The sequence below is a fragment of the Miscanthus floridulus genome, chromosome 2 (assembly GCF_019320115.1).
Source record: "Miscanthus floridulus cultivar M001 chromosome 2, ASM1932011v1, whole genome shotgun sequence".
Taxonomy (NCBI): domain Eukaryota; kingdom Viridiplantae; phylum Streptophyta; class Magnoliopsida; order Poales; family Poaceae; genus Miscanthus; species Miscanthus floridulus.
In genome coordinates, this window is record NC_089581.1 from 100,468,116 (window position 1) to 100,612,294 (window position 144,179).

Here is a 144,179-nt window from a genome sequence, read left to right on the forward strand (position 1 = left end):
GGACCCAGATTCCACATAGACATACTCGTTAGAGACCTCACTGAGTGCATCACTTGAGTCATCAAGCAAGTGACATTAGCTCAGCCCCTCTAGTTGCAAAAACTGTGGATGGGGTAATGCACAAAACTAGCCCAACCCTTCGGCCATGCCCGGCACTTGGGTTCGCACTCCATTATGCCTGACCCCTGGTTGCGCCCGATGTTTGGGTTGGCACTCGATGCCTGGGTCCGCGCTCCTAGGAACGATGGCTCAAAATGTTGGCTAGTCAAAAAATCCCCTAGGTGATTCTACCTGAATCGCCCGAGGGCTACACCCATCAGGTGCACTCGCACGCACCCACTGGCAAGTCAAAAAAATTCCCCAAGCGATCTCTAGGACCACCAAGGCCACACCCCTTGCTGGGCTCCACCTCATCTGACCCTTGAGGGCTGGCCCCACCTTGGCTGACTCCCAAAGTTTGGCTCTGCCTCATCCGACTCCCGAAGGTTGGCTCCGCCTCACCCGATGTCTAAGGGCTGGCCTCACTTCGCCCAATCCCTCGGACATGGTTCCTAATAGAAGCTCATGCCGCCACCAACCACTACGACCCCAGGTCAAACTTCTAGCATCGTGCAGGGAGTGGTCGCATCTCGGCATGACCTGTCTCCATGATGTGACATTCCAGAGGACTCACATCGACCCACAGTGATGGGTGCATGGTCACTATGCTACCTATGCCCTGTACGACCACCAATAAGCATGCTGGTTTATTGGTCTGACGCCTGGATCTGTGCTCTGTCGCACCCGATGGTGACTCATGATCTTGCACCCATCCATTGCTCTCGTACAATGAGTATAAATAGCCCCTTCATGATTTCCCAGAAGTCCCAAAAGGGCTCAAGGACTCCTGTCGGGTTCATAAACCCAGGGTCCCTGATGGGCCCGCTTCCTAGAAAAAGCTTGGCCTAGCAGACGACATTACAACAAATGCGCAACTCCTGGGCCAGCCTAGATACCTAACGATAGACCAAAAGAGCGATCCAGTCTCCAACCGAAAGACTCAACCAAGGAGGGGACAACACTCGCTTTTGACTTCGACCTGCTTTTCCAACTAGGAATACATCAAATCTCTAACTATAGCTCTTCTCCGACCAGCGCGGTCGGAGCCGACTAGGAAAGACCGACTAGGGATGCCCGCTTGGTGAGGACCCAAGAGTTAGGTGGAGCAGATAAGGCAAGGCGCTTAAGTCAACCGTAATACTGAGGACCGTACCTAGAACACCTACAGGACAGTACCACCAAGTGTTAGAACACGAACACGAATTGTGTTGTGGGCACCGATATTTGTCCTATAGTATGATAGGCTCCGACATTTGCCATACCAGCAGAACACGATGGACCCTACCACATGCATCTAGGCATCAACAGTATTGTGGGCGCCAGCAAACTATCTTGTACCTGACGGCATGGGTAACAAGACTAGGAAACATGCACACTGTCTTTTCTCTCTCTCCATCACCTAACTTGTAAGGCCGTCCCCTTCGCCTATAAAAGGGGATGTGCTCTCTCCTAAAGGAAGGATGGTAATTCTGACTCTCTCTCGGCTAAGCTTTAGACATTCTGAGCACTCGAACAGCTCCATAGCTCTAGAACTCTAAGGCTACACAGAGCATATGTTCTAATACTTAGCGCACGTTGGAGCTCCCGTCACTCTTGGCTCAGGAATAAAGTCTCCGACCGACTAGAACTGGACGTAGGGCATGTTGCCTGAACCTAGTATAAACCCTATGTCATTGAGTGCTAGGCCACATCCGATCACAACATACTGACAAAACTACAAATATTTACTTGTTGGTCACTTTTCGCATCGACAGATTCTTTTCTTAGTATATTCAGGGATGTGAAGGTATGGCATGTCTAAACCACTACATTAGACCATTGTGCCTTGGTGGTGGAGTGTTTGGAGCAATCTTTGAATTGAAGCAGAAGGAAGAGGAATTTTCGTTATGAGAATATGTGGTAGAGGGATCCTAGTTACATGGCTCTCATCCGAGATGCCTAGACATCACATTCTAGGGGCTGTTGGACTTGAGGCCATGCATTCAAGATTGCAGGATGTACAGCATGTAAAGTAATCTGCTGCTCTCCCCTATACGCGCAGCAAGGGTAAGCACCGAAAGGGCTCCCCTGCTGCTGCACTATAGCCACGGTAGGGGCAGGCTACCGAAAGGCTCCCCTGCCGACACTATAGCCACAGTAGGGCAAGTGCCAAAGTCAGCCCTGCTATCACATCTAGTCACTATAACAGCATGGTAGCTTGGCATGTCTATGTACAAGGATTAGATGGGTAGAGTTGTATATATAGCTTTGCACTACAACTCAGTGAAGGGAGCGAGTTTCAGTTTTGGCATCCCATCTGTAGAGCTTTGGCCAATGCTGGTGCTTGTGTTGTGTGTGTGCGCTCTATTCTACCCTCCCTCTTCTACCTCCAGCCATAGTATGTGTGCGAGAACGCTAGGTGACCAGTCGGCTCACCCGTGCGTGAGATCCTGGGCCCAACAAGTGGTATCAAAGCCGTACAAGCACTGTCACCAGAACTAACCACTAGGCGATGATGGATGGTTTGGAGATGGGCGACAAGCAGTGGTGCTTTTGTGGCTACCTAGCCATGATAGGAGGTCATTGCACGGATAGTGTGGGAGGTCAATGGCACTAGTTGGCCTGATGCCAACTCGCAAAAACAATTGCCAGTGGTCGGTGACAATGAAGGTCAAGCTCAGAGCCCAATGACTCTAGGAATGCCATTGACAAGGGCACCAACAATGAAGAAGATGACATGTCAGCATTGGAGGCTATCCTCGCTGCCATGCTAGTGGAGTATAGGGAGCCATTGGGGACAAAGAACTTTGCTAAGGAGGCATGGGAGGCCATTGTAGTGATGTGCGTCGGCTTCAACTAATGCAAAGATGGTGATGGCCCAGCTGCTAAAGCAAGAGTATGCCACCCTCCAGTTTAAGGATGGTGAGTCAGTGGAGGACTTCTCCCTCCACCAGCAGTCGCTCATCAACAAGCTGAGGAGCCATGGCGTCACCATCGATGAAGAAGAGGCGGTCTCCAAGTACTTCCACTCCGTGCCGGTGAAGTACATCTAGATCACTCTCTCCATAGAGATGATGCTAGACTTGTCCATCCTCACCATTGAGGATGTGACAGGCAATCTATAGGCAGTGGACGAGTGCATAGAGCAGGGCCACAAGCAACTGACGGACTAGCGACAAGCTACTGCTGACAGAGGAGGAGTGGGCTGCCCTAGGTGAAGGAGAAGAAATTCGGGTGTTTACACCAAAATTTAGGAAGAAAAATGTGGGAACTCGAAGCTTCCATGATTATGTCATCAAGGAATCAATTGCATAAGGGTCGATATCAGCTGATTCAGATGCGGCACTATAATCGGCTCTCTTTGAATGATGTCAGCAAATGACGACAATGAGCCTATGGTTGGCATCGGGAAATACACTGTCAGGACTCTACAAAAAGGGAAGGATTAGGGTCCTAAGTTACCTTAAGTTAGGAATGTTTTCTTTTATACCAAAGATTGTAATGAGTCATACTTGGGTAGGATTCATGCTTAGGCTCTGGGTATAAATATTGGACCCCAACTATTGTAAAAGGACATCCAATCAATCAATACAAGTTACTTTTTTTGGCTTTATGCCAACCCTTAGGAGTAGGAGTAGTGTAGATCTCGACGAGTTCTTCAACAAGCAGGGCTGCATCGGTCCGATCGACCTCTGGCTTGTCTATAAGTATCGTCATGGCTTATACTTCTATTTGTACTGGCTGCATCGGTTAAGTTCGACCTCCACTGTGAACTCTAGTATAAGCTAGTTATCGACTCTTATCTAGTTCAACTATGGCTGCATCAGTTAAGTTCGACCTCCACTGCACTGGTCTATCCATGCTCAAGATGAGTATCATCATAATAATATGGATCGACACTTAAAAAATAAGAGTGTTCATGATCAGGCTTGGGAAGCGAGTTGTTGATCAAAGTTGGGCTGATTATGAAGAAGAAAGTAATGAAGAAGAATATGTTTTGTAGGATGGCCAATGGTAGTGCAGGAGGTTTGACAAGAAGCCTAGAAAAGAAGGGTGCAATGCCTAAGGAATAGAGAGCTAGAACATGCTCAAGCATCTAGTAGACCATAAGTGTGGCATGCTAAACAAACAACCTGATAGGGGTCAACCATCAGCTAATATTCAAATGGCTTTTCTATTGCCATCGGAATTTAGAGCTCCAGTAGACCAAGAAGTCTATTTGGATTTTGATGAATCAGAGTATGAGGAAATAGTTGCCAAGTTGATAGTGATACAATAGGCTATATTTGATAAACCAATCAAGCATCGGCACTTAAAGGCTTTATATGTAAAAGGTTTTGTTGATGGGAAGCCGATGAGCAAGATGTTGGTGGATGGAGGTGCTTCTGTCAATCTTATGCCTTACACCACTTTTCCTAACCTTGGCAAGGGACCAGGAGATTTGATTGAGACTAACATGATGCTTAAGGATTTTGGGGGTAATACATCCAAGACCTGGGGGCAATAAATGTCGAACTGACAATTGAAGTAAAACTTTGCTCACCACATTCTTCATCATTGATGGGAAAGGTTCATATAGTCCACTTCTTAGGTCATGATTGGATTCATGCAAATTGTTGTGTACCATCAACCATGCATCAATGTTTGATTCAATGGCATGGAGATGATGTTGAGCTAGTTTGCCGCTGATGAATCTATGAGTATCGCAATAGCTGATCCAGTATATTAGGAACTAGAAGACTTCGAGTGTTTTTCTAGCAAGCTATGGGAAGGAGGCTTCATTAGAGTCAACGATGAAAGCCAACAGCCGATCCTAGCAGTTGGCTTTGAGAATTTGTTTTATGGATAATCTAATAGATGGTACAGATGGTAAACTAGGACATGGCTTTATGTCGGGCGATGAATTAGAAGAGATAGATATTGGTTCTAGAGATAGGCCTAGTCCGACATATATAAGTGTCAAGTTGGATCCTGAGTATAAGAAAGAGTTAGTGGAATTATTAAAATAATTTAAAGATTGTTTTGCTTGGGAATACTATGAGATGCCTAGTCTAGGACTGATTGATTGTTGAACATCAGTTGCCAATCAAATCTGGATATTAGCCATTTAAACAAGCTCCGAGGAGATTCAACCCAAATGTTCTTGATGATATCAAGAAGGAGACTGAAAGGTTACTAGAAGCAAAATTTATCTGACCATGCTGATATGCAGAATGGATATTGAATGTTGTTCCAGTGTATAAGAAAAATGGGAAGTTGAGAGTTTGCATCGACTTTAGAGATCTGAACAAGGCTACACCCATGGATGGTTATCCAATGCTAATAGCCGATATGTTGATAGGTGCAGTAGCCGGGCATAAGGTTATTAGTTTTATGGACAGCAATGTAGGATATAATCAAATTTTATGGCTGGGGAAGACATAGCAAAAATAGCTTTTAGATGGCCTGGCGCAATTGGTTTATTTGAATGGGTTGTGATGACCTTTGGTTTGTAGAATGCCAGTGCAACTTATCAGAGGATAATGAATTATATTTTTCATAAGTTGATCGGTAGGATTGTTGAAATCTACATTGACGATGTGATGGTGAAATCTAAGGGATACAAGGAACATCTAGCTAATTTGTGGGAGACTCTAGAGTGCACAAGAAAACATGGTCTAAAGATGAATCCCAAAAAGTGTGCCTTTGGAGTATCAGCTAGACAATTTTTGGGTTTCATGATCCATGAGAGAGAAATCAAGATTGGTCAAACAAGTATGAAAGCAATTGATGAGGCAGTGCCCCCAACTACTAAAACAAAGTTATAATCTTTGCTTGGTAAGATTAATTTTATCAGGAGGTTTATTTCAAATTTGTCAGAAAGAGTTCTGCCATTTTCTCCCTTGTTGAAGTTAAAAAAGATCAAGGATTTAAGTGGGGTGACATGCAACAAAAGGCATTTGAGGAGATAAAACAATACATGAAATATCCACTTGTGTTGGTCCCTCCTCAGCAAGGTAAGCCCTTTAAGTTGTATGTATCGGTCGATGACCAAACGATTGGATAGGCCTTGATGCAAGAGTTTTGAGAGAAAGAACGAGTTCTTTTCTATCTAAGTAGAAGGCTTTTGGATCCAGAAAACAAGATATTCTCCCATCAAAAAGTTATGCTTGTGCTTATATTTCTCTTGCACTAAGTTGCGACATTACTTGTTATCAGCTGAGTGTACAGTTGTTTATAAGGCTGATGTGATCAAGCACATGCTATTAATGCCAATATTGAATGGAAGAGTGGGGAAGTGGATTCTTGTGTTGTCAGAATTTGACTTGAGGTACAAATCGGCTAAAGCAGTCAAAGGGCAAGTAATAGCCAATTTTGTCACCCAGCATCATAAGCCAAGTATTGGCTATGTAGAGCCAGTACCTTGGGCATTGTTCTTTGATGGGTTATAATGCAAGCAAGGTGGTGGCATTGGTATTGTTATTATTTCACCTCGTGGGGCAAGTTTTGAGTTTGCTTTTCCAATGGAACTAATAATTATCAACAACCAAGCAGAATATGAAGCTATTTTTAAGGGGCTTCAACTTCTTCATGAATTAAAGGCCGAGACAATTGAAGTATTTGGAGATTCACAGTTAATTATTAATTAGTTGATCGGCCTATATGAATGTAAAGAAGATACTCTGAGGGGGTACTATGATGAGTGCCAAAGGTTACTCAAAGAGTTTCCTCATGTTTCTCTTCAATATATTCCGAGAGCACGAAATCAAGAGGCTAATCGCTTAGCTCAAAGTGCATCAGGTTATCGAGTGTTTCAAGAGGTCTTAAGTAGTGAAACCTCAAATAATGATTGGAGAATTGAAATAACCAATTACCTTAAGAATCCATCACATAAGGTTACCAGGAAGCTAAGGTATAGATCGACTAAGTATGTTTTGCTAGATGATTAGCTATATTACAAAACAGTCGATGGGGTGTTGCTTAAATGCTTAAGTCAAGATGAAGCTAAGGTCTTGATGGGTGAAGTACATGAAGGTATATGTGGAGCTCATCAGTCGGCTTATAAGATAAAATGGATTATTCATAGGACTGGATATTTCTGGCCAACAATACTAGAAGATTGTTTTGAATATTATTAGGGGTGTCAGAATTGTCAACATTTTGGTAATATTTAGAAATTGCCCACATTGGCTATGAATCCAATAATCAAACCATGGCCGTTTCAAGGTTGGAGAATTGATTTAATTGGCCAAATTTTTCTGCCTTCAAGTAAAGGACATAAGTTCATATTGGTAGCGACGGATTACTTCACTAAGTGGGTTGAGGCAATTCCTTTGAAGACAGTAACCTCAAAGAACATGGTTGATTTTGTCATGGAGCATATCGAGTATCATTTTGGGATTCCTCAAACTATCATTTCTAATCAAGGGACAATGTTCACATTAGAAGAGTTCGGAGATTTTGCTGCCAGTATGGGATTCAAGTTGTTAAATTCTTCTCCTTACTATGCTAAGGCGAATGGACAGGCAGAGACATCCAATCAGATTATGATTAAGCTGATCAAGAAAAAGATTGAAGAGCAGCCAAGGAAGTGACATTCAACACTTAATGAGGCACTATGGGCATATAGGATGGCCTATAATGGACCAATTAAAATGTCACCTTATGAACTTGTGTATGGTCATAATGCAGTCCTTCCTTGGGAGATTCAAACTGGATCAAGGGGTGTCACATTGCAAAATGATTTGTTAGCCGAAGTGTACAAGAATCTTATGCTAGACGACTTAGAGGACTTGAGTTGCCATTGACTGCATGCTCTTGAGAATATCAAAGCCAATAAAGTAAGGATTGCAAAGTATTACAATAAAAAGGTCAAGAGCAACCAATTTTCTGAAGGAGACTTTGTCTGGAAAGTGAAATTGTCGAACGGGTCAAAGGACAACAAGTTTGGTAAATGGTCACCTAATTGGGAATGACCTTATCGGATTAAACGTTGTGCACCTGGCAATGCTTATATTTTGGAAACACTAGGAGGAGAAGAAGAGTTTGACAGAGCAATCAATGGAAAATATCTAAAGAAATATTATGATAGCATTTGGATTAATACTTGATAGCTGATTTGTTCGGTCATTGACTCTAATAGCCGATACCAGAAGGGTATCGCCTCTAGTTCAAAAATAAACCCAAAGGGGTAAAAGCTGGTATGATATGTATCACCTATAGAGAAAGAACAAACACAGATTGGTACATGGAATTTGAGTACAAGAAACCACTTAAAACAAAGAAATTGCTTGCTAGCTTCTCCTAATACAAGCTAAAGGCCAGGGAACACTTTATTCACTATGTATTTGGCCTAGGAAGCAAGGACTACAAAATTGGCGGCATTGAAGAAATTCTTGACTAGGCGCTCCTGATCCTTAGGGTGTTCGATGGCTAGGAAACCGTGGGAAAGAAGTCTATGGTTTCCCTAATGAGCATTTGACAAGGCGAACAAGGAAAAGGTGTCCACACATTTTAGCCCTTGCAAACACTAGAACAGCTCTGCGATCATGGTGAGAAAACTCAAGTGATGTCACAAGAGTTCTTTTAACCGCAGTGGTTGATCCTCTTACTCGACAAGGCATTGAAATGAGTGACACAGTCACCCTATGCACAAGAATTCTTCTAACCACTCAAGACCCTCGTAGCAAGGAATTAGACCATGGAGGATTTAGCGGAGCCAAAGGCACTCAAGGAAGCAAGCAGAAGAGAAACATAACTGAGCTATTGAGTTGCTCTCGCTAGAGTCAGATAGACATTTATAGTCGATCTAGAAAGATGGATCCAAGCGCCCGTGAAACAATGGTGTTCTCGTAAAGCTTTGAAGCATGGGCTCATAAGTAGGCAAAGACTATGACAGATAGTAGGCCCCAGATCAAGATTCTCTACCCATGACCATGGACCTATTAGGGGTATAGACGTGGTCATTTTCGAATAAAATTACTTTTATCCCAAAATTGGGGGGCATGTGTTTACACCAAAATTTGGGAAGAAGAATGCGGGAACTCGAAGCTTCCAAGATTATGTCATCAAGGAATCGATTGGATAAGGGTCGATATCAACTGATTTAGATGCGGCACTAGAATCAGCTCTCTTCGAATGACGTCAGCAGATGACAACAATGAGCCACGGTTGGTGTCGGGAAATACACGTCGGACTCTACAAAAAGGGAAGGATTAGAGTCCAAGTTATCTTAAGTTAGGAATGTTTTCTTTTATACCAAAGATTGTAATGAGTCATACTTGGGTAGGATTCATGCTTAGGCTCCGGGTATAAATATTGGACCTCGGCTATTATAAAAGGACATCCAATCAATCAATACAAGTTACTTTTTTTGGCTTTACGCCAACCCTTAGGAGTAGGAGTAGTGTAGATCTCAGCGAGTTCTTCAACAAGCAGGGCTGCATCGGTCCGACTGACTTTTGGCTTGTCTGTAAGTACCATCATGGCTTATACTTCTGTTTGTATGACTACATCGGTTAATTTCGACCTCCACTACGAACTCTAGTATAAGCTAGTTATCGACTCTTATCTAGTTCAAGTACGGCTGCATCGGTTAAGTCCGACCTCCACTGTGCAAATTAGATTAAGGTCAAGTTATCGACTCTACCTAAGAGTAGCATCCTTTGGGTAGATTCATTAAGTTACCGATCTTGTTGATGTTCTTATTGTCATTAATTTTCAACAACATCAACCTGCTTGGTCGAGATCGATCTTGATCGGCCTTACATCCTTTTAGTCCATCATTTGCTTTGTTGCAATATGATGTTTCTTACTTTGAGCGACATGTTATGTTTCATTTGCTATTCTATTTTGATCTTGATCGTGCATAGTATGCAGTTAAGGCATGTCTGGTCTTGAGGAGGTTTGCTGGCTAGTTAAATCTGGTCTATAGTTCGCTATTATGGCTGCAATGATCCGGTCGATCCCCACTGATGGCACTTTAGATCGGAGGATGCTAGTTGGTAGATTTGTTCTCGATCAGGCATGACCTTAACTGTTTGCTATGCCTACATTGACTAAATAGCCGATCACCTATGCTTTAACGCCTACAGTGTGTCTTCGTGATTTTATTAAATGTGAATAGATCTGTTTACTTTGAAGGTTTGATTTGTTGTCTTTATCACGGCTGCCATCGATCTGGTCGAACCCCACTATTAGAGATAGCAAGGTAAGTTTGACGAGTTCGTAGATTTGTCCATGTTAAATAGTCGATTATTCACATGATGTAGTCCTTTTTCCACCTGAATCGGCTATTTTAGTCGATTCGCCTGAGCTTTCACACATATAGCATGTCTTTCAGAAAACCTATCAATGTATAGATGGTTTTATGGATTCTTTGGTTTTGGTTTGTTATTATCATCATACCTGCCATCGATCTGGTTGAACCTCACTGTTGATGGTAACAGATTAGATTCATAGCGTTTGTAGATCCATTTATACTAAACAGTCGATTTGTTCGCATGTTATATCCTTTCTCGTTAGATTCATTGGCTTAATGCTTTACACTAGTAATACTCACCTTGCTGATGATTTTACTCAAATCTACATGTATTGTACTTGTCAACATAAAATCAATCACAATCCATGAGCTTTATAGTCCATAACAGCCGATTTCTTCATGTATCGGTCGTTTAGTCGATTTTTCCCATCTGGCTACTCCCGAAGCGGCACAGTTGGAACTGTTTGGGCAAAACCAGCATGTTCCACCTTAAATTACTGATAAACTTTCTCTTCTTATCAATTGCAGGTCAAATTGACTGGCATGCCTTGGGAGGAGTTTGTAGGGTCGGCTAGCCTTGCGATTGAAGCCAAGCAGATCTCTAGGCTCATCCTAAGCAGATCCTTCCGGCTTGCTGTGTGCTCGGTGCATCGACATGTTTTTGCACCAACACATGTTCTGGCATGCTTGGTGGGACCCCACAATCGTCATGGCGGCTTACAACAACAATGACATCCTTATGGTACCTTATGAAGACCTACCTGATGAAGATAAAGATATCATCAACAAAGCTATAGAAGCATTTTAGAACAAGTGTTTGTTATCCTATACCAAGACATGTGACAATAAAGTTGTTCAGAAATATCCACTACCAAGAGTTCTGTTGCATGTGAGTCGGATACGAACGAAGCTGAAGATAGGCATTTCTTCGTAGAAGTTGTAAACAAATCTATTCATGATGCCATATTAAACCATAATACAGTCTTCTTGAACTCATTCCACAACACCATGAAAGAGGTGTTTCATGGATATCCAATTGATTAGGTTGGATTAGTTACTACAACATTCCACATCTGTCGACTCAAGGGACTAATCTAGCTGGTACTAGCCATCAAGAAGCAACACTAACTAGTAATGATGATGTCCAAGCAATTCATAGCTCATTTGAGCAAATTCAAGGTACCACCATGAATCAAGTACAAAATAATCCTGGATCAGCAGTGCAGTATGTGCAACAGCTGGTGGGGCAAGGTCAGAACCAGATGGTTAATTTTGGCACATCAGTCCAAATACCATCATCGACTCAAAAAATAGCGCCATTAGTTCAAAGGATTCATAGAGATACAGATCCTAGCATCTACATCCAGAGACTTCAAGCAACAAACCAGCAAAGGACCCAGCAGATAGAGATTCCATAAGGGTATCATTATGGCACAGATTACAATACCCTTCACATGATGCCAAATCTGGGGTATCAAGGTACCCAAAATTTTAATCCACAGATGGGTCAGCAATTGCAGAGAAATCCAAATTCAAATACTGATGAGTTGTTTCTTAGAGTGACCGAGATGATGAAGAATCAGTTTGGTTTGAAGCCAAAAGGGTAGACCTTCTTGTACAAATACCCATATCCAGAGTGGTATGATTTGGTCACTCTTCCTACAAATTACAGGCTCCCGGAGTTTTCTAAGTTCATTGGCCAAGATAGCATAAGCACAATAGAACATGTTAGTCAGTATCTTACATAGTTGGGTGAGGCATCTATTAAAGAGGCCCATCGAGTTCGTTTCTTCTCCTTGTCCCTATCAGGACCAGCCTTCACTTGGTTTTCATCGCTGCTAGTTAACTCCATTGCCAATTGGGCTAACCTAGAGAAGAAGTTTCATACATATTTTTACACTAGGATAGGAGAAAAGAAAATTACCGATTTGACGACCATAAGGCAGAGAACTAATGAATCGGGCACCGAGTTTCTTCTGAGGTTCTAAGAGACCAAAAATTTTGTGGCAGAACCTCCTAAGGAATTGGGCCCACATGCACCTATCGTTGTCTTAACAGACCTCGGATAGCGTACACGAGTTCCCAACAACTCAATAGGTCTGTCGGGTGTCCTCGGGAAACCCGAATCATCCACGATTCTCTTTTCAAACAGGATCCCAATCACAGTCATTGCAGATTACAACAGTTTATTCAAATATATACCAGAGTAAAGATAGCGGAAGTCTTAAGATAGTATTATTACCAACCAGTTGTTTTCAAACTTACAATACCATAAGTGTCATACGACCATAGTAGCGGGATAATATTACATTAACTTTATTTATCAAACAAACTAGTGCCTTGTCCAAAGGCCATTCATCACTCCTCATCGTCATTGACTTCAAACACAGACATGCAGCAGGGACCAAAACAAGCCTGCGCATGTGACTCACCTGCAACAAGGGTTAACAAACCCTGAGTACAAAAGTACTCAACAAGACTAACCCGACGTAACGGGGTGTAAGACTTTAGAAAATGCAGGGGTTTGGGACAAGGTAAGGGTGTAGCAAGATTCGAAAGTTCTTTGCCAAAAGCTTACTATCCTTCATTCTATTTTCAAGTTTACCACTAAGTTCTCTTAGTTCATTATCTCAACTAAATATACATTTCTCATATTCCATTCCTTCTCATTCCATTCTTTTTCTCATATTTTAGTAATTCACCAGTACTACATTGCTTCTGTAATGAATCGAGTCTCCATATCCAGCGGAGTACCGGCAATTCGAATTGATTCAAGTCCCAGCTGGGGATTCCTTATCACACGACATATGTAGAACTTAATCTTGCATATATCAACCTTGCTACCGGATCCTCCTATACTAAGCCGTCTCCACGCCACCCGAGAGCACAGCACACCTCAAATCCGGCCACATTCCAGCCACGAGGGTACACGCTACTCCCGCCATCTCTCCACTCCCAGTGCGTGGGCATTCGTCTTAGTATCGGATTAGCCGAAGTAGGCTTACCGGGGTATGTGACCAGTACTACAAAGTGTCTCGTTCAGAAGATCCACAATGAGTGGCCTTTAAGCGACATAGTCGGCAACATTACCCAACATTCAAGATAAGTTACCCGACTAGTCTCTAGTTCATTCTACCTTCTCTCTTTCTTTGGCCAGTATGCCATCTTTGATTGTATCAAAACTTTTGCTTTGAAAGCCTATCATAAAGCATACTAAGCATTCTACGCCTTTGTAAATAAAAGCAGCTTCAAGGATGGTAAACAAGTAACAAGGTAGGTAATGCATCAAGTAGGTAATATTTGAATTGATCAACTTAATGCAATAAGTAACATAGGTGATAAACTTTTCAAAGTAACAAGGTAATGGCTTAATGCATAAACCGGGGCTTGCCTTCGTTGACGATTTCTGGTTCCGGATTAGTACCACAATTATCAAATCCCGTGACAACCGGGGATTCTTCCAGAACTTGCTCAACTAGAATCGTTTCGTTCTCGGGTTCTACACGAAATAATAACATATGCTTTAACATGATGATAATGTAAACATGATGCTTTCTCGGCACATGAAATGTAAAAACACCCGCAACCGAGTTGATTTCGCGGTACAGTTGCAAGCCAACAAAACCAACCTGTAACCCTATCATTAAGAACCACACATGTGACTGGACCTAATGGATCTTGGAACCCTACTAGTCACAAAACATGACCAAAACAAGATCCAACACTAATCAAACACTTAGGGTTGGTTTTTATCTATTTTTGAATTAATTTGGAATTAAGCCCAAAAATAAACTTGTTCCAAATGACCTGAAAATTTTATGTAAGCTTCCTTATGACAAATTAGTGTACCAAAACAAATTTCATAATTTTTGGAATTATACAGTGACCTACAAAAATCATGGAAATTGCATTTTTTAATTAATGGACTGAATATTTGAACATTCAAAATTTATCCAAATTTCAAATTTCAAATTTTTAAATCATACTAGAACATATACAGAAGCTACACAAAAATTTTCAGAATTTTTGGATGTGTAAATAAATTCCTACAAAATTACAAAACTGCTGCACTATTCAAAATCAGAAATTAATAAAAGTCACTATTCTCACTCACGCTCTCACTGACAGCCGGCCCCCACCTGTCATCCCTAACCTTGGGATTTGACCGTGGCTGCGACGGCGCTGACCGGCGCTAGCTCACTGATGGCGAGCTCAACTGTGACGACCATGGTACCAAAACAATCACAAGGACTAGCCGCGTCGACCAGTGGGATTTCGGAGGTAAATTACAACCCGGAGCTAGGCTTACGCCGTCCATGGCGGACGCGGTGGCACGGCGATGCTACGCCGGCGAAACAAGGGCGGTTGAGATCAATCAAAAAGCTTAGAAAGGATCAGCAGCTCACAGTGATCACGATGATGTGCTTGGCGCAGTCGGAGATGGCCTGGAGTAGCCTGGCCACGGTGAAGGCAGTCGCGGCGGAGCTCCGACCGGTCACGGGGAAGACGGGTTGCGCCGGGCGATTCTGGCCAACATCAGCGACGAGAGCAAGTCGGGGAGGAGCACAAGACTAAAGCGCTCGCGTTGACGTAGCTAGGAACGACAGATTTGACTCAACGAGACCTACGGCGAGCGGCGGAGCTACGCGGTGGCGGAGCAGAGCAGAGGGAAGAACTGGGAGCGACGGCGACGACGGTGGCTATTTATAGCCCGGCAGGAGGCATACGGTGTCGCCAACGCACGGGCGGACTCGCCACGGTGACAACGGCGTGTCACCGCGCGTGAAAGCGGCGAAGAAGGGCGGCGGCAAGCTGACTGCGTGGCGCCGGCGGTGAGCAGTGAGGTGGAGGTGAAATTTTGAAAAATTTACCAAACTGCCATTGCGTCCATTTCTCAAATTACTCTCAAATTTTCTAAAGAAGTTGAAAATCTCCAAAAATGAAAGTTGCTCAACTTTTCAAGTACTACAACTTTGATTTAAGAAACATTTTCAAATTCTACCTCCATTTTGAATTTCACATTTGGGGTACATTTAAAGATTTGAATCATTTCAAAATTACTCCAAATTTTGTATGTAAACTTGAAAAACTTTGAATACCAAAGTTGATCCTTATAAAATAATCTCCAACTTTGCTTTTTGCCTCAACCCCAAATTCCTCATGGATTTTGAATTAGTTAAAAGGGGCAAAAAGGACTTTTATAATTTGAATGTGAATTCAAATTTGATTTGTCTTCCTTTTACTTAGATTTTGATTTTTGACCAGTAACATGGCCCAATAGGGTTATTTGAGTTAAAGGACATATGACCTCACATGATCACATGAAATTTAACCCCTGTGGTCATGATCTGTATTTAGGGTTTTTGAAACACATCACATGAAATAACAACATTATGAAATAAACCTTATTTAGTGAATGCATTCAAAACTTTCTACTATATGAATGCTTTGCAATGCACATGATGACATGTCAAATTTTAGTATTAGGTCAAAACACCAGAGGTGTTACAACCCTTCCCCCTTAAAGAAATCTCGTCCCGAGATTTAAAACTTAAGGCTAAGTAATGGAAAAGGAAATGTGTCAAGCTAACACATTACAACTTTATTCAAAAGGCTAGCGAGGAGGTTTTCCATTCTGTTAATAACAAGACAAGTTACAAAATAGATAGGGTATTGCAATTAGATAGAAGCGAAGAAGTCAGGAAAGTTCTCTTCTAAGTAATCTTCGGACTCCCAAGTAGCTTCATCTTCAGTGTGTTGATTCCATTGTACTTTGTAGAACTTGATCGTACGTCTCCGAGTGACTCGATCTTTCTGATCTAAGACTCTAATGGGGTACTCGGCATAAGTCAAATCAGGTTCTAGTTCTACACCACCAAAGTCGATTTCCTGGTCAGGTACTTGAAGACACTTCTTTAACTGAGATACATGAAAGATATCATGCACCGCTGACATGTGATCTGGTAGTTTGACGCGATAGGCGACTGGTCCACATCGTTGTTGGATCTGAAAAGGACCTACATAACGGGGTGCCAGCTTTCCCCGAATCCCAAAACGATGAACTCCTTTCATTGGTGATACCCTGAGGTAGACATAATCTCCCACTTTGAATTCTAGCGGTCGTCTCCTCTTATCAGCATAGCTTTTCTGTCTGGATTGAGCTACCTTCATATTGGCTTGTATGAGTTTAACTTTCTCTTCAGCTTCCTTGACCACATCCGGTCCAAAGAACCAACGTTCTCCAGCTTCTGACCAATTTAAAGGTGTTTGGCACCTACGGCCATACAGTGCTTCGAACGGTGCCATTTTAATGCTTTCTTGATGGCTATTGTTATATGAGAATTCAGCTAAGGGAAGGCATTCGTCCCATTTAGCACCAAAAGAAAGAACGCATGCTCTTAACATATCTTCAAGAATTTGATTTATCCTTTCAGTCTGTCCGTCTGTTTGCGGATGATAAGCAGAACTACGGATAAGTTTAGTTCCTAACGACTCATGTAGACTTTTCCAAAACTTGGATATGAACAATGACCCTCTATCAGAGACAATGGCCTTGGGTGCCCCATGCAGACTGAAAATTCTATCAAGGTAAAGCTTTGCATACTGCTCCGCTCGATATTTATCTCTGACTGGCAAGAAATGAGCTATTTTGGTTAGTCGATCAACAATAACCCATATTGAATTGTATCCTGCAGATGTCCTAGGCAAACCTACTATGAAGTCCATGCAGATATCTTCCCACTTCCAAGATGGGACTGGCAAGGAATGTAATGGACCTGCAGTCTTCATATGAACCGCCTTGACTCTCTGACAAATATCGCACTTGGCTACATATTGAGCTATTTCTATTTTCATTTTGGTCCACCAATATCTCTTTCTCAGATCATGATACATTTTGTTGCTACCCGGATGAATGGAGTACCTTGTAGAATGAGCTTCATCAAGAATCTGCTTTCGCAGCTCCGGATTTTTGGGTACTACCAACCTATCCTTGAACCATACAACATCTGATTCATCAATCTTGAAACACGTTGGTCTTCCAGATCTGACTTTATTCTTAATATGGGCTATGCCCTTACTTTTCTGTTGAGCAGCAATGATCTAATCTTTGATAGTGGACTCAACTACAATATTGGACAGGGAACCTTGTTCTATGATTTGTAAATTCAGATGCTCCATCTCTTGACACAATGTTCGCTGCATCGGTTCTACAATCAGGCAATGACAATGACTCTTACGACTCAGGGCATCGGCAACTACATTAGCCTTACCCGGATGATAATGCACTTCTAAGTCATAATCTTTAATAAGTTCTAACCATCTCCTTTGCCTCATATTCAGTTCTGACTGAGTGAAGATGTATTTCAGACTCTTGTGATCCGTATAGATATGACATATATTGCCCAATAAATAATGTCGCCAAATCTTGAGTGAATGGACAACAACAGCTAATTCAAGATCATGAGTGGGATAATGTTCTTCGTGCTTCTTGAGTTGTCTGGAAGCATATGCTATGACTCTGCCTTCTTGCATAAGAACACAGCCAATACCAATTCCGGATGCATCACAATAGATATCAAATGGTCTCTCGATATCAGGTTGTGCTAATACTGGTGCAGTTGTCAACAACTTCTTCAATGTCTGAAAGGCCTCTTCACATTCTTTCGACCATACAAACTTTGTTTGATTTTTCAACAGTCCAGTAATTGATTTCGCAATTCTAGAGAAGTCAGGGATAAACCGACGGTAATACCCTGCCAACCCCAGGAAACTACGAACTTGATGAACAGTTGTAGGTGCTTTCCAATTAAGGACTTCTTCTACCTTGCTCGGATCAACAGCTATACCTTCAGCAGATAGCACATGACCCAGAAATTGTACTTCCTCCAACCAAAATGCACATTTGCTGAATTTGGCATACAGTTGGTGATCTCTTAATCTTTGTAAAACAATACGGAGATGTTCCGCATGTTCCTCTTTGCTCTTAGAGTAGATAAGAATGTCATCAATAAACACCACGACAAACTTATCCAACTCAGGCATGAAAACTGAGTTCATCAGGTACATGAAATGAGCCGGGGCATTGGTCAGCCCAAAAGACATGACTAGATACTCATATAGTCCATATCGGGTAGTAAACGCTGTCTTTGGCACATCTTCACGTCTGATCTTAATCTGGTGGTAACCTAATCTTAAGTCTATCTTAGAGAATACCTTAGCTCCCGCAAGTTGATCAAAAAGCAAATCAATTCGGGGTAAGGGATATTTGTTCTTGATGGTGACTTCATTTAATGGCCTATAGTCAACACATAACCTTAAGGTTTGGTCCTTCTTCTTCACGAATATAGCAGGGCATCCCCAAGGTGATGAACTGGGTTGAATGAAACCCTTGTCTAACAGCTCTTGTAGTTGCATTTTTAATTCTGCTAATTCTTTCGGTGGCATCCTATATGCTCTTCTGGACACTGGTGCTGTCCCTGCTTTCAGATCAATTCTGAACTCTACATCTCGGTCTGGTGGCAGACCAGGCAAGTCATCGGGAAAGACATCCGTAAACTCACATACCACTGAAATTTCCTCGGCTCCTTCAACAATAGTTGCACAAACTGTCTCCACTGTACTCTTAGGAAAAGGAAGTTGGATAAGAAGTTGGGTTTTGCTGTCAGGTGCATTTACCCTTATTGTTCTATGTAGGACATCTATGATAGCCCCGTGTTGAGTTAGCCAATTCATACCAAGGATCACATCTATATCTTGATCCTTTAATATCAACATATTGGTAGGGAACTCATAACCTCCCAAATCAATAGGTACATGCTGAACTACCTCCCTTGTACAGATTCGTCCCCCAGGCGACTGTATATGATAGGGTTCTTTTGTTTCCCCAATAGCTATCCCATGCTTCACAACAAATGTACGGTTGATGAATGTATGGGATGCACCAGAATCAAATAAGGTAATTGTAGGATGCTTAGCAATGGGAAACATACCCATCATAACTGGTTCTCCTTCTGGAATAGATTCCACTTGCGTATAGAATACCCTTCCAGTTTTCTTCTCAGCCGGACCCTTTTGATGGTTCTGAGCATTGCCCTTGTACTGATTTTGAGCTTGATTAACAGGGACTTTGGGTGCACCAGGATTGTTCTTCCTAGGATACGGACACTCTCGGGAAAAATGCCCGGGTTTACCACAATTATAACATGGAAAATTGTGATTCTGAGGAGTAGCATTGCGGTTTGCATTGGCATTGTTCTGCTGCTGCGGTGCTTGATGTGTATAAGGTGTATTAGTTGCAGGGCGAATGAAGATTTGCTGCCTGCTTTGGCCTTGTTGTGGGTGGAATGGCGTACGGCCATGATTCTGAGGATGGTATACTATCTTCTGACGCTTGCCACTCGATGATCCGGAAGCAAATATTTTCCTCTTCTTCGCCTCCTTGTGTCGGCGGTAATTTTCTTCCGAAGCGATAGCAATGTTGATTGTTTCATGGTAAGTTGCATTACCACAGGCTGCCATCATTGTCTGAAGTTTAGTGTTCAAGCCTCGAAGAAAATGATTCTTTTTCTTCCTGTCCGTATTGACATACTCAATGGCATACTGAGACAGGTGATTGAAACGCCCAACATACTGCATCACTGGGTGCTCCCCTTGCTTAAGAGCCAAGAACTCTTCTAACTTCATGGTCATCACACCGTCCGGAATATAATGTGCCCTGAAGGCATCCTTGAACTCCCTCCAGTTGATTTGGTGACCAGCGGGCTGTACTGCTTCCAAATTTGCCCACCAGGCACCAGCAGCTCCTCGGAGTTGCTGTGCCGCAAACCTTGGTTTTTGAACCTCAGTACAGTGGATCAGCTCGAACTTTTGCTCTATTGTCCTAAGCCAATCATCAGCTTCTAAAGGTTCGTCTGCCTTAGAGAATACAGGCGGACGTGTGTCAGTAAAATCCACATAAGTTGACTCGTCGTTTCCGTTATTACGATGGCCACGATTAGGGTATGGTGCCTGCTGGTTCTGCGCCAACTCCCTTAACAGCCTAGCATTCTCTGCCGTTGCGTTGACGAGTGCAGCTATGGCATCTGCCATAGTCGAGGGCATTGGTGGAGGATTTGGGCACTCATCATCATCATGCGAGCCACTAGCACCAGTTCGGGTGATAGGACGAGGCATCTGTTAGAGAAACACATTTACTTACATTATTCTTTATTGAAAGCTTTTAAAAGGTTGCATGCTACAAAGGGTTCTTATTTATATTACATGTCTTGTATCCCACAAGACAACCCTGGTTTTCTAGGAAAGCAGTAAAGGAACTACTTCTACTCCAAGCTCTCAGTCTTCGGCATCCGTGCCCGCATCAGACGAAACCTCATCTTCATCTGAGAAGTACACTAACTCCTCAGGGTCCTCCTCCTCTTCTTCATTCTCGACTTCTCCTGGAGCTACAATCATTTCTTCATCGGTAACTTCACCATCCCCATGAGGAGGATGAAGTTGAGCATACAGCATATGGACATTCTCATGCAGAATGGCATTGTCCATCTCCAGGTCCTCTACGTAGAACTCCAACTCATTGACGCGTTCATTGGCCGCATCTTCTCATGTCCAGGCTTCATTCCGCAGCTCCATGGTCATGGTGATACCCCTTTGCATTTCTGCCAGCTCTTCTTGGTCTTTGGCATGAGCTCGACGAAGAGTGTTGAGCTCCTTGTTAAGGTTCTCGACGTTGGCGGGGTTGCTTGAAGATCCTTCCTCTCCTGGGTTCTTGGAACTTCCTTCACCAAGCTCGTGATTTCTTGGTGCCAATTGGTGACGAGGGACTCCATGAGGTCCTGTGGACTTGCGTGCGGTTTTCTTGGTCTTTGCCATAGCCTGAAGAATTTAGGGTAGGACTATAAGAATAGCTTGAGGATAACGGAGGTTAGCAAGAATGGGATTGACATTACTTAACCAACCATTATTAAGGGGAATTATTATGTAATGTGCTCAAGCATGATGCATGAATCGATCTTACGAATCTAAGTACAAAAGATTAATATAATCATAAGTACTAGATTTTCATAATTCATAGGACAAACCTAATCATATTATCCGCCACAAACTTTTCAAATAAGTCAGGATTGAGTCTAGATCAAAGGTAAGAAGAAAGAAATTGAACTTTCAAAATATCGTGTTTACTTTCCTTGATCCAAATCATTTTGAAGATTTTCCAAAGTAACCTACAATGATCTTAGATGGGAACGCTCTGATACCAGCTGTGGCAGAACCTCCTAAGGAATTGGGCCCACATGCACCTATCGTTGTCTTAACAGACCTCGGATAGCGTACACGAGTTCCCAACAACTCAATAGGTCTGTCGGGTGTCCTCGGGAAACCCGAATCATCCACGATTCTCTTTTCAAACAGGATCCCAATCACAGTCATTGCAGATTACAACAGTTTATTCAAATATATACCAGAGTAAAGATAGCGGAAGTCTTAAGATAGTATTATTACCAACCAGTTGTTTTCAAACTTACAATACCATAAGTGTCATACGACCATAGTAGCGGGATAATATTACATTAACTTTATTTATCAAACAAACTAGTGCCTTGTCCAAAGGCCATTCATCACTCCTCATCGTCATTGACTTCAAACACAGACATGCAGCAGGGACCAAAACAAGCCTGCGCATGTGACTCACCTGCAACAAGGGTTAACAAACCCTGAGTACAAAAGTACTCAACAAGACTAACCCGACGTAACGGGGTGTAAGACTTTAGAAAATGCAGGGGTTTGGGACAAGGTAAGGGTGTAGCAAGATTCGAAAGTTCTTTGCCAAAAGCTTACTATCCTTCATTCTATTTTCAAGTTTACCACTAAGTTCTCTTAGTTCATAACAAAACCAACCTGTAACCCTATCATTTTTGGATGTGTAAATAAATTCCTACAAAATTACAAAACTGCTGCACTATTCAAAATCAGAAATTAATAAAAGTCACTATTCTCACTCACGCTCTCACTGACAGCCGGCCCCCACCTGTCATCCCTAACCTTGGGATTTGACCGTGGCTGCGACGGCGCTGACCGGCGCTAGCTCACTGATGGCGAGCTCAACTGTGACGACCATGGTACCAAAACAATCACAAGGACTAGCCGCGTCGACCAGTGGGATTTCGGAGGTAAATTACAACCCGGAGCTAGGCTTACGCCGTCCATGGCGGACGCGGTGGCACGGCGATGCTACGCCGGCGAAACAAGGGCGGTTGAGATCAATCAAAAAGCTTAGAAAGGATCAGCAGCTCACAGTGATCACGATGATGTGCTTGGCGCAGTCGGAGATGGCCTGGAGTAGCCTGGCCACGGTGAAGGCAGTCGCGGCGGAGCTCCGACCGGTCACGGGGAAGACGGGTTGCGCCGGGCGATTCTGGCCAACATCAGCGACGAGAGCAAGTCGGGGAGGAGCACAAGACTAAAGCGCTCGCGTTGACGTAGCTAGGAACGACAGATTTGACTCAACGAGACCTACGGCGAGCGGCGGAGCTACGCGGTGGCGGAGCAGAGCAGAGGGAAGAACTGGGAGCGACGGCGACGACGGTGGCTATTTATAGCCCGGCAGGAGGCGTACGGTGTCGCCAACGCACGGGCGGACTCGCCACGGTGACAACGGCGTGTCACCGCGCGTGAAAGCGGCGAAGAAGGGCGGCGGCAAGCTGACTGCGTGGCGCCGGCGGTGAGCAGTGAGGTGGAGGTGAAATTTTGAAAAATTTACCAAACTGCCATTGCGTCCATTTCTCAAATTACTCTCAAATTTTCTAAAGAAGTTGAAAATCTCCAAAAATGAAAGTTGCTCAACTTTTCAAGTACTACAACTTTGATTTAAGAAACATTTTCAAATTCTACCTCCATTTTGAATTTCACATTTGGGGTACATTTAAAGATTTGAATCATTTCAAAATTACTCCAAATTTTGTATGTAAACTTGAAAAACTTTGAATACCAAAGTTGATCCTTATAAAATAATCTCCAACTTTGCTTTTTGCCTCAACCCCAAATTCCTCATGGATTTTGAATTAGTTAAAAGGGGCAAAAAGGACTTTTATAATTTGAATGTGAATTCAAATTTGATTTGTCTTCCTTTTACTTAGATTTTGATTTTTGACCAGTAACATGGCCCAATAGGGTTATTTGAGTTAAAGGACATATGACCTCACATGATCACATGAAATTTAACCCCTGTGGTCATGATCTGTATTTAGGGTTTTTGAAACACATCACATGAAATAACAACATTATGAAATAAACCTTATTTAGTGAATGCATTCAAAACTTTCTACTATATGAATGCTTTGCAATGCACATGATGACATGTCAAATTTTAGTATTAGGTCAAAACACCAGAGGTGTTACAAATTTGTGCTTCTCATTGAATTTGACTGATGATCAGCTAGCTGCATTGGCCGTTCAAGGAATGTCACCAATGTGGAGAGAGAAGCTGCTAGGACAAGAGTTTGATAATTTAGGTCAGTTGGCTCAATGAGTGGCAGCACTCAATAGCCAATTTTAGAATATGCGCAGAGATACCCGATTCCAGAAAAGTGCCGCAATTGTCGAAACCTATAATCCATATTCAGTTGATGATGGCTATGAAGACGATGAAGAAGAAGAGGTTGTCGTGGCTAAATGGAATTGGGGTAAGAAGATAGTAATAGTGTCAAATCCTTGGGGAAGAGGAATCAAAGAGAGCTATGATTTCGACGTCATAAAATCAGACAAGCTCTTCGATTTCTTGCTTGAGAAGGGACAGATCAAGTTGTCTAACAAGCATGTTATGTTGGCCCATGATCAGTTGAAGAATAAGAAGTTTTGCAAATTTCACAATGCCACTTCTCATTCTACTAATGAGTGCAGAGTTTTGTGGTAACATATACAGAGGGTTATTCAGCAAGGAAGGCTCAAATTTGATACACCTCGAAAGATAAAAGTTGATGATAATCCTTTCCCAAGAGATCAGAACATGGTTGATTCTAGGTTGCTCAAAGGGAAGACTAAAGTCCTAACATCAACTAGATCAAGAGAAACTGGAACAGTCGATCCTGAGATGCAAATATCGGTTGATGAATATAGAGAGATTAGAAGGCATCGTGACCAACAAAAGAGCCGATATGAGTAGGGAGAGACATCAAGGGATGGGGCGACAAGGCCACATGTTACATCTCGAATTTTGTTCAATAAATAGTGGCGGCAGAAGGAAAAGGATTATCAGCGTTGGTTAGAAGAGCAAGAATACCAGCGTCAATAAGAAAAAGAGATGTATGAAAGAAAGCAAGCTGGATCACATTGGAATTGTCCATTCTTTAGGCATTGTTGGAATGAAGGTTTGAAATTGCCTACTAGAAATAACCGCCCGGAGTGCAGCGAGCAATATTGGGAGTTTAGGCAATCTCAAGCCAACCGCCGGTGTATCCATGCTCGAGATGAGTATCATCATGATAATATGGATCGGCGCTTATAAAATAGGAGTGTTCATGATCGGCTTTGAAAGCGCGTTATTGATCAAAGTTGGGCTAATTATGAAAAGAAAGTAATAAAGAAGAATATGTTTGGCAGGTTGGCCAATAGTGTCTAGGAGGTTTGTTAAGATGCCAGAAAAGAAGGGTGCAACACCTAAGGAACAGTGAGCTAGAACAGGCTTAGGCATCTGGTAGACCTCAAGTGTGGCGTGCTAAACAAACAACAGATAGGGGTCAATCATCGGCTAATATTCAAATGGCTTTTCTATTGCCATTGGAATTTAGAGCTCCAACAGACCAAGAAGTCTACTCAGATTTTGATGAATCAAAGTATGAAGAAATAGTTGCCAAGTTGATAGTGATACAGTAGGCTATATTCGATAAACCAATCAAGCAATGGCACTTAAAGGCTTTATATGTAAAAGGTTTTGTTGACGGGAAGCCGATGAGCAAGAAGTTGGTGGATGGAGGTGCTTCTGCCAATCTTATGTCTTACACCACTTTTTCTAAACTTGGCAAGCGACCAGGAGATTTAATTGAGATTGACATGATGCTTAAGGATTTAGGGGGTAATACATCCAAGACTAGGGGGCAATGAACATCAAACTGACAATTGGAAGTAAAACTTTGCTCACCACATTCTTCGTCATTGATGGGAAAGGTTCATACAGTCTACTTCTTGGTCATGATTGGATTCATGCAAATTGTTGTGTACCATCAACCATGCATCAATGTTTGATTCAGTGGCATGGAGATGATGTTGAGCTGGATCACACTGATGAATCTATGAGTATCACAATAGCTGATCTAGTTTATTGGGAGCTAGAAGACTTCGAGTGTTTTTCTGGCAAGCTATGGGAAAGAGGCTTCATTAGAGTCAACGATGAAAGCCAACAACTGATCCAAGTAGTCGGCTTTTAGAATTTGTTTTAATGGATAATCCAATAGATGGTATAGATGGTAAACTAGGACATGGCTTTACGTCTGTTGATGAATTAGAAGAGATAGATATTGGTTCTAGAGATAGGCCATGCCATCATATTTAAGTGCCAAGTTGGATCCTGAGTATAAGCAAGAGTTAGTGGATTTATTAAAGGAATTTAAAGATTGTTTTGCTTGACGGCAAAGCAGGTGTTAGAATTGTCAATGTTTTGGTAATATTCAGAAATCACCTGCATCGGCTATGAATCCAATAATCAAACCATGGCCGTTTCGAGATTGGGGAATTGATTTAATTGGCCAGATTTTTCTGCCTTCAAGTAAAGGACATAAGTTCATATTGGTAGCGATGGATTACTTCACTAAGTGGGTTGAGGCAATTCCTTTGAAGACAGTAACCTCAAAGAACATGGTTGGTTTTGTCAAGGAGCATATTGTGTATCATTTTGGGATTCCTTAAACTATCACTACTGATCAAGGGACAATGTTCATATCAGAAAAGTTCAGAGATTTTGCTACCAGTATGGGATTCAAGTTGTTAAATTCTTCTCCTTACTATGCTCAGGTGAATGGCTAGGCAGAGGCATCCAATTAGATTATGATTAAGCTGATCAAGAAAAAGATTGAAGAGCAGCTAAGGAAGTGACATTCAACACTTAATGAGGCACTATGGGCATATAGGATGGCCTATCATTGAGCGATTAAAACTTCACCTTATGAACTTGTGTATGGTCATAATGCAGTCCTTCCTTGGGAGATTCAAACTAGATCAAGGCATGTCACATTACAAAATGATTTGTTAGCCGAAGTCTACAAGAATCTTATGATAGACGACTTAGAGGACTTGAGTTGCCATCGACTGTATGCTCTTGAGAATATTGAAGCCAATAAACTAAGGACTATGAAGTATTGCAATAAAAAGGTCAAGAGCAAACAATTTTCTAAAGGAGACTTAGTCTAGAGAGTGAAATTGTCGATCGGGTCAAAGGACATCAAGTTTGGTAAATGGTCACCTAATTGGGAAGGACCTTATTGGATTAAACATTGTGCGCCTAGCAATGCTTATATTTTGGAAACACTAGGAGGAGAAGAAGAGTTTGAAAGAGCAATCAATGGAAAATATCTAAATAAATATTATGATAGCATTTGGATTAATACTTGATAGCCGATTTATTCAGTCATCGACTCTAATAGCCAATACCAGAAGGGTATCGCCTCTAGTTCTAAAATAAACCCGAAGGGGTAAAAGCCGATATGATATGTATCGCCTATAGATCAAGAATAAACACAGATTGGTATATGGAATATGAGTACAAGAAACCACTTAAAACAAAGAAATTGCTTGCTAGCTTCTCCTATTACAAGCTAAAGGTCGGGGAACACTTTATTTAGTATGTCTTTGGCCTAGGAAGCAAGGGCTATGGAGTTGGCTGATGTTCTTATTGTCATTAATTTTTAGCAACATCAACCTGCCTAGTCGAGATCAATCTAGATCGGCCTTACATCCTTTTAGTCCGTCGTTTGCTTTGTTACAATACGATGTTTCTTACTTTGAGCGATGGGTTATGTTTCATTGGCTGTTCTATTTCAATCTTGATCATGCATAGTATGCGGTTAAGGCATGTCTGATCTTGAGGAGGTTTGTTGGCTAGTTAAATCTGGTCTATAGTTTGCTGTTATGGATGCAACGATCCGGTCGATCCCCACTGATGGCTCTTTAGATCGGAGGATGCTAGTTGGTAGATTTGTTCTTGGTCAGGCGTGACCTTAACTGTTTGCTATGCCTATATCGGCTAAATAGCCGATCACCTATGCTTTAACGCCTATAGTGTGTCTTCATGATTCTATTAAATGTGAATAGATCTGTTTACTTTGAAGGTTTGATTTGTTGTCTTTATCACGGCTTCCATCGATCTGGTCAAATCCCACTATTAGAGATAGCAAGTTAAGTCTGATGAGTTCATAGATTTGTCCATGTTAAATAGTCGATTATTCACATGATGTAGTCCTTTTTCCACCTAAATCGGCTATTTTAGCTGATTCGCCTAAGCTTTCACGCATATAGCATGTCTTTCGGAAAGCCTGTCAATGTATAGATGGTTTTACTGATTCTTGGGTTTTGGTTTGTTATTCTCATCATAGCTGCCATCGATCTGGTCGAACCTCACTAACATATTTGATTCAGAGCGTTTGTAGATCCATTTGTACTAAACAGTCGATTTGTTTGCATGTTATATCATTTCTCGTTAGATTCATTGGCTCAATGCTTTACACTGGTAATACTCACCTAGCTGATGATTTTACTCAAATCTACATGTATTGTACTTATCAACATAAAATCAATCATGATCCACGGGCTTTATAGTCCATAACAGTGATTTCTTCATGTATCGGCCGTTTAGTCGATTTTTCCCATCTGGCTGCTCCTAAAGCGGCACAGTTGAAACTGTCTGGGCAAAATCGACATGTTCCACCTTAAATTATGGATAAACTTTCTCTCCTTGTCAATTGTAGGTCAAATTGACTGGCACGACTCGGGAGGAATTCGTAGGGTCAGCTAGCCTTATGATTGAAGCCAAGCAGATCTCTGGGCTCATCCTAAGCAGATCCTTTCAGCTTGCTGTGTGCTCGGCGCATCGACACATTTTTGCGCCGACACCGGGGAAGCCTCCTCTAGCCACGGTGGTGATGGCAAGTGCCACAGCAAGGTTTCTTCAGAGAAGAAGAAGGTCGACCCTGACACCTAGCGGCATTGTGGGAAGACAAACCATTGGGCAAAGGAGTGCCCAAATCGCAAGCAGGAGAAGAAGGCTAAGGCTCATTTAGCGTAGGTTGATGAGGATGATGAGGCCACTCTCTTGATGGCAACGTTTTGTGCACTGCATGACATTGAGGCCAAGGAGAAGGGAGAGGTGATGGCGGTGGAAGGGCACGGCAAGGCTCTGAAGGCTATCAACCTCAACGAACCGTGCACCCAAGTCCACCTCGGACATGTGGGCAGCGAGTAGGAGCAACAGTGGTACCTGGAGTCTAGTGCTACCAACCACATGACGGGCTCCAAGAAGCCTTCTCTGAGCTCGAGGGCAACATGACTAGCATGGTAAAGTTCGGTGATGGCTTAAGGGTGGCGATCCGAGGGCGTGACACCATCATCTTCAGGTGCTAGAATGGTGAGCACCGCGCGCTAATGGATATATATTACATCCAGCAGCTACGTTCAAGCATCATCAGCATTGGCCAGCTAGATGAGCGCAACAATGAGGTAAAGATCAAGGACGACATCCTTAGGATCAGGGACCAGGAGCAGTGCCTTCTTGCTAAGGTGAATAGGTCCTAGAACTGACTGTACCTGCTCGACTTGAAGGTGGAGCAGCCAGTGTGCCTGGCAGCATGGCACACCGAGGAGCCATGGCCGTGGCATGCCTAGTTTGGCCATCTCAGCTTCGACGTGCTTGGTCAGCTAGAGAAGATGGTCCGAGGGCTACCCTACATCAAGCACGTAGGCGAGCTATGTGATAGTTGCTTGACCAAAAAGTAGAGGAGGCTACCATTCCCAAAGGCAGCCAAGTATCATGCGGTGGATGCTCTCGAGCTCATCCACAACGATCTCTATGGGCCAACCACACCAGCCACATACGGTGGACGACAATACCTCCTCCTGCTCATGGATGATTGCAGTCGCTATATGTGGCTGCAACTCCTGACGAGTAAGGATGAGGCAGTGGAGGCGATCAAGAAGTTCAAGTCATGCATGGAGGTAGAGAGCAACAAGAAGCTACGCGTGCTGCAGACTGATCGCGGTGGCGAATTCACTTCGGTGGAGTTCGCTGGGTACTGAGCGGATTAGGGTATGCTGCGACACCACACCACGCCATACTCACCACAGCAGAATGGCATGGTGGAGCGGCGAAACCAAATGGTGGTCGGTATGGCTCAATCCATGATGAAGGCCAAGAGCATGCTGGCAAGATTCTAGGGTGAGGCGATGACCACGGCGGTGTTCATCCTCAACCGCGCGCCCACAAAGGCCCTGAAGGGTGTGATGCCGTTTGAAGCTTGGTATGGGTGCAAGCCGAGTGTGTCCTTCCTCAAGACATTTGGCTGCATTGGCCACATCAAGAAGACGAAGCTGGTCCTCACCAAGCTAGAGGATAGGAGCACACCGATGGTGCTCCTAGGCTACGAGGAAGGTACAAAGGCATACCAGCTCTATGACCCACGCGGAGGCAAGGTGATTATCTTGCGTGACGTCATGTTCGATGAGAAGGCGGCCTAGGACTAGGACAGCCCGGGCATGGGGGAAGCTGGTGGCTTCACTAGCACCTTCGTCGTCGAGCACTTGGTCATCCATGGTGGTGGAGACACTGGAGATGAGGTGCTGACCACACTAGCAACAGAGCCGACCATTCTGGGAGCGGTGCCAAGCACTCCAAGAGTGGTGCCGAGCGGTCCTACAGTGGTGCCGACTAGTCCAAGATGGGTGCCAAACACTTCCGTAGTGGTGCCAGCGGTCCTGTAGCGGTGTCGACCACTCCAGGACAGGTGTTGAACGCTCCCACAGCGGTGCTGAGAGGTCTTGCAGTGGTGCTGACCACTCCAAGACTGGTGCTGAGCCCTCCACTCTAGGAGTGGTGACAAGTGGTCCAAGAATAGTGCCAAGCACTATAGCCGGGGTGCCGAGCAATGCAGGTGCTGTGCTGACCACTCCGGCGTAATAGGGGACTCCATCAACATAGATCAAGTTCGCCTCACCTCCAAGCGACATCACCGAGTTCGTGGATGCCTTCCACGACAGTGAGGAGGTGCAGTTCCGCAGGCTAGTCGACATCATCAGCGGCGCAGGGTCCTTAGTCCTGGTGGGTCAGTTGCTCCATGACTCAGAGCTGCTTCTCGTTAGTGCAGAGGAAGCACCCATGTTCGCGCTGGCCGAGCATGATGCAAATTGGCGATGGGCGATGCTGGAGGAGATGAAGGCAATCGAGGAAAACGAGACTTAGGAGCTCATCGATCCACCTCCAGGATGCCATCTGATCGGCCTGAAGTGGGTGTACAAGGTCAGGCGAGATGAGCGTGACGCCATTGTCAAGCACAAGGCATGCCTCATTGCCTGAGGCTTTGTCCAGCGCTAGGGCATTGACTTTGAGGAAGTCTTTGCACCGATAGCGCGCATAGAGTCTATCCGACTACTACTAGCTTTGGCAGCAGTGAAGGACTGGCATGTCCATAATCTAGACATAAAATTGTCCTTCCTCAACGATGAGCTGACAGAGACGGTCTTCATCAGAAAACCTCCGGGTTTTGCCATCAAGGGAGTGGAGCACAGGGTGCTCCAACTGCGCAAGGCACTCTATGGGCTGCGGTAGGCCCCGCGAGCGTGTAATGCCAAGCTTGATGCCACGCTAGGAGAGCTTGGGTTCACGTAGTGCACAATAGAGCACGAGCTCTAAACGCACGGGGGAAGGAGGAGCTCATCGTCGGCGTGTATGTGGATGACTTGATCATCACTGGCACACGTGCAGAGGACACCGACAGCTTCAAGCATGAGATGATGGCTCTTTTTCAAATGAGTGATCTCGACGCGGTCTCCTACTACCTCGGCATCGAGGTGAGACATTAGAAGGAGGTGCTCATGTTCGGTCAGAGTGCGTATGCCTTGAAGTTGTTGGAGCGGAGTGTCATGGCGGAGTGCAAGTCGTGCTTGACTCCGATGGAGGAGCGGCTAAAGATAGATGCAACACTCTACCAGAACATCGTCGGTGGTCTACGCTACGTAGTCCATACAAGGCCGGACATTGCGTTCGCCGTGGGCTACGTCAGCCACTTCATGGAGGATCCTCGAGAGGATCATTGGGCCATGGTGAAGCAGCTGCTGTGCTACGTAAGGGGATGGTGGATCAGGTGATCATCTATTCCAAGACTAGCGGAAGTGGGTTGCAGCTCACTGTGTTCAGCGATGCCGATATGGCGAGGGACATCGACGGACGGCGGAGCACTTCTGGCGTGCTCGTCTTCCTTGGGTCGGCTGCAATCTCATGGTTGTTGCCGAAACAGAAGGTGGTGGAGCTGTCCATGTGCGAGGCAGATTACATGGCGGCGGCCACAGCGACGTGCGAAGTTGTGTGGTTGCGCCGGCTGCTGGGCAAGCTGACCGGTGTGGAAGCTCACCCACCAGCACTGGTGGTAGACAAGCAGCCCGCCATCACCCTTCCGAAGAATCTAGTTCTCCATGATCGGAGCAGACACATCAACGTCAGGCCGAGCCAAATCAGCACAGTTCATTCAAGGAGTTTCTGGACACAAAGCCGCCGATTTTCAAGGTGGCTGAGGAACCACTGTAGGCCGATGAGTGGCTGAATACCATCGAGCAGAAATTTCGTCTGCTAAGGGTCACCGAGCACCTGAAAGCAGAATATGCTTCTCATCAATTGCAAGGACCAGCAGGAATCTGGTGGACGCACTTTCTGTCGTCTCTGCCTGCTAATGCGAGAGTGACATGGGAACAATTCAAGATGGCTTTTAGGGGACACCATATTCCCCCGGGCCTGATGCGCATGAAAGCAGCAGAATTTATGAGGCTCACTCAGGGAACCAAGTCACTCACAGAATATATGCACGCATTCAACAACTTGTCAAGATATGCTCCAAGTTTCGTGGATACTGAAGAGAAAAAGATTGAGAGTTTCAAGCGAGGTCTGGGTACCAAATTAATGAAGACTATGGCAAACTCCCGATGTGCCACGTACAATGAGTTTATTAGTGATGCCTTGACCCAAGAAAATCACAACAACATGCATGCAGTTGCTAAAGGTCGCAAGAGGGCCTATGAGGCCGGTGCATCTGGATCTTTCCAGTCAAAAGCGCCTATCACAGCTAGGCCACAATTCCGTCCACCTGCACCCAAGTTCAGGCCTCCACCACCGAAAGCTCAGAATAACAGGCCACAGAAACCATTTCGTAAGGCGTTCACTATTGCCTTACCAAAAGGAAATGGCAATCAGGACAGCTCCACTGGATTCAAAAGTAATCAACCTTGTTTCAACTGCAACCAACTGGGTCATTGGTCCAAGGAGTGCCCCCACCCCAAGAGGAATGGCAACCCAAATCAGAACAATCAGAGGCAGGTGAATGCCAGGGCACGTCAGGGACAAGTGCACTATACCGCTGTGGAGGAGGTGCCCGCCGGAGAAGTTGTCACGGCTGGTATGTTTCTCGTCAACAAGCATCCCGCTGTTGTTTTATTTGATTCGGGAGCTTCTCATTCATTTATGAGTCAAGCATTTGCATCTAGACTTGATCAAGAAATAATTGAAGTAAGCAAAGGGGGTTTTAACATAAGTTCAGCAGGGGGAACTGTTACTACCAAAAAGATAGTCAAAAATGTACTCATTCTGATCCAAGGGAGGGAGTACACCACAGATTTGATAATATTGCCGGGATTGTCGATAGGTGTAATCTTAGGCATGAATTGGATGAAGTATCATGGTGCTCTTATAGACACTAGCACCCGTACTATCATGTTGTGAGAACCCACGGGAGGGAATGCTTTTCTAGTTCCACTCTCCCGCGATTTCGAACCCCAACATTTAGCCTGTGCTATCCAAGCCACCACCATATGTGATATTCCCGTGGTTTGTGAGTTTCCGGATGTATTTCCAGAAGAATTACCAGGTCTACCACCGGATAGGGACATGGAATTTAAGATTGAATTAGTGCCAGGTACCGCACCCCTATCCAGAAGGCCCTATAGAATGCCACCCAATGAGTTAGCAGAACTCAAGGTTCAATTGCAAGATCTATTGGACAAAGGTCTTATCCAGCCTAGCTCATCTCCGTGGGGATGTCCAGCATTGTTTGTGAAAAAGAAGGATAAGTCACTGAGGATGTGTGTAGATTACAGACCACTCAATGCTGTGACCATCAAGAACAAATATCCGTTACCCCGCATCGACATCTTGTTCGATCAGCTAGCAAAGGCAAAAGTATTCTCCAAAATTGACTTAAGATCAGGTTACCATCAGATAAAGATCAGACCGGAGGATATACCTAAAACGGCTTTCTCTACTAGGTACGGCTTATACGAGTATTTGGTTATGTCTTTCGGACTAACAAATGCTCCAGCCTATTTCATGTACCTAATGAACTCGGTATTCATGCCCGAACTAGATAAGTTCGTGGTCGTGTTTATCGATGACATATTGATTTACTCAGAAGATGAGTCAGATCATGAAGAACACCTGAGGATTGTCCTATCCAGACTCAGAGAACATAAGCTGTATGCCAAGTTTAGCAAATGTGAATTTTGGATGAGCAAAGTGCCTTTCTTAGGTCACATTTTGTCCAGAGATGGAATCTCAGTAGACCCATCAAAAGTACAGGAGGTCATGGATTAGAAAGCCCCAACTTCAGTGCATGAAGTTCGGAGTTTCCTAGGGTTAGCAGGATACTATCGTCGGTTTATTCCAGATTTCTCAAAAATAGCTAAGCCTATGACCAGACTACTTCAGAAAGATGAGAAGTACAAGTGGACATCAGAATGTGAAATAGCTTTTCACACCCTCAGAACTTTGTTGACTACAGCACCTGTGCTAGCACAACCAGACATTGAAAAGCCTTTTGATGTATTTTGTGATGCATCAGGAATAGGTTTGGGATGTGTACTTATGCAAGAAGGGAGAGTAATTGCATATGCCTCTCGGCAACTGAGAAAACATGAAGTCAACTACCCTACACATGATTTGGAACTTGCAGCCGTTGTCCATGCATTAAAGATATGGAGACATTACTTGTTGGGCAATGTATGTCATATCTATACTGACCACAAAAGCCTCAAGTATATCTTTACCCAGCCAGAACTGAACATGAGACAACGAAGATGGTTGGAATTGATTAAGGACTATAATTTGGAAGTGCATTACCATCCGGGTAAAGCTAATGTAGTAGCCGATGCACTTAGTCGAAAGTCCCATTGCAACACTATGGAAGCACTATTGGAAGATGGATTCAACTTGCTACATCCTGCGGTACTACACAATATCACAATCAGTTGTTCGCTTGAAGGCAAAATCATAGAGCTACAGCAGGCTGATGTAGGAATAAGTCATATCAAGAGAAAAATGCAAGAGCAAGAAACCAAACATTTTAGATTGGACGAAAGAGGTGTATTATGGTTTGAGGACCGACTAGTGGTGCCAAAAGACCGTGAGCTAAGGAATCAAATTTTAGAAGAAGCTCACTCGTCCAAATTGTCTATCCACCCGGGTAGTAGTAAAATGTATCAAGATCTAAGAAACCATTTTTGGTGGACTAAGATGAAGAAAGAGATCGCAGCCTATGTTGCTAGGTGCGATAACTGCAGCAGAGTGAAAGCCGTCCATATGAAAACCGCTGGATTACTTCAGCCATTGCCTATTCCAGGATGGAAATGGGAGGAAATCAGCATGGACTTTATCACAGGCCTTCCAACAATGCCCCAAGGTCACGATTCAATCTGGGTCATTGTTGATCGTCTCACAAAGTCAGCCCATTTTGTACCAGTTCACACAACATATCACGCGGGTAAATACTCTGAGTTATATGTTTCACAGATCGTGAAATTGCATGGAGTACCCAGGACCATAATCTCAGATAGAGGACCACAGTTCATAGCTCGTTTCTGGGAGCACTTACACCAAGCTTTGGGAACCAAGCTAATAAGAAGTTCAGCTTATCATCCGCAAACGTCAGGATAGACAGAGCGAGTGAACCAAATCCTAGAAGATTTACTTAGGGCTTGTGTTATATCTTCAAAAGGTTCATGGGAGAAATGGTTGCCTTTAGCTGAATTCTCCTATAACAACAGTTATCAAGCGAGTATCAAAATGGCTCCATTTGAAGCCTTGTATGGCAGAAAGTGCAGAACTCCATTGAATTGGATTGAGCCCGGTGAAAGGAGATATTTTGGTATTGATTTTGTCAATGAAGCCGAAGAACAAGTACGTATCATCCAACAACACATGAAAGCAGCTCAATCAAGACAGAAGAGTTATGCCGATAGAAGAAGAAGACCACTAACTTTTGAAGTAGGTGACTATGTGTACTTGAGAGTATCGCCCATGAAAGGTGTGAAGAGATTTGGGATGAAAAAGAAGCTTTCACCAAGATATGTAGGGCCATACAAAATATTGGAACGAAAAGGAAATGTTGCATATAAGCTACAACTACCACCAGAGATGAGTGCAATCTTTGATGTGTTCCATGTGTCTCAGCTAAAGAAATGTCTTCGAGTACCGGAAGAAGCTATTGCACCCACCAACGTGCAGCTCCAATCGGATCTAACCTATGAAGAAAAGCCAATTCAAGTATTAGAAGTGATGGAGAGAGTGACAAGGAGTAAGATTATTAAGTTCTATAAGGTGGTGTGGAACAATCATAGTGAACAAGATGCTACATGGGAAAGAGAAGATTACCTGCAAGAAGTTTACCCCGCCTTTTTCCAAGAATGGTAGGTCTTGCAAATCTCGGGATGAGATTTTTATAAGGGGGAGGGGCTGTAACACCTCGGGTGTTAGCCTTGCATAACTTGACTTGCATAAAATGAGCATGAGCATCAAGCATTCATAAATCATCATTTACAATTGAAACATTTGATCGAAACATATGAAACATTGCTTGTTATCTCATGTTTCTTGGAACATATGCATATGATCTTGTACAAATGAATGCAAGTGGGTAGTGCTAGTCACTAAAACACCTTAGCTGCACTAAGGTTAACAAGAGGAACCTTGTTCATGAAGGCCATATTTCATGATCAAGCATTTAAGTGATATTTCATGTGTTGACCTGAATAGCTATATGAGTGACTACTACATGAAATGCTTAAATGACCTTGCAAATTGTTTTAACATGCTTAGAGTATCATCATGAACAACTTTGGTATTTAGGGCTAGGGCTAGTTTGGTCATTTAGCCATGGTTTGAATGTGTATCATGATTTCAAAGTGACAAGTTTGACTAAAGTTGAACTAGGTGTTAGGGACCTTGCATGGAGGAGTTCACTAAAGCAAAGTTGTAGTGTTTGACGTAAGGAACAACTTTTATTTTTGGGTCTTGGACTGATTCAGCTCCCATCATGCTTGAATTGGACTCACAAAAATCAGCTTTTCACTGTTTTCAAACACTTCAAAAATTTTCTAAGTGTTTGCTCGACTGACAGCCTGACAGCCCTATCTTAGTGATGATATTACTCCGTCCCTGTTACGAATTAGAGCATGATCATTGAACAACAATTGTAGCTGATGCATAGGACTACGCAAGTCGTGTAGATTGTTTGCACGAAGGAGCCACCGATTAGCCGGTAAATCAATTTGAAAACACGCTGTCAGGCTTGACATCGGGACTTAACTGACGAACTGAATCGCGGCGTCATGGCCAACCGGCTTCAGACACCGCGCGCCACGTGGAGGTCTCCATGGCTGCGCGTCGCCTCTGCTCTGCCCAGGCAGGCCACGACGCGCCCGAATGCAGCCTTTAACTCGCCCACGCTCGCCCGCAACGCCCAGCGCCTGCATTTTCGTTTTCCCGGCTCCTCCTTCGCCGTTCGCAGCGCCCGCAAGCACAGCAGCAGCGCCGCCGTCGCCGTTGACGGCACCAACCCACGCCTAGCCACTCAATCGCCACCGCAACCTCTTCACCATCATCTCAGCGACTCACTGCGCCCGCCCGTGCCCGCTGACCACGCTCGGTAAGCTCCAGCCGCGTGCACAGGCTCGTCGGAGCTCTGCCGCTAGCTCCGTCACCATGGCCGGAGCGCCACAGTCCACCTCTCCATGCTTTAGCTAGCGCGCTAGGTCCGCCGTAGTACCCCAGTGCTCGTCTAAGCTTTAGGTCGAACAACCGTAGCCTCCACCGGCGTTTTGCCGTGGTCCAGCCTCGCCGCTCCGCCATTGCCGCCGCCGTCGTCCTTACCATCGACAATAGGGCCGGCCAAGTGGCTCAATAGATGCGCTAGGTCAAGTAGATCGCGTAGTGATGATGTCACCGCCGGCAACCTCGCCGTCGGCGAGCTCTGGCCGCGCAAGCACCGCGCAGCGCCGCTGCCCTGTTCCGTGTCACTGACGCGTGGGGTCCCCTGACCAGCGGGTCCCACCTGTCAGCGACAGTAGTAGTGTAGGCTAACTCATTTTGAATCCAGTTTTTGATTTGTTTTGTTATTTTTGTATCTTTAGTTTGGTAGCTCCTAAAATGTTGAAATAAATATGGTTGTGTTCCTTAGGAAGTGTAGTATTTAGGAAAAATATGTTCTTGGCTTCCACAGTAGAAATTTCTGGAGATTTAAATAAGGATTTCAAATGTGCTTTTGAATGCATTCAAATTTGTTTATTTTATATCTAGAGTTCCTGTGCTCCAAAAATTATGAAATTTTTGTGGTAAGCTAGTCTTAGCATATATGAGGTTGGATAAAAATTTGAGGACCAGTGCATGTGTAGATCTATAGTTATAGATTTTTCTTTTATAAATAGTTAATCCTTGCATGAATTTTTATAAATTATTTATGAGTCCAAAATTCATGAAATTTGTTGGAGGTGATACTAGTACCATATGGAGGTTAAGAAAAATAAGAAATCTGTTGCTTGACACTTTTCAATAGGATTTTCCATTTCTGATATTTCAAGCCTTGCTTCCTTATCATTTTTGTATAGGATGTTCTACTTAGCAAAATGACATGAAATTTTTATAGTAGTCCTTTGATAGCATTATTAAGGCTCTGTAAATTTTTGAGAATTTATTCAGCACATCTGATATATATTTATTATTTAACCTAGATATCTAAATAAAATAATAAAGGCAATTTAATAAATAGTTTGGGCTTTGCCATTATATTATCTTAACTATGTTTGGTATGCTTAAACTGTTGGTAGGTTCTAGGTTGTCAATTTGTGAATGATTACATGAAGTAGAGGTGTTATTACTTTATATTGCATGTTAAGTCATTTCCGGACTGATTCTAGAATATGATGAGTTGCATGTTGAAACTGATGTAGACTGTAAAAATGGTTAATAACAAAGTTGTAGAAAATTTGATAAGCTTTCCAGAAAGTCCAGGATCACTAGATTTGGAATTGTAGAACTCTAGTTATGAGTGAAACAAGTAGATACTGTTTATGGCATAGTCGATGCATTGTAGAAGTAGTTAAGTAGTAAGCGAGAAGAGATATGCACCTACTCAAACAACGCGATGCACTTGTTAACATTATGCATTCGTAATACTCATACCATACTCATGCATCTAGGATCGGAGGAAGAGATCACGTTGCTGGAATTCGAAGAAGCAGAGGAAGGGAACCCGCAGGAGGATCCGCAAGCCGTAGCTCCCGAAGGCGTGGAGCAGAACCCTGAAGAGCTTCCGGAGTGCCCTGACCATCGCCCTACTTCCTTTCTGCGAGGCAAGCCCTGGAGCATTATAAGTCTCCCAGTAATTTACAACTGTTTACTTACGTATTTATGATTGATGCATTAGGTTATAAGAGTTGAATGAAACCACTTGATGCATGTACATTCCTTGTCCAGAAATTACACCTTTAACCGGTATAGGTCCAGGATCGAATATATGCTTAGCCATGCTTAGACCGGTAGAAGTCGGGTGATTTCCTGTCACCTGCGAGATATAGGTGGATACCGGAGCACGATTGGTCATAATTGTCATTGTGGAAAAGAACCATGGTTAATGTAAATGGAGACCGGGCGGGATATCGATAGAAAAGCAACAAGGCATGGAGGTCTTGGGTGTGGATCTATCCCCGTCTGTGTCGATCAAGGACTGTACCGTTGTTGGAACTTCTGACAAGATTGAACACATGCCTCTCACTTAGCTGGCCAGATAACTCGTTCCGACCGCGAAGCCGAGTAATTCAACTCAGGCCGGGAATCATTCTGTTGTGCGCTCCTTCCGGGGAACGATCAGACTGAGCCCAAGGGCAGGTTTGGCCTGAGCATCCTGGCATCTGGTGTTCCAGATTGTGCGGCGCAGTACGAACCCGCGAAATGTGTACCGGAGTTGTACCAAAGGTGACCTAAGACTATCGTGGCTGATAGATCTGGGTTTGTGTTAGGAATAAATTCCCAGCTGGTGAAAATCGATTCGAATCGCCGTGTCTCCCGGATAGTGAGAAACTTGGCTAGCTCCAACATCGTAGTAACTGTGTTATGAAACATGATGGTTCAGATGAATATGGAATTACAATACCTGCTATGGTTATTATTGTATGATTCTAAATAATATACTACATGTTTGGCACAGGATAGTTGCTAATCTAGAAATGGATAGTTATAATTAACTTGATAAAGGAATCACAAGTGTACAGAGATTAATTGCCTTTTTCGCAAAAATGTTGTCAAGTTACGTCCACTTATACAGCCTTGCATAATCCTTGGAGTCGTTTTATTTCTGGTTCATGACGGGTAAGTCTAGCTGAGTACCTTCTCGTACTCAGGGTTTATTTTCCCATTGTTGCAGATGGCACTGTGTATCATGGTTATTGCAAGAGTTGCTTCTATCCCGCTGTGGATGAGGAGTAAGCCTTGGGCAGGCTTCCTTAGTAATTCCTATCTTTGCTTTTGTGGACCGTGATCTGGTTTGGCACTGTATTAAACTATGTTCGAAAACTTTATCTCGAACTTATTTGCTTCCGCTTTGTTTATCAAACTTGTTTTGTAATAACTTTTATTCGTACTCTGATGATGAAACGTATCTGTGAACTTTATGTAATATGTGGCATGTATGTTGAATCCTGTACGATCTTGGTTGTTGTAAATCGTTTATCGAGACCCGTCGTGGTACTCGACGGACTACCGGGTTTATATGAGTTCAAGTATGACAGTGCGACCGCTTGCGGATTGCCATTATACTTGTATTCTTATAAATTGGTCGGTTCTTCGGAGTGCCCTGACCATCGCCCTACTTCCTTTCTGCGAGGCAAGCCCCGGAGCATTATAAGTCTCCCAGTAATTTACAACTGTTTACTTACGTATTTATGATTGATGCATTAGGTTATAAGAGTTGAATGAAACCACTTGATGCATGTACATTCCTTGTCCAGAAATTACACCTTTAACCGGTATAGGTCCAGGATCGAATATATGCTTAGCCATGCTTAGACCGGTAGAAGTCGGGTGATTTCCTGTCACCTGCGAGATATAGGTGGATACCGGAGCACGATTGGTCATAATTGTCATTGTGGAAAAGAACCATGGTTAATGTAAATGGAGACCGGGCGGGATATCGATAGAAAAGCAACAAGGCATGGAGGTCTTGGGTGTGGATCTATCCCCGTCTGTGTCGATCAAGGACCGTACCGTTGTTGGAACTTCTGACAAGATTGAACGCATGCCTCTCACTTAGCTGGCCGGATAACTCGTTCCGACCGCGAAGCCGAGTAATTCAACTCAGGCCGGGAATCGTTCTGTTGTGCGCTCCTTCTGGGGAACGATCAGACTGAGCCCAAGGGCAGGTTTGGCCTGAGCATCCTGGCATCTGGTGTTCTAGATTGTGCGGCGCAGTACGAACCCGCGAAATGTGTACCGGAGTTGTACCAAAGGTGACCTAAGACTATCGTGGCTGATAGATCTGGGTTTGTGTTAGGAATAAATTCCCAGCTGGTGAAAATCGATTTGAATCGCCATCTCTCCCGGATAGTGAGAAACTTGGCTAGCTCCAACATCGTAGTAACTGTGTTATGAAACATGATGGTTCAGATGAATATGGAATTACAATACCTGCTATGGTTATTATTGTATGATTCTAAATAATATACTACATGTTTGGCACAGGATAGTTGCTAATCTAGAAATGGATAGTTATAATTAACTTGATAAAGGAATCACAAGTGTACAGAGATTAATTGCCTTTTTCGCAAAAATGTTGTCAAGTTACGTCCACTTATACAGCCTTGCATAATCCTTGGAGTCGTTTTATTTCTGGTTCATGACGGGTATAAGAATACAAGTATAATGGCAATCCGCAAGCGGTCGCACTGTCATACTTGAACTCATATAAACCCGGTAGTCCATCGAGTACCACGACGGGTCTTGATAAACGATTTACAACAACCAAGATCGTACAGGATTCAACATACATGCCACATATTACATAAAGTTCACAGATACGTTTCATCATCAGAGTACGAATAAAAGTTATTACAAAACAAGTTTGATAAACAAAGCGGAAGCAAATAAGTTCGAGATAAAGTTTTCGAACATAGTTTAATACAGTGCCAAACCAGATCACGGTCCACAAAAGCAAAGATAGGAATTACTAAGGAAGCCTGCCCAAGGCTTACTCCTCATCCACAGCGGGATAGAAGCAACTCTTGCAATAACCATGATACACAGTGCCATCTGCAACAATGGGAAAATAAACCCTGAGTACGAGAAGGTACTCAGCTAGACTTACCCGTCATGAACCAGAAATAAAACGACTCCAAGGATTATGCAAGGCTGTATAAGTGGACGTAACTTGACAACATTTTTGCGAAAAAGGCAATTAATCTTTGTACACTTGTGATTCCTTTATCAAGTTAATTATAACTATCCATTTCTAGATTAGCAACTATCCTGTGCCAAACTTGTAGTATATTATTTAGAATCATACAATAATAACCATAGCAGGTATTGTAATTCCATATTCATCTGAACCATCATGTTTCATAACACAGTTACTACGATGTTGGAGCTAGCCAAGTTTCTCACTATCCAGGAGAGACGGCGATTCGAATCGATTTTCACCAGCTGGGAATTTATTCCTAACACAAACCCAGATCTATCAGCCACGATAGTCTTAGGTCACCTTTGGTACAACTCCGGTACATATTTCGCGGGTTCGTACTGCGCCGCACAATCTAGAACACCAGATGCTAGGATGCTCAGGCCAAACCTGCCCTTGGGCTCAGTCTGATCGTTCCCCGGAAGGAGCGCACAACAAAACGATTCCCGGCCTGAGTTGAATTACTCGGCTTCGCGGTCGGAATGAGTTATCCGGCCAGCTAAGTGAGAGGCATGCGTTCAATCTTGTCAGAAGTTCCAACAATGGTACGGTCCTTGATCGACACAGATGGGGATAGATCCACACCCAAGACCTCCATGCCTTGTTGCTTTTCTATCGATATCCCGCCCGGTCTCCATTTACATTAACCATGGTTCTTTTCCACAATGACAATTATGACCAATCGTGCTCCGGTATCCACCTATATCTCGCAGGTGACAGGAAATCACCCGACTTCTACCGGTCTAAGCATGGCTAAGCATATATTCGATCCTGGACCTATACCGGTTAAAGGTGTAATTTCTGGACAAGGAATGTACATGCATCAAGTGGTTTCATTCAACTCTTATAACCTAATGCATCAATCATAAATACGTAAGTAAACAGTTGTAAATTACTGGGAGACTTATAATGCTCCGAGGCTTGCCTCGCAGAAAGGAAGTAGGGCGATGGTCAGGGCACTCCGGAAGCTCTTCAGGGTTCTGCTCCATGCCTTCGGGAGCTGCGGCTTGCGGATCCTCCTGCGGGTTCCCTTCCTCTGCTTCTTCGAATTCCAGCAACGTGATCTCTTCCTCCGATCCTAGATGCATGAGTATGGTATGAGTATTACGAATGCATAATGTTAACAAGTGCATCGCGTTGTTTGAGTAGGTGCATATCTCTTCTCGCTTACTACTTAACTACTTCTACAATGCATCGACTATGCCATAAATAGTATCTACTTGTTTCACTCATAACTGGAGTTCTACAAATCCAAATCTAGTGATCCTAGACTTTCTGGAAAGCTTATCAAATTTTCTACAACTTTGTTATTAACCATTTTTACAGTCTACATCAGTTTCAACATGCAACTCATCATATTCTAGAATCAGTCCGGAAATGACTTAACATGCAATATAAAGTAATAACACCTCTACTTCATGTAATCATTCACAAATTGACAACCTAGAACCTACCAACAGTTTAAGCATACCAAACATAGTTAAGATAATATAATGGCAAAGCCCAAACTATTTATTAAATTGCCTTTATTATTTTATTTAGATATCTAGGTTAAATAATAAATATATATCAGATGTGCTGAATAAATTCTCAAAAATTTACAGAGCCTTAATAATGCTATCAAAGGACTACTATAAAAATTTCATGTCATTTTGCTAAGTAGAACATCCTATACAAAAATGATAAGGAAGCAAGGCTTGAAATATCAGAAATGGAAAATCCTATTGAAAAGTGTCAAGCAACAGATTTCTTATTTTTCTTAACCTCCATATGGTACTAGTATCACCTCCAACAAATTTCATGAATTTTGGACTCATAAATAATTTATAAAAATTCATGCAAGGATTAACTATTTATAAAAGAAAAATCTATAACTATAGATCTACACATGCACTGGTCCTCAAATTTTTATCCAACCTCATATATGCTAAGACTAGCTTACCACAAAAATTTCATAATTTTTGGAGCACAGGAACTCTAGATATAAAATAAACAAATTTGAATGCATTCAAAAGCACATTTGAAATCCTTATTTAAATCTCCAGAAATTTCTACTGTGGAAGCCAAGAACATATTTTTCCTAAATACTACACTTCCTAAGGAACACAACCATATTTATTTCAACATTTTAGGAGCTACCAAACTAAAGATACAAAAATAACAAAACAAATCAAAAACTGGATTCAAAATGAGTTAGCCTACACTACTGCTGTCGCTGACAGGTGGGACCCGCTGGTCAGGGGACCCCACGCGTCAGTGACACGGAATAGGGCAGCGGCACTGCGCGGTGCTGGCGCGGCCAGAGCTCGCCGACGGCGAGGTTGCCGGCGGTGACATCATCACTACGCGATCTACTTGACCTAGCGCATCTATTGAGCCACTTGGCCGGCCCTATTGTCGACGGTAAGGACGACGGCGGCGGCAATGGCGGAGCGGCGAGGCTGGACCACGGCAAAACGCCGGTGGAGGCTACGGTTGTTCGACCTAAAGCTCGGACGAGCACTGGGGTACTATGGCGGACCTAGCGCGCTAGCTAAAGCATGGAGAGGTGGACTGTGGCGCTCCGGCCACGGTGACGGAGCTAGCGACAGAGCTCCAGTGAGCCTGTGCACGCGGCTGGAGCTTACCGAGCATGGTCAGCGGGCACGGGTGGGCACAGTGAGTCGCTGAGATGATGGTGAAGAGGTTGCGGTGGCGATTGAGTGGCTAGGCGTGGGTTGGTGCCGTCAACGGCGACGGCGGCGCTGCTGCTGTGCTTGCGGGCGCTGCGAACGGCGAAGGAGGAGCCGGGAAAACGAAAATGCAGGCGCTGGGCGTTACGGGCGAGCGTGGGCGAGTTAAAGGCTGCATTCGGGTGCGTCGTGGCCTGCCTGGGCAGAGCAGAGGCGACGCGTGGCCATGGAGACCTCCACGCGGCGCGCGGTGTCTAAAGCCGGTCGGCCATGACGCCGCGATTCAGTTCGTCAGTTAAGTCCCGATGTCGAGCCTGACAGCGTGTTTTCAAATTGATTTACCGGCTAATCGGTGGCTCCTTCGTGCAAACAATCTACACGACTTGCGTAGTCCTATGCATCAGCTACAATTGTTGTTCAATGATCATGCTCTAATTCGTAACAGGGACGGAGTAATATCATCACTAAGATAGGGCTATCAGGCTGTCAGTCGAGCAAACACTTAGAAAATTTTTGAAGTGTTGAAAACAGTGAAAAGCTGATTTTTGTGAGTCCAATTCAAGCATGATGGGAGCTGAATCAGTCCAAGACCCAAAAATAAAAGTTGTTCCTTACGTCAAACACTCCAACTTTGCTTTAGTGAACTCCTCCATGCAAGGTCCCTAACACCTAGTTCAACTTTAGTCAAACTTGTCACTTTGAAATCATGATACACATTCAAACCATGGCTAAATGACCAAACTAGCCCTAGCCCTAAATACCAAAGTTGTTCATGATGATACTCTAAGCATGTTAAAACAATTTGCAAGGTCATTTAAGCATTTCATGTAGTAGTCACTCATATAGCTATTCAGGTCAACACATGAAATATCACTTAAATGCTTGATCATGAAATATGGCCTTCATGAACAAGGTTCCTCTTGTTAACCTTAGTGCAGCTAAGGTGTTTTAGTGACTAGCACTACCCACTTGCATTCATTTGTACAAGATCATATGCATATGTTCCAAGAAACACGAGATAACAAGCAATGTTTCATATGTTTCGATCAAATGTTTCAATTGTAAATGATGATTTATGAATGCTTGATGCTCATGCTCATTTTATGCAAGTCAAGTTATGCAAGGCTAACACCCGAGGTGTTACATTTACAAGGAAGATCGATTGGCTTAATGAGTTTGGTTAAGGGATTCGAATGAGGTTCAAAAGCAAGATGGTGAATTGAGAGAGAGGAAAAAGGATTCTTAAGATATTCTAGAAGGGATCAACGGGATTTGCTACGGACTTGTGCACTCCAACACAAAATACTAAACCAACAAAAGAACTCTGGCAAACTCCTACAAGTAATTCTATATGTATGCAACAATTTGTTTATAAATTGTTCCTTAGTTTGACCTAGCATCTACATACTTCACATATTGCAGGAAAAATTTTAAAAAGTTCATATTTTTGGCTTCTCCAAAAACCCGGGTTGTTATAGTCCACCCTCCTTACAGGAAATCTCGTCCTTGAGATTAAGGGGTTGGTCGGTCGGTGAAGAGGCAGGGTGTTGCTTCTTGATCGGGTAGTTGTTCCATAGAGCCTTGCAAAAGGAATTGTCGTCCTTTTGTTTTCTTCGATAACTCAATCCAAATTTGTACAGGGTGTCCAAAGATCTCTAGAGGTTTTGTCTAGTCATATGGCAGTCTTGGTTCATAACCTGCTAGGTTAGCCAGGGTCCTGGAGTCACATGTAGATAAAATAGCTTCTATATCCTACACTCAGATAATAAATGTCGCAAGAAACTCAACAACATAAGATCCAAGCAATCAGGCAGCATTACAACTCCTATATGCATAGTGTTGACTTGAGGCAACTCCTAAGCCTTTGAGTCTCACACATCTATCGTTCTAACATGGGCAATAATGAGGGAATCATTTCCTAGTGGTCAACTTTTCAGATCGGGGATAGTCAGTTAGTAGTAGAACTCAAGGTAGAGACAGAGAATCAATTGTTAGTAGCTATGACTCCTACTACTGATGGAATATTTGGCTTCTAAACCAGTGTTTGGTACTAAAGGTCTCGTCCTAAGGTCAAGTATGGCTCTGATACCAACTGAAACATCCTCAATTTTCCGTGAAGGGAAAATTCCACATAATGAATTATAATATGATGAAACCAAGAACTGATTCTATCATATTATCATATTTCAGTCGATGTCACAGTCATACATCGTAAGATTACAAGAGTACAAAATTTTACATCACTAGGGAACATACCTATTATAGAGTTAATCTAGCAGAAGACTATTGAGTGAAGGCTCCTCCTTCACTGGCATCATCAGAGTTGGCGTAGTGCAGCGTAGATTCCATCTCCAAACCAAACTTGAGTGTAGGCACGAGACCTCCTAATCCTTCTAAAGTCAGCATCTCTGAGAAGCAGGAAATCTGCACACCGCTAGATGTGTGCAGGCCATGGTCAGCACCGATGAGCTTTAGTGGAAAAAGATAAACAAGGGATCTGACAATCCTAATATTTGGCTGTGGTTTGCATTCTTAGCGCATGAGAAGTAAATAACAATTGTATTATAATAATAATATCCAATTTTTAACACATTCACCACCACACCATCCATATCCATCCACCAACCATCCATCCCAAACCATCTCCACACCACCACACCTTATCTCATCTCACACACTCAGGTCGATAGGCCAACTCCCTCTCGGCCTTGTCTCAACGGCCCGTAGCCCCAAGGCTCATGACCGGAAAATACCCCATCCCTGGAGGGAGAAAAGAAGGACTCATCTCCTATCTAGTTTAAGCGAAACCCAGGAAAGGTCCATAGCCGACAAGTCGGCATATGTATCGATCGATCAACCAAACACTCTGCAGAGGTTTTACATACCCACAAGATAGCCATCCTCGACGGTGCCCCGTCTAGGCAGATTCCGGCCACTTGCTAGCCTAGAACGATGCCACCCTACCTCTCAGCCCTGGTACATCCCAAGTCTAGTCTGGGATGGCTGATACTATGAGTCGTAGACAGAGCCGGGGCCCTCCGGATGTCAAGAGCCATGTCCACAAGGCCGCCTAAAGTCTCAAAAGGGTGTGGGGGCAACCGTGCACCCCATACCTCCTTGCACACGTTCGCCTAGTAGTAGTGGCATTGTTCTACCAAGTAGTCCGACCGTCCCGCACCATATAGGGCGAGTGGGATGTAAAGGATTCCCGGTGAGTCTGAGTACTAGTAAGTCCTTAGGGATTGACCAAGCCGGAATGTCTTCATCAGGGTTTCCATTTTATGTGCCACCACGGCACCTCTACCCCAGGCTCCACCTCTCCGAGGTTCACACCCAAGGACATGAGGATGAGGTTGTGGAGCATCAACATCTTGTGCTTGTACCACCATTTGATCATGGGAGACATGAGTATCTTCATTTTCTACTCTCCCATCTTTATCACAATCTTGTGGCACACTTGATGAAGAAGGTGGATCAATCACTTGTACATCATCTTGTTCATCTTTAGGCTTGATGTCTCCAACCAGAATGTTCATCATAGCCTCCCTCAATGGTTCATCACCTACATCATCAAGATTCTCATGTGCTCCTTGGGAGCCATTAGATTCATCAAATTCCACATCATATGATTCTTCAACCAAGCCGGTGGCATGATTAAATACTCTATATGCTTTGGACTTTGATGAGTAACCAACAAGAAAACTAATATCACAATGTCTTTGCAACTTCCCTAGGTGTTGCTGCTTCTTGTAGATATAGCATTTGCAACAAAACACCCTAAAGAAAGAGATGTCCGGCTTCTTCCCATTGAGCAACTCATAAGGTGTCTTGCCAAGGAACTTTTGAAGGAATAGACAGTTGGATGCATAGCATGCGGTGTTGATAGCTTTTGCCCATAGAGCTTCAGGGGTGTTGTACTCATCTAGCATTGTTCTTGCAAGAGTGATCAATGTCTGGTTCTTTCTCTCAACTACACCATTTTGTTGAGGAGTATATGTTGCGAAGACCTCATGCTTGATCCCAACTTCATCACAATAGGCTTCTATGTTTGTGTTGTCAAATTCCTTCCCATTGTCACTTCTAATCTTCATGAGCTTCACTTCAAATTCATTTTGTGCTCTCTTGGCAAACTTCTTGAAGCAAGATGCAACTTCAGATTTGTCATGAAGGAAGAATACCCATGTGTATCTTGAATAGTCATCAACAATTACAAGACAATAAAGATTTCCTCCCAAACTCTTGTATGTTGTTGATCCAAATAAATCCATGTGAAGGAGTTCTAGCACTCTTGTGGTTGACATGAAAGCTTTGGTTGGATGAGTATTTGCAACTTGCTTGCCGGCTTGACATGCACTACAAAGCTTGTCCTTCTCAAACTTCACATCCTTCAACCCTCTCACCAAATCATTCTTCATTAGCTTCTTGAGTGAGCTCATTCCAACATGAGCAAGTTTTCTATGCCATAGCCACCCAAGTGTTGTTTTGGTGAATAGGCAAGTCTTCAAATTTGTATCTTTGGAGGTGAAAACCACTAGATATAGGTTGCTATATCTAAATCCTTCGAATATCACTTGATCATCATCCTTCTTACATACAACAACTTCCTTCTCGGTGAACAAGCATTAGAAGCCAAGATCACATAATTGTCCAATGGATAGCAAGTTGAAGCTCAATGAAGCAACATATAGCACATTTGAGATAGAATGATCATTTGATATTGCCACTTTGCCCAATCCTTTAACCTTGCCCTTTGAATTATCTCCAAATGTGATTCTTTCTTGTCCATCTACTTCTTCATCTAGTGAGGTGAACATATGAGGATCACCGGTCATATGTTGTGTGCAACCACTATCAATAACCCAATGACTTCCACCGGTCTTATAGTTCACCTACACACAAGAGATCAAGCTTTAGGAACCCAAACTTGTTGAGGGCCCTTCACCTTCTCAACAAGTGACTTTGCAATCCAAATTTTCTTAGGCCTATTCTTGTTGGGAGGTCCTAAGAACATAACTTTCATTTTCCCACTAGAATCCTTTCTAAGCATGTAGTGAGCATTGAAGGCAAAAGGTCTAGCATGCTTGGGCAAGGGTTGTGGTGGTGGAGTTTGGCACTCATGGGCAAAGTGACCTTCGTGTCCACACTTAAAACATGTCTTTGGCTTTGGCTTTGACTTGTGTTGTTGTTGAGCTTGAGCCTTCTTCTCTTGGTTTGCTAAATACCCAATGCCACTTCTATCCATCTTCATGATGGTGTTCATAAGTAGCTCACTTTGTAGATACTTGCCTCTTGTGAACTTGCTCAATCCAATCTTGAGATGCTCTTTCTCCAATTTGAGCTTCTTGTTTTCTTCATTAACAGCATCATTATTTTTCTCTTCCTTGAGCTTCTTCTTCTCTTCTTTGAGCTTCTCATTCTCAAGGATCAAGTCACCATCATGATCAAGAGTTTCTTGCACAATAGTGTTGTGTCTTTTGATCTCTTCAAGATCTTTCTTGAGCTTTTCATTGTCATTCTTGAGCTTGACAAACTCATCATAATCATCGGCCTCAACCACTTGCTTGCCCTTGCTACTAGAACTTTGCTCAATGCTCTCAATGATCAAATCATCACATGATGTAGCTATATCAATCTTAACAACATTGTTAGTAGCATCATGTGGCTCATTGGATAAGAATTCTTGAGCAATAACAAGATTACATGATTGATCTTTAGAGTTGTATATTCTTCTTTTAGCTTGTTATGGCCAGTGATGAGCTCATTGTGTATCCTCTCAAGTTTATCATGTTTATCTCTAAGCTCTTTCTTAGAAGATTTGAGCTCCTTGAGTTTGGATGATATAGCATCATTTGCTTCTCTAAGCTCAATACTAGCCTTTTCCACCATATCATATTTTGCTAAAAGTGAATCATTCTTAGCTTCTAGCTTTTCATTCTTAGCTCTAGTCTTTATAATGATCTTAGTGCATTGTTTTAGCAATCTAGCAAGATCATCATAAGAAGGTGATTCATATTCATCATCATCACTATCGCTATCATCATTACTAGCATGTTCATCACCACTACTATCATCATCATTTGATACCTTGCGTTCACCCTTGGCCATAAGGCATAGGTGTGTAGAGGATGATGGCAGTGGTGGCGGTGAAGATGATGAAGAGTCAATAACAATTGTGGCCACCTTCTCGTTGTCACTATCATCATCGGATGAGCCACTAGATGAATCAATGTCCATGAGCCAATCACCAATGATGTATGCCTTTCCACTCTTCTTCTTCTTGTGGAAGTCTTTCTACTTGCCATCTCTCTTCTTGTATGGCTTGTTTTTCTTCTTCTCATCTTCTTCTTCATTACTTGAGTCATCTTTCTTGCCCTTGTACTTGTTCTTGAACTTGTCTTTCTTGGGCTTGGTGCATTGGTGCGCTAGATGACCAAGTTCTCCACAATTGTAGCAATCTATCTCAGAGATTGGCTTCCTTCTAGAGCTAGTGAAGAACTTCTTCTTCTTGCCATCGAACTTGATGCCACTCTTGTTGAGCTTCTTTAGCATCTTGGTGGTTTTTCTCACCATGAGAGCAAGACTTGCATCATCAACTTCATCATCACTTGAGCTCTCATACTCAAGTCTTGCTTTGCCCTTCTCTTGGCTAGCTTTGAATGCTAAGTCCTTTTCTTTCTTCTTTGTAGAGGATGAGTCATCTTGAGGTGTGATGTGCATGTACATCTCATGAGCATTGAACTTTCCTAAGATTTGTGTCGGTGTAGCAGTGGAAAGATCACCTTGATGAAGCACGATCACAATATGCCCATATTTGTCAATGGGGAGGACACTCAAGATCTTTCTTACAACATCGGATGGTTGCATTTGAGTGAGTCCAAGCCCATTGACTTCCTCTACAAGAACATTCAAGCGTGAATACATTTCATTAGCACATTCTTTAGGAAGCATCTCAAAGGAGTTAAGCTTTTTCATGACAAGATGATAGCGTTCTTCACGCTCACTCTTCGTTCCCTCATGGAGCGCACAAACGTCCGACCATAGTGCATGGGTGTCTTTGTGGTTCCTCACCCGGTTAAACACATCTTTGCAAAGACCTCTAAAGATGGTGTTTCCAGCCTTTGCATTCCATTTCTTGTAATTCACCTCATCACCTTGTAGGTTAGTAGCATCCCAAGGTTTTGGGAAGCCTTGTGAGGCGGCTCTAAGTATTCCAACATCTAGAGCTTCTAAGTATGCCTCCATGCGAATTTTCCAATATGGAAAATCATCCCCCTCAAAGATAGGAGGAGGTCCATCCCCATGAGATATCTTTCTCTAGGTGGTTAAGCCTAAATACGTGAGCACAAGGCTCCAATACCAATTGAAAGGATCAAGATGCCCAAGAGGGAGGGTGAATTGGGCTAATTCTAAATTTCTTTGCAATAATTAAATCCAATGGTTAGCCCAATTAACCCCTTGTGCCTAGAAAGTGTTTCTAATGTTCTACCGCATGAAAGGTTTTGCAACCTAAGTTCTAATCCTACTCTAGCATGGCAATTCTATGAATGTAAATACAAGTATTAAATTGCTCAAAGTAAATGCTCAAAGTAAAGAGAGAAGGAGGAACACGGCAATGTTTTGCCAAGGTATCAGAGAGTCACCACTCCCCACTAGTCCTCGTTGGAGTGTAACACCCCAGGTGTTAGCCTTGCATAACTTGACTTGCATAACATGAGCATGAGCATCAAGCATTCATAAATAAGCATTTACAATTGAAACATTGGATTGAAACGTATGCAACATTTGCTTGTTATTGCATGTTTCCTTGTACGTATGCAAATGACCATGAGTGTACACATGTAATTAGTTGATATGGATCACAACGACATATTAGCAACACTTAGGTTAGCAAATAGGACATTATTCATGAAGGTCACCTTTCATGACCAGACACTTAAGTAAGATTACATGTGTTAACCTAGATAGCACTATGAGTGACTAATACATGAAATGATTGTATGACCTTGCAATTAGCTTAAACATGTTTAGAGTATCATTATGAACAACTTTGATATTCATGGTTAGGGGTAAATAGGTCATTAGGCCCTAGTTTGAATGTAGACCATCAATTGAATGTGACATGTTTGACCAAGTTTGAACTATGTGTTAGAGACCTTGCATGGAGGTGGTCACTAAAGCAAAGTTGTAGTATTTGATATAGCGAACAACTTTTATTTTTGGGTCATTGACTAGTTTAGCTCCTAACATGCTTGAAATTGGCTCACAAGAATCAATAAAACAAACATTTCAACACTTAACATTATTTTTCTAAGTCTGGATGATGAACAGCCTGACAAGCTGACCTTCAGGGTGATATAACTTGGTTTTGGTTGTGAATTAGCACAAGTTCATTGAATATGAATTGGAGCTGGTACATAGGTCTACCAATTTGGTTTAGGATGTTTGCATAATGGAGCCACGGATTTTCAGTTAATTTGATTGCAAAACCCGCTGTCAGGCTTGTATCGCGACTCTGAATTGACTGAAGCGAACGGCGTCAGTGGCCGACCATCGCCAGGGCTCGCGTGCCACGTGGTGGCCAGTGACGGCCGCGCGTCACCGGTGCCCTGCCCAGCGTGGCCAAGGCAAGCCAACGCGCGCTACTTCACTCCCAGCAACTGCCCGCACTCAGCCGTGCACTCCATTTGCCTTGCCTTGGCCTCCTTCCTCACCCACAGCAGCAGCCGCCTCCATACCGAGCGCTGCCGTAGCCATCTCCGGCGCCAGCTCACCCTCGTCGCTTCTCCACCGCCGAAGCTGCACCACCAGCACCCCCGTGACCCGCCATGTCCACCCGTGCCCGCTGACCGTGCTTGGTAAGCTCCAGCACCGTGCACAAGCTCACCGGAGCCCCGCCACTGAGTCCGTCGTCATGGCCATGCCATCACAGTCCACCATTCCACACGATAGCTTGTGCGCTAGGTTCACCTAAGTCCGTAGAAGCTCGTCGGCGCTTGAGCTTGCTTCGCCATGGCCTCCATCGGCGTAGTGCCACTGTCCCGCTCCTCCGAGCCACCATGGCCGCCGCCGTCATCGCTAGCGCCGATGAGAGGCCTAGCCAAGTGGTGCAATCAATGCGTTAGGTCGTAAGGGTCATCGCATGTTGATGTCACCGCCGGTGAACTCGTCGTCGTCGAGCTCTGGCCGCACAAGCCTCGCGTAGCGCCGCTGCCCTGTTTCGGGTCACTGATGTGTGGGGTCGTCTGACTCGTGGGTCCCACCAGTCAGCGACAGTAGGGATTAAGATAGTTCATTTTGATTCCAGATTTCACACTATTTTGTAATATTGATATTTCCAGTTTTGTAGCTTCAAAAATTGTTAAATAAATTTGGTAGTGTTCCTTAGGAAGTGTAGTATTTAGGAAAAATATAGTCTTGACACTTACAGTAGAAATTTTGGAAGATTTAAATGGAGATTTGAAATGTGTTTTTGAATGCATGCAAACTTGTTTATTTTATATCTAGAGTTTCTGTGCTCCAAAAATTATGAAATTTTTGTTGTAAGCTATTCTTGACATGTATGAGATTTGGTAAAAATTTGAGGATCAGTGCATGTATAGATTTGTAGCTATAGATTTTTCTTTTGTAAATAGGTAATCCTTGTATGAATTTTTATAAATTATTTATGAATCCAATATTCATGAAATTTGTTGGAGGTCATCCTAGTACCAAAAGGATGCTAAGAAAAATATAAAATCTGTTGCTTGACACTTTTCACTAAGGTTTTCTATTTATGCTATTTTAAGCCTTTATGCCTTGTCTTTTTTTTTGTATAGAATGTTTTACTGTATAAAATGGCATGAAACTTTTACAGTAGTATTTTGGTAGCATTAGTAAGGCACTATAAATTTTTAAGAATTTATGATGCACATTTGGTATATGTTTATTATTCAACCTATGTATCTAAGTAAAATAATAAAGGCATTTAAATAAATAGTTTTGGCTTTACCATTATGTTTTCTTGAATGTTTTTGGTATGCTTGAACTGTTGGTAGGCTTTGTATTGTAAAAATTTGAATACTTATATGAAGTAGAAGTATTGTTGCTTTATAGTTCAAATTGAGCAGGTTTTCGGATAGATTCTGTAGTTTGATAAGTTGCATAGTAAAAATGATGTTTGCTGTAAAAATGGTTAATAACAAAGTTGTATATAACTTCATCATATGTCTTGTGTTAAAATTTCAGGACCATAGGTCAAACGGTTTAGGAGTTACAGCTGTTTAAAGTTCGTATTTCCGAATTGCTTGCTCTCTGGAATTTCTGGACAGCACTGGATTGATTGTCTATTTTGGTTAAGAAAAAGTTTGAACTAGCTTTGGATGATTAAATAAGAGTTGTAGACAATTTTATATGCTTTCCATAAAGTCCAGGATCACAGCATTTGGATAAGTAGAACTCCGGTTATGAGAAAAATAAGTAGCTGCTGTTTTGGGTGTAGTAACCGAAAGGTTGAAGTAGTTAATTAAATAATCAAGAAGAGATATACACCTACTCAGTAGAACATGATGCACTTGTTATTACTTTAGCACCATGATGTTAAGAATATTTGCAAGAATGCATTCTTCATGTATCATCATACCACACTTGTTAGCATATATGCATTCGCAATATCTTATGTCATATTCATGCATCTAGGATCAGAGGAAGAAATAACATTGCTGGAATTCAACGAAGTAGAGGAAGGGGACCAGCAGGAGAATCCTCAAGTCGTAGCTCCCGAAGGCGAGGAGCAAAACCCTGAAGAGCTTCTGGAGTGCCCTGATCATCGCCCCACTTCCTTTCTGAGAGGCAAGCCCCAGAGCATTCTAAGTCTCCCAGTATTTTACAAATATTACTCAAGTTCTTATGATTGATGCATTAAGTTATAAGAGTTGATTGGAACCACTCGATGCATATGAATTCCTTGTCTAGAAATACTACCTTTAGCCCAGTATAGGTCTAGGATCGAATATATGCTTAGCCATGCTTAGACCGGTAGAAGTTGGGTGATTTCCTGTCACCTGCGAGATATAGGTGGATACCGAAGCACGGTTGGCTATATTTGCTATCGTGGAACAGAACCATGGGGTGATGTAACTCGAGGCCGGACGGAGTCTATGTGTAGGGTGACTCATGTGATTTCGTCTGTGTCGATCAAGGACCGTACCGTTGTTGGAACTTCTGACAAGATTGATCGCATGCCTATCACTTAGCTAGCCAGATAACTCGTTCTGACCGTGAAGCCGAGTAGCTCAACTCAGGCCGGACCCCATTCTGTTGCGCGCTCCTTGCGGGGGCGATCAGACTGAGCCCAAGGGCAGGCTAGGCCTGAACGTCTTGGCATTTGGTGTCCCTGATTGTGCAGCGCAGTACGAGCCCATGAAATGTGTACCTGAGTTATACCAAAGGTGACCTAAGGCTACCTTCACGTGGTATGCCTAGGTTTGTGTTAGGAATAAATTCCCAGCTGGTTGAAAATCGATTTGAATCGACGTCTCTCCCGGATAGTGAGAAACTTGGCTAGCTCCAACATCGTAGTAACTATGTTATGGAATATGATGGTTCAAATGAATATGGAATTACAATACCTGCTATGGTTACTAGTGTATGCTTTTAAAATGATATACCACATGTTTGGCTCAGGATAGTTGCTAATCTAGAGATGGATAGTTATAATGAACTTGATCAAGGAATCCTAATTGTATAACTGAGTCAATCGCTTTTATGCAAAATATTGTCAAGCTATCCCCACTTATACAGCCTTACATAATCCTTGGAGTCAAATTTATTTCTGGTTTATGACGGGTAAGTCTAGCTGAGTACCTTCTCATACTCAGGGTTTTATTTCCCATTGTTGCAGATGGAACTGTGTATCATAGTTATTGCAAGAGTTGATTCTATCCCACCGTGGATGAGGAGTAAGCCTTAGGCAGGCTTCTTATTAAATCCTCTATTTGCTTTTGTGGACTGTGATCCTATTTCGACACTGTATTAAAACTATGTTGGAATCTTTATTTTCAAACTTAATTTGCTTCCGCTTTATCTATCAAACTCGGTTTGTAATAACTTCTATTTATACTCTAATGATGGAAATGTATCTGTGAACTTTATGTAATATGTGGCATGTATGTTGAATCCTGTACGATCTTGGTTGTTGTAATCGTTTATTGAGACCCGTCGTGGTACTCGACGGACTACCGGGTTTATATGGGTTCAAGTATGACAGCGCGACCGCTTATGGGCTGCCATTATACTTGTACTCTTATAAATTGGTCAGTTCTACGACATTGAGCACCCGCGCAAGGGTGTAGCTCCCCCTTGATCTGCACAAGGATCAAGTGCTCTCTATGGGTTGATTCTTTGACACTCCGTCGTGGTGAATCACCCACAACCGCTCACAACTTGAGTTGGGTCATCCACAAGCTCCGCCGGATGATCACCAAGCTCCCAATCACCACCAAGCCATCTAGGTGATGGCGATCACCAAGAGTAACAAGCATGAACTCTCACTTGACCACAACAAGCCTAATGAGAAGGGTGGATGCACACTTTGCTACTCTTGATCTCACTAATGAAGGCTCTCTTTGGGATTCTCAAATCTCAATCACCTCACTAGGACCTTGCTCTTTTTGGCACTCTCAAAGGTGTTTCTCAGCTGTTGAAATGAGCAAAAGTACCCCCACACATGAATGGAGGAAGTATTTATAACATGGGCTGAAAAATGAACCGTTATGTGCCTCTGCGGGGTGACCAGACGCTCCAGTCATGTTGACCGGATGCACCAGTCAGTTCACCCTGAATTCTAGTGATCAAATGGTGACCGAACGCATCCGGTCGTGATTTTCCCTCTCTAGAACCTTACTGGAGTCGATCGGACGCTAACCCTCAGCGTCCGGACACTTCACCTCTCAGCGTCCGATCACTTCCAGATGACTTCACCTTGATCAAATGAACTAACTGGACTCTGCGCCAGCATCTGGTCACAGCGAAGCCAGCGTCCGGTTAGTATTTGACCCTCCAATCACTTCAATCTTTGATCATACATGAATGAAGTTTGTTCCAATAGATCTAAGGGCTTTTTAGGAGCTACCTAGTGCTAGGTTTAGCAAGTGTGCACCACACCTAACCCACTAGACTCACCTAGGTCAAGCTACCCATCCATACCCCCCCTTAATAGTATGGCCAAAGGAAAAACAAAGTCCTAAACTACTCTAAGTGTCTCTTCAACACCAAACGACACTTAGAACTAGTCCATCCTTAACCTTGTCGTCCATCCTTTGAAAACCGAAACGATTTCCATCATAGGGGCATGACCACCATGATAGCCCAATCGATCTCCATTACCATGACGTAACTTAATTGCCTCTACAAAACACACGTTAGTCATGGTAATCACGTATTGTCATTAATCACCGAAACCCAGCTAGGGGCCTAGATGCTTTCAACTTGAACCAGACCAGTCCTGCAGAACAGTCAGAAAGAAATATTCATAACTTTTGATTTCCAAAGGCTATGAAGGTGAATGAGCACATTTTGGAAAGCTTGTTGAGTCTACTTTCCAATGATGATAACGCCGACCAGTTTGGACTTCTAACTAATGAAATCCGACCAGCTTAGTACATACTGGTCAGACCTCTTGAAACTGACAGAACTGTCAAGAAGAAAATATCATAACTTTTTATTCCCGAAGGCTATGGAGGTCAATGAGGACTTTTTGGAAAGCTTGTGAAATCTAGTTTCTAATGCTTCAAGGCTGACCAGATCTGACTAGTTTTAGAGCAGATCTGACCAGTTTTAGTGCAGACTGCTCAGAGGGTTAATAGTCTTCTTAGGACATGATATTGGTACAACTTCTCATATTAAACTGTACCATTCTACAATATTTCATGGTGCATGCTATACATGGTGTGAAATCTTATCAAGTTAGCTTTCCAACGCAACCAACAACACGTCATTTGGATTTTTCAAGATGGAGTTATTGCCAAAACACTGAAGACTGCGCAGAAGACCAACAACCACGTGGAAAACTACTCAGAAACTCATTTCGTGCTGATCCATTTGTTTCAAGTGGAATTGAGCATACACAAACTCTCTGTGCTGATTCGATCGATTCATATATTAATACAAGTGCTGAAAATTTATAAGTTGATAACCATTGCTCAATCATGAAAGATCATTGCTATGCTTTGACTAATATAGGTGATACTTTACATGCCAATAATGTGGACCATGTGAAATTGCTTACTCATGCTGAATTTTTCACAAGAACATCTCCTACTGAATGTGTGTGCTATGTCATGCTTGATGAATTTGTTGAGATTGATAAAATGCTTGAAAATGTTCTTGACATATCATCTATGAAATCCTTCAGTAGTGCATATGGCTGTAGGTTCATGTTTAACATCATTGTACATCATGCTGTAAATCAATTTAATGTTTGTGCCCTTTGTATAACATGGGACAAGTTTGCTGAATTGAAGTTGAATAGAATGAGTAGTACATCTTGTGAACCATATTTTTCTAAAATTGAGACGAATAGATTGTTTAATGCTTATTGTTCAGAATTACCAATATTATTCCATTGTTCATATTTTTCATCCAAAGAAAGAAATCTTGTGCAAACGTGTTCTATTCATTCACCCAAACTTTTTCCATCTACGTCTGGAACCATGGAGTTTGATAGGTACATCTCTAAATATTTGAATACATTGTGCCATATGAATCTTTATAATGCCATGAATGTTTCACTCCCATCATTTGATATGATTGATCTTTCTATGATGAAACATGATAACATGAATAAAATAAGTGGTTTGGAAAAAATTTTGTGCTACCATTTTCAAAGCTAATTTCAGGTTCACAAAATTTGAGAAACTATTTCTCTCATCAGAAAAGAAATAATGTGCATATGAATTGTGAAGAAGGCAATGAACAATCTTCAATAAGTGATCATAGCAATTGACGTATGCATCCACTCTCTATATTATTTCGGTTGTTTTTAGGAGAACAAAAGCCAAAGATGGCTTTTCTTAAAGTGAGGGAGGATGATATGGCCATGCCAAGGACATCAACATTCACTCTTAATTCTAAGCATCCATTCAAGGTGAAAACTAAACTTGATTCTAAATCCTTTTGGTTTCCACCTACAAGACTACTACTTGGTTTATATGATTATAGATTCAAACACCTTGCTGTGATGGAAGAAGAAGAATGTAACAGAAACATAGCATCTAGCCCTATTAGTCTAGCACAATTATTGGGATTAGACGGATTAGAGTCGAGGACGACTCCTTTTCAAGAGGGGGAGGATGATATGACCATGCCATCAACCAACATGTTACAACCTCCAATTCAAGTAACACCAACTCAAGTATCGCCTACATCGACACCAGCCCAAGCCTTTGGTGGCCCGATTACATGTAGTCGAGCAAAGAAGCTACAATAAGAGGTGAATGCGCTACTTTATGAAGTTCAATTTAATATTAATGAGAATTATATACTGCCTAAGTCATGCACGTTGTTGTTGCTCAGGTTCACCAAGGAGAATGGCAAGAACACACAAGGTGATGACCATAGAGAAGAACCACACTCGAACCAGACCAGTCCTGCAGAACAGTTGGAAAGAAATATTCATAACTTTTGATTTCCAGAGGCTATGAAGGTGAATGAGCACATTTTGGAAAGCTTGTCGAGTCTACTTTCCAATGATGCTCACGCCGACCAGTTTGGACTTATAACTAATGAAATCCGACCAGCTTAGTACATACTGGTCAGACCTCTTGAAACTGACAGAACTGTTAAGAAGGAAATATCATAACTTTTTATTCCCGAAGGGTATGGAGGTCAATGAGGACTTTTTGGAAAGCTTGTGAAATCTAGTTTCTAATGCTTCAAGGCTGACCAGATCCGACCAGTTTTAGAGCAGATCCGACCAGTTTTAGTGTAGACTACTCAGAGGGTTAACAGTCTTCTCAGGACATGATATTGGTACAACTTCTCATATTAAACTGTATCATTCTACAATGTTTCGTGGTGCATGCTATACATGGTGTGAAATCTTATCAAGTTAGCTTTCCAACGCAACCAACAACACGTCATTTGGATTTTTAAAGATGGAGTTATTGCCAAAACACTAAAGACTGCGTAGAAGACTAACAGCCACGCGGAAACTACTCAGAAACTCATTTCGTGGAAGCTTGTTCACATAGCCTACCCTTTCTTTTCCTTTTCGTGTTTATACCTATCTAGGAGGGCTGTTCCTAGTATAAATATCCATGTACTCCTAAGCAAAAAAAAGACTTTTGATAATCGAAATACAGAACCCCCCTTTGTTCAGCTGTGTGCTAATAAATATTGAGAGTGATCTCTATCCCTTTGCTCTTGTGATTTCCTTCACGGGATTTACAGAAGCGGCGGCTTCATCCGCTCCCAATTGGTGCTCGTACTCCCTTTGAGGTTTACCTTGATTGATTGTAGGTTGTGTTGGTTGGTTTCTTGAGAGTGTGGTTGGGTGAATCCTTGATTCAGGTTGCCGATTAAAGACGGTGGTTGGCTTCGAGTTTTATTTGCCAGGTTGCACTAGTTATCGCTGCCTGCAATAAGTTATCCAGCTGTTCTTCAGCTAGTTATTTGGTGATTGATCCTACATCATGAAGATTGAGACCTCGCATCGTATTAGACTCTGATTGCGCTGGTGGGCAAAAATGGCATAGCCGCTGGGGCGTAGGGTCCTAGCGGTCTGACCAGGTTTATTCAAAGTTTTGCACCCGCACACCGTGTCTCTAGTTTTTCAACGTAAGGAGGGGTCAGGCAAAGAGAAATGTCTAGTGAATAGACACTCCCGCCAGCCCTCGAGCGATGTTCGATGCCCTGCCGTTGCTGGGGTTAGAGGCTTGGTATCGAAATTAATACGTAAACTAAATAAGTAAGGATGCTTGTCTTTCGGCGGCGGTTATGAGCTGTTCAATCCACCTGGGCACTGGTTTTACCTCGATGGTAAGAGTGATGGGTTTGGGAAGCCTTCACTGGATAAGAGCGGGATCATGTTTGCATCCTACCCGTTCCTCGGTCGTGACCAAGTTGTCCGATCAACTCGTGTTACCTATTGAGACAAGTTCTTCCTGCAGAAATAGAGAATGAGGACATCCTGTGCAAGAATTTAGTTAGGCAAATAAGCCAAGTGAAGAAAACTTGTCACAAATGGACAAGCTCTTGAATTTTGGTGTAGCAAACGGTCTCTTAGCTCTTCTCCCCCTTTTGTATAAAGAGTTAGTGCATTCCAACCCTTTTCGTTTGTTAAGGTCATAAAAGCCCAGAGTGTGGGTGAGCCAATTTTGATTACACTGGTGAGCAAAGACATCATAGCCGCTGGGGTGTAGGTATCTTGCAGTCTAACCAATTATACTTAGAGCTTGTTCTCATAAACCTAGCTCCTAAGTCCTAACGTAAAAAGAGGGGCAGGCACAGAAAATGTTTGTCGAACAGATATGCTCATATCAGCCCCTGAGTGAGATCTGACCCCTTGTCGTTGCTGGGGTCAGATGTCTCTGAAAAACGATGAGTTGGATAACAAAACTGAGAAGAGAAAGCGTGTGTTTATTAAGGGTAAAAGCAATGTTGTTGTTCGATGTTCTAGGCATTAGTGAAGACTTCGCCGTTCATGGTCTTGAGCTTGTAGACGACAGGACAGAGCACCTCCGCAACTACATACGGTCCCTCCCATGGTGGGGAGAGCTTGTGGCGGTCCTTGTTGCACTATATGAGGTGGAGGACCAGGTCTCCGATGTTGAAGGCTCGACCCTACACTTGTCGGGTGTGGCATCATCGTAACGCCTATTGGTACTTGGCCGAGCGGAGGAGGGCAATGTTGCGTGCTTCATCCAACTAGTCCATGGCATCCTCGAGGGACTCCTTGGCTCCTTGTTCATCGTACGCCCTAATCCTTGGCGCTCCATAGTCGAGGTCGGTTGGGAGGACGGCCTTAGAACCATAGACCATGAAGAAGGGTGTGTAGCCAGTGACTCGACTAGGGGTTGTCCTTAGATTCCAGAGTACTGAAGGAAGTTCAGCAACCTAGCGTGCACTGAATTTGTTCAACCGATGAAGATCCTAGGCTTGAGGCCTTGTAGGACCATGTCGTTTGTGCGTTCTACCTGCCCGTTCATCCAGGGGTGCACTACGGAGGCCTAGTCGACGCGGATGTGATGTTCATCGCAAATTCAGAGGAACTTCTTGCCAGTGAACTGCGTGCCATTATCTGTGATGATGGAGTTCAGGACTCCAAAGCGATGGACAATGTCGAGGAAGAACAGCACGACCTACTCAGATTTGATCATGGAAATCGGTCGAGCTTCTATCCACTTTGTAAACTTGTCTATGGTGACAAGCAAGTGGATGTAGCCCCCGGGGTGCCTTTTTTAGTGGTCTAGCCAGATCGAGTCCCTAGACTATGAATAGCCAGGTGATGGGGATCGTCTGGAGTGCTTAGGCCGGTAGGTGAGTCTATCGGACGTAGTACTAGCACCCTTCGTAGGTGCGTACGATTTGCTCGGCATCAGCTACTGTAGTAGGCTAGTAGAAGCCTTGTCGGAATGCATTTTCAACTAGGGTTCTGAGCATGGCATGGTGACCATAGACCCCACCGTGGATATCACTCGGCAAATGCTTCCCCTGTTTGAAGGGGATGCAGCACTATATGATCCCGGTGTGGCTTCGCTTGTAGAGTTCGCCCTCCACAAGAACAAAGGACTTGGCGTGACGTGCGAGTCGTCGAGCCTCCGTCTTATCTGTTGGTAGCGCGTTATGAAGGAGGTAGTCAAGGTAGAGCGTCCTCCAGTCAACTAGAGGGTCGGGCTCTATCGCTAGGTCCTCTTCGAGCTCCATGACTTCAGGGTCGGATGTAGCCGATGGTTGGTCAGCCCCTGGGCCTAGATTGGATGGACCATCACCGCCTTGTCCTAATCCCTCATAGCGAACCAAGGGCTTGTTCTAGTCACTGGCGAAGATGCCCACTGGCACCAACACTTGGCTAGACACTGCTTTCACAAGCGCGTCGGCTGCCTCATTGAGGCACCCTAGGATATGATTGAGCTCAAGGCCGTTGAACTTGTCCTCCAACCAGCGAACTTCTCAACAGTATGTAGCCATCTTGGCATCATGGTTGCTTGACTCCTTTATGACTTGGTCGACGACCAGCTAGGAATCTCCTTGAACATCGAGGCGTCGGATGCCCAATTCGATGGCAATGCATAGGCCGTTGATGAGCGCCTCATATTCGGCCACATTGTTGGAGGAGGGGAAGTGGAGACGAACCATGTACCTCATGCGTACCCCAAGGGGCGACACAAAGACCATTACTATGTCGATGCCCTTCTTCATCAACGATCCATCGAAGTACATCATCTAGTACTCTTGATCGACGACTGCTGGTGGCATTTGGACCTCGGTCCATTCCACGATGAAATCAACCAACACCTAGGACTTGATGGTCGTCTGGGAGGCATATGCAATGCCCTGACCCATTAGCTCGAGTGCCCATTTTGTGGTTCTTCCTGTGGCATCCTGGTTTTGGATGACCTCGCCGAGAGGGAAGGATGTCATGACTGTCATAAGATATAACTCAAAGTAGTGGCGTACCTTCCTCTTGGTGATGAGGACAGCGTATAGAAGTTTCTAGATTTGGGGATAGTGGGTCTTTGAGTCAGATAGGACCTCGCTGATGAAGTACACAAGGCGCTGTACTTTGAGGGCGTGCCCCTCTTCTTCCCGTTCCACTACCTGGGCGACATTGACCACTTGTGTGGTGACTGAAATGTAGAGTAGAAGGGGTTCTCTATCAGTAGGAGAAACCAATATTGGGGCCTTCGTTAGAAGTAGCTTGATCATGTCAAGTGCCTCTTGGGCCTCGGATGTCCATTCAAAGTGGTTAGCCTTCTTTAGAAGTCGATAAAGGGGAGACCTCATTCGTCGAGGCGCAAGATGAAGCAGCTGAGCGTAGTGAGGCACCCTGTAACTCGTTGTACTCCTTTTATGTTTTGAACAGGGCCCATCCTAGTGATGGCTAAGATCTTCTCTAGGTTGGCTTCGATGCCACGCTCAGAGACGATGAAACCAAGCAACATGGCCCTCGGGACCCCAAAAACGTACTTCTCAGGATTGAGTTTGATGCCATTTGCTCAGAGTTTAGCAAAGGTTTGCTCAAGATCAGCTATGAGGTGGTCAACCCATTTGGACTTGCCCACAATTTCCTCAATGGTCCGCCCAATGAGGTCCCCGAAACACTTGAGCATGCAACGCTGGTATGTAGCCCCAGCGTTCTTTAGACTAAACGGCATGGTGACATAGCAGAACGATCTGAAGGGGGTGATGAAAGATGTCATGAGCTGGTTGGACTCTTTCATCATGATTTGGTGGTACCCAGAGTATGCATCAAGGAAGTAGAGGGTTTCGCACCCTGAGGTCGTGTCGACTATTTGGTCTATGCGCGGTAAAGGAAATGGATCCTTTAGGCATGCCTTGTTGAGACCCGTGTAGTCAACACACATCCTCCATTTCCCACTCTTCTTTCATAGAAGAATGGGATTGACTAACCACTCTAGGTGGTACACTTCCTTGATGAATCCAGCCACCAAAAGCTTTGTGATTTCCTCGCTGATGGGATTGTGTTTTCCCTCATCGAAATGATGCAGGCGTTGTTTCACCGGCTTGCTGCCTAGGCGGATCTTCAAGGCATGCTCAGCGACTTCCGTCGGAATGCCTGGCATGTCCGAGGGTTTCCATGAAAAGATGTCCTTGTTGGCGCAAAGGAAGCCAATGAGCGGGCCTTCCTATTTGGAGAAAAGTGTGGCACCAATGTGCACCATTTTTTCCTCGGTGCTCCTAGGGTCTATGAGGACTTCCTTAGAGCCTTCCGTTGGCCTAAAGGACCTAGTCGACCTTTTGGGGTCGGGCGCTTCTTTAGTGACCTCTTTTCTGATGTCCATGAGCTCTCTAGAGGCTATGATCGCAGCGGCGTGATCACAGCACTCGACTTCACACTCGTAGGCGTGTTGAAATGAGGTGCCAACGGTGATGACCCCTCCTAGGCCCGACATCTTTAGCTTGAGGTAGGTGTAGTTGGGGATGGCCATGAACCTCACTTAGCATGGTTGTCCCAGGATGGTGTGGTAAGTTCCATGGAACCCCACCACTTCGAAAACGAGGGTCTCTATCCTGTACTTGGATGAACCCTCGAAGGTGATGGATAGATCAATCTACCCAAGTAGCATGGCCTTCTTTCTAGGAACAATGCCATGAAAGGGCACTCTAATTGGCTAGATGCGTGCTCGGTCAACGCCCATAGCGTTGAGCATCTTGGTGTACATGATGTTGAGGCCACTGCCTCCATCCATCAATACTTTGGTGAGCCACTTCGTGACAACGATTGTGTTGACCACGAGCGGGTATCTCCCTAGCTATGCGACGCTCTCTGGGTGGTTGGTCCGATCAAAGGTTATAGCGGACTCTGACCACCAGAGGAAGGCAGGTGTGGCTAGTTTAGTCGCATGGACCTCATGACATGCAATCTTCTAGCGGCACTTGGAGTCATAGGCCTCTGATCCTCCAAAGATCATGAGGCAGCCATCCGGTGTTGGAAAGTCATCGCCTTTCTCCTCGACGTCCTCCGTGGTGGGGATAGGGTCCTTTCCGTGCTCCCCTTTGTTGGAGCCTCTGGACAAGAACCACCTCATGAGGCTATAGTCCTTGTATAGATGCTTGACCGAGAAGGCATGGTTCGGGCATGGCCCCTCGAGTAGTTTTTCAAAATGGTTCAGAGTGCCCTCCGTGGGCTTCCGACCACCCCTGCAGTCTACGATGGCCACGAGCGAGCCCTTGCGTTGTTGCTTCTTGTTCTTCTTTTTAGTAGGACGATTGGAGGCGCCTTCGCCGATGTCCTCATCTCACCTCGTCTTGCCATTGAGGCGATCGAAGATTGCTTTGACCGCTTCTTTGCTAGAGGCATGGCTGGTGGTGATGTCTAGGAGTTCCTTGGTGGTTCATGGGCCCTTACATCCCAGCTTGTGAACCATAGTCTCACAAGTGGTCCTGGATAGGAAAGCCTCTATAATGTCGGCATCGACGATGTTAGGTAGCTCGTTGCACTGCCAGGAGAAGCATTGGATGTACCCACAGAGGGTTTCTCTAGCCTTCTGTCAGCAGTTCTTGAGGTCCCATGGGTTTCTAGGGTACTTGTATGTGCCCTGGAAGTTTACCACAAAGATCACCTTTAGGTCTGCCCAACTCTAGATTATGTTGGACGGAAGGTGTTTCAACCATATTCGTGCCAAATCGTCCAAGAATAATGGAAGGTTACGGATAACGAAGTGGCCATTATCCGCTCCACTAGCTTGGCAAGCAAGCTGATAATCCTCGAGCCATAGTCCGGGATTTGTCTCCCCAGAGTACTTTGGGATGTTGGTTGGTGCTCGGTATCTTGGTGGGAAGGCAGCGTTGAGGATGTGTCGGCTGAAGGCCTGAGGCCCCAGCAGGCCGGGGCTCGAGCTTCAGTCCTCACCATTGTCGTAGTGCCCACCATGACAAGGGTGATAGCCATGGCTAGCTTCCTCTCTTAAGCTATCGTAGGTATGCCTACTGGCATTAAGGGTGTTGCGTGCATCGCGATTGCGGCCAAGACGCTGATGCACCGGGACCACGGTGCACTTCCCATGGTCTTGTGGCTCATGGTGGACCAACACAGCCCTGCTGGGGTGCTCTGAGAGCATAAGCTGGCTGGTGTCGAGCATGCATTGCCAAGACAATGAGCTCTTGGCTTGCTGTGCCACCACACGCTCGAGCAGCGTGTGAATCTTATGGTGGGCCTAACGATCTGTGGGTGTTGTGGCCTATGGAAGACCATGGAGCAAGACTGATGCAGCGGTGATGTTCTGGCTTGCCCGAGCGAAGTGAGGGAGGGCTTCATCATTGGCGATGATCCTCTGGTTCATGTCACGGGCCATGGCACATGCGCGTCCACTGTCTCCATGGTACTCGATCTCCTAATTGAGCTACGCGCATTCCTGCTCAAGTTGGAGTCATGCTTCCTTGATATCTTGGTGTCGGGCTTTCAGCTACTCCACCCTTATGTGAGGTGGGGCCATTGTCTCCCTGTCAGCCTTATTGTTGAGGTCATTCGCCAGGGTAGCCTCCTCCTCGGGGACGCTTTCAATGTGTCCCTCAGGGGTACCTATCATGAAGCATTCATGAGAGGGGTGATGGCTCCCCCTACTAGAGTCAGAGCCAGAGGGTGACTCTAGCTCCTCTACGAGGAGGTCATGGAAAGATTCCATGATATGTTCGATCACCCCCACAAACTCATTGTTCGTGGGGGATGGGATCATGCGATGGGCCACAAGGTGGCCAACGGTCTCTATGGTGTTGTAGAGACCAAACAGGAGCACCATTAGGGCGCTTCGGATGATGTATTTTGGGGAGAACGGCTCTCCCCTGGTAAGCTGTAGCTCCTCGAGCATCTTAGTGATCATGTTGAGGCCGGTGGAGTGGAAGGGTTGAACGACAATGGGTGCCCATGCTAGTTCTCCCTCCACCATGATGATGAAGTCTAGGTCCCCAAAGCGCACGCGTGTACTCAGGACCCAGCTGATTCCGTGGCTAGCCATCCATGGCCTAATGTTAATGTTGGAACATGCAAAGTCCCCTACCTGGCGCGCCAACTATCGGTGTTTCTAGTAAACACCAACCAATAAATTTGTGTTATTGCGCGTCTGATCTAGATGGTGTACTAAAAGAAACAAGGTTTATACTGGTTCAGGCAAAATGTCCCTACGTCTAGTTCATGGTTGTTGCTCATGTTATTAGCACTAAAAAGTTCATAGTAGGGATTACAAATAGGCGAGAGAGGGACAGGTCCCAAGTCTCTGATGGAAAGGTCAAATGGATACTGAGAGCTTGATTGCTGCTCAGCTATGTGTGATGTGATGCACGATGTGTTGAATCGATCTCCATAGTGGGGTGCCCTACCTTCCCTTTTATAGACCAAGGGGAAGCAGGGATTATAGATGGGAGAAAGAAGGAAAACCAGAGGCAAAGGAGGTCCTTCAAAAATGCTAGGTCTTCCTTTTCCTCTGAGCGAGCCTTGCTGACACGATAGACGGTGTTAGGGATAGCTCCATGCTAGGTGCATGACCGTTGATCCTAATAGGGCCATGCTGGGCATCTATCCGCTAATGATGCCATGTTCTAGCCTTGTTAGCAAGTGGTCACATCCCATCCCGCCCCAGCGGGCGGCGTGATGGACCAGTGTGCTGATCCATGACCCTACGGGGAGCAGACAGTGCAGTGACCGCACTTCCATTTCTATAGATGATGTGAGTTTCCTCCTGGACCATAGTGGTTGTCGTATGCTTCCGTCAGGATCCATGCCCGAGGGCAAATGGCAGCGCCACAACACTGTAAGACAAATGTCGGCGCCTACAACACTGTTCGGGCTCTGACATGCCTGTAAGGGCATAAAGCGCCCGTCTTGTCATATCCTGATTGTACTTTCCTACATGTGTGCAGGGTATGGTCCTCGGTATTGTGGTTGACTTGAGTGCCCTACCTTATCTATGTGCATAGTTATGATTGAGAAGCGCGCAGACATCGGGTGAGGTGGAGCCAGCCCTCGGATGTCGGGCGAGGCGGAGCCAGCTCTCGGACATCGGGCAAGGCAGAGCCAGCCCCCAGACATCGGGCGAGGCAGAGCCAGCCCTTGGGGATTGAGCGAGATGGAGTCTGCCCTCAGATGTCGGGCGAGGCAGAGCCAGCCCTCGGGAGTCAGCCTTCGGGGATCGAGCGGTGTAGTCGTGCTCTCGATCATGTGGATGAATCAATGTTGATGGTCATTAGCTCCTCCTCTTCGAATACCCTAATATTGGTCCCCGACAACCCCCGTGGCAAGTGACAATCAATCAATCAATCACAATGAATATCCCCAAGACAAGATGACACAATGATTTTTCCTCCAAGGATCACTTACTTGCCCACGTCCCCATTGTAGCGATTCACCCACTTGGAGGTTCACGTGCAAATAGGCATCACACGCCTAACCCACAACTGGGTGCTGCCCAACCAACACAAGATGGGGATCCACAAGCTACGTGCAATCCACTAGAGTTGCCTTTGATGCTCCACCGGGGAAGGCACAAGAACCCCTCACAATCACCAGGAGGTCGCCAAGAACAATCACCAACTCTTGCCAACTCTCCTCCGCTGCTCCAAGCCGTCTAGGCATCGGCAAACGCCAAGAGTAACAAGAAAACCATAGCAAATCGATCCCCAACTGCCACTAGATGCAATCACTCAAGCAAATGCACTTGGAATCACTCAATCTCACTTTGATTTGCACTATCAAGCAAGTAGATGAGTGGGAGGGTGTTTGCTCAACTCAAAGGATGCTATCACATGTAAGAATGACCAAGAGGGTGAGCAAAACACGCACAAGCTCTATTTATAGAGCCCCTAAAAGATAGAGCCGTTATATCCTTTCATGGTGTTTACACCAAAATTTGGTAAGCTTATCCTGGAAAGGAAGAGATCGGCCGATGATGTCAAAGCAAGAAAGTTTCCTAATTAAGGGATATTTATGAGCCGGTCAGAAAATATTAATTAATAAATTTGAGAGAGACATGACGTCCAGGTGCATATCAGGATGAAAGAACCAAGGACACGTATCAAACAAGGAAGCTTCATCCGCAAGGATTCTGCATAAGAAAAATTAGAGTCCATGTATCTTGATATTTCTTTTTATTATCTAGTCATGTTTGTTTAGGACTCTTATCAGCCCAGGGTATAAATATAAATCCCCAGCTATTGTAACAGAGGACATCCAATCAATCAATACAAGTTACTTTTTTCGGCACCGTGCCAACCCTTAGGAGTAGGAGTAGAGTAGATTCCGGTGAGTTCTTCAATAAGCAGGGCTGCATCAGTCTGATTGACCTTCAGCTTGTCTATAAGTACCATCATGGCTTATACTTTGGTTTATACGGCTGCATCGGTTAAGTTCGACCTCCACTACGTGCTCTAGTATAAGCTAGTTATCGATTCTTATCTAGTTCAAGTACGGCTGCATCGATCCGATCGACCTCCACTGCTCGAATTAGATTAAGGTCAAGTTATTAGCTCTACCTAAGGGTGGCATCCTTTGGGTAGATTCATTAAGTTTCCGATCTTGCTAATGTTCTTATTGTTATTAGTTTTTTCAGCAACATCAACCTGCCCGATCGAGATCGATCTAGATCGAACTCACATCCTTTTAATCCCTCGTTTATCTTGTTACATTGCAATGGTTCTTACTTTAAACGATGGGTTACATTTTATCGGCTGTTCTACTTCAATCTTGATCATGCATAGTACGTGGTCAAGGCATGTCTGATCTTGAGAAGGTTTACTAGTTAGTTGAATCTGGTCTATAGCTCGCTATCATGGCTGCATCGATTCGGTCGACCCCCACTGTTAGTACTCTAGATCGGAGGATGCTAGCTGGTAGGTTTACTTTCAACCAGGCATGACCTTGGATGTTTGCTATGCCTGCATCAGCTAAATAGTCGATTGCCCACATTTTAATGTTCATAGTGTGTTTTCATGATCCTGTTAAATATGAGTATATTTGTTTTCTTTAAAAATTGAATCTGTTATCTTTATTATGGCTGCCATCGATCCGGTCGAACCCCACTGTTAAAAATGATAGGTTAGATTTGAGGAGTTGATAGGTCTGCTCGTGTTGAATAGTCAATTGTTCACATGCTATGATCCTTTTTCTACCTAAATCGGCTCTTTTAGCCTATTCGTCTGCGCTTTCATAGATATGTCATGCTCTGATGAACCTGTTGAAGTATGGTTGATTCTATGAATTTTTTGGATTTAGTTTGTTGTTATCATCATAGCTGCATCGATCCGGTCGAACCTCACTATTGATGGTAATAGATTAGGTCTAGACGGTTCGTGAGTCTATATATATCAAATAGTCAATTATGTGTGTGGCATATCCCTTTTTGTTACTAAATTCATTGGCTCTACATTATGTATTGATCGAATCTGATTTAGCCAGTGATGTATCTCTGACGCATATATGTTAATAGCTCAAGGGAAAGAATCATTAAAATTGGGTACATCGCAATTGTCATTGTAAAATCAATCACAACCCGCGAGTGTTACAGTTCCTAATAGCCGATTTTCTTCTCATATCAGTTATTTGATTGATTTTCCCATCTGGCTGTTAGCCCACTGGATCATCGAACACTCACCAGCGTTGTCGACCACGACTAACATTGTCCGACCACACACTATGACTAGAGGTAGAATAACGATAGTTTGTGGTCAGTGTCACTAGCATGTGCTCAACAACATTAGTGAGTGGTCGGATATCTCCGCGATCCAGTGGGCTAACACTGGCTGCTGCTGAAGCGGCACATTTGGAACTATCTGGGCAAAAACCGGCATGTTCCACCTTAAATTATTGATAAACTTTCTCTCCTTATCAAATGCATATCAAATTGACTGGCATGCCCTTGGGAGGAATTTGTAGGGTCGACTAGTCCTGTGTTGAAGCCAAGCAGATCTCTAGCCTTGCTTCGTCAAGTAGATCCTTTTGGCTTGCTATGTGCTCGGTGCATCGACGCATTTTTGCGTTGACACACGTTTTGGCACACTCGGTGGGACCACAATTATTTGATTAGAAGTCGGCCGAAATTAATCATTATGCTGAATCTTTAGGACAGTTCTAAGAACATCATCCATATTGCCAAGATTTACCACCGCATGAGGCTTGTAAGCCAATCCTTCTATACATGTCATCTGCATGTGGCCGGTTGTGACGTGTGGCAACACGTTGACACTCCAAGTGATAAACTCAAGAAGATCAAAAGCTACTACTCCTATACTCCACCACTCAAAGAACTATTTGGCTGAGTGCACACAGAGATATTCACTTAGCTTGGTTAGACTAGTAGCTTAAAGAAGACTTATATCGTACATTGATTTGGATTGGAGAAGATGGAAAGGCACTATATTGGTCATATATATCAAATCAGATATGGTGTGCTCAAGCACATGTTGGAGAAACTCCTAGATGGAATTTTTCATTAGGCAAGCAGTATAAAAGTGATATTTATGGAAGGTTATTGATGGAGATCGGCTATCTCAAAGTGGAATCGGCTAGGGTCCAAAGTCTTGCTCGCTAAGACGATGCAGCCTCGAAGAGCCGATTTCCCTATTGCAATAGCTGATAAATTTCTTGGTGAATGACTTCAAGTTGCTTCATCAGCTCGATAAGGATCTAGGGGCAGGTCCAGAGATTAGATTAATGATTATTATAATTTTGGTACAAGGAATCGGCTGTTTAGGAGAAGAATCGACTATTGGCTTAATTTCAGAAGAAACTAGCAATCGATTCAGATTTTAGAAGTAGTCTTGGCCCGAGCAAGTACGGTGACCACACGAGCATATCATCACCGAAACGCACCTTGAAGAACAAGCTAGAGGGTCTCACTATGTAGCAGGCACTGGATGGCAAAAAGCCATCCAGGGCCACATTCAAAAGTATCGGCTGAGTAGAGAGCATGTTAGTCGATACAGTGGAGTAATCGGATTCTTCTTAAAAGCTCGAAGAGGGATATCGGCTTGGACAATATCGGCAGCAGAAGTCCACAACAGTCATCTAGGCAGCCGATACTTCTACAAAGATGGTCTAAAGAGATGCCAGCTAATATCAGCGCATTGGCTATTTACAGTTTGGCGTACGCACAACCAATGTGATCAATCATGTAAGAATATTAACCAATGTCTTCTGAAAATATATTGCTAGGGATGTTGTTAATAGAATTCCAAGTAGAAGTTGCAAGATTCTATTTTTGGAAAATTGGTGGTAGTACTTTAAGAAGCCATCATGAGATGACCTTATTGGCTATGAGCATTTATAATTTAAAGCCAGTAGCCCTCAATGAATATCAATGCAGCTTCTGGTTATATCTTGAATTCTTTCATCGGCTATTGTTTCTTGATTCGATAAATAGTCGATAGAGGTAATAACAAAGGATAGCCGATGGATGGATTTTTGCTCTGGTTAAGCATATTCTATCGGCTTATTACCTATGTTTTTTCACTGTGGAATCACAATCATTTGAGAAGTCAGGGATCAGCTCCAATATTGAAAAGTATTCAGCACTATTCTGAGGCAAGCTGGAATTCATGTACGAAGGAAGTTGAAGAAGAAATGACTTTGCCTACCAGTTACGTAGTTGCATGTGAGATTATTCAAAAAGTACAAGAGATAAAGTCCGAATGCCACACATGTGCACATGGCCACGTTGATGCTTGGAGTCTGAAGCTCGGTGCTTGACAGCAGTATCCGATTGAAGCACAGAGCAGAGGCAGGACCTACCTATATTCAAAGGTGTAATGTATCGGCTATTAATATCAGCTATTTGATCAAGCTGCAGATGTTGTCATCAGCTCAAGAAACAGTTACTTAACCAAAAATCAAGTATTCGGGCCGATGACGCCAATAGAAGGTGATCAGCAAGGATTGTTCAAAGCCGATGGAATCTAGACAATCATCATTGGAAGTTGGTATATACAATGCTATCTTATGCGTGTGGAAGAAGGCTTGCAAGCGTCTTGGAATCCAATTGGAGATGTATGATGAAAACAAGGAAGCATAGTCCGTTAAGTGTATATGTGCATGTCATGCATGGGATTCCAAGAAGGATATGGGTATACATCTGCAGTTGATCGGCTAGATGGAGCCGATAAAGTCCAGTCAATCATTTATGAACCCCAAGTGATCAAATCCATCTTCGGTATGATACTCCAATTTTATTGGCACTTTTGCATATCTTGCTAGCCTAGTTGTTTATGAGAGAAAAAACAAAAGGGAAATATTTATATATCATATATGCAACACAGTCACCAGCCAAACGACAAAGCCAGATCATAAAGCCGATAAAAACTGACAGATGATGACAATTGTTGACTCAGTTGGAACCAATCGATGAGTATGTGAAGATAGCCAATATCGATGGTTGAAAGTATATTGAAATATTTTATTGCGTCAAGTTGATCAGCAAGTCAATTGGACATTGGCTTTTAGAATATTAATGCATCGGTTATTCTTGATTCAAGGATTGTTGCATCTAGGTTGCTTATCGGCTTGCATAAGTATAGCTCATCGGCTATAAAAACTAAATAGCCGATGGAGCATGGTCATGAAAATGAAGAACAAGTTCGAAAGGAAGATGATGTGGACCCCGAGCAGATCATCAGCTCTGTCGGACGAGCAAGACTGCCGAGAAAAAGATCCTTGATCGATAGCTATGCCGACTGTGACTTTTGCTCTCTGGGCATATCATACCAACAGGTCCCTAAGAAAAGGAAAGCACTGACAAACCATGATAGTTCATCGGCCTCCTACCGCTGTTCAATCCACTGTGACACAACAAAATAGAGATCATCCGATGCATGTTCCACCAAGGCAAGAATGTAAAGGTAATCACTGGTGACCAGCTAGATATTGGCAAGGGGACAGTGTGGCGCCTTAGCAAGGGCACCAACATGTACTCGTCCTCTAGTGATGGATGGTCTGATCGACAAGGTGGATGGATCCGCCAAGATGTTCCTAAGTATGAGATCATGAATTGGCTAGACACATCTACGGCATGCCGGTGATGGCGTGAACAACACGTCGGCACTGACTAAGATGGACATCGACATCGCGATGGACAACGCAATGAATACAAACCCAAGTGCGTTGAACATCATATGAAGAATTTGGGTTGAGCATGATCTTGAGTACCATGTTCACCAACTACGGTGAGGGTGAACAAGAAGCGCTGGCGTGGTGCAGAGGATGTTGCACGGCCTCAACAAGGCTACCGCCAATCCTGACTTCTTCAGCGATGACAACCAGGGCTGCTACAAACTGTCAAAGCTCGCTGAGCAGGTCACAAAGTACGCCAAGGTAGTCAGGTCTAGGGAGCTACACACATTCAAGGGGCACATCAAATCCATCGTAAAGCTCAAAAAACTTCAACTTATGATAGTTGCTGGCACACATGTCAATAAAAGCCGATGATGGCTCTTTTACTATGAGCAGCCAAGAATCAAGAGTCCAGGTGCATCACATTGAAATTTATCAGGCTATTCACCTCCATTGGCTACTCACCCCCACTGGCTCCAAGTACAGATATACAGAGATCAGCTCGGGGGCCAGTATTAGCTCAGGTTCCACTTTAGCTGATACGTCAGGTGATGGAGCCATCCGGCCTGGCAAATGCGACATGGCCGGCTCTACCACAACAAAGGTACCTCGACAATAGACGAACCGATAGCTCCACAAGAGAGCCGATAGTTCAAAATCAGTAGTTGACAAATTAGGAAGAGGAACCAAAAGGTGGGTTAAGCATAAAGCTGATGAGATTGGCCTATTGGCTCCTATTAATATGGTTGTCTTTTCCTACAGCATACAAAGCTCAATCTAAAGATGGAAGTGATAAGCTCGAATGGCTTGTTCTAAATGGAGGGCAATATAGTAATATATTCTTCAATAAGAGAAAAAACATCATGAGAGGTTGCGTCAGAAACACAAAAAAGCTGGCAACCTGACAGCCGATAGGGGACCATCGGCTGAATAATTTTGATGTCGTAAATATTCCCGGTTCTCAAATTTATGGCGAAGAGGGATTTATCTTGAGCCGGGAATTATTATTAAATAAGATGCTAGAGTGAACACCTCATATTTGCTACGTGCCTCTGTTGAGCGCTCTTCAACATGTGGCACTATATATTGTTAAGAGAAGATCAAAAGAGTTGTCTGCTTAGTTGTTGCAAGCTGCTGGAAGTCAGCCAAGGATGACTTATATTGCTGCATGCCAGAAAGAAAGGCTGGAGGCCTAGCACAGAGGAGAAAAGATCTAGCAACATGAAAAGGGTATACACAGGAAGCAACCAGGAACCATCACATATGTAATCGAGGAAAAAGCCAATGTTCATGCTTCCAAATATAGCCAATAGTCCAAGTCATCAAAGACATCGGCTCCAAGTATCGAAGTGTAGTGGAGCTTTTGAGACGACGGCTTTGGATGCAAAAAGAGCTAATGGTGAACCTTGTGTATGCAACTCTAGGCCATGTGTTGCTATTATGGTGGTTCAAGACTAATGGCAGCCACGACAAGCTACCATGGGCAAGGTCAAGAAACTCATGGTCAACGGCGATGACAAGGAAGTGATGCTAGCAAACAAGGTTGTGGACCTCCTCCTCTACATCAACTATATTCTCTTGTGTAGACATAGCCAATGGATGAGCAAAGGACGTGGAAGAGTCTAGGCCATAACATAATAAATGCTACTCATTGTTGTCCACATGGAGTCTCGTTGATATGGCAAGTGACCTCAGCTATGTCATGTCCGATGCATGCATGTCCTTCTCGGAGCAGTGTAGTAGCATCGACATCAATAGACTATTTGAGCCGACCGCCATAGTGGCCAAGCTCATCGGCCAATCCTCGGCATTTACCGCCGTGCCCTTTAGACAGATCAGCATGATGCCCCACGCCGACATCATCGACTGCTGCCCCATTGGCGACAAGATAGGAGCTAGCAGAAAATAGGGTCTCTAAACTCATGCTTGGCGAGGACATGTCTAACGACAACAAAGGTGTCTACACTACCATGATGCACCTACAGCGCACTCAGCGGCCAACGCAGGAAGCCTCTTAGCCAGCCCTGACTTTCTTATAGTTTGTGGCTTCGGAAAGCGATTTTTTTTGTAGTGCTCTGTGTGTGTGTGTGTGTGTGTGTGTGTGTTGTCAACTTGATCTGATTGCAGGACCTCTAAAACTATCAATCGCCTTATTAAAAGTCAGAAGTAGTAAATGAAAGATTGCTCGCAATCAGCTCAGAATTGGAAGATCAAGGCATCAACCTTATAGAGCCCTTTATGTAGTGCATGCAAGTCAGATTTCTATGCATATATATATACATGATGTACGTGGGCACAAAAAGGATGAATCGGATCTTGGAAGTATGTGTGGTCATGCCATATCATATGTTTGATTGGGAACGTAGAGATCATAAGGCCGACGAAGTCTAGCTGATATATGCATACTGGGAGAAAGTCCGAGCAAGGGCATTCATCAGTTTAGAGCAGAGGTACGCATATTCTTTATTTCCTACTTTTCCTGTCACTTGTGAACAATCTATCATAGGGAAAGCATGCTATCTAAGTAGTTGATGAATGAGATATGGTATGACGAAAGAAACCTTGCTTCTTTTTGCAAAGTACTTGGGAAATTTTCTTACAAAAATTCAAAATCAATAGCTTGTCTCCTCAATGATGTTGAATTTCCTACTAGATCCATATATTAGTCCCATTAAAAACCTTTCACATAAGTTGCTTGCTCTTTGTTGAGTTTTGTCAAGTCTTGTTGACCCTTGTTGAGAGATTTATCATGCTCCCAAGATCAAAATCACATACATGCCACATATATGTGCTGCTTCTATACTCGAAGTATGCAAAAACATGTTTTTCATCCACCTCAAAATGTTCTGCTCCTACACAGGGAGAAGACAAAAATATGTTTGCTAGGTTTTATCAGAATAAATGCTCCAAGTTCTTGATAATATTTCTCTCAAAAGTTGTTGTAAAAAGAGACATGGGTTATGCAAAATATAAAAGATGGACACAAAAGAGGTCCAAAGTAAAAAGGAAAAAAAGAAATGAGAATAAAGATAACCCATGTTCTCACAAAAAAAATATTTCACAAGAGAGAAATATATTTCAGAGAGCATAGTAGAATTAGGTTAGCCACTAAATATTCCACACAGATGCACATCTTGATCTAAGAGTATGACACTTCTCTCCTTGGATCCAGGGTTTGACTTTATGATATGCAAGGTAAGTATTCTACATACTTTGTCCCTACCCAAACTCCACATAAGCTTTTTAGAAGTAGGGTAAATAGAGGCAAAACAATGTCTTGATGAGGAACTATGCATATTGAGCGATCTAAGAGAATCATTAGGGGAGCAAAGCTATGTTTTAATTTAAAAATCTTTCAAAAAACCCAAGTTTTCTGAGCAGGAGAAGTGAGGATGACTGGATTCTAATCCGTTCCATTCTTTAACCACCCAAGATGGCGTGATAGAAACTTCAAAGTTCACATGTATAGGTGAAGCTTGGAATAAGGTAATATTGCTGCCAGTGAATTCTTCAGCTCCTTACCAGTGATTTGATAGCCGATTATAGTTATAAACTCGAGGGTCAGCTCTTAATCGGCTAAAGCAGATGAATAGTCAACCCAAGTAAGTCATTAAAGTAAAGTATTGGAATCAGATGTCATTGACTCGGGAAAGGAGATTATTGGATCCAAATAGTTCGAAGCATGAAAACTCATACTTTGAACTAGGGGGGCTGTGTTTACACCAAAATTTGGTAAGCTTATCCTAGAAAGGAAGAGATCGACTGATGATGTCAAAAGCAAGAAAGTTTCCTAATTAAGGGATATTTATGAGCCGGCCAGGAAATATCATTTAATAAATTTGAGAGAGACAAGACGTCCAGGTGCATATCAGGATGAAAAAACAAGGACATGTATCAAATAAGGAAGCTTCATCAACAAGGATTCTACATAAGGAAAATTAGAGTCCATGTATCTTGATGTTTCTTTTTATTATCTAGTCGTGTTCGTTTAGGACTCTTATCAGCCTAAGGTATAAATATAAATCCCCGGCTATTGTAACAGAGGACATCCAATCAATCAATACAAGCTACTTTTTTCGGCACTGTGCCAACCCTTAGGAGTAGGAGTAGAGTAGATTCTAGTGAGTTCTTCAACAAGTAGGGCCGCATTGGTCCGGCCAACCTTCGACTTGTCTATAAGTAGCGTCATGGCTTACACTTTGGTTTGTACGGCTACATCGGTTAAGTTCGACCTCCACTGCAAGCTCTAGTATAAGCTAGTTATCGATTCTTATCTAGTTCAAGTACGGCTGCATCGATCCGATTGACCTTCACTGCTCGAATTAGATTAAGGTCAAGTTATCGGCTCTACCTAAGGGTGGCATCCTTCGGGTAGATTCACTATGTTATTGATCTTGCTGATGTTCTTATTGTTATTAGTTTTTTTCAGCAACATCAACCTACCGTTCGAGATCGATCTAGATCGGCCTCACATCCTTTTAATCCCTCATTTATCTTGTTACATTGCAATGTTTCTTACTTTAAATGACTGGTTATGTTTTATCGTCTGTTCTACTTCAATCTTGATCGTGCATAGTACGCGGTCAAGGCATGTCTCATCTTGAGAAGGTTTACTAGTTAGTTGAATCTGGTCTATAGCTCACTATCACGGCTGCATTGATCCGGTCGACCCCCACTATTAGTACTCTAGATCAGAGGATGCTAGCTGGTAGGTTTGCTTTCGACCAGGCATGACCCTGGCTGTTTGCTATGCCTGCATCGGCTAAATAGCCGATCGCCCGCATTTTAACATTCATAGTGTATTTTCATGATCCTGTAAAATATGAGTAGATATGTTTTCTTTAAAGATTGAATCTATTATCTTTATTATGGCTGTCATCGATCCGGTCGAACCCCACTGTTAAAGATGATAGGTTAGATTTGAGGAGTTGATAGGTCTACTCGTGTTGATTAGTCGATTGTTCACATGCTATGATCCTTTTTCTACCTGAATCGGCTCTTTTAGCCAATTCGTCTGTGCTTTCATAGATATGTCACGCTCTCATGAACATGTTGAAGTATGGTCGATTCTATGAATTCTTTGGATTTAGTTTGTTGTTATCATCATAGTTGCATCGATCCGGTCGAACCTCACTGTTGATGGTAATGGATTAGGTCTAGACGGTTCATGGGTCTATCTGTATCAAATAGTCAATTATGTGCATGGCATATCCCTTTTTCTTACTAAATTCATTGGCTCTACATTACGTATTGATCGAATCTGATTTAGCCAGTGATGTATCTCTGACACATACATGTTAATAGCTCAAGGGAAATAATCATTAAAATTGGGTACATCGCAATTGTCATTATAAAATCAATCACAACCCATGAGTGTTACAGTTCCTAACAGCCGATTTTCTTCTCGTATCGATTATTTGATCGATTTTCCTGTCTGGCTGTTAGTCCACTGGATCACCGAGCACTCACCAGCGTTGATGACCACGACTAACGTTGTCCAACCACACACTATGACTAGAGGTAGAATAATGATAGTTTGTGGTCAGCATCACTAGCGCATGCTCGGCAACATTAGTGAGTGGTCTGTCACAGAACCGACCAATTTATAAGAGTACAAGTACAATGACAGCCCGCAAGTAGTCGCACTGTCATACTTGAACCCATATAAATCCGGTAGCCCGTCGAGTACCAGACGGGTCTCGATAAACGATTTACAACAACCACGATCATGCATGATTCAACATACATGCCACACATTACATAAAGTTCATAGATATATTTTCATCATCAGAGTATGAATAAAAGTTATTACAAACCGAGTTTGATAGATAAAGTGGAAGCAATTAAGTTTGAAAATAAAGTTTCCAACATAGTTTGATACAGTGCCAAGTAGGATCATGGTCCACAAAAGCAAAGATAGGGATCAATAAAGAAGCCTGCCCAAGGCTTACTCCTCATCCACGGTGGGATAGAAGCAACTCTTGCAATAACCATGATACACAATGCCATCTGCAACAATGGGAAATAAAACCCTGAGTATGAGAAGGTACTCAGCTAGACTTACCCGTCATAAACCAGAAATAAAATGACTCAAAGGATTATGCAAGGCTATATAAGTGGAGATAGCTTGACAACATTTTGCATAAAAGCAATTGACTTAGTTGTACAATTATGATTCCTTTATCAAGTTAATTATAACTATCCATCTCTAGATTAGCAACTATCCTGTGCTAAACATGTGGTATATCAATTTAAAAGCATACAATAGTAACCATAGCAGGTATTTTAATTCCATATTCATTCGAACCATCATGTTCCATAACATAGTTACTACGATGTTGGGACTAGCCAAGTTTCTCACTATCCAGGAGAGACGGTGATTCGAATTGATTTCAACCAGCTGGGAATTTATTCCTAACACAAACCTAGGCATACCGCGCGAAGGCAACCTTAGGTCACCTTTGGTACAACTTAGGTCCACATTTCGTGGGTCCGTACCGCGCCGCACAATCTGGGACACCAGATGCTAGGACGTTCAGGCCTAGCCTGCCCTTGGGCTCAGTCTAATTGCCCCCCCCCCCACAAGGAGTGCACAACAGAACGGGTCCCAGCCTGAGTTGAGCTACTTGGCTTCGCGGTCGAAACGAGTTATCCGGCCAGCTAAGTGATAGGCATGCGTTCAATCTTATCAGAAGCGCCAATCATGGTACGGTCCTTAATTGGCTCAGACGAAATCACATGAGTCATCCTATGCATAGACTCTGCCCGGCCTCGATTTTCTTTTATCCCATGGTTGTATTCCACGATAGCAAATATAGTTAACCGTGCTCTGGTATCCACCTATATCTCGCAGGTGACAGGACATCATCCAACTTCTACCGGTCTAAGCATGGCTAAGCATATATTCAATCCTGGACCTATACTGTAACACCTCGGGTGTTAGCCTTGCATAACTTGACTTGCATAACATGAGCATGAGCATCAAGCATTCATAAATCATCATTTACAATTGAAACATTTGATGGAAACATATGAAACATTGCTTGTTATCTCGTGTTTCTTGAAACATATGCAACGTTTGCTTGTTTTTGCATATTTCTTTGTACTTATGCAAATAATCATGAATGAAAACATGTACTTGGTAGATGTGAGTCACAAAAACATGTAACCACACTTGGGTTAGCAATTAGTGCATGGTTCATGAAAGTCACTTTTCATAATCAAGCCTTTAAGGCATATTTCATGTGATTACTTTAAATAGCTCTATGAGTGACTACTACATAAAATGATTGAATGACCTTGCAACTTGCTTGAACATGCTTAGGATATCATTATGAACAACTTTGGTATTTAGGGCTAGGGCTAGTTTGGTCATTTAGTCATGGTTTGAGTATGTATCATGATTTCAAAGTGACATGTTTGACTAAAGTTGAACTAGGTGCTAGAGACCTTGCATGGAGGAGTTCACTAAAGCAAAGTTGTAGTATTTGATATAAGGAACAACTTTTATTTTTGGGTCATTGACTGATTTAGCTTCTAACATGCTTGATTAGGTCCCAAAAAATCAGGAAAATCAGCATTTCTTGACTTAACAAAAATTTCTAAGTTGTTGATTGACTGACCGACTGACAGCCGATGTTTGGGGTGATATTACTCCGTTTCCGTTGCGAATTAGAATGAGGTACTTGAACCAAAGTTGTAGCTAGTACATAGGACTACACAAGTCGTGTAGATCGTTTGCATGTTGGAGCTTTGGTTTAGCAGATAATTCACCGTGTAAACTCGCTGTCAGGCTCGAACCCGTGTTCACTGAACGAACTGAATCGCTCAGCATAGTGGCCGACTGGTTCAGGCCGTGGTCGCCGCGTGGCGCAGAGCATGGCCGCGCGTCGCCGGCGCTCTGCCCAGCATGGCCAAGGCAGGCCGAAGCGTGCCTTCATCACGCCAGCGCCCGCCCACACTCAGCCGCGCACCCCATTTGCTTCGCCTCGGTTTCCTTCGTCGTCTCGCAGTGCCAGCAGCAGCCACCGAGCTCCCGCAGCTTCGCCGTCGCCATAACCGCGCACAAGCTTGTGCCTGGCCACTCCATCACCACAGCAGCACTCCATCGCCACCACAGCAGCGCACTACCTCCTTCCGTGCCCGCTGACAGCCTTCGGTAAGCGCCAGCATCATGCGCAAGCTCGCCGGAGCTTCCCCGCCGTGCCCGTCACCGTGGCTGGGGCGTGTCCCTCCACCATAGACCGCATAGCCATGAGCATTAGGTTCGCCTAAGCCCAGGGATACTCGTCCGCGCCTTTTTTTGCTTCGCCGTGGCCTCCACCGGTGTACCGCCGTGGTCCAGCCCCGCCGCTCCGCCATTGCCACCGCCGTCGTCTCTAGAGTCGGGAATAGGTCCGGCCATCTGGCTCATTATACGCGCTAGGTCGAGTAGAAGGTCTGGTGAAGATGTTACCGCCGGCGAACTCGCCGCCGTCGAGTTCTAGCCGCATCAGTCGTGCAGCGCCGCCGTGCTCTGCTGTGTCTCGCTGACCAGTGGGTCCCGCGTGTTAGCGACTCCATGTTTCAAATCTAGTTTAGTTTGAATGCAGATTCACATTTGTTTTGTTATTTTTGTATCTTCAGTTTGGTAGCTCCTAAATTTGTGAAATAAATTTTGTAGTGTTCCTTAGGAAGTGTAGTATTTAGTAAAAATATGTTTTTAACATTTACAGTAGAAAGTTTTGGAGATTTAAATAGGGATTTGAAATGTGCTTTTGAATGCATTCAAATTTGTTTATTTTATATCTAGAGTTCCTGTGCTCCAAAAATTATGAACTTTTTGTGGTAAGCTATTCTTGTCATATATGAACTCTGGTAAAAATTTGAGGACTAGTGCATGGGTAGATTTATAGTTATAGATTTTTATTTTATGAATAGTCAATCCTTGCATGAATTTTTATAAATTATTTATGAGTCCAAAATTCATGAAATTTGTTGGAGGTAATCCTAGTACCATATGGATGTTAAGAAAAATAGGAAACTATTGCTTGACACTTTTCAATAGGATTTTCCATTTATGCTATTTCAAGCCTTGCTTCCTTGTCATTTTTGTATAGAATGTTCTACTTAGTAAAATGACATGAAATTTTTATAGTAGTCCTTTGACAGCATTAGTAAGGCACTGTAAATTTGTGAGAATTTATGAAGTATATATAATATATGTTTATTATTTAACCTAGATATCTAAATAAAATAATAAAGGCAATTAAATAAATAGTTTGGGCTTCATCATTATATTATATTAAATGTATTTAGTATGCTTAAACTGTTGGTAGATTCTATGTTGTCAAATTTTGAATGATCACATGAAGTAGAAGTATTATTACTTTATGTTGCATATTAAATAGTTTCCGGACTGATTCTAGAGTTTGATGAGTTGCATGTTGAAACTGATGTGTACTGCAAAAATAGTTAATAACAAAGTTATAGAGAAATTGATAAGCTTTCCAGAAAGTCCAGGATCACTGTTTTTGGATTAGTAGAACTCTAGTTATGAGTGAAACAAGTAGCTACTGTTTGTGGCATAGTCGATGCATTGTCGAAGTAGTTAAGTAATAATCGAGAAGAGATATGCACCTACTCAATAAACATGATGCACTTGTTAATATTTATACATTTGTAATACTTATGCCATACTCATGCATCTAGGATCGGAGGAAGAGATCACGTTGTTGGAATTCGAAGAAGCAGAGGAAGGGAACCAGCAGGAGGATCCGCAAGCCGCAGCTCCCGAAGGCGTGGAGCAGAACCCTGAAGAGCTTTCGGAGTGTCCTAACCACCGCCCTACTTCCTTTCTGTGAGGCAAGCCCCGGAGCATTATAAGTCTCCCAGTAATTTACAAATGTTTACTTACGTATTTATGATTGATGCATTAGGTTATAAGAGTTGAATGAAACCACTTGATGCATGTACATTCCTTGTCCAAATATTACACCTTTAACCGGTATAGGTACAGAATCGAATATATATGCTTAGCCATGCTTAGACCGGTAGAAGTCGGGTGATGTCCTATCACCTGCGAGATATAGGTGGATACCGGAGCACGGTTGGCTATATTTGCTATCGTGGAACAAGAACCATGGGGTAAAAGTAAATCGAGACCGGACAGGAAGTCGATAGAGAAGCGACAAGACATGGAGGTCTTGGGTGTGGATTTATCCCCGTCTGTGTCGATTAAGGACCGTACCGTTGTTGGCACTTCTGACAAGATTGAACGCATGCCTCTCACTTAGCTGGCCGGATAACTCGTTCCGACCGCGAAGCTGAGTAATTCAACTCAGGCCGGGAACCGTTCTATTGTGCGCTCCTTCCGGGGAACGATCAGACTAAGCCTAAGGGCAGGCTTGGCCTGAGCCTCCTGGCATCTGGTGTTCCAGATTGTGCGGCGCAGTATGGACCCGCGAAATGTGTACCGGAGTTGTACCAAAGGTGACCTAAGGCTATCGTGGCTAGTAGACCTGGGTTTGTGTTAGGAATAAATTCCCAGCTGGTTGAAATCGATTCGAATCGCTGTCTCTCCCAAATAGTGAGAAACTTGGCTAGTCCCAACATCGTAGCAACTGTGTTATGAAACATGTTGGTTCGGGTAATAAGGGAATTACAATACCTGCTATGGTTACTATTGTATGCTTCTAAATGATATACCACATGTTTGGCACAGGATAGTTGCTAACCTAGAAATGGATAGTTATAAATAACTTGGTAAAGAATTTGTAACTATACCATGATTTAATTGCTTTTACGCAAAAATGTTGTCAAGTTACGTCCACTTATACCGCCTTGCATAATCCTTGGAGTCATTTTATTTCTGGTTCATGACGGGTAAGTCTAGCTGAGTACCTTCTCGTACTCAGGGTTTATTTTCCCATTGTTGCAGATGGCACTGTGTATCATGGGTATTGCAAGAGTTGCTTCTATCCCGCCGTGGATGAGGAGTAAGCCTTGGGCAGGCTTCTTTAGTAATTCCTATCTTTGCTTTTGTGGACCGTGATCTGGCTTGGCACTGTATCAAACTATGTTGGAAACTTTATCTTCGAACTTATTTGCTTCCGCTTTGTTTATCAAACTCGGTTTGTAATAACTTTTATTCGTACTCTGATGATGAAAAGTATCTGTGAACTTTATGTAATATGTGGCATGTATGTTGAATCCTGTACGATCTTGGTTGTTGTAAATCATTTATCGAGACCCGTCGTGGTACTCGACGGACTACCGGGTTTATATGGGTTCAAGTATGACAGTGCGACCGCTTGCGGATTGCCATTGTACTTGTATTCTTATAAATTGGTCGGTTCTGCGACATATACCGGTTAAAGGTGTAATATCTGGACAAGGAATTTATATGCATCAAGTGGTTCCATTCAACTCTTATAACCTAATGCATCAATCATAAGTACTTAAGTAATCATTTGTAAAATACTGGGAGACTTAAAATGCTCCGGGGCTTGCCTCGTAGAAAGGAAGTGGGGCAGTGGTCCGGACACTCCGGAAGCTCTTCAGGATTCTGCTCCATGCCTTCGGGAGCTGCGACTTGAGGATTCTCCTGCTGGTCCCCTTCCTCTACTTTGTCGAATTCCAGCAACGTTATTTCTTCCTCCGATCCTAGATGCATGAATATGGCATAAGATATTGTGAATGCAAATATGTTAACAAGTGTGGTATGATGATACATGAAGAATGCATTCTTGCAAATATTCTTAACAGCATGTGGTCTAAGTAACAACAAGTGCATCGCGTTTCCTGAGTAGGTGCATATCTCTTCTTGATTATGTAATTAACTACTTCAACAATGCATCAACTATTTCACAAACAGCGGCTACTTGTTTTACTTATAACTGGAGTTCTAATTATCCAAAAGCGGTGAACCTAGACTTTCTGGAAAGCTTACAAAATTATCTACAACTCTTATTTAACTCACAAAAGCTAATTCACAACTTATCTTAGCCAAAACAGACAATCATATCAGTGCTGTCCAGAAATTCCAGAGAGCAAGTAATTCGGAAATGCTAACTTTAAATAGCTGTAACTCCTAAACCATTTGACCTATGGTCCTGAAATTTTAACACAAGACATATGATGAAGTTATCTACAACTTTGTTATTAACCATTTTTACAGTAAATATCATTTTTATCATGCAACTTATCAAACTCCAGAATCTGTCCGGAAACTATTCCAATTCGCATTATAAAGTAACAATACTTCTACTTCACGTAATTATTCAAAGTTTGACAACACAAAGTCTACCAACAGTTTAAGCATACCAAATACACTCAAGAAAACCTAATGGTGAAGCCCAAACTATCTCTTTAAATGCCTTTATTATTTTATTTAGATACTTAGGTTAAATAACCAACATATACTAGATGTACTTCATAAATTCTCAACAATTTACAGTGCCTTACTAATGCTACCAAAAGACTACTATAAAAGTTTCATGCCATTTTATACAGTAAAACATTCTATACAAAAATGACAAGACAGAAAGGCTTACAATAGCAAAAATAGAAAACCCTAGTGAAAAGTGTCAAGCAACAGATTTCCTATTTTTCTTAGCATCCATATGGTACTAGGATATCCTCCAACAAATTTCATGAATAATGGATTCCTAAATAATTTATAAAAATTCATACAAGGATCTCTTAATTATAAAAGGAAAATCTATAACTACAAATCTATACATGCACTGACCCTCAAACTTTTGCCAGAGATTATACATGTGAAGAACAGCTTACCACAAAAATTTCATAAATTTTGGAGCAGAGGAACTCTAGATATAAAATAAACAAGTTTACATGCATTCAAAAACACATTTCAAATTTCAATTTAAATCTTACAGAAACTTTGCTATACTTGCTAATGTAATATTTTCCATAAATACTACACTTCACCCAGATCCTAACAAAATTTGAACCAACAAATTTGGATCTACACAACTCCACTTATAAAATTTACAAAACAACATGAAATTAGGATTTAAATGAACTATCCCTCTTTACTACTGTCGCTGACCGGTGGGACCCACGAACCAGTGACCCCACACGTCAGCGAAATGAGAACAGAGCAGGCGGCGCTGTGCAAGCTTGCGCGGCCACGGCTCGTCGACGGCGAGTTCGCCGGCGGTGACATCATCACGGCATGACCAACTCGACCGGGCACACATGTTGGGCTTGCTAGGTGGGCGGATGATCGGCACGAAGGGCGACGGCATCGGCCATGGTGGCACGGCAGCGTTGCACAGCGTGTGCCGGCCGTCTCCGGCCACGGTGAAGTCAAGTGACGCGATCTACAGGACTACAGAGACTCTGCGACTGTGACTACATGACCTAGACGGCTGAAGCGGTTCCGACGAGGCACGGCCACAGCAGCGGCCATGGCGGCACTCCGGTGCGGGCGTACCCACGACAGCGCAACGCTAAACATGGCTTACCAAAGGCGAAATCGTGGGTGCTGCAAGGTGGAAACGGTGGGGAAGGTGGAGGTGTAGCTGCGAGTGCGACCGATTGGCGAATGGGGCGGCGGTGAGCGCAGGTGAGCTCGGTGGAGCGTCAACGACGGCGATGGTGAGCGCAGTGAGCAAGGAAGTGCGAGGAGGCGAGTGGGAGCAGACGGCTGGCTCAGTGGTGACTTAAACGCGTTGCTGGTGGCTTGCTGGCTGGTGATGCCTGATGAGTGGGACCGATGCCAGCGTACAGCTGCCAGATGGGGTGCACGGCCATGGCTAGCCACCACACGGCGGGCCACACCTGTTGGCCAGTCGACCACTGAATCAACCGATTTAGTCAGTTCAGTCGTGCGAGGATCAGCCTGACAGCGGGTTTACACGGTGATGTATCTGCTAATCCGTGGCTCCAACGTGCAAACACTCTAAACCGAAATGGTAGACCTATGTACCAGCTTCAATTCTTGTTCAAGGATCTCGTACCAATTCCCAACCGAAACCGAGTTACACCATCGCAAAGTTGGCTTGTCAGACAGTCAGTTAAAAGAACTTAGAAAAAATTTTGATGAGTGTTGAAAAGGTGAATTTGCCGATTTTTGTGATCCAAATTCAAGCATGTTATGAGCTAAACCGGTCAATGACCCAAAAATAAAAGTTGTTCCTTTTGCCAAACACTACAACTTTGCTTTAGTGACCTCCTCCATGCAAGGTCTCTAACACATAGTTTAAACTTGGTCAAACATGTCACATTTAAATGATGATACACTTCAAACTATGGCTTAATGACCTATTTACCCCTAACCATGAATATCAAAGTTGTTCATAATGATACTCTAAACATGTTTAAGCAAATTGCAAGGTCATACAATCTTTTCTTGTATTAGTCACACATAGTGCTATCTAGGTTAACACATGAAATCTTACTTAAGTGTTTGGTCATGAAAGGTGACCTTCATGAACAATGTCCTATTTGCTAACCCATGTGTTGTTAAATGTTTTTGTGACTCACATCCACCAAGTACATGTTTACACTCATGATCATTTGCATATGTACAAGGAAACATGCAATAACAAGCAAATGTTGCATATGTTTCATTCCAATGTTTCAATTGTAAATGCTTGTTTATGAATGCTTGATGATCATGCTCATGCTATGCAAGTCAAGTTATGCAAGGCTAACACCTAGGGTGTTACATGGTCCGATATCTCCATGATCTAGTGGGCTAACATGTTTTTGTGACTCATATTAATCAATTACATGTTTACACTCATGATCATATGCATATACACATGAAAACATGAAATAATAAGAAATGTTGCATATGTTTCAATCGAATGTTTCAAGTGTAAATGCTTATATGTGAATGCTTGATGATCATTCTCATGTTATGCAAGTCAAGTTATGCAAGGCTAACACCTAGGGTGTTATAGCCCCTCCCCCTTATAAAAATCTCGTCTCGAGATTTGCAAGACCTACCATTCTTGGAAAAAGGCGGGATAAACTTCTCGTAAATAATCTTCTCTTTCCCACGTAGCATCTTGTTCACTATGATTGTTCCACACCACCTTATAGAACTTAATAATCTTACTCCATGTTACTCTTTCCATCTCCTCTAATACTCAAATTGGCTTTTCTTCATAGGTCAAATCCGATTGAAGCTGTACGTGGGTGGGTGCAATAGCTTCTTCAGGTACTCGAAGATATTTCTTCAACTGAGAAACATGGAAGACATCAAATATTGTACACATCTCAGGTGGAAGTTGTAACTTATAAGCAACATTCCCTTTTCATTCCAAAATCTTGTATGGCCCTACATATCTAGGTGAAAGCTTCTTTTTCATTCCAAATCTCTTCACCCCTTTCATGGGCGATACTTTCAAGTATACATAGTCACCCACTTCAAAAGTCAGTGGTCTCCTCCTTCTATCAGCATAACTCTTTTGTCTCAATTGAGCTGCCTTCATATGCTGTTGGATGACATGTATTTGCTCTTCAGCTTCATTGACAAAGTCAATACCAAAGTATCTCCTTTCCCTAGGCTCAATCCAATTCAATGGAGTTCTACATTTTCTGCCATACAAGGCTTCAAATGGAGCCATCTTGATACTTGCTTGATAACTGTTGTTATAGGAGAACTCAGCTAAAGGTAACCATTTCTCCCATGAACCTTTTGAAGATATAACACAAGCTCTAAGCAAATCTTCTAGGATTTGGTTCACTCGCTCCGTCTGTCCTGAAGTTTGTGGATGGTATGCCGAACTTCTGATTAGCTTGGTTCCTAAGGCCTGGTGTAAGTGCTCCCAGAAATGAGCTATGAACTGTGGTCCTCGATCTAAGATTATGGTCCTGGGTACTCCATGTAGTCTCATGATCTGGGAAACATATATCTCAGCATATTTCCCAACTATATACCTGTGTTCACGGGTATAATATGTGCTGACTTGGTGAGACAATCAACAATAACTCAGATTGAATCATGACCTTTTGGTGTCATTGGAAGACCTATGATAAAGTCCATACTGATTTCTTCCCATTTCCAACCTGGGATAGGCAATGGCTGAAGTAATCCGGTAGATTTCATATGAATAGCTTTTACTCTACTGCAGTTATCACACCTAGCAACATAGGCTGCGATCTCTTTCTTCATCTTAGTCCACCAAAAACGGGTTTTCAAATCTTGGTACATCTTACTACTACCCGAATGGATAGACAATTTGGACGAGTGAGCTTCATCTAAAATTTGGTTCCTCAGCTCCCGGTCTTTTGGTACCACAAGTCGGTCCTCAAACCATAACACACCCCTTTCGTCCAATCTGAAATGCTTGGTCTCTTGCTCTTGCATTTTTCTCTTGATGTGACTTATTCCTACATCTGTCTGCTGTAGCTCTATGATTTTGCTCTCAAGTGAACAACTGATCATGATATTGTGTAGTACAGCAGGGTGTAACAAGTTGAATCCATCTTCCAACAATGCTTCTATAGTGTTGCAATGAGACTTTCGACTGAGTGCATCTGCTACTACATTAGCTTTACCCGGATGGTAATGCACTTCTAAATTGTAGTCCTTAATCAATTCTAACCATCTTCGTTGTCTCATGTTCAGCTCTGGTTGGGTAAAGATATACTTGAGACTTTTGTTGTCAGTATATATGTGACATATATTGCCCAACAAATAATGTCTCCATATCTTTAATGCATGAACAACTGCTGCAAGCTCCAAATCATATGTAGGGTAGTTGACTTCATGCTTTCTCAATTGCTGAGAAGCATATGCAATAACTCTTCCTTCTTGCATAAGCACACATCCCAAACCTATTTCCGATGCATCACAAAATACATCAAAAGGCTTTTCAATATCTGGTTGTGCTAGCACAAGTGCTGTAGTTAACAGAGTTCTGAGGGTGTAAAAAGTTGCTTCACATTCTGGTGTCCATTTGTACTTCTCATCTTTCTAAAGTAGTTTGGTCATGGGCTTAGCTATCTTTGAGAAATCTGGAATGAAATGACGATAATATCTTGCTAACCCTAGAAAACTCCAAACTTCATGAACTGAAGTTGGGGCTTTCCAATCCATGACCTCTTGTACTTTTGATGGGTCTACAGAGATTCCATCTCTTGATAAGATGTGACCTAAGAAAGGTACTTTGCTCAACCAAAATTCACACTTGCTAAATTTTGCATATAGCTTATGCTCCCTCAGTCTGGATAAAACAATCCTCAGATGCTCTTCATGATCTGACTCATTTTCTGAATAAATTAATATATCATCGATAAACATGACCACAAACTTGTCGAGCTTGGGCATGAATACCAAGTTCATCAGGTACATGAAGTAGGCTGGAGCATTTGTTAGTCCGCAAGACATAACCAAATACTCATATAAGCCGTACCTAGTAGAGAAAGCAGTTTTAGGTATGTCCTCCGGTCTAATCTTTATCTAATGGTAGCTTGATCTCAAGTCAATTTTGGAGAATACCTTTGCCTTCGCTAGCTGATCGAACAAGATGTCGATGCGTGGCAATGGATATTTGTTCTTGATGGTCACAGCATTGAGTGGTCCGTAATCTACACACATTCTCAGTGACTTGTCCTTCTTTTTCACAAACAAGGTTGGACATCCCCACGGAGATGAGCTTGGTTGGATAAGACCCTTGTCCAATAGATCTTGCAATTGAACCTTAAGTTCTGCTAACTCATTGGCTGGCATTCTATAGGGCCTTTTTGATATGGGTGTCGTACCTAGCACTAACTCAATCTTAAATTCCACATCCCTATCAGGTGGTAAGCCTAGTAATTCCTCTGGAAATATATTCGGAAACTCACAAACCACTGGGATATCACAAAGTGTGGTGGTTTGGATAGCACAAACTAAATGTTGGAGTTCAAAATTGCGGGAGAGTGGTACTAGAAAAGCATTCCCTCCCATGGGTTCTCTCAACATAATAGTACGGGTGCTGGTGTCAATAAGAACACCATGATCCTTCATCCAATTCATGCCTAAGATTACACTTATCGATAACCCGAGCAATATTATCAAATCCGTTGTGTAATCCCTCCCTTGTATAGAGATGAGCACATTTTTGACTATCTTATTTGTAGCAATAGTTGCCCCAGCTAAACTTATATTATAACCCCCTTTGCTTACTTCAATTATTTCTTGATCATGTCTAGATGCAAATGCTTGACTCATAAATGAATGAGAAGCTCCCGAATCAAATAAAACAACAGCGGGATGCTTGTTGACGAGAAACATACCAGCCGTGACAACTTCTCCAGCGGGCACTTCCTCAACAGCGGTATAATGCACGTATCCCGAACGTGCCCTTGCGTTCGCCTGCCTCTGATTGTTCTGATTTGGGTTGCCATTCTTCTTGGGGTGGGGGCATTCCATGGCCCAATGACCCATTTGATTGCAGTTGAAACATGGCTGATTATTCCGAGGTCCTGTGGAGCTCCCCTGACTGCCAGTCCCTTTTGGTAAGGCAATAGTGAATGCCTTACGGAATGGTTTCTGAGGTCTGCTGTTCTGAGCTTTAGGTGGTGGAGGCCTAAACTTGGGTGCAGGTGGACAGAATTGTGGCCTAGCTGTGATAGGTGCTCTTGCCTGTGACGATCCAGAGGCACCTGCCTCATATGCTCTCTTGTGGCCCTTAGCAACAACATGCATGTTATTGTGGTTTTCTTGGGTCAAGGCATCACTAATAAACTCATTGTATGTGGCGCACCTAGAATTGGCCATGGTCTTCATCAGTTTGGTACCCAGACCCCGCTTGAAGCTCTCTATTTTCTTCTCCTTAGTATCCACAAAGCCTAGAGCATATCTGGACAGGTTGTTGAATGCGTGCATATATTCTGTGAGGGTCTTTGTCCCCTGAGTGAGCCTCATAAATTCAGTCGCTTTCATGTGCATTAGGCTTGGGGGAATATGAAGTCCCCTAAAAGCTAGCTTGAACTGCTCCCATGTCACTCGCGCATTAGCAGGTAGAGATGAAAAGAAATGTGTCCACCAGATCCCTGCTGGTTCTTGCAGCTGATGAGAAGCATACTTAGCTTTCAGATGCTCGGTGACCCTTAGCAGACGAAACTTCTACTCAATGGTATTGAGCCACTCGTCAGCATGTAGTGGTTCCTCAGCCACCTTGAAGATAGGAGGCTTTGTATCCAGAAATTCCTTGAATGTACTATGTTGATTTGGCTCGGCCCCTGGTTGATGTGGGTGGCCACAAGCGGTGTTTTGTGCAATGAGGCACAGAGTTTCTTCCATTGTCCTTTGGCTCCCCAAGAACTAGGCAAAGAACTCCTAAGCAGACGGCGGCGGTGGTGGTGGTAAGTCATCATTATTGCCATCATGGCTGCTACTAGCTCCTGCACAGGTGCGCGTCATCTGCGAAGTTGCAACAATAAGCGATTATTGGTTGATGCCACAAGATTGCAGATGAATCATAATCATGCCAAACTGAAATTACTAGAGAAAATTCTCAAATTCACAATGAAAACAGAGGCATAACAATTCATTCTCGCAACATGACATCACCAATTTGATCGCTCATCGGACTCATAGCACGTTAATATCCAAATCATGAGCTCAGATAGATCAACTGGAATTAGAGTTTTAACCAAACATGCGATAGTAATGCAAATAACAATATTACATGATAGTTCAAATCACCAACACTAAATCCAAACTATAGGTCCATTACATAACCAACGATGATACATTAAGTACTTATACTAAGTACTACGCGATCTAATCCTCGTCATGATCACTATCGAGGTCAGAGATAGGATCATCTTTGTCGATGAAATATGGTCGGCAGTCTACCTAGGGGTATGCCCAAGGTAGTAGATTATCGGTAGACAGATGCGCAAGCAACAAACAAGATGGTAACACAAGACAGACACAAGGTTTTATCCAGGTTCGGCCGCCGTAAAGGCGTAATACCTATGTCCTGCGTCTGATTGTATTGCTGTATGTCAATGAGAGATGTTTTTTAGAGGGGTCCCCTGCCCACCATATATAGTCTGGGGGGCAGGGTTACATATCTGAAAACTAATCCTAGCCAGTTACAATTGTCATAGGTGGCCGGATAAGGATTCCTATTCTAACCGACCAGGATCATGCTTGATCTCCAAATCTGTCTTGATTCATTGCGCGGGATTCTGAACAGGTTGGCTAGGCCATGCGTCGTCTTCTAGTGGACCGAAGCCCCTAATCCGGGCTGGCCCAAGCCTAGCCGTAAGGGTATAGGGGTTAATACCCCCATAGCTAGTCCTCGAGCACCATGCATTATGCTGCGACACGCCGTTCGATCTCCTTCGACTAATGCGATCCACCTTCATGTCATCTCCAACTGATTGAAACATTTACCAATCGAATGTGCCAGCATTCTGGTCAGAACAGAGAGCAGTAGACCATGATTATAGCCAAAGATTACGGTTGTCCAAAGAATGCATGGTGCTCTAAATGAAAAAAGAAAAAGATTTCTTTCCTTATCAAGTGTGCCCACTTGTATTTCTGAAAAGAAATGTAAGTGACCCTTGGACAGTAGTAATTCTGGCAATCAGTCAAAGCGTAGGGGTCAATTAAATAAACACATTCACTATAAGGTGAAGTGTGCCCACTTAGTCCCCGATCCTGGTAGTAGGTGACGTAGGCACATGGTGCCAGGGTCTAAAAAGAATTTCCACTAAAGTTAAGAATCCAATCGTTGTACAAGCAATACGAGATGCACCGGCAGGTGCATCATACCGATGTAGTCCCCAAGCTTGCTGGAAGGCAAAGTATAAGCCTTGTAGCAAGGTCCAAATAAATGCCTCTCGACTATATGTGAGTACAAATCACATGTAGCCGAGGAGAGCGGTCTCCGAGCAGTGGTCGGAACAGTCCCCGAGCATGGCAGTGGTCGGAAGCAGTCCCCGAGCACGATAGTGGTCGGAGCAGTCCTCGAGCATGGTAGTGGTCTGGGTAGTCCCTGAGCATGGTAGTGGTCGAAGCAGTCCTCGAGCACAGTAGTGGTCTGGGCAGTCCCTGAGCACGATAGTGGTCTGGACCATCCTTGAGCATGAGACGTGCGGCGAAGAACCAAATGCCACTTGTACTATTATTTGGTATATTTATTTATCTTCTTACTCTATCAAGTCCAATCTGACACGTCTGGTCAAAAAAGTAGACGGGGTATAGCACGTCATACTGCCTTCTTGTCCTTTCAAGCAAACAGTCACTTGGCACCTATAAGGAGGTGCGTCAGTGTGGGCCCTCTCACACTGGTAACGAAGAGGCGCATACATTAATAACGAAGAGGCGCATATATTGGCATAGATCTCGAGGTTGTGAAAACAACCATCTACGGCGTGTGCGCACGTCTCCCAAGAATCTTGGGCAAACAAAATGGCGGAACTCTTGGTTAAATATAGTATAGAATTGGTAAGTTACTTTTTACCGAGCCCCATTACCATTTGCCACCGTAGCCTTCTTCTTCCTCTTGCCAACCCTAATACCTCCAAAATCATCACCAACCACCCCTCAACTATATCCGTTTTCATCAGCAAGGCTAGATTCATGGCGAAAAGTGATGCCTAGAAGAAAGCTAGAGTCATGGCGAAGGAGTGGTGGAAGTCAAGAAGCAACGAGTAGACCATCGAAGACCTCGTCACCATGGGAGTACTCCACAACAAGGAACTCGTGGGATGGCACGCGCTGGAGGGCGAGGGGTACCCCGATCCACAACCAGGTGAGATTGTGGTTTTCGAAGATTTCTTCAAGCGGGGTTCTGGGGTTCTAGTGCACCCATTCCTTTAGGGGCTCTGTCTTTATTACAAGATTGGGATTTGCAATCTGCATCCCAACTCGATTCTTCTTGTCTCCACCTTCATTCATCTTTGTGAAGCATATGGCGGCTTCCAGTCCCATTTTGACTTCTTTCACCATCTTTTCTGTCTACGGAAGAAAGGAAGTGGCGGCTCGAAGATAGCCAGAGGTGTGTACCTCAACCTTTGTGACAGGATGAAAGCCTAGTACCTGCACTACCCTTGGAACACATCGCTTGATGACTGGTACAAGAAGTGGTTCTACATCCGTGAAGAGACGAACATGATCACACTGTGCGATGTGGGATTCATTCCAGAGAAGAGGACCAGCTGGTCAGAGAAGCTCGAGCACCTGGAACATATCCTAGAACTACTTGGGATGATCCAATGGAAGAAACTAGACGGTCTGAGCATGGTCGGGAACTTCATCAGCTGAAGGATCTAGCCCTGCCAGAGGAGGGTACACCACGGCTATGAGTACCAAGGTAGCACAGACCCAACGAGGACAAGGCAAGAGGCGCTTGACAAGATCGAAGTCAGAGCCAGAATTGGAGAGCTATTTAACTTAGCTGATCCAAATTATGTCAGATTGAGCGACATCGAGCATGCTTTCAAGCTCGCCCAACCTCCCCCAAAGGTAAATCATCCTGCCTTATACCCGTAGTTTTATGTTGTAACAGAAACTTACTGTGTTAACTCCTTTGTGTTTCCTAGATTAATGGTCGGGATAGAGCAACAGTGTTCGTGTCTCCACCCCCTGGTTTAGATTGGCCACAAGTTGCTAGCCCAACTGCCCAGACCAGCGCTGGGATCGAAGACGTCGACTGGGCCATGCTCGAAGTTGGGGAGGAGGCAGCGGCCAGAGCTGCTGATAAACGGCCGACGGCCAGCAAGCGTCGTCAGGCGATCTTTACATTGTCAGACGATGAAATAGAGGATGCAGACATCTTTTGACTCGTCCCTCCAAAGAGGGGGAGGCAACTGTAGTCGACGGAGCAAGGTGGCTCCTCCATGCCGGTGGGACCCACATTGCCGACCGCTGCAGTGCGGCAGACAAGCGGTGAAGGGGTCAAGCACCAAGCATGTGGAACAGGTGCCAGTGCTGGATGCAAAGGGAGACCAGGTGTCACCCACACAGCATGTGGAACAGGCACGACCGAAGAGACGTGCCTTTGCCACATCATTCCGCGCTTCCAATATGTAAGTATTTATAACTTTGATGAAAGCTTGCAATTTTTATTGACTATGGTTGCCTTCTGAACTTATCTTGGATGTACTAGGTCAGCATCCACCAAAAATCCAGATCAACTAGCCAGGAGCAGCGTGGCTCCGGCAATAGTTGCAGAGAAGACTGCGCAGCAGCTGGCCATGGAGGAAAACATAGCAGAAGGTCCACCAGAGCCTCAGACCATAGGTGGTCAGACAACAGTCCCCGAGTAGGGGCTCAAGAGAAGAATCGAGCCAAGCGCAAGTGCTCCAAGCACTAACCCTGCTGAGGGCGATACTTCAGCCCCCACAGTAACGGGTCAGACTGAGGAGCAGCGGACAGAGGCAAGAACACAGAGCACGTTTATCGATGCTGCAGCCCGTGGGAAGGCTATAGTGATCGTAGAAGCTACCAACTCCGGACCAGCGCCGATACCCGAAGAAGAGGCCGAAGAGGACGAAGTAGAAGAGGTCCTAGGCCATCCACAGGACAGATGACAACATGTATATGTGTCACGCTAGCGGAACGACCAATGGGTTGTTCATGAGGAAATCCCAGAGGTCGAAGAGACCATGAAAGTTGAGTGGGCGGCGAAACGACTGGTGACGGAAGTCCAGGTACGATTTGCTTGACCACCTGATCTTGCCATCTAGTCATATTGTCTTACTTAGCTTTTTGCATGCAGGACTTAATGAAGACCACAAGGTACCGCAAAGAAATGCTTCGACCAGATTGAGGGGATCACAGCAAGCAATAGAGAACTAGCGGCCGAAGTGGAATGCTTGCGCCACCAACTTGAAGCCACCAACCATGAGAGGACGGAGCAAGAGGTGTAGAACCAGGACCTGGTCGTCCAGCTCAATAACAAAGAGCAGGAAAAAACAAGTAAGTAGTTACTTTATCACAATGATTGCATGACAAGTGTTGTTGCGTTGTTGGTAGTAACAGCCATAGTGCAGGCTTAGAAGCCGAAGTAGTCCATCTCTGAGAGGAGAATAGTCATATGGTCATAGAGTGTGATCGCCTGAAGGAGGACAACAGGAAACTGGCGCACGACCAGTCGTAGCTCTGGGACCACACGACCAAGATGAAAGAGGAACTGAAAAGTAAGTGTTCCAGACCCCTTTGCTCATTTTTGTTTCCCACCTTATCTTGTCATGGTATGACGTTTTAATGTCTTGTGCGGTTTGCAGTTTTAAAAGTCAATGCCAAGAAGCATCTGGAAGCCATGATGAAAGATCATGACGGCTAGAAGGCACGATGCCAAGAGATCACCGAGGATCAGGACACATGGAAAAACCGGTGCTAGGATGTGGCAACGGGCATTTTGTCGGTACTCAACCTTATCAACCCAGCGCTTACAGAGGAAGTGCCAAGGATGCCGTAGCTAGGACTGGTCAATAGATGCCAAAAGGCATGGGGATGGTTCCAAGAGTTTGTGAAGGAGGCAGGTGAGTACATAGGCGCACATGTGCTAAGCATGGTACGTGCTCACTACCCCTTGATCGATCTCAAGCGCCTGGAGGCTAAATACCCAAAGGAGGTAGATCCAGACAAGGCTAAGGAGCTTTGAATGACCCAGCTAGACTTGTCAGCAAAAATAATTGGTGACATTAACCTGTGTGGAGGCGGGACAGCACCTGTATAGGGTATGCCATCAACAAGTCGGCTGGAAACACCATCAGTTTTGAGCCAACCGGCAAAGCCTATGGTCTTGACCAGCCAGGCATCGGTGGGGCCATCTTCTTCAGCTTGACCAGTACAAGAGTCCTCAAGACTCGAGCACAATGTCAGGCCCAGCGAGCAGCAGGTGCCGCGTAACCCGACCAGCCAATAGTATAGGCTATAGCTATAGAAGAAGATGTAGTTGTGTTATTATAAACTTAGACCTTTTCAAGCAAGCTTGTAATAACGTAACTGTATATCATCATAAGCTTGTTTGTTTTGTGGAAAACGTATTTAAGCTTGAATCTCGCGTTGGTGTAACTAAGTGAGAACATGTTAGCGTTCTATTTAGTTGTACCAGTTTAGTCGACACGTCATCCTAATAGGTTTGTATGGCCCTGGTTTGTCTTGTGGTCAGAGTGTGAGGAGCGTAGCCTATGCACACGTAGACATAGACAGATCAAACTAGAGGGGACCTACCGATCACCCGCAGCATAGAGAGCAGATCCCATGCACGTGTTGGGAGGAACCAGAGACAGGGCCTGCTCTGAAAACCCAGGAAGGAATGGTGGTCAGTTTTGATTGGTTAAGTTAGAATAACCATAGACTTCGAAGTGACACATTAGAGTGGTCGAAGAAATCATAATAGCTTTATTGAATTAAATAAAAAGTACAAAAGGAGTACATATCTTAGTAGTTAAGCATAGAAACGCCTAAGCTTGTCGATGTGCCATGAATTGGGTATGTCCGTACCGTCTAGGTGAGCTAACCTGTAAGACATTGGTCGTGTGACTTCCTTGATCATGAAGGGCCCTTCCCATGGAGTTGCGAGTTTGTGGACACCAGCCTAATTCGTTTTCCACATTAGGACCAGGTCCCCGACCACGAAGAACCGCTCCTTAACATTCTTCTTGTAGTACCTGCGCAAAACAGCAAGGTATTTGGCTGTACGTACACAAGAATCAAGCCGCTTCTCTTCTGCACTATTCACTTCTAGCTCCCGTGCTTCATTGGCCTTGTCTTCGTCGAAGTTCTCTACCCGTGCTGATCTAAAGCATATATCTGCTGGGAGCACTGCCTCAGCGCCGTAAACCATAAAATATGGTGTTACGCCGGTATTGCGACTGGGCTGGGTTCTAAGGCCCCAGACCACGGCTGGTAACTCTTTGAGCCATCTTCCGGGAGCCTTGTCATTTTCTCTGTACATCCTCTTCTTCAGTGCATCCAAGATCATAACGTTTGCCCACTCGACCTATCCATTAGCTCTGGGATGCACCACCGAGACATATTTTACTACTATGCTCCTTTCATCGTAGAAGTCCCAAAAAGCGTTCCCGGTGAACTGAGTACCCAGATCAATGATGATGCTGTTGGGTATGTGTGGGGGGTATGACCCCGGATACCCATGGTAGGCCACATGGGCTACGCCTCTAGGGGCGGTCTAGCCCACGAGAAGGAGCCTTGCGGGGCACGATTCTGCTCGGCGCCTCCCGCAAGGCATGGGAAGGATATCTGGAAGATGTCACGTAGTCTGATAGGATATGCATGATCTCATGTTTCTTGTAATCTGTTATTACTTTCTGGTTATCTCTCAGATCTAACCAACTTGTAACCTTGCCCCCCAGACTATATAAGGCGGGCAGGGACCCCCTACAAAATCACGGCAAATCATACGATAGCTAATACAAACCAACAGACCATAGGAGTAAGGTATTACGTCATACTGACGGCCTGAACCTGTATAACTCGTGTGTCTCTATTGCCTTCTTGTTCTTGATTACACGCTCCTCTACCGATCAATCTACCATCACGGGATACCCCTCGGTGGACTACCGATGATATTCTATCAACAGTTGGCGCGCCAGGTAGGGGTGTGCGTGCTATTTCCTTGTTGAACAAGATGGCTTTTTCTATAGGCTCTTTGTTCCTCCTATGGCCCGGCCAGATCTTCACGGTCGGATCCATCACGTGGGTCATCAATGCCGACGGAGTTGGAGAGCTTCTCGAGCTGGTGCAGATCTGTTCTGCGCTGACCACCCTCGCACCTACGACTGCAGATCCAATCTCGGAACCACTTTCGGGGTCGACTTCATCAGCCACTTGCCGCTCGCTTCCTCGCTATCAGAGGAGGCACATCAACAATGACGATCTGATCGAATCTATCAATTGGGTCGGCCTGAAACTCGCCGATTGCCTCTCCATTGCTGAGTCGGCTCTAGACACCCTTGTTCAGCACCAATCACCTTTCGATCCAGATCTATCGGTGTCTAGTGCTCAGCAAACCTCAGGGCTCACCGCCCTGCCCTTCGGGCTCGCCAACACCACCACTACGTATCAGGACGCCCTGAGGGGCAAAATTGCTGACTGGCTCACTGACTAACTTCCACCAACCATCAACATGCTGCACACCAGCCAGGGTCCTGGAACATCCCTCCAAACTATCCTTGAGGAAAATTCGGACTCCGAGTCTCAAGGCTCCATGGAGTCCCTCGCTGAGACCTTCACCAAGCAACCTCCCCTCCTGCCTTTCCGGGGTGGCGCAATCTTCAACGTCAGTATCGACAGCCTCCCTCGGAACGGCGAAACAGATGAGGAATGCGCTGCCCATGAAAATAGGAACACCAACCGCGCGCAACGCCGTGATAACAAACGTGCCATTGCGATGGCTGAGGCCACTCGTGATAACCAGTTCGATTCACAAGGAAGGCCCCTCCATCGCAACCTCAACGAAGAATTCCTCCGCGTTGACGGCCACAACATTTTCAAAACTCTGAGCGCCAATCTAGCCGTGGCCACCAACGAACTTGCACATCTCCCGTAGACGCCCGAGCTCGCCAAGGTCGCCGCTATGCTTAAAGCGGCACACTGTCAAGTTAACGAGATTCGAGAAGTTTAGAGACCTTCATGCTCCACAAGCGCGATTCGCCGATCAGCCGATCCTAGATCTAATCGCCACCCCAATCAAAGTCATTTTGCTGACCAGTCACTACCTCCCCAGGGGGGAGTTGGTGGCCACCACGCTGAGCATCATCGCCAGCACGACCAAGAGGTCGAACAGGACGCCTGAGTACACCTCAGTAACCTTCGGGATGCACGACGGCGTATCGATCAACGACGTTTCGGGCGCCATGAAGATGAAGTACGACGTCGCCAAGAGTACGAGCAAGAGTATGATAACCCGGACTCAGCTCTGGAGCCGATCATTGCCGGCAATACTGCCGATATCGGCCCCGACGGCCCGAAAGGGCCCCCAGCGTTCACCAGGGCGCTCCGAATGCTCCAGTGGCCCCGCAGTTTCAAGATCACCGGAGTCAAGCCCTATGAAGGGAGGATGAACCCAACCCAGTGGCTGTAGGCTTACGCCACCGCCGTCCGCGCCAACAGAGGAGACACCAACGTCATGGAAAATTATCTCCCCGTCATGCTCACGCCAGCCGCCATGAGCTGGTTCACAAGCCTTGCCCCGGACTCCATCGGATCTTGGGAAGATCTGAAGAGAGTCTTTATCGACAACTACATGGCCACATGCAGGCAGCTGAGCACCAAGCACGATCTCAACCGCATCACCCAAAAGCCATCCGAGCTACTCCACAGCTACATCAGACACTTCTCCGAGATGAGGAACTCTATTCCCAACATCACGGAAGCCGAAGTCCTCACCGCCTTCGTCTGAGGACTTCATCACCAAGAACTCCATTCTAAGTTCAACAGGAAGCCACCCACCAGCATTGGCAAGATGACCACAACTGCTAACCAGTACGCCGACGCCGAGGAAGCGGAGGTGCGTTTTAATGAAGATACGGGCACTAATCGCCTGCCTCGCCGCCACGACGACCGCAACGATGACTGACAACATAACAATTGCCGCCATGATGACCGCAACGACGACCGACAGCATAACGGTCGTCGCTACGACGACCACAGTTTCCACCGGGACAGCGGACGAGATCAGCCAGATGGATTCAAACCTGGTCAGAATCGACGCCGCCGACCATATCACTTTGTTGCCAACATCAATGAGCCGTGCGCAAAGCGTAACTATGATGAGCAGTACAAGAAGATCCTTGACGGACCGTGCCCCTGCACAAGAATGCCAAACACAAGATGAAGGACTGCCTTGGTTTGACTAAGGAGTTCTAGGAGAAAAAGTACAACGACGACAATGGAGGAAACGGAGGACGCCGACCACCTAGGGATAATAATAATGCCTTCTAGGATCACGACAAGGTGGTCGCCACAATCTTCGAGGGTTTCGCCTCCAATGAGAGCAGAAGGGAACAGAAGCTCGCCGTCGTTTCAGAAGAAACTACCACCAACCCCAGCTATCGCCCGTGGTCTGAAGTCTCCATCACCTTCAGCAGGGCCGACCAGTGGGCGGACATACCCTACACAGGGTGTTTTCCACTCGTCCTTGATGCAACTGTCCAGAAGGTGCTCTTCAGAAAAGTCCTCGTCGACGGTAGGAGCGCTTTGAATCCACTCTTCGTCGGGGCCCTAAGGGAGCTCGGCCTCGGGCCAACAGATCCCATGCCTTTAGACTCCTCCTTCTGGGGCATGGTACCTGGCAGGGCATCCAGACCGCTTGGGGAGATTACCCTACCAGTACAGTTCGGCACGACAACCAACTACCGAGTGGAGCATATCAACTTCTACATCACCGACTTCGACACTGCCTATCATGCCATACTAGGGTGATCGGCTCTGGCCAAGTTCATGGCCATTCTGCACTACGCGTATTTGGTGTTAAAGATGCCTTCGCTCATAGGGGTCCTGTCTTTGCACGCCAACCTCTCCGTCACCTATGCTTGCGAGACAGAAAGTCTCGCCCTCACCGAAGCCACCGACCTCTTCATCCAGATGGCTAGCGTGGTTGCTGAAGCCAATATGCCCTCTGCTGACGACATGGAGATCCCAAAACCTCCTCGCGCCTCCGCCAAGTCCAAGGAAGTCAAGGAGATCGGCCTCGGCCTCGATGACCCTTCCAAGATGGTGAAAATTGGGGCTCACCTTGACCCCAAATAGGAAAGTGTGCTCATCTTCTTCCTATGTGCCAATGCCGATGTGTTTGCCTAGAAACCTGCAGACATGCCGGGGGTACCACGGGAGAAGTCGAGCACTCCTTGAATGTCTCACCGACCGCCAAACCAATCAAGCAAAAACTTCGCCGATTCGCGCCGGACAAAAAGGAGGCTATTAGGGTAGAAATAAAATGGCTCTTAGCTGCTAGATTTATAAAAGAAGTGTATCATCTAGATCGTTTAGCTGATCCTGTTCTTGTTAAGAAAAAGAATAAAGAATGGAGAATGTGTGTCGATTATACTAATCTTAACAAACACTACCCTAAAGACCCCTTCGGCCTGCCTCGGATAGACGAGGTTGTAGACTCCACCGCTGGCTACGAATTGCTCTCGTTTCATGACTATTACTCCGGCTACCATCAGATCTCCCTCAAGAAGGAAGACCAAGTCAAAACATCTTTCATTACACCTTTCGGTGCATACTGCTACACCACTATGTCCTTCGGACTAAAGAACGCTGGAGCAACCTACCAAAGGGCTATCCAGACGTGCCTCGACCAACAGATCGGCCACAACATTGAGGCCTACATCGACGACGTGGTCATCCAGACTAAAACTGCCGACAATCTCATCGCCGACCTTGAAGAAACTTTCTCAAACTTGAGCAAATACCGATGGAAGCTGAACCCTTCAAGGTGCATCTTTGGTGTTCCATCTGGTATCCTGCTAGGCTACATCGTCAGCGCTCGGAGCATTGAACCGAACCCTGATAAGGTCTCTGCCATCACCAACATGAAACGGCCGACGTGTGTCAAGGATATATAGAAGCTTACAGGCTACATGGCTGCGTTAAGCCGATTTATATCGCGCCTCGGCGAAAAAGGGCTACCTTTCTTCAAGCTCCTCAAGGCTTCCGAGCTTTTTTCTTGGTCAGAGGAGGCAGACATAGCTTTCGAGCAGCTCAAGTTGTTTTTAACAAAACCTCCAATCATGACAGCGCCACGACTAGATGAAACTCTACTGGTTTACATCGCCGCCACTTCCCGAGTTGTCAGTATGGCTATTGTCGTCGAACACGAGGAAACTGGACACGCCTACAAGGTACAGCGTCCGGTCTATTTCATCAGTGAAGTACTTAATGAGCCCAAAACTCGTTATCCTCAGGTGCAAAAGCTGTTATATGCAATTTTGATTACCTCATGCAAGCTCCGACATTACTTCGAATACTACAAGATCGCCGTGGTCACCGAGTTCCCTCTGGGGGATATTCTCTGCAATAAAGAGGCCGATGGCCGTATCATCAAGTGGGCTGTCGAGCTCGGCACATACTCCATTGACTTCAGAAGCAGACCGACCGTCAAGTCACAGGCGCTTGCCGATTTCATCGCTGACTGGACCAAAATCCAAGAACCCATCACCGCCACTTGCCCCGAGCACTGGGTGATGTACTTCGACGGCGCCCTTAATATCAATGGTGCCGGTGTGGGCATTCTGTTCATCACAACAACAAAGGATAAACTCCGATATGTTCTTCGCATACATTTTCCGCTCTCCAACAACACCGTGGAATACGAAGCATGTCTCCACGGCCTCCGTATAGCCATCGAGCTCGGCGTCAAATGCCTCATGGTATATGGGGATTCCGCGCTGGTTATCAATCAGCTCAATAAAGATTGGTCCTGTTCCAGTGAGAAAATGGACGCATACTGCGTTGAAATCAGGAAGCTTGAAGGGAAATTCTATGGCATCGAGTACCACCATGTGGTACGGGATCAAAACCAACTAGCCGACCAACTATCAAAGATAGGATCTTCTTGCACCGCGGTTCTGCCGGGGGTTTTCATTCAGGACCTTTTGACACCATCCATTAAAGAAGATAAGGAAGTTGTAGAAGTACCCCCTGCCGAGTAGTTGGTACTCACGATACCTTCGCAGGTCGCCGATTGGAGGGAATAGTTCATCAAATACCTCTCCAATGGCGAAGTACCTGCCGACAAAATTGAAACCGAACGACTAATTCACCGAAGTAAGCACTACGTGTTGGTAGATGGCAGCCTGATGAGGAAAAGTGCCAAGGAAGGGATACTGTAGAAGTGCATCATCCAAGACGATGGTGTGAAGCTACTCTCTGAAATTCACTCTGGCTCTTGTGGCAATCATGCGGCTTCGAGAAGACTGGTCGGCAAAGCTTTCCGAGCAGGTTTTTACTGGCCCACGGCCATCTCTGATGCGGAAAATCTCGTTCGACAATGTGAGGGTTGTCAGTTTTTTGCCAAGCAAATACATGTACCAGCACAGGAACTATAGACCATCCTAGCTTCCTGGCCATTCTCATGCTGGGGACTGGATATGATCGGACCTTTCAAACCAGCGTCAGGAGGTTTCTGGTATGTGTACATTGCCATTGATAAGTTCTCCAAGTGGATTGAGTACAAACCACTCGTCGCAGCTACTGCTAAGAAAGCAGTCGAGCTCTTTGAAGACATCGTACACAGATTCGGTCTCCCGAACAACATCATCACCGACCTTGGGACAACTTTTACCGGCCATCATTTTTGGGACTTCTGCGAAGACCGGTGCATCTCTGTTAAATACATTTCTGTTGCTCATCCTAGAGCTAACGGACAGGTCGAACGGGCTAATGGTATGATCCTCGACGCCCTCAAAAAAAGGCTCTATCAGAAAGAAGAAAAGCATCCGAGCAGATGGCTCAAAGAACTACCAGCTGTGGTCTAGGGACTGCGCACTCAAGCTAGTCGCAGTACCGGCGTATCTCCATATTTTATGGTTTATGGCTCGAAGGCCATACTTCCAGTAGATATTGCATTCCGAGCACCCAGAGTAGAAAACTACGATGAAGAGCAAGCCACAGTTGTTCGGACAGAAGACATTGATCGGGCTGAGGAAGAACGTCTGATTACTTGCGTTCGCACATCCAAGTACCTCGAAGGTCTGCGGAGGTATTACAACTGTAATGTCAAAGGTCATTCATTCGCGATCGGCGACCTCATCTTACGTCGTAAACAAAAAACCGAAGGGCTTCACAAGCTGTCTTCACCCTGGGAGGGCCCTTACGTCGTAAAAGGTGTTACTCGACCAGGGTCTTATCGCTTATGTGACTTAGATGGACTCGATGTTCCCAACTCCTGGCACATAGAGCACCTTATACGTTTCTATCCCTAAAATAACACAAATATGTATTCTTTACTTTCATATTAATAAAGTTCTGGTCTCCATAATTTTCCTCTATTTTTTCCTCCATTATAAGCTTCACTTACCGTTATCGAGCTATACGCCACTCCGTGACGACCTCCAATACGCTAGCCAAGTACGCCCAAATCGCCGAACACGATTTCTCCAATTCGCCGAACACGTTAACTCCAAAAATCGCCGAACATGATTTCTCCAATTCGCCGAACACGTTAACTCCAAAAATCGCCGAACATGATTTCTCCAATTCGCCGAACACGTTAACTCCAAAAATCGCCAAACATGATTTCTCCAATTCGCCGAACACGTTAACTCCAAAAATCGCCGAACATGATTTCTCCAATTCGCCAAACACGTTAACTCCAAAAATCGCCGAACACGATTTCTCCAATTCGCCGAACACGTTAACTCCAAAAATCGCCGAACATGATTTCTCCAATTCGCCGAACACGTTAACTCCAAAAATCGCCGAACACGATTTCTCCAATTCGCCGAGTACGATTTCTCCATAAATCGCCTACTATGTTTTCTCCGGATCACACAATTTTTTCTACCAAAAACGACGACGATTTTGCGCTCCAAAATTCAAAACATAGCTCACCAATCTTCGAGCAGCACACGTTCTATTTTCTATGGAGAAGACCCAGTCTCCGACTATATCCTACACGCGCTTAGGGGCTTCGCACTCTGCGTTACGGTTGGTCAGCTGCGGTTCCTTGGTCACGCCTGTTCATCCTACACGTGTCAGGGTCTCTGCGCTCGATGTTATGGACTATAGGCTAGTCAAGGCCTAGATTTCAAGCATAAACTAACTGCTCGGACGCCACTTGAACTATTTTTCTCGACAAGTTACTCAAGTTGGCTGCTGAGCAGCATGTTTTTTGCAATGATAACTCCGGAGGACACCGAGGCTCTAACATCCCACCAAACGTGCTATGAGCTACGTGCTCTGCATGTTGGATGGTAGGCTACGGTCTTATGATAACGCTTGTTTTTCCAACATACGCATGAGCTCCGCGTTACACGTTACGGATTACGGCCTAGCTAAGGCGTCAAGTTTAGTGAAAACTAACTGATCAAACACTGCTCATATTATGCATAACTGCATCGGGTAGTTAATACAATGATTCTTCATCGCCATATAAATCAAGTGTTATAGGCGATAATATCCGGGCAGTTTCTTAAGCTTCGCCAACAGTTTCTGTTTCACCAAACAGGTCTATATCGCCGACAAAAAATTTTGCTACATCCTCAACATCATCCTCTAGCTGCTGGGTTTGCGCGTCGCTAAGCCCATCGGCGAACCCACCACCTATCGACTAGATGTCAACAGACGGATAATGGGATCGAACCACTGCAAGGGCATGAGTAGCGGCGGTCAAAACGGCGTCACGGTTGAAGTTTTTGAAGTTCTCCCATGCTGCCTTGCATCTCTGAATGATGGTGTCTAGTCCTTGCTGCCTGCTGTCAGGACGGGGCACCGGTTCAACATCGACGCAGTCGAGTACCGATTTTATTGCGGCGGTTATAGTGTTGAAGTTGTCCTTCTGGACTTTGGCTTCCCGTACTAGCACATCGAATTGTGCCTTGGTTTTATGGCGGTAATCTACAAAAATTACAATGGTTCATCACGACAACAAAGTATTACGACATTACTTTCGATCAGGGGGTACCTACCTTTCAATTCTTCGGCCAGTTTATCTGCTCGCTCCGATTCTTTCGTTTTCTCTTGTCGGATTTGCTCGACGGTTTGGCGAAGCTGGTTGAGTTCTGCATCTTGCTCTGCAAAATCAACTATTTAAAAAAACGAACGGCCAACTACTGCAAAGTACATTATGTGAAAAGGAATACAGGATTTCAGCTTGGATACATCCTCGAACTGCTGGCACTTCCGGTCGAGCTGCTCGGTTTTATTTTTTAGTTCTCCATTTTTCCTGCCCAACTGCTCGGACATATTTTTTAGTTCCTCGGATACAATCGCTAGTTGTTTGGACGTTTTCTTCAGCTGCTCGGATGCTGCCGTTAGTCGCTCAGATAGAACCCCCTTCTAATGTTCAAGGTCCCGCGAGTTCGACTCCGCAAGGTCCCGCTCGCGCTGGGCCCTCTGAATACTCTTCTCCGAAAGACTTAACGCTTCCCGGAGTATCTTATTTTCCTCAGCGAGGGGCTCCATCCTCTTCATCAGTTGGTGCCGTTGATCAGCTGTTCGAGCTATCCCCTGCGGATTAACATGACAAGAGATAAACCTTGATCTCCAACAACATATATCAGTGTTCCAAGTGAGGTACTAACCTCGATTTGAGTCATTACTCCAGCAACGGTGGTTTTCAACCTCTTTATTTCCCTTGTGGTGTCTTCCTCCTCAACAACTACTACCTCTTCCCCACGTTTTCAGAGAATCCAGACAGACTAGGGTTTAGGTGCAGCACGCTCGATCTCCACAACCTCATCCTCCTTCACCGTCACTTGAGGCACCACTGGGGGGCTCCGTGGTTGGCCCGCTGCTCCAACCACTCCCGGCATCCCTGCGGGTGACGACGTTTGCTCCTCGGCCGTTGGTGGAGTTGCATCCATAGCCTCTGGCGCATCAACAACAGCTGCAGTTCCGCTTCCAAAGTATCAACTTTTTCAGTCGTAGCCTCGGTTGCGGTCGCCGATGTGCCTGTCGTGTGCGCCAATGATTCACCATCGCCAGGAATGCTAGAAGCAGTGGCTGACCCATCCTCAGTTCATCGAGCACTTGGGGACTCCCAGATGGGAGCAGTTGTCATTTTTTCTTCTGAGGTAACGGGCCTCGGCATTGCTCTGCGTAATGTCGGCTTGTCAGTAACCAAGAGAAATCAAGGAACAATATTGTTACTCCAAGGCAAATATACTTACGGTTTGGTCTTTCGATTGATTTTCTTGAATCGGCGATGCCTACCTGATCCCCCAGGCGCGGCTGCCTGGTCAGCTTGATGGGAGGACTCCTACGCCTCTACAGCGGGCTGCTGCTCTTCTCGGCGCCCGGGGGCCCCACCTTCTATGCGTGGTTTTGCGGTTATCCCCTCTTATTGCTCAGGGACTCCGGTAGTTTGCATCGCCGAGATTTCTATCATTGCCCGAACATAGCTTTCCCTTGCTTGCTGCTTGAGAGCTTCAGCATCTGCCGATGCCTCCTTCATGCTCGGCGGAAGCACTGACTGGTCCTCGTCATCGTTCGACCACTCCAGCACAGTGGTTCTTCATGGTCGAACTATTCGGTCTTCACCAAGAGAGATGCCGCCTGGTTTGTGTGCATGAGAGCTTGCGGTTTTCCTCCTCTTTTGGACCGGCTCGTCTACTGCTGGTCTTTTGCCATGGATCTTCTCCGATGCTTGGGATGGACTATCCGATGAGGTGCTCTGCTCCTCCTCTTTGGACTGTAGCGGCCGTCGAATGTCCACTCCTTTCGGCCAATCCGCTCTCAGAATGTTTGAAAAGTATATTGCCCTGTCCTGTGAATGGATCTTTACATAAGTAAGTCAATTCTTTGCTCGGAAATTGATGCCTAAAAAATGCAAGGTGAAAGGGTTACCTGAGGAGGGGGATTGGTACAGTTTAAAGCCTTTGTTCCTTTTGGCCAACTGAATGAGACATTGGAAGTAAATAGGTCCATGGCACTGTCTATTACCTCTTTCTTCGTCAGACGGTCTGTGTTTTCTCGGGTACCATCGTTGTCACCTTTATAGTCAAATGCTGGGTGGGCCCTCTCTTTGCAGGGCTGAATGCGCCGCACTATGAAGCTAGCTGCCACCAGTTCACCCCTAAGCTCCACGCCCTTAATCAAGTCCAGCAGTTCCATTACCTACTCCATGTCAGCATTGTTGGGTCTCTCCAACCAGTTACTATGATTAACCGAGATGTGGTGGACGTCACATCGAATCATTGGGTGGCTTTGTTTGATATAGAACCATCTGGCATTCCAACCTTTAAGGGAGGTATTTAGCGATACGCTGATATATTCGCTGGCCATCCCATCCCTGAGTTGTAGGTACACACCGCCGACCACCTTGGAACTGCTACCCCCCTTCTTCTTCAGACAGAACAGGTGCCTGAAGAGGTTGAAGTGCGGAAGAACACCGAGAAATGCCTCATAGAAATGGATAAAGATAGACACAAGCAGAATGGTGTTGGGATGCAGATTACAGAGGCTAATCGCCCAAAACTCCATAAGATCCCTCAAAAAGGGGTGGACAGGAAACCCTAATCCTCGCCAGAAATAATCTTCAAATACTACAGCCTCATCAGTATGTGGTGTCGGGAAGGGCTCACCACTAGCCGGCCGCCATCCAGCAGTGAGGCGGTCTAGGAGAACACCCGCCGCCACCATCCTATCAAGATCCGCCGCCGACATCTTCGATGGCACCCACTCCTCGTCGTGGCTGGCTCCGGTGGCCACTTTCTTTGGCTTTGCGGCTCCTTTTTTCGGCGCCATTTTCTCTGGATTGGAACTAGGTTGGAGGCGAGTGCTCATGATGGTGCGGAATGTGGAGCGTAGGGTTTGCAAAGGAAGGAAGAAAAGCAAACTGAGTGAGGTAGGAGGCGATGTATGTGGCGGCGCGGTTATAAAGCACTCCCTCCAGTTTTCATTGCGCCTGAGGGTTTTTGGGAAACCGTTCTCGCCATTAGCGCTATTTCGACTCCACCAAAGCAGTTTAATGGGCCGCAAGTTGGGCAATCACACAACAGTAGCCCACATTGCTCATTTATCGCCGCCAAATATTCACCAATTTCTCCACAATTTAATGAGGCTCAGCACCCGATGCTGCACAGCCATTACTCTGATTTTTTCTCCACGGTTTGATTTATCTGATATCTACGCCTGACACACGGGGACTAGCTACTTGCTCGGATGGATTACTTTTTTCTGAGCCTAGCACCACGTGACTACGTCACCTACTGTCAGGCTCAGGGACTAAGTGGGCACACTTCACCTTGCGGTGAATGTGTTTGTTTTTCATCTCGAGGCTACGCTCGGGGACTGGTTACCTGCTCGGCTGGTTCAATATTTTCTGAGCCTGGCACCACCTGACTACGTCACCTACTGTCAGACTCGGGGACTAAGTGGGCACACTTCACCTTGCGGCGAATGTGTTTGTTTTATCCAAAAGACTCCGAGCCTCTAAAAGTTAAACCAAGGTTTCTTTAACCTCGTGGTCGGACTCTAAGTGGGCACACTTCATTTTACCACGTGGGAATTTTCAGTTCTGAAATTGAGCTCCTTACACCCTTATGATAAGCCATGCTCGGAACACGCTGGTCGGTGATGGTGCACGCTGCTCGGCAACTGCTCACAACTGATCAGCGATTCGTTATGGTGGTCGGACCATGATTTGGACAGCTCAGTTTTTGTTCGCACCTGCTCAGAAAAGTTCAAGACGGCGTTGCTCAACGGGTACAAGGCGCTCGGGGACTAGCTGTGGGGGGTATGACCCTAGATACCCACGATAGGCCACATGGGCTACGCCTCCAGGGGTGGTCCAGCCCACGAGAAGGAGCCTTGCGGGGCACGATTCTGCTCGGTGCCTCCCGCAAGGCATGGGAAGGATATCCAGAAGATGTCATGTAGTCTGATAGGATATGCATGATCTCATGTTTCTTGTAATCTGTTATTACTTTCTGGTTATCTCTTAGATCTAACCGACTTGTAACCTTGCCCCTCGGACTATATAAGGCGGGCAGGGACCCCCTACAAAATCACGGCAAATCATACGATAGCTAATACAAACCAACATACCACAGAAGTAAGGTATTACGTCATACTGATGGCCTGAACTTGTATAACTCGTGTGTCTCTGTTGCCTTCTTGTTGTTGATTACACGCTCCTCTACCGATCAATCTACCATCGCGGGATACCCCTCGGTGGACTACCGATGATATTCTATCGACAGTATGCCGAAGCGGTGGATGACCTAGTCGATGAACGTGACAGCCTTTTCTGAAGATGCCTGTACCAGAGGCATGTACTCTATCCACTTAGAAAATTTGTCAATCAGCACAAAGACACATGTGAATTTCCTAGGAGCCGGTTTGAAGGGCCCGATCATATCTAGTCCCCAGCATGTGAAGGGCCAAGAGGCTAGTATTGTCTGGATCTCATGTGCTGGTACGTGTATTCTCTTGGCAAAGAACTAACAACCCTCACAATGGCGGACTAGCTTCTCTGCATCGGCTACAGCTGATGGCCAATAGAACTTAGCTCGGAAAGCCTTGCCAACCAGCATTCTCGAGGCCACGTGGTTGCCGCAGGAGCCAAAGTGGATTTGGTCCAGGAGATGTTTGCCATCCTCCTAGGTTATACACTTCATCAAGATTTCCTCCTTTACGTTCTTGCGCCATAATTTGCCATCGACGAGCAGGTATTGCTTACTACGATGCATCAGGCGTTCGTTTTCTGTCCGATCAATGTAACCGCTGCCATCTGTTAGGTACTTGATGAAAGGTACTCTCTAGTCAGGCTCATTAGTGGTCGGAGGTGGCTCGGTGGTGCTTGACACCGGAACCGTAGCCACCAATAGCTAGTCTAGAAGCTTGTCGACCGTGGGGTCTTCCTCTTCGATGGAAGGCATGAGCAGGTCTTGAACGAATACACCATATGGGACTTTGGCTCGGGATGATCCTAACTTTGACAGTGCATCTGCTGCTTGATTTTTGTCTCGGACCACGTGTGCGTACTCGATGCCGTAGAACTTGCCTTCTAGCTTTCTGATCGATTTACAGTATGCATCCATCTTTTCACTGGTCGTGTCCCAGTCCTTGTTGAGTTGGTTGATGACCAGAGCCGAGTCTTTGTAAACATAGAGACGTTTGACATCGAGCTCGACTGCTATGTGCAAACCATGTAGGCAAGCTTCATACTCGGCGACATTATTTGATGCTGGGAAATAAATCCTGAGGACGTACTGGAGCTGCTCCTTGGATGGTGACACGAAAAGGACTCCTACTCCTACACCATCAATGTTGAGAGAGCCATCGAAGTACATCTTCCAATACTCATCGGGCCCCTAAGAGGCAGGTGTGCTTAAGTCTGTCCACTCGACGATGAAATCGACGAGTGCCTGAGACTTGATTGTAGTACGGCTTACAAATTCCAAGGAGAAAGGGCATAGCTCCATTGCCCATTTGATGATGCGCCCATTCGCATCCTTGTTGCGAATGATGTCTCCTAGAGGGTACTCAGTCATGACCACCACACGGTATCCGTCGAAGTAATGTTTCAACTTTTGGGATGTTATTAGTATGGCGTAGATCAGTTTCTAAATCTGTGGGTACCTGGTCTTGGATTCATTGAGTACCTCACTAATGAAATAGATTGGTCACTATACCTTATAGGCGTGGCTAGGCTCATCGCGCTTGACCACCATGGCAGTGGAGACCACCCGATTAGTTGCTGCAATGTAAAGCAGGAGAGTTTCATCTTCTCTAGGAGCAGTGAGGACCGGAGGTGATGTAAGGTATTGTTTCAGCTATGTGAAGGCAGTGTCTGCTTCCTCTAACCACTCAAACCTCTTAGATGCTTTGAGCAGCTTGAAAAATGGTAGTCCTTTCTCTCCTAATCTTGATATGAAACAACTAAGAGCAGCCATGCATCCGGTAAGCTTCTAGACATCCTTCACCTTTTTGGGCGGCATGACATTTCCAAGCAATATACCAGAAGGAACGCCAAAGATGCACTTCTTTGGGTTTAACTTCCATTGGAATGTATTAAGGGCTACAAAGGTGCGTGCTAGGTCGTCAACAAGGGTATGTGCTTCCTTGGTCTTGACAACTACATCATCAACATAAGCCTCGATGAGGTCATCTTTTATCTTGTCTTTGAGGTAGGCCTGTATGGCGCGCTGATAGGTAGCCCCGGCGTTCTTGAGCCCGAACGACATGGTCGTGTAGTAGTAAGCGCCGAAAGGCGTGACAAAAGATGTCTTGATCTGGTCGTCCTTTTTGAGAGCGATCTGGTGATAACCAAAGTAGCAATCGAGAAAGGAAAGCAGCTCGCAACCGGCGGTTGAATCTATGACCTCGTCTATGAAAGGTAAGCCAAAGGGGTCTTTAGGGCAGTGTTTGTTGAGATCAGTGTAATCAACGCACATTCTCCATTCATTATTCTTTTTGCGTACAAGAACTGGGTTGGCTAACCACTCCGGATGATACACTTCTTTGATAAATCCGGCTGCCAAAAGCCATGTAACTTCTACCCTAATCACCTCCTTCTTGTCGCGAGTAAACCGTCATAGCTTCTATTTGATAAGTTTGGCCTTGCCATTGACACTCAAGGAGTGCTCGATCAAGTTCTGAGGTACACTGGGCATGTCAGTAGGTTTCCATGTGAACACATCCACGTTGCTCCTCAAGAACCTGACAAGCGCGTCTTCTTATTTGGGATCCAGGTTGGCCCCGATAAGGGTCGTTTTGCTGGGATCACCATCGACCAGCTAGATCACCTTGTGCTCCTTGGACTTGATGTTCTTGCATGGAGCCTTGAGCTCTAGGATCTCTAGGTGGTCAGCTGAGGTCTTCTTGGCATCGAGCATGGTCTCAGCCATGCGAATAGAGAGGTCGTGAGCCTCTGCTATTTTGAAGCTGTCGTCCTCGCAGGTGTAAGCTGCGTATACGTTGCCCCTGAGAGTTAGAACTCCTTTCTCGGTAGGCATCTTGAGCACCAAATACCCATAGTGAGGTATGGCCATGAACTTGGTGAGCGATGGTCGACCAAGGATAGCATGGTAGGTGCCGTAGAAGTCAGTGACCACAAAGTTGACATAGTCGATGCGGAAGTGGTCTGGAGTACCAAACTACACAGGTAGCGTGATCTGCCCAAGAGGTGTAGAGCTCTGACCAAGGAGAACACCCCAGAACTATGCCTCGTATGGTTTGAGATCTACCTGGGTTATCTTCAGGGCTGGCAGACTGTTCTTGAACAATATATCGATGGAACTACCGCCGTCAATCAGCACTCTGTCGAACTGAACTTTGTTGATACAAGGATCGAGGACCAGGGGAAAATGTCCTGGCTCAGGTATTTCTGCCCATTGGTCCTTTCTGCTAAAGGAGATCTCGCGGTGAGACCAAGGAGGGAGCCACAGATCAGCGACGAGGTTGTAGGTGTTGGCCACATTCAAGCAGGCGCGGGCGAGCAGCTTGCATTCTTGTTTGGTCTCGATGGACACTTTGCCTCCAATGATGGTGTGGACGCAATCAGTTGGCTTGACGTACTTGTGATGGGGATCTACGTCTTCATCATCGTTGTCTTCGTTGCGCTGTTCCCCTACGTCATTAGGCTTGTCGGACGTATCCAGAGCCTGTTGATGCGTGTAGATAGACTTGAGAACGCGGCAATTCTCCATGGTATGGTTTGACTTGGGGTGGAGCTAGTAGGGCCCTTTCAATGCTTTGGCATAGTCTTCTTCATAGTTACGATGTCCGCCACCTTTTTTAACGGTGTTGACCTCACCGTCATCTTCCTGAGCACGCTTGCCCCTGTAATCGTCACGGCGGTTACGCCGCTGATTACGTTGGTCGCGATGGTCGCAGGAGTCGTTGCGCTGGTTGCGGCGGTCAAAATTGTCGTTCCGACCATGGTTGCCACGGTAGTCGTCGCGGTGTGGGGGTGGTCTGAGCGTGGAACCCTTGCTACTTCTTCGATAATTATCTTTTTGGCGTCGTCGGCGGCCGCATATTTCTTAGCAGTGGCCAGGAGCGCTGTGACTGATTTAGGTCTCTTGTGGAGGAGCTTGTCCCTTAGGGCGTCATGGAAGCGAAGGCCAGTTATGAAAGCCTTGATTGCCTCGTTGTCGAAGATTAATGGGACTTTGATGCGCATCTCTGAGAAACGCCGGACATACTCACGTAGTGGCTCATCTTTCCGATCTCGAATCCACTATAGATCATATTTGTTGTCGGGTTGCTCGCAAGTAGCAATGAAGTTGTTGATGAAGGCTTGCTTGAGCTCTTGCCAAGAATCAAAGTAGTTCGCCGGCAAGCTGACCAGCCATTGGTGACCTGCATGGCCAACAGCGACTGGGAAGTAGTTAGACATGACGTGCTCGTTAGCCATGGCTGATCGGCACGTAGTTTCGTAGAGCATGACCCATAATTCGGGGTTCTCCTTGCCATCGTACTTCTGAATTTTTTCAAGCTTGAAATTCTTAGGCCATATGACTTGGCGAAGGTGCGGAGTAAACTGCTTCAAACCCAGAGGGCCATGGGCAGTATCATATTCCATACGGCGATAGCTTTCGTGGGATGCATGATCATTGGCTCTTTGGTTGATGCGATCGCACAGATCGCGTCCTCTGAGGTAATGGCAGAGATCATTATTGCCATCACGGCAATCTTGGTTGCCATCCTGATTAACCCTGCGACCATGGTTATCGCGGCGATTATCACGGTTGTCTCGGCGGTTGTCATCCCGAACATCGCGGCGGTTGTCCTCCTAACGGCGGTTGACGTCCCAACCACCATCATGGTCACCGTTTCCGCCTTGACGGTTGTCTAATGGGTCGTTGTTGTGTGAGCCACATTGGTTGGGTGGCTGTGAGCGACATGAGTATTGGTGGCTGTGGCTTGATTTGACTGAGACGGATGGAGTCTAGGCTTGATTTACAATCTCTGTGGTCTAGACCATAGCAGCCGTCAGGTAAGCTTGTATATCATCATGAATTGCCTGTGTTTCTAGGGTGTTGGGTAGTCGTTGCATTGTCGCCATAGCAACAGCTACGTTGGTGCTTGGAGTCCTGAAGACCTGCTTGTCCCCCACCCTGTCAAAAGCATTGTTAAGGTCACGTGGCTGGACCCTTATGCATCAGGCCTCCTCTTCTGCCTTAGCTTCAATTTGTCGATGATTAAACCGGTCAATATTGCGTGCTTCGTGCGCTATCCTTTCTTGTTCTGTTTCGCCGACCGCCGGTGGTTCGTCATTACTGACGACATTGATCAAGTCTCCTCGCCTTGGTTGGAAGGATGGGAATTGCGAGATTCCTGGGGCGTGGTCTGGGGTATCCAAATCATATTCAACGCCTTCATCGTCAAAATGCTAGAGCTTGGTGTGAACGGAGGCATTAGATGCGATGCCAGACGAGGAGCTTGAGCCACCCTCTTGAACTATGTGGACCAATCCTTCTTGGTAATCCTCAATTCGGACCATGTTGACGAAGTTGCGCAGGCCGTAGGGCTGGACCTGGTGGTTTTCCATCGAGGCTTCATACTCGAAGAGCCGAAGACCCATCGCAGGGGCTGGCCGGCGACGGATGGAGTGCCCTTCAGGAGTAGATGTGACCATGAGATCCATACTGAGTCGTGCCGGATGACTGGTCCAAGCTGGTCGGGTAGATCTGTTGTGGGTCATAGTTACCTACTCATTAGGTTGACTTTGAATCAAACTTACCAGAGCTAGGGTTTTGGCAAGTTTGGTGCCGACCCGATCGATGGAGTCGAGCAAGTCGGTGTTGTCGATCTGCCTCCTTTTGTAGCAAGGAAGCGGACGACGGGTTGTCGGCGTGGCTGAAGGCGATGCTGGCGTGGTCGAAGCTAGATCCACCATGGTCAGAGCCAGATCCACCGTGGTCAGAGCCAGATCCACCATGGTCGGAGGCAGATCCTCCATGGTCAGAGCCGTAGCCGATGCAGGTGAAGCAGTGGTCGGCGCAGATTGAACCCGCACCTCCTCCGAGGTCATGGCGATGAAGTCGTCAAAGCCGGTGGTCCAGGTGATCTGGCCGATGGTGAACGTGAGGTCATTCGATGTAGCCATGGAACCGGGGATGATGACCATCTTGTTCGCCTGGAGAGCAGTACACATACCCCCTACCTGGCGCACCACTGTCGACGAAATATGGTCGGTAGTCTACCTAGGGGTATGCCCAACGTAGTAGATTATCGGCAGACAGATGCGCAAGCAACAAACAAGATGGTAACGCAAGACAGACACAAGGTTTTATCCAGGTTCGACCGCCGTAAAGGCATAATACCTACGTCCTGTGTCTGATTGTATTGTTGTATGTCAATGAGAGATGTTTTTTAGAGGGGTCCCCTACCTGCCTTATATAGTCCGAGGGGCAGGGTTATAAATCTAGAAACTAATCCTAGCCAGTTACAATTGCCATAGGTGGCCGGATAAGGATTCCTATTCTAACCGACTAGGATCTTGCTTGATCTCCAAATCTGTCTTGATTCATTGCGCAGGATCCCGAACAGGTTGACTAGGCCGCGCGTCGTCTTCTAGTGGACCAGAGCCCCTGATCCAGGCCAGCCCAAGCCTAGCCGTAAGGGTATAGGGGTTAATACCCCCACAATCTCATTCCTCAGGCTCCACCTCTTCTTCTTCCTCATCATCATCTTCTTCCATATTTGGACCATCCTCTCCCCCATCAAGGATAGGGTTCAGCTGGTTGTTCAAATAGTGCACTTCATGCTGAAGGTTCATTACTTGAAGTTGAGCTTGTGCAAGCTATTGATGTAGGCCCCTTTCAGCACGATCCTGAGTGTGGCTCATGTCGCGGTGCCTATCTCGCTCTATCCTTATGTTAGCGACACGGTTTTCTGCTGCATCACACTGACGTCTAGCTGTGGACACCTCCGCACGGGCGGTCTCCAACTGCTCCCATAGTCCTACAAGTACTGCTTGATCATTAGCTCTAGCTTCTTGAGCTACTGCTCTCTGCTGATCCACTTGCTCCATTTGGGCATGAAGAGTGCCCAAAGCTGCATAAGCTTGGTCAGATTCCCATCGGGCTTTACTTGCGGCTTTCTTTTGCTTGCGCACACACTTCTTCAGCTTATGTTGCACGGCTTTAGCTCTCATGAGTTTGTCCATGCAGGTGGTGTATGATTCCTACCAGAAATCCCTAGTGTCCTGGCGTGCACAAAACATCTTCATCACGGCAAACATTGCACTCATGGAGGGACTAGAGCTATCTGCACGCTCATCCTGATCTCTGATCAACGTATTTTGGCTCCGTTGTTCCCAATTTGTGGTGGATGGATCCACCCAAGGAAACATACTCGCTGCACTACCAGTGAGTGCATCCCCATGCTGTTGGTAGATCTGCCTCAGAACCTCAAAGGCCACAACTTGGGCAGCCTCCCAAGGAGTCTTCCCATCCAATTCTGCCTTCCACTCCTACCAGAAGGGCGGTTGTGTGCGGGCTAGTATAGTGAGCCGCACCTCGTACCATGGCTGTCCTTCCAAGTACTCTTCAATCCAATGATAAAGGGGCAGTTCATGGTACTCCGCAAAGTGCAGAACTCTCCACAAGAGGGTAGGTGTTCCGAAAACCATCAGGAAATTCTCACTTCCGACGGGTGCTGCCATATGTACCATCAACATGTACACTTTGTGAGACAAGGCCATAATGGACAAGAGTTACATAACCGAGTAAGAAATTTATAAGGGGAGGAACAATGTAATTATGTGAATTGTAATTATCATGATGCATGCTCGTTCCGTACGTCCACACAAACTTAGGAAAAATTTGTTTCTAACGGTAGACACGGTGGCATATACACGTTCTCTCATATATAGCGTAACTAGTCGAGCTACACGTTTCATTGTTAGTGTACCTGCATAAGAATTTCATTTCAGCCCAAACCCATAATGAAATATGCAGAATGTAATTTAAATACTTCCATATATGTATACCCATACATAAACTTCCGTATCAAGCTACCCGATAATAACTTAAACCCACAATTAAATACGTACCATATACACATGCAAGCATGCATACATAGCCGTACCAAAGCTAACTCTCCTCGACCACATGCTCACATCTTGCGGTCATACACTCATCATCTTACCTTGGCATAGAGGCATTTGATCCATACATTACCATTCAAGTGAATGGCATCCATACAATAGTACGCCGTATGGACGACGAAGTAAAAACCCCCATGTTAGTACTTAAATAGCCACCTAATAGTCCTTAATTTGGGCATAAGGAAAGTGATCATTGGCACACTTTAGATTTCAAATACCTATTAATATAACTATTAGTTGCTAGAGAAGGGTTTTTGGAAAACAAAAACTTTTGTTTTAAATACACATGTGACAATTAACGTTGAATCTTGCTCTGATGCTAGCTGTCGCAGAACCGACCAATTTATAAGAGTATAAGTACAATGGCAGCCCACAAACGGTCGCACTGTCATACTTGAATCCATATAAACCCGGTAGTCCGTCGAGTACCACGACGGGTCTCGATAAACGATTTACAACAACCAAGATCGTACATGATTCAACATACATGCCACATATTACATAAAGTTCACAGATACATTTTCATCATCAGAGTACGAATAAAAGTTATTACAAACCAAGTTTGATAGATAAAGCGGAAGCAATTAAGTTTGAAAATAAAGTTTCCAACATAGTTTGATACAGTGCCAAGTAGGATCATGGTCCACAAAAGCAAAGATAGGGATTAATAAAGAAGCCTACCCAAGGCTTGCTCCTCATCCACGACGGGATAGAAGCAACTCTTGCAATAACCATGATACACAGTGTCATCTGCAACAATGGGAAATAAAACCCTAAGTACGAGAAGGTACTCAGCTAGACTTACCCGTCATAAACCAGAAATAAAATGACTCCAAGGATTATGCAAGGCTGTATAAGTGGAGATAGCTTGACAACATTTTGCATAAAAGCAATTGACTTAGTTATACAATTATGATTCCTTTATCAAGTTAATTATAACTATCCATCTCTAGATTAGCAACTATCCTGTGCCAAACATGTGGTATATCAATTTAAAAGCATACAATAGTAACCATAGCAGGTATTGTAATTCCATATTCATTCGAACCATCATGTTCCATAATACAGTTACTATGATGTTGGGACTAGTCAAGTTTCTCACTATCCGGGAGAGACGACGATTCGAATCGATTTCAACCAGCTGGGAATTTATTCCTAATACAAACCCAGGCATACCGCGCGAAGGCAGCCTTAGGTCACCTTTGGTACAACTCAGGTCCACATTTCACGGGTCCATACCGCGCCGCATAATCTGGGACACCAGATGTTAGGACGTTCAGGCCTAGCCTACCCTGGGGCTTAGTCTGATCCCCCCCCCCCACAAGGAGCGCACAACAGAATGGGTCCCAGCCTGAGTTGAGCTACTTGGCTTCGTGGTCGGAACGAGTTATCCGACCAGCTAAGTGATAGGCATGCGTTCCATCTTGTCAGAAGCGCCAACAATGGTATGGTCCTTAATCGGCTCAGACGGAATCACATGAGTCATCCTACGCATAGACTCCGCCCGGTCTCAATTTTCTTTTATCCCATGGTTCTATTCCACGATAGCAAATATAGCTAACCGTGCTCCGGTATCCACCTATATCTCGCAGGTGACAGGACATCACCCGACTTCTACCGGTCTAAGCATGGCTAAGCATATATTCGATCCTGGACCTATACCGGTTAAAGGTGTAATATCTAGATAAGGAATTTATATGCATCAAGTGGTTCCATTCAACTCTTATAACCTAATGCATCAATCATAAGTACTTAAGTAATCATTTGTAAAATACTGGGAGACTTAAAATGCTCCGGGGCTTGCCTCGCAGAAAGGAAGTGGGGCGGTGGTCAGGACACTCCGGAAGCTCTTCAGGATTCTGCTCCATGCCTTCGGGAGCTGCAACTTGAGGATTCTCCTGCTGGTCCCCTTCCTCTACTTCGTCGAATTCCAGCAACGTTATTTCTTCCTCCGATCCTAGATGCATGAATATGGCATAAGATATTGTGAATGCAAATATGTTAACAAGTGTGGTATGATGATACATGAAGAATGCATTCTTGCAAATATTCTTAACACCATGTGGTCTAAGTAACAACAAGTGCATCGCGTTTACTGAGTAGGTGCATATCTCTTCTTGATTATGTAATTAACTACTTCAACAATGCATCAACTATTTCACAAACAGCAGCTACTTGTTTTACTCATACCTGGAGTTCTAATTATCCAAAAGTGGTGACCCTGGACTTTCTGGAAAGCTTACAAAATTATCTACAACTCTTATTTAACTCACAAAAGCTAATTCACAACTTATCATAGCCAAAACAGACAATCATATCAGTGCTGTCCAGAAATTCCAGAGAGCAAGTAATTCGGAAATGCTAACTTTAAACAGTTGTAACTCCTAAACCATTTGACCTATGGTCCTTAAATTTTAACACAAGACATATGATGAAGTTATCTACAACTTTGTTATTAACCATTTTTACAGTAAACATCATTTTTATCATGCAACTTATCAAACTCCAGAATCTGTCCGAAAACTATTCTAATTCGCATTATAAAGTAACAATACTTCTACTTCACGTAATTATTCAAAGTTTGACAACACAAAGTCTACCAACAGTTTAAGCATACCAAATACACTCAAGAAAACCTAATGGTGAAGCCCAAACTATCTCTTTAAATGCCTTTATTATTTTATTTAGATACTTAGGTTAAATAACCAACATATATTAGATGTACTTCATAAATTCTCAAAAATTTACAGTGCCTTACTAATGCTACCAAAAGACTACTGTAAAAGTTTCATGCCATTTTATACAGTAAAACATTCTACACAAAAATGACAAGACAGAAATGCTTACAATAGCAAAAATAGAAAACCCTAGTGAAAAGTGTCAAGCAATAGATTTCCTATTTTTCTTAGCATCCATATGGTACTAGGATATCCTCCAACAAATTTCATGAATAATGGATTCCTAAATAATTTATAAAAATTCATACAAGGATCTCTTAATTATAAAAGGAAAATCTATAACTACAAATCTATGCTTGCACTGACTCTCAAACTTTTACCAGAGATTATACATGTCAAGAACAGCTTACCACAAAAATTTCATAATTTTTGGAGTGCAGGAACTCTAGATATAAAATAAACAAGTTTACATGCATTCAAAAACACATTTCAAATTTCAATTTAAATCTGACAGAAACTTTGCTATACATGCTAATGTAATATTTTTCATAAATACTACACTTCACTCAGATCCTAACAAAATTTGAACCAATAAATTTGGATCTACACAACTCCACTTATAAAATTTACAAAACAGCATGAAATCAGGATTTAAATGAACTATCCCTCTTTACTACTGTCGCTGACCGGTGGGACCCGCGAACCAGTGACCCCACACGTCAGTGAAACGAGAACAGAGCAGGCGGCGCTGCACGAGCTTGCGCGGCCATGGCTCATCGACGGCGAGTTCGCCGGTGGTGACATCATCACGGCATGACCAACTCGACCGGGCACACATGTTGGGCTAGCTAGGTGGGCGGATGACCGGCGCGAAGGGCAACGGCGTCGGCCATGGTGGCACGGCAGCATTGCACAGTGTGTGCCGGCCATATCTAGCCATGGCGAAGTCAAGTGATGTGATCTACAGGACTACAGAGACTCTGTGACTGTGACTACGTGACCTAGACAGCTGAAGCGGTACCGACGAGGCACACCCACGGCAGCGGCCATGGCGGCACTCCGGCAAGGGCGTACCCACGACGGCGCAACGCTAAACACGGCTTACCAAAGGTGAAATCATGGGCGCTGCAAGGTGGAAACGATGGGGAAGGTGGAGGCGTAGCTGCGAGCACGACCGATTGGCGAATGGGGCGGCGGTGAGCGCAGGCGAGCTCGGCGGAGCATCAATGATGGCGATGGTGAGCGCGGTGAGCAAGGAAGTGCGAGGAGGTGAGTGGGAGCAGACGGCCAGCTCAGTGGTGACTTAAACGCGTTGCTGGTGGCTTGCTGGCTTGTGATGCCTGACGAGCGGGCCCGACACCGGCGTACGGCTGCCAGATGGGGCGCACGGCCGTGGCTGGCCACCACGCGGCGGGCCACGCCTGTTGGCCGGTCGACCACTGAATCAACCGATTCAGTCGGTTCAGTCGTGTGAGGATCAGCCTGACAGTGGGTTTACACGACGATGTATCTGCTAATCCGTGGCTCCAACATGCAAACACTCTAAACCAAAATGGTAGACCTATGTACCAGCTCCAATTCTTGTTCAAGGATCTCATGCCAATTACCAACCGAAACCGAGTTACACCATCACAAAGTTGGCTTGTCAGTCGGTCAGTTAAAAGAACTTAGAAAAAAAATTGATAAGTGTTGAAAAGGTGAATTTGCTAATTTTTGCGATCCAAATTCAAGCATGTTAGGAGCTAAACCAGTCAATGACCCAAAAATAAAAGTTGTTCCTTTTGCCAAACACTACAACTTTGCTTTAGTGACCTCCTCCATGCAAGGTCTCTAACACATAGTTCAAACTTGGTCAAACATGTCACATTTAAATGATGATACACTTCAAACTATGGCTTAATGACCTATTTACCCCTAACCATGAATATCAAAGTTGTTCATAATGATACTCTAAACATGTTTAAGCAAATTGCAAGGTCATACAATCTTTTCATGTATTAGTCACACATAGTGCTATCTAGGTTAACACATGAATTCTTAAGTGTTTGGTCATGAAAGGTGACCTTCATGAACAATGTCCTATTTGCTAACCCATGTGTTGTTAAATGTTTTTGTGACTCACATCCACCAAGTACATGTTTACACTCATGATCATTTGCATATGTACAAGGAAACATGCAATAACAAGCAAATGTTGCATATGTTTCAATCCAATGTTTCAATTGTAAATGCTTGTTTATGAATGCTTGATGATCATGCTCATGCTATGCAAGTCAAGTTATGCAAGGCTAACACCTAGGGTGTTAGATGGTCCAATATCTCCATGATCTAGTGGGCTAACACTGGCTGCTCTCGAAGCAGCACATTTGAAACTGTCTAGGCAAAACCGGCATGTTTCCCCTTAAATTACTAATAAACTTTCTCTCCTTGTCAATTGCAGGTCAAATTGACTAGCACGCCATCGGGAGGAATTTATAGGGTCGACTGGTCCTATGTTGAAGCCAAGTGGATCTCCAGCATTGCTCCGTCAAGCAGATCCTTCTAGCTTGCTGTGTGCTCGGCGCATCGACGCGCTTTTGCGCTGATACATGGGCTTTTTGTGTATTGATCAAACGCGTTCGGTCATAGCGTCCAGTCGCTCCTCGTGAGCCACGTGTCCCTATTTAAACATATAGCCATTGGTGCCTAATGGCTCTTTCTGCGCGTATGTCAGTGAAAGATCGGACGCGACGGAGAAAAATGAACAGACGCACCATGGGCAGCGTCTGGTCGAGTCTAGAGAGCTCCCAGAGAGCACACCGCGTTAGGTCACATGAAGCTACACGCTCTCCTTGCTTAGACTAGACACGACGCTACTAAGAGTCTGGTCACAATCAAAAACTACACCGAGAGGTTCTAGAGCAGACCAGATGCATCCAGTTGCTGTCGATCGGATGCACCCTAGCGTCCGGTCAACACAGCGCCTCTGCCCAGGCCTAGGGTTAGATACTGGACGCATCCGGTCCCTATGTCGGACGCGCCCGGTCACCCCATGACCAGCGCTTTCAACTCCTTTCTCAACACTCTTACTTCTATATTGCCAACCACAAAGTGTCTCACCATAGTGCACGTGTGTTAGCATTTTCATAAGCATTTTCAAAGGTTAATTGGTTAGCACACTAGGTCCTAATGCATATGCATGAATCACTTCACCTAGTGGCACTTCATAACTGTTTTGACTGAGATTCTCCCCTCTTGAAAGTACGGCTATCTATCCTAAACATGGTCACACTCTCTAAGTGTCTTGACCACCAGAACAAAATGGCTCCTGACAATTATACCTTTGCCTTGAGCCTTTTGTTTTTCTCTTTCTAAGCTTTATGCACTTGATCATCACCATGACCATCACCACCATCATGATCTCCATTCATTTGCTCCTTCATTTGGTGTGTACCAATCCTATCTCATATACACTTTAGAGCAATGATTAGTACACTTGAGGTTTCATAAATTATCAAAACCAAACTAGGGCTTTCACTCGGTCCATGTATGTCTGTCTCTAAGGGCCTGTTTGGAACATGATAAAAAATATATTGGTAGTGCTAGCGCCTGGACGTCCGGACAGACAAATGTGTCTGGACACCCACGACTGCACTTTGTTTTTTGCACACCTGCACTACGCCCGCACGCCAGCACGGCCCTATCGTGCCTACGTTTAGCGTGCCCATGCTGGGCCTGTGTCGCTCGGACATCACCTGTGCCGCTAGACCACATGCAGGGACCGCTCGTGCCCCCTCTGGCATCTGCGCCCGCTCCATGGTGCCCCAGCAGTGGTAGCTGGTGGCTATGGAAGGTGGGTCCCATTGCAACATGTGCAACACCCTGATCTACTTTTGAAACATCCAGATACAACGTTTGAAACATACTCTGAAGATGAAATACTTGAAACATACGTCTGAAACACTTGAAAAAACACACGAAAACTCTTGAAAACCATTGCAAACATACACAACATCCAGATAAAACACTTGCAACATATGTGTGAAAACATATGTAACATCCAGATAACCACACTTGCAACATGCGTCTAAAAACAGATGAGACATTGTGTCGGGTAAATAAACCCGGGGTCCCTAATGGGCCTGCTTTTCAGCAAAAGCTCAGCCCAACAGATGATGTTGCCAATGACGTGCAACTCCTGGGCCGGCCCAAGTGCCAAACGATAGGCCGGAAGAGCGATCCAGTCTCTGATCGGAAGGCCTGGCTAGGAAGGGATGGAGCTCGCTTCTGACTCCGACCCGCTTCTCTGACAGGAAGGCCTGGCTAGGGAGGGCGATGCTCACTTTCGACTCTGACCCACTCCTCCGACTGGGAGGCCTGGCCATGAAGGGCGACGCTCGCTTCCGACTCTGACAAGCTTCTCCGACCGGGAATACACCGAACCTCTACTTATAGCTCTTCTCCGACAGGGAGGTTGGAGCCGACTAGGGAACGACTGACCGGGGACGCCCGCTCGGTGAAGACCCAGGAAACAGACAGAGAAAGTAAGGTAGGGCGCTTAAGTCAATCGTAATACCGAGGACCATACCCTGCACGCCTATAGGACAGTACTATCAAATCATGTCAAAGGATACTTTATAACCTTCCAAACATGTTAGAACACGAACAGTGTTGTGGATGCCGACATTTGTCCTACAGTATGGTAAGCGCCGACATTTGCCATACTAGAAGAACACGATGGAACCAAACACATGCATCAGGGCACCAATAGTATTATAGGCGTCGACAAACTGTCTTGTATCCGACGGTGTGGTGAAAGGTCCTAATATGGCTAGAGGGGGGTGAATAGCCTATTTAAAAATCTACAAATCAACTAGAGCACTTTGATTAGTATGACAAATAGCGAAATGCAAACTTGCTCTAGCTCTACAAGGGTTGCAAGCCACCTATCCAACAATTCTAGTTGCAATAATTACTAGGCACACAACTTGCAAAGTTACTACTCACTAAGAGCTCTCAAACTTGCTACTCTAAAGAGCTCCACTAGATGAACTTAAAATAATAAAGCAAGCTCTCAATTCTAATTACACTAAAGAGCTTGCCACAACTAGTTTGCAAGAATATAAATGGGTGAGTAGGGTGATTATACCGCCGTGTAGAGGAGTGAACCAATCACAAGGTGAATATTAAATCAACCACCGAGAGATTGCCAAATGGCAAGAGACAACCAATTTTCTCCCAAGGTTCACGTGCTTGCCAACACGCTACGTCCCCATTGTGTCGACCAACACTTGGTGGTTCAGCGGCTAAGAGGTGTTGCACAAACCTCATCCACACAATTTGGACACCGCAAGAACCCACCCACAAGTGAGGTAACTCAATGATATGAGCAATCCACTAGAGTTACCTTTCGACGCTCCACCAGGAAAGGTACAGATCCCCTCACAATCACCAGAGATGGCCATGAACAATCACTGACTCATGTCAATCCTCCTCCGCTGCACCAAGCCATCTAGGTGGTGGCAACCACCAAGAGCAACAAGTGAATCTCGTAGCAAAACACGAACACCAAGTGCATCTAGATGCAATCACTCAAGTAATGCACTTGGATTCTCTCCCAATCTCATAATGATGATGAAACAATGATGGAGATGAGTGGGAGGGCTTTGGCTAAGCTCACAAGGTTGCTATGTCAATGCAAATGTCCCAGCAAGTGAGCTTGAGCCGGCCATGGGGCTTAAATAGAAGCCCCCACGAAATAGAGCAGTTGGGCTACTCACTGCACTGAACACAGAACGACCGGACGCTCTGATCATATCGACCGGATGCTAAACCCCAGCATCTGGTCATGCGATGTGTGCCACGTGTCCCCTCTCTTCAAATACTGAGCGCCCATTCCCAATGGTTAAGTGATGACTGGACGCGCTGCTGCGAAGTGACCAGACACTGGACCCCCGGCGTCCGATCGTTTCTAGTAAGCATCTATTCGCGGAAATCCATGACCGGACGCGTCCGGTCAAGCTCGACCGGATGCATCTAGTCACTCAATGTTTCCTCTGTGCTCCTCACGTCAGCATACGTTAGCACTGACCGAACGCACCCAGCCAGCGTCCGGTCACTCTTCGCACCAGCGTTCGGTCACAAGACCGAGACGTGTGCTCAATGCTGCAACTGACCGGACTCTGAACCCAGCGTCAGGTCACTGCTTCACCAGCGTCCGGTCACTCTGTGAACCCCTGTCTTTTCTGTATAGGGCACCGGTGGCACCGTCGGACTGTCCGCACTCTATGGGCGGACACTCCACCGGTGAAGTTTCTAACCCTTGCTCAAATGTGCCAACCACCAAGTGTATCACCTTGTGCACATGTGTTAGCATATTTATACAAATACTTTTAAAGGTGTTAGCACTCCACTAGATCCTAAATGCATATGCAATGAGTTAGAGCATCTAGTGGCACTTTGATAACCGCATTTCAATACGAGTTTCACCCCTCTTAATAGTACGGCTATCTAACCTAAATGTAATCACACTCGCTAAGTGTCTTGATCACCGAAACAAAATGGCTCCTACTATTTATACCTTTGCCTTGAGCCTTTTGTTTTTTCTCTTTCTTCTTTTCCAAGTTCAAACATTTGATCATTACCATGCCATCACCATCGTCATGATCTTTGCCATTGCTTCATCACTTGGAGTAGTGCTACCTATCTCATAATCACTTTGATAAACTAGGTTTGCACTTAGGGTTTCATCAATTAACCAAAACGAAACTAGAGCTTTCACGTGGGCAACAAGACTGGGTAGCACACTCCCTCTCTCTCACTTGTAAGGTCGTCCCCTTCATCTATAAAAGGGGATGCGCTCTCTCCTAAAGGAGGACGATTCAGACGACCAACGATTCCAACGAACAACAGACGGATCACTCCGATTCTCTCTGCTTGGCTCTAGAACTATAAAGCCAAACAAAGCATATGTTCGAACACTTAGCACACGTCGGAGCTCCCGTCACTCTTGGCCCTTTGGTCCGGAGTCCGACCGGACCTCTAATACCCCCCCATCTTACTCCCTCTCGTTTGTAACCCCACAACAAACTTTGAGCACTTGGGCTCAGGAATAAAGTCACCGACCGACTCAAACTGGACATAGGGCACGTTGCCTAAACCAGTATAAACCCTGTGTCATTGAGTGCTAGGCCATATCCGATCACAACGTATGGCAAAACTACAAATATTTACGTGTTGGTCACTTTTCGCACCGACACGTTAAAAATGGAAGCTTGCAATATACGTGTACGACCATTGCAACATATGGAATATCTTGATCTACTTTTGCAACATCCGTATGAAACACTTGTAACATACCTATGAAACACTTGAAGCATACGCTTGCAACATGTGTTTTCCACCCTTCTTCTGGGCGACGCAGAGCAGAGCGGGGAACAGTTGGTTCTGGCCAGCTGGTGGCCTAGGATGGTGGCGCGACCTGGCAGCAGCCAACTGTGCCTACGCCTAGCCTGGGCCCGGCCAGCGACAGCCCCCTCTCTTGCACGGCGGTCAGTGAGCGCGGTGGAGAGGGAGGGAGGCAGCCGCCGGTGCTTGGATGCGATGGAGATGGAGATGGAGGATGGAGGAGGGTGAGGGGGAGGCGAAGAGTACGGCACCGGGGAGAGGAGTGGAGACGGGACATAGAGGAAGGTCGCCGCGAGTGCCGGCTCAGCGGTCGGTGCGGGCATCACGGTTGCGGCGACGAGAAGAAACTGCACAACGAGGCGAGGAGGAAGAGAAATGCGTTCATTATTTATTTTTAGATGGACCATGAGGAGGAGCAGGCCAGGCTGGTCCTGCAGGTCCAGGTGAGCTTGTTCAGACGGACGTATGCCCTTACCGAATCACTATCGAAAAAATATCCTTCAGAAGTCATATTTATAGAATTGTTTTTGCAAGAAGTATTTATGAGTTTTGGTTGCAGTGGCTTCGCAACAGTTGGCAAGGATGTCTAATGACTTTCTTTTTCCAACGCAGATCGGTGGTAGAACATGTGTGCCTTTTAAAGTAATCAGGTTTGTGTTGGTGTTGGAATTTTAATAAAAAACTGCTTTGTTAGGAAAAAATTAACGTAAACTTACTGACTGATTCTTCGGGTATCAAGGAGTGTGACTGCGAGTGGCATAGTTCTTTTCAGGGGTCCTTTTGTAATGTTGCTCGGAGTTTGATGATTGATCCGTTATCCTGTAACTTGTGATGGGGGATGGATATACATATACTAACAAAGATTCAGTGGGGGTGGTTTTATCTGAAGAAAGGTAGCGGACACAAGGACGTGTAGTGCGCGATGCACATGTCCGTAGTTTATTTCTCTCTGTCAGGGTCTGTAGCTTGCATTGTCGGTAGTTTATTTCCCTCCTCTGTCAGGGGCTTCTGTAAAGATGAAACTCAGCATGTTTCTAAACTCTTTGAAGTAGAGAGATCAGTAGATCTAGATCACTTTCATGGTTTAATTTTATCCTTACTGTACAAGCATGTTAGGCTTAACTTTAACGGGGCTGTCATTCTGTCAAGATTTGATTGCAACCAAATATTTCCATGATTGCATGTTACACACTTTTTCCAGTATATGATCAAGGAATTCTAATTGGCCACTGAAAGTTGCAAGTTCATCGTTAGGATTGAAGCATTTCAGTAAAGCTGTGAATTCTCGACATGCCAGAATGTGTTTGTATTGTCCCTCATCAGTCACAGAATAAGCTCAGTTCCGTTCTCGGGGTCACTAACATGCCTACATAGTTGAAAGTATCTAGGCCCATAGTTGGGTTTCGGTGATTAATGACAATACGTGATTACTGTGACTAACGTGTGTTTTACAGAGACAATTAAGTTAGGTCACGGTAATAGAGATTGATTGGGCAATCATGGTGGTCATGCCCCTACGATGGAAATCGTTTCGGTTTTCAAATGATGGACGACAAGGTTAAGGATGAACTAGTTCTAAGTGTCGTTTGGTGTTGAAGAGACACTTAAAGTAGTTTAGGGCTTTGTTTTTCCTTGGGCCGTACTATTAAGGGGGTATGGACGGGTAGCTTGATCTAGGTAAGTCTAGTGAGTTAGGTGTGGTGCATACTTGCCAAATCTAACACTAGGTAGCTCCAAAATAGCCCTTAGATCTATTGGAGCAAACTTCATTCACGTATGATCGAAAGTTAGAAGTGAATAAAGGGTCAAATACTGACTGGACGCTGACTTCGGTGTGACCGGACACTGGCGCAGAGTCCGGTCAGTTTATTTGATCAAGGTGAAGTCATCTGGAAGTGACCGAACGCTGAAAGGTGAGTGACCGGATGCTGAGGGCCAGCGTCCAGTCGACTCCAGTAAGGTTCCAGAGAGGAAAAATCACAACCGGACGCTGTCCAGCGTCCAGTCACCATTTGATCATTGGAATTTAGGGTGAACTGACCGGAGCGTCCGGTCAACATGACCGGAGCGTCCAGTCACCCCACAGAGGCACATAACAGTTCGTTTTTCAGCCCATGTTATAAATACTCCCTCCATTCGTGTGTGATGGTACTTTTGCTCATTCCAACAGCTGAGAAATACCTTTGAGAGTGCCAAGAAGAGCAAGGTCCTAGTGAGGTGATTGAGATTTGAGAATCCCAAAGAGAGCCCTCATTAGTGAGATCAAGAGTAGCAAAGTGTGCATCCACCCTTCTCATTAGGCTTATCGTGGTCAAGTGAGAGTTCGTGCTTGTTACTCTTGGTGATCGCCATCACCTAGACGGCTTGGTGGTGATTGAGAGTTTGGTGATCATTCGACGGAGCTTGTGGATGACCCAACTCAAGTTATAAGCGGTTGTGGGTGATTCACCGTGACGGAGTGTCAAAGAATCAACCCGTAAAGTGCACTTGATTGTTGCGCGGATCAAGGAGGAGCTACACCCTTGCGTGGGTGCTCCAACGAGGACTAGTGGGGAGTGGCGACTCTCCGATACCTCGGCAAAACATCGCCGCGTTCCTCCTTCTCTCTTTACTTTGAGCATTTACTTTGAGCAATTCAATACTTGTCTTTACATTCATAGAATTGCCATGCTAGAGTAGGATTGGAACTTAGGTTGCAAGATTTTTTGTATGGTAGAACATTAGAAATACTTTCTAGGTACAAGGGGTTAATTAGGCTAACCGTAGGATTTAATTATTGCAAAGAAATTTAAAATTAGCCCAATTCACCCCCCCCCCCCCTCTTGGGCATCTTGATCCTTTCAATTGGTATAGGAGCCTCGTGCTCAAGTATTTAGGCTTAACCGCCTAAAGAAAGATGTCTCACGGGATGGACCTCCTCCTATATTTGAGGGGGATGATTTTCCATATTGAAAAATTCGCATGGAGACATACTTAGAAGCTCTAGATGTTGGAATACTTAGAACCGCCTCACAAAGCTTCCCAAAACCTCGGGATGCTACACACCTACAAGGCGATGAGGTGAATTACGAGAAATGGAATGCAAAGGCTCGAAACACCATCTTTAGAGGCCTTTGCAAAGATGTGTTCAATCAGATGAGGAACCACAAAGAAGCCCATGCACTATGGTCAGACGTTTGTGCGCTCCATGATGGAACAAAGAGTGAGTGTGAGGAACGCTATCATCTTGTCATAAAAAAGCTTAACTCTTTTGAGATGCTTCCTAAAGAATGTGCAAATGAGATGTACTCACGTTTGAATGTTCTTGTAGAGGAAGTTAATGGGCTTGGACTCACTCAAATGCAACCATCCGATGTTGTAAGAAAGATTTTGAGTGTCCTCCCCATTAACAAATATGGGCATATTGTGACCGTGCTTCATCAAGATGATCTTTCCACCGCTACACCGACACAAATCTTAGGAAAGATCAATGCTCATGAGATGTATATGCACATCACGCCACAAGATGGCTTATTCTCTACCAAGAAGAAAGACAAGGACTTAGCATTCAAAGCTAGCCAAGAGAAGGGCAAAGCAAGACTTGAGTATGAGATCTCAAGTGATGATGAAGTTGATGATACAAGTCTTGCTCTCATGGTGAGAAGAACCGCCAAGATGCTAAAGAAGCTCAACAAGACTGGCATCAAGTTCGATGGCAAGAAGAAGTTCTTCACTAGTTCTAGAAGGAAGCCAATCTCCGAGATGAATTGCTATAATTATGGAGAACTTGGTCATCTAGCACACCAATGCACCAAGCCCAAGAAAGACAAGTTTAAGAACAAGTACAAGGGCAAGAAAGATGACTCAAGTAATGAAGAAGATGATGAGAAGAAGAAAAACAAGCCATACAAGAAGAGAGATGGCAAGTAGAAAGACTTCCACAAGAAGAAGAAGAAGAGTGGAAAGGCATACATCGTTGGTGATTGGCTCATGGATATTGATTCATCTAGTGGCTCATCCGATGATGATAGTGACAACGAGAAGGTGGCTGCCATTGTTATTGACTCTTCATCATCTTCACCGCCTCCATCGCCATCATCCTCTACACACCTATGTCTTATGGCCAAGGGTGAACGCAAGGTATCAAATGATGATGATAGTAGTGGTGATAAACATGCTAGTAATGATAATAGCGATAGTGATGATGATGAATATGAATCACCTTCTTATGATGATCTTGCTAGATTGCTAAAATAATACACTAAGATCATTATAAAGACTAGAGCTAAGAATAAAAAGCTAGAAGCTAAGAATGATTCACTTTTAGCAAAATATGATATAGCGGAAAAGGCTAGTGTTGAGCTTAGAGAAGTAAATGATGTTATATCATCCAAACTCAAGGAGCTCAAATCTTCTAAGAAAGAGCTTAAAGACAAACATGATAAACTTGAGAGGACACATAACGAGCTCATCACTAGCCACAACAAGCTAAAAGAAGAATACACTACTCTTAAGATTAATCATGATAATCTTGTTATTGCTCAAGAATTCTTATCCAATGAGCCACATGATGCTACTAACGATGTTGTGAAGATTGATATAGCTACATCATGTGATGATTTGATCATTGAGAGCATTGAGCAAAGTTCTAGTAGCAAGGGCAAGCAAGTGGTTGAGGCCGATGATTATGATGAGTTTGTCAAGCTCAAGAATGATAATGAAAAGCTCAAGAAAGATCTTGAAGAAATCAAAAGCCACAACACTATTGTGCTAGAAACTCTTAATTATGATGGTGATTTGATCCTTGAGAATGAGAAGCTCAAAGAAGAGAACAAGAAGCTCAAGGAAGAGAAAAACAATGATGCTCTCAAGGAAGAAAACAAGAAGCTTAAATTGGAGAAAGAGCATCTCAAGATTGGATTGAGAAAGTTCACAAGAGGCAAGCATCTACAAAGTGAGCTACTTATGAACACCGTCATGAAGATGGATAGAAGTGGCATTGGGTATTTGGCAAACCAAGAGAAGAAGGCTCAAGCTCAACAACAACACAAGTCCAAGCCAAAGCCAAAGAGATGTTTTGAGTGTGGACAAAAAGGTCACTTTGCCCATGAGTGCCAAACTCCACCACCACAACCCTTGCCTAAGCATGCTAGACCTTTTGCCTTCAATGCTCACTACATGCTTAGAAAGGATTCTAGTGGGAAAATAAAAGTCATGTTCTTAGGACCTCCCAATAAGAATAGGCCTAAGAAAATTTGGGTTGCAAAGTCATTTATAGAGAAGGTGAAGGGCCCTCAACAAGTTTGGTTCCTAAAGCTTGATCTCTTGTGTGTAGGTGAACTACAAGACCAGTGAAAGTTATTGGGTTATTGATAGTGGTTGCACACAACATATGACCGATGATCCTCATATGTTCACCTCACTAGATGAAGAAGTAGATGGACAAAAAAGAATCACATTTGGAGATAATTCAAAGGGCAAGGTTAAAGGATTGGGCAAAGTGGCAATATCAAATGATCATTCTATCTCAAATGTGCTATATGTTGCTTCATTGAGCTTCAACTTGCTATCCGTTGGACAATTGTATGATCTTGGCTTCCAATGCTTGTTCACCGAGAAGGAAGTTGTTGTATCTAAGAAGGATGATGATCAAGTGATATTCAAAGGATTTAGATACAACAACTTATATTTAGTGGATTTCACCTCCGAAGATGCTAACTTGAAGACATGCCTTTTCACCAAAACAACACTTGGGTGGCTATGGCATAGAAGACTTGCTCATGTTGGGATGAGCTCACTCAAGAAGCTAATGAAGAATGATTTGGTGTGAGGGTTGAAGGATGTGAAGTTTGAGAAGAACGAGCTTTGTAGTGCATGTCAAGCCAGCAAGCAAGTTGCAAATACTCATCCAACCAAAGCTTTCATGTCAACCACAAGAGTCCTAGAACTCCTTCACATGGACTTATTTGGACCAACAACATACAAGAGTTTGGGAGGAAATCTTTATTGTCTTGTGATTATTGATGACTATTCAAGATACACATGGGTATTCTTCCTTCATGACAAATCTGAAGTTGCATCTTGCTTCAAGAAGTTTGCCAAGAGAGCACAAAATGAATTTGAAGTGAAGCTCAAGAAGATTAGAAGTGACAATGGGAAGGAATTTGACAACACAAACATTGAAGCCTATTGTGATGAAGTTAGGATTAAGCATGAGGTCTCCGCAACATATACTCCTCAACAAAATGGTGTAGTTGAGAGAAAGAACCGGACATTGATCACTCTTACAAGAACAATGCTAGATGAGTACAACACCCCTGAAGCTCTATGGGCGGAAGCTATCAACACCACATGCTATGCATCCAACCGCCTATTCCTTCAAAAGTTCCTTGGCAAGACACCTTATGAGTTGCTCAATGGGAAGAAGCCAGATGTCTCCTTCTTTTGGGTGTTTGGTTGTAAATGCTACATCTATAAGAAGCGTCAACACCTAGGAAAGTTTCAAAGACGTTGTGATATTGGTTTCCTTATTGGTTACTCATCAAAGTCCAAAGCATATAGAGTATTTAATCATGCCACTGGCTTAGTTGAAGAAACATATGATGTGGAATTTGATGAATCTAACGGCTCTCATGGAGCACATGAGAATCTTGATGATGTAGGTGATGAACCAATGAGGGAGGCTATGAAGAACTTTTTGGTTGGAGACATCAAGCCTAAAGATGATGAAGATGATGTACAAGTGATTGATCCACCTTCTTCATCAAGTGTGCCACAAGATGGTGATAAAGATGGGAGAGTAGAAAATGAAGACACTCATGTCTCCCATGATCAAATGGTGGTACAAGCACAAGATGTTGATGCTCCACAACCTCCTCCTCAAGTGGTCAATAGAAGAAATACACCTCTACTACAAGATTATCCACAAGATCTCATCATAGGGAGTCCATCAAAGGGTGTAATGACTCGCTCATAAAAACTTGCTTCATTTATTGCTCATCACTCTTTTGTCTTTTGTTTTGAGCCTACTAAGGTAGAAGAAGCTCTTTAAGATCTAGATTGGATAAATGTCATGCATGAAGAGTTGAACAACTTCACCCACAATGAAGTTTAGACTCTTGAAGAGCGACCAAAAGGTGCAAGAGTCATTAGAACAAAGTGGGTGTTTCACAACAAGCAAGATGATCAAGGCATAGTTGTGAGGAACAAGGCTAGACTAGTTGCAAAGGGCTTCTCTCAAGTTGAAGGTTTGGATTTTGGAGAGACCTTTACACCGGTTGCAAGACTAGAAGCCATTCGTATCCTCCTTGTATATGCATCACGCCATGAAATGAAATTATATCAAATGGATATAAAAAGTGCATTTTTAAATGGCGTTATTAATGAACTAGTCTATGTTGATCAACTTCTCGGGTTTGAAGACCCTAGATATCCTAATCATGTTTATAGGTTGTCCAAGGCGTTATATGGGCTTAAGCAAGCCCTAAGAGCTTGGTATGAGCGCCTTTAGGACTTCCTCATTGAGAAGGGCTTCATCATTGGGAAGGTCGACACCACACTATTCACCAAGAAGCTTGATGGGCATATCTTCATTTATCAAGTGTATGTTGATGATATCATCTTTGGATCATCAAATGAAGATTCTTGCAAAGAGTTTGGTGAATTGATGTCGAAGGAGTTTGAGATGTCACTGATTGGTGAGCTTACATTCTTTCTTGGTTTTCAAGTTAAGCAAATGAGAGAAGGGATTTTCATCTCTCAAGAAAAATATACAAATGATCTTCTCAAGAGATTCAAGATGGATGAATGTAAGCCAATCAAGACTCCAATGCCAACTAATGGACATCTTGACCTAGATGAGGGAGGTAACACGGTTGATCAAACTCTCTATCGCTCTATGATTGGTAGCTTGTTATATTTAACCACATCTAGGCCCAACATCATGTTTAGTGTGTGTATGTGTGCTAGATTTTAAGCTAATCCTAAGGAAACTCATTTGATTGCCATTAAAAGAATCATTAGGTATCTTAAGCACACACCAAGCATTGGCCTTTGGTATCCCAAAGGAGGTATATTTGAATTAGTTGGCTATTCCAATTCAGATTATGCTGGTTGCAAAGTTGATAGAAAAAATACATCCGAAGGGTGCCATTTGCTTGGTAGATCACTTGTATCTTGGTCCTCCAAGAAACAAAATAGGGTTGCCTTGTCCACCGCCAAAGCAGAATACATTGCCGCGGGTGCTTGTTGTGCACAAATTCTTTACATGAAACAAACTTTGCTAAACTATGGTGTAGTTCTAGAAAAAGTACCCCTTTTGTGCGACAATGAAAGTGCGGTAAAACTTACAAATAATCTGGTTCAACACTCTCGCACCAAGCACATAGATATCTGCCATCACTTTCTTAGAGATCATGTTGCAAAGAATGATATTTCATCAGAAGGTGTAAGGACCGAGAATCAATTGGCGGATATCTTCACTAAACTGCTAGATGGGGCGACTTTTTATCGATTGCAGAATGAGCTCAATGTTCTTGATTTTAGTAACTTCACTAAAAATGAGCTTGTGTTGTCCCTTGCATTGCATTGTAATATACAACATGTTTACTCTTTATGGTAATGCATATAGGGCTTGTCTAACATGGTTAAGATAACCGCCGTAAAGCGTGCGAAGAAGCTTAACCTTGGATAAAACTTGATAAGAAACTAGATTTACTTTTAAGTATTGCATTGCATATGCATGAATGTTGCTTTGTCGTTTATCTTCAATTGCCCTCTTATTGTCTATTTTCTTAAAAAGAATTATAGCCTAAGGCAAAATATTTTGAAAATTTTGAGGCTTTGAGAGAGGTCACTCACATCAGTCCCAATTGGTGTTTATTTGGATCTTATTAGAGTTGGGACTTGATTGGGAATAGGCAGCATGAAGGACTTTGAAGATTTGCTGGAAAAAGAGTGACCAGATGCTGCACCGGACTCTGAAGTCCAATGTCCGGTCAGTTCACAGGAGGTGAACTGCTGCTGAGAAGGAGTGACTAGACGTTGAAACAGTGTTCTCCCAGCGTCTGGTCAGATGGCGTTCCTATGCCCAGTCGATCGAAGACGATGAAGACAGCTTGCACCGAACTCTGGCTGCGTCCAGTTGGGGTTCACCGGACACGTCCGGTCACGATTCCAGGGATTTTCGACCTCTCTAGAATCGACCGGACGCTGGGTGGCAGCGTCTGGTCGCTGCCACCGGAGCGTCCAAACAGTAGGAAACGTGTGTTTTCAGGACTACTTCTCCGTTTCCTTTTCTATCTCACGGGGACTCCATATAACGTAGCGCCGCCTTGATCTGTCCCGCATCCACGTCGCATCTGCATTGAACCCTAGCCATCGCCTCCGCAAGCTCGCCGCACCGTCATCGCCGTTCCGAGCCGCCGCGCCATCCTCCAGCGCCGCCTCCCATGCCCAAGTGCCACAACAACCCACGCCATTCCTATGCGCCACCGCGCCCGTGCCCTACTCCAACGCCACCGTGCCCTAGCCACCACTCTCCAGCACCGCCGTGCCCAGCACCACTGTGTCCTGCTCCAGTGCCACCATTGTGCCCTAGCGCCCACATTGCAACCTCGCCGGAGACCACAATCTCCATCCAATGCCACCGTCCAGCGCCTCAGAGCTGTCGCCATAACCCTAATCTTCAATTGCTGACCCGGTGGTTCCCTGATCTGTTCCTCTTCTCGTCGTTTCGCCGGTTCGTTAGGTAGCAAGCCCTCATCTCCAATTTTTGTACCTAATTGCTTGCTTCCTAGGGTTTTATATCTCTAGATGAATAATTAAAATTATTTGTATATCCTATCTATTCTATCGTGCAGCGAGTCGGTGCCGTTGTGGTCCTATTTGTTGTCAGTCAACTCGAGGCCAAGCTCATGAGTACGGATCAAGGCCAAGCCTCAGAAGTGACAGTTGGTAGTTGATCTTCATCAGCGGCAGTTGTTCTTTTTAGATCCATCAGATGGCACGTGTCAAGAATGTTGGAGGTGGTCCCGGTAATGAGGATCCAAGGCCCCCGCCTCACCAGCCTGCAGATACAAAAGGCAAGGCAATGAAGAAGCTTACAACAAAGAAGCAGAAGTATCCAGATACAGATATAGCTAGAGCAGCTACAGTGTAGCAGTAGCAGAGCGTGCAGAGGCAGGAGGTGCTAGAGCTAGAGTCTAGATCGTAGATCAGCTCTCGCCATCTACGATGGCTGCACTAGAGCAGGTTGAGCGCCGTCATGGTGGTTCAGCTGAAACTGTCATGGTTGTGGGGCGGCGAGTTGTCTTGGATGAGAGTCAGCCTCAGGGGGAGTCACAGTAGGAGCCACAGCTAGCAGAGCAGACTCAGGAGGGAGAGCAGGCCGAGGAGACAGAGCAGGCACCTCAGCCATAGCTTCACCGCTCTGGTCGTACCTATGCTTCAGTCACTCCGAGGTCAAAGACACGGCGGAGGGGTTCACGTCCACCGCCTAGACCATAGGGTCCGCCTCCAGTGACCCACTTAGATTTGAGGGCCGCCACGGCCAAGCAGGTTCAGCAGCTCAGATTTGTGGACTTTGAGCAGTGGTTTCCACCGAGGCAGGATGAGCGTGCTTCAGAGGGCTTCTACACACCTCTGTAGGAAGATTTTTATAATGCATATCTTAACAGTGGGCCTATATTCAGATCTCAGAGGGTGTGCAACATTTAGACCATTGTAGCAGCAGCTAGAGAGCATATTTGCCCCTACCTAGTATATCTACCAGGGCTGACAGATTTACTTGGACAGACAGGCTTATATGTTCCATTTTGGGTCCGTCAGTTCTATGCTACACTCTGGAATGACCCGCAGCATAGATTTATACACTTTGCATTTAGTGGCAGAGATTATAGACTGACGAGCACTAGGGTTAGAGTGATACTCAGGCTTCAGGAGCAGCCTGTCCGGCTACATGAGGTTTGCTATGGACAGACAGCGCCCCCTAGATGCCCTCATGGCGGTATGGTGCCCCCTATAGATCTAGTCTGTCATTGCTTCATAGAGCCATTCGGCGAGGGTCTAGCAGGACACCCAGTGATCTCACTCCCACTGCTAGAATGCTTAATGCCATTATAAGGAGGACACTACTTCCGAGGATGGGGTATCATGAGGGCTTGACTCGCATATAGTTATGGTTACTGAACTCTCTGATGTAGCAGATAGTGTTTGACATTTGGGATCTCCATCTATCAGAGATGGAGGATACTATTGCAGAGGGGTTCAGGGGTCACAGGCAGCTGCCATATACTCACTGGATTACATTCCTGATCCACATGGCAGTTACTGTGAGGCCACCAGAGATGCTAGCAGAGTACAGTGGTGCTACTATAGAGTTCCCTACATATAACATGACTCAGATGATCCAACATAGTGCAGTGAGGACACCCAGCCAACTGAGCCGACGTCTAGAGGTGCTAGAGACTGTAGCTCAGCAGGATGAGACTATCAAGGGCATAGCAGCTATAGAGGAGGAGCAGCTTGATGCTCAATAGGAGGGGATGATCGAGAGCGACCCCAGTGATAGCTCAGATGAGGACTACCAGGACATTCCTCAGATGCCTCCATGTCGACATGACCATGAGGCCGGTAGCTCTAGTTCATCTCTACCTACACCGCAGACTGACCCCACTCTACTTGCCATACTTGAGCTGATGAGGCAGGATCAGGCTCGCCAGGCTTAGGAGACCGCCACTACTTTTGCACAGTTTCATACCCGGTAGGATGAGTTTCAGCGGCAGCAGCA

The 144,179-nt window shown here is 44.7% G+C and overlaps 1 protein-coding gene across 1 annotated transcript; it reads left to right on the plus strand.

The window, feature by feature from the left end:
- The first annotated feature begins 29,737 nt into the window (after nucleotides 1-29,737).
- Nucleotides 29,738-98,430, plus strand: LOC136536824 (uncharacterized). The gene is made up of 3 exons (XM_066528988.1): nucleotides 29,738-29,942; nucleotides 31,272-31,357; nucleotides 98,191-98,430. Exons 1-3 carry the CDS (start codon nucleotides 29,738-29,740, stop codon nucleotides 98,428-98,430), a joined length of 531 nt encoding a protein of 176 aa, XP_066385085.1.
- The last annotated feature ends 45,749 nt before the right edge of the window (nucleotides 98,431-144,179 follow it).

Coding starts and splice junctions, on each gene's coding strand:
- LOC136536824 (XM_066528988.1), top strand. CDS start 29,738: ATGACCACGGCGGTGTTCATCCTCAACCGCGCGCCCACAAAGGCCCTG. Junction 29,943..31,271: donor GCTCCTAGGCTACGAGGAAG/GTACAAAGGCAT, acceptor GCACACGTGCAG/AGGACACCGACAGCTTCAAG. Junction 31,358..98,190: donor CCTACTACCTCGGCATCGAG/GTGAGACATTAG, acceptor TGTGTTTCCTAG/ATTAATGGTCGGGATAGAGC.